General features: G+C 52.9%; 4 protein-coding genes across 13 annotated transcripts; 2 read left to right on the top strand and 2 right to left on the bottom strand.

The window, feature by feature from the left end:
• The first annotated feature begins 2608 nt into the window (after nucleotides 1–2608).
• On the top strand, nucleotides 2609–10436 carry OPN1SW (opsin 1, short wave sensitive). Its single transcript, XM_053256324.1, has 5 exons — nucleotides 2609–2954; nucleotides 4824–4992; nucleotides 6695–6860; nucleotides 8838–9077; nucleotides 10314–10436. Exons 1-5 carry the CDS (start codon nucleotides 2609–2611, stop codon nucleotides 10434–10436), a joined length of 1044 nt encoding a protein of 347 aa, XP_053112299.1.
• A 7450-nt stretch (nucleotides 10437–17886) lies between these two features.
• CALU (calumenin) lies at nucleotides 17887–36162 on the bottom strand. Of its 3 annotated transcripts, none has more exons than XM_053255694.1 (7): nucleotides 36026–36162; nucleotides 27397–27633; nucleotides 24811–25004; nucleotides 24000–24166; nucleotides 23500–23560; nucleotides 21817–22016; nucleotides 17887–21178 (listed from the first exon to the last, which is right to left on the bottom strand). In XM_053255694.1, the coding sequence occupies exons 2-7, from the start codon at nucleotides 27621–27623 to the stop codon at nucleotides 21074–21076; spliced, it is 954 nt and encodes a 317-aa protein (XP_053111669.1). In that variant the 5' UTR covers nucleotides 27624–27633; nucleotides 36026–36162; the 3' UTR covers nucleotides 17887–21073. The 3 variants fall into 3 exon arrangements, with proteins under 3 accessions (XP_053111669.1, XP_053111670.1, XP_053111671.1); XM_053255695.1 differs by lacking the exon at nucleotides 24811–25004 and adding an exon at nucleotides 24547–24740; XM_053255696.1 differs by lacking the exon at nucleotides 36026–36162 and adding an exon at nucleotides 32092–32113.
• Nucleotides 36163–49605: 13443 nt separating this feature from the next.
• On the top strand, nucleotides 49606–87543 carry IRF5 (interferon regulatory factor 5). 7 transcript variants are annotated; one of them, XM_053254313.1, is made up of 10 exons: nucleotides 50085–50384; nucleotides 60210–60431; nucleotides 74892–75098; nucleotides 75514–75703; nucleotides 76783–76826; nucleotides 79414–79447; nucleotides 80258–80572; nucleotides 82679–83071; nucleotides 84972–85090; nucleotides 87091–87543. In XM_053254313.1, the coding sequence occupies exons 2-10, from the start codon at nucleotides 60249–60251 to the stop codon at nucleotides 87313–87315; spliced, it is 1710 nt and encodes a 569-aa protein (XP_053110288.1). In that variant the 5' UTR covers nucleotides 50085–50384; nucleotides 60210–60248; the 3' UTR covers nucleotides 87316–87543. The 7 variants fall into 7 exon arrangements, with proteins under 7 accessions (XP_053110292.1, XP_053110293.1, XP_053110288.1 ...); XM_053254317.1 differs by lacking the exons at nucleotides 50085–50384; nucleotides 60210–60431 and adding an exon at nucleotides 49606–49761; XM_053254318.1 differs by lacking the exons at nucleotides 50085–50384; nucleotides 60210–60431 and adding an exon at nucleotides 49874–50062.
• Nucleotides 87544–89649: 2106 nt separating this feature from the next.
• On the bottom strand, nucleotides 89650–136965 carry TNPO3 (transportin 3). 2 transcript variants are annotated; one of them, XM_053254312.1, is made up of 23 exons: nucleotides 136420–136965; nucleotides 120647–120847; nucleotides 118940–119013; nucleotides 118101–118257; nucleotides 115073–115216; nucleotides 113854–114029; nucleotides 112077–112215; nucleotides 111801–111947; nucleotides 110417–110524; nucleotides 109797–109888; nucleotides 108363–108502; nucleotides 106884–107075; nucleotides 104819–104910; nucleotides 103613–103689; nucleotides 100617–100677; nucleotides 99802–99942; nucleotides 98836–98952; nucleotides 97776–97870; nucleotides 97335–97491; nucleotides 95508–95675; nucleotides 94086–94198; nucleotides 91114–91206; nucleotides 89650–90728 (listed from the first exon to the last, which is right to left on the bottom strand). In XM_053254312.1, exons 1-22 carry the CDS (start codon nucleotides 136615–136617, stop codon nucleotides 91146–91148), a joined length of 2850 nt encoding a protein of 949 aa, XP_053110287.1. In that variant the 5' UTR covers nucleotides 136618–136965; the 3' UTR covers nucleotides 89650–90728; nucleotides 91114–91145. The 2 variants fall into 2 exon arrangements, with proteins under 2 accessions (XP_053110287.1, XP_053110286.1); XM_053254311.1 differs by having other exon boundaries at nucleotides 89650–90745; nucleotides 136420–136964.
• Nucleotides 136966–139358: the final 2393 nt, after the last annotated feature.

Raw genomic sequence — 139358 nt, 5'->3', positions numbered from 1 at the left:
ATAGCTCAGTCCTTTCCCTGTTAGGCTACTTTTCTAGTTGCAGGGAGTTTTCTACAAGGTGCACATTCACAAACAGGATTCCTCGACCCATCCCCCCAGCTCCACACCCCCGCCCCCTATTTCCTTCATTATCTCCCTCACTCCAAGGGGCCACCAGGGAGAGGGGCGAACATGGCCCCCTCTCCCCTAGCTACGCCCCTGCTCCCCCCCTCCCCGGGTGCAGTGCTTCTGATCTAAGAACACCTCCAGCCCCTGTGGTGGTTATTTTAAAACCAGATTCCTCAGTCTTGGGTCCCTAGATGTTGTTGGACTACAATGCCCATCATTCCCAGTCATATCCCAGCCTTTGGCCATTGTGGCTGGGGATGATGGGAGTTGTAGTCCAACAACATCTGGGGACCCAAGGTCGGGAACTCCTGATTTAAAATATACAGTGTATGTTTCAGAGTATACAGGATATAGGTTGTGATTCTATGCACACTTAGGATCAAGCTAGACCTGATAGATAGGTAGGTAAATAAGATATCTTGCATCAGGTCTAGCTTGAACCTAAGTGTGCATAGGATTGCAACCCAATCCTATCCATGTGCACTCTGAGAAGTCCACTGATCAGTGGTTTTATAGGAATTACTCTTAAGTTAATGTGTATAGCACTGAGACCTTAAACAGCCCAAGAATACAACCAGGAGCAATCCTGGTGCAAGAGGCATTTTGTGTTAATTATGGTAGTCTGCAAACTGTGGGAGCTATCGTATAAAACAGCTACCAGTGCATTTATTTGCAAAATTTGCAAGCTTGTCTTTACTGCATGCAACCTTTGTGGGGAAATGGGATTTTTAGAAACTAGAATTGGACAATGGACTTTAACGTTCTCTCATTCATCTTTATCTCTTTCTGCTTCCTGGTGAGACAAGATTAGGGTTCATCCAGAATTTGAACCCGGGGCCTTCCACATCCCATGCAAAAACCATACCCCTAGACCAACAAGGCATGTTTAGTAAACTCCTTCTGTATGTCATTTTTCAGGCAATGCTGGTAATTGCAGTCTCAAATTACATGTTCTGTATGTGGCCAAAAAGAGCTAGGTTACGTGCCAGCCCCATATGGCTGTTGCATACACATTATTTGAGAGCAACCTGGGACCTTCTACATACAACCGCCCTGAGCCATTTTTGGAAGGGCAGTATAGAAATCAAATAGATAAATAGATAGATAAATAAATAAATAAGTAAATAATACAAAGCAGATGCTCTTCCACTGAGCTACAGCCTCCATCCCCAAGAACAGGAAGATTATTAGTCAGTCTACATTTTGGCTTGTGAAATATCGTGGATCTTTGCTTCTGTCAAACAATGTTGCAGAGTATGGAATTATTCCTGTGGAAACCAACAAACACCCAAGCAGGGCAATGCCTTTACTTAGACCACCGAAAATGTCACAAAGTTACGAGCAAGCTTTTGAGCTCAACAGAACACTTCTTCAAGCTGGATGTTAAACATAAGGTGGGGGGGTGGGAACTGAGCAAGACAGAAAAGCCCCACAGGCTGCAGTTTGGCACCATCTTCAAATGGAGTGCCGGATGTTTTATGGAGTCTTAATTTGTTTCGCTTCTGCTAGATTACAAGACAGACTAACTTGGATGGTGGGCTACCGGAACAAAGAAAGGAAACTGACTGTTCCCTGTTTATTTAAGCCCAGCAGTTGCCTGGATTGCTGATCAGAAGCCATATGCAAGGCAGACCTGGCCAGGGGCACAGGAACATAGGAAGCGGTCTCCTATCGAGTCAAACCCTTGGTCCATCTAGCTCAGGCCTGCTCAACTTCGGTCCTCCTGCAGATGTTGGCCTACAACTCCCATAATCCCTGGCTATTGGCTACAGTGGCTGGGGATTATGGGAGCTGTAGTCCAAAAACAGCTGGAGCGGGGGCCTAAATTGAGCAAGCCTGATCCAGCTCAACGTTGTCTACACTGACTGGCAGCAGTTCTCCAGGATTTCAGGCTGGAGTCCTTCCCAGCCCTACCTGGAGATGCTGCCAGGGATTGAACCTGGGACCTCCCACATGCCAAGCTGATGCTCTGGCAATGAGCTACAGCCCCATCCTCCCAAATCAGACCTGTGTGCATTCTGATTTTAGTTGGTCCTAATAAAGATATTAACCTACATTGGCTCAGGGATTTCTTTCCTAATGGACCACCAGGGCTACATAAGACTTCTGTGTGGAAATCAAGTTTCCACTCATGTGATGGGGGCGTCAGAGAGGGAGGGAGGGAGGGAGGGAGGGAGATGTTTCCAGGGAAGGGAAGCATGGGCTGATCCTGATCGTGCTGCCCTTGGCTGGGGGATGCCTTGCCCTCTGCAATCCCAAAGCGTCCCCACAATCGGCTCCAACCTGCACTGCAAACAAGATTACCCTCTCAGAGAGGTTTATGGGACAGAAGGTAAGGATCTTAGAAGCCCTTAATCCCCAGGTTTGCCTCTGAGATGATCAGGATTAGTGCTTGATCCCGGCTTGAGCCATTAAGTGGATTTCCCCCTCTGGCATTTTATAATAGGAGGGATGGGCCCCCACGGGCAGGCTTTGCGTGGCAGTCCCGGCGCGAGGGAGGATGTCCGGAGAAGAAGATTTCTACCTCTTTGAGAACATCTCCAAGGTAGGGCCCTGGGATGGCCCCCAGTACCACATTGCCCCAATGTGGGCCTTCTACTTCCAGACGGCCTTCATGGGCTTCGTGTTCTTTGCCGGCACGCCGCTCAACGCCATCATCCTCATCGTCACGGTCAAGTACAAGAAGCTCCGGCAGCCGCTCAACTACATCTTAGTCAACATTTCCTTCGCCGGGTTCCTCTTCTGCGTCTTCTCGGTCTTCACGGTCTTCCTCGCCAGTTCCCAGGGCTACTTCTTCTTCGGGAGGCACATCTGCGCCCTGGAGGCCTTCCTGGGCTCTGTGGCAGGTAAATACGCAGGCCCTAGAGAAACGGGGACAGACGTATGGGCAGCAGCGGGCTCCCACAGGGAGGGCCAGGAGGTGGGGGCCAATTCCCAGAAGCCACTGCCAGCGCCGCGGGACTGAAGGAGGGAGAGCCTTCGTGCTTGGGCTCCAGCGTCGCGGCTGAACCCAAAATGCAGCAATGAGCCCGCATCACGTGTCTAAGAGAGAGTCACTTCTCCTTGAAGGCATTCTAGAATCTTCTCATATAAGGAAAGACGTGATCTAGTTTCTCACAGAATCGCCTTGGGGGGTCGGAGTGGGACTAAAGTCCGTGTAGATCAGCGGCCAGTCAGATGCCTCTGGGAAGTTCACAAGCAGATTGTGAAGGCAACAACCCTCCAGAACCTGAGGGGTATACTTGTGGGCCGTAACTCAGAATTTGGCTTTTAAAAAGCCAGATTGGCAACCCAACGTGGTTTATCTCCAGGAATCTGGTGTTCAGAGAGATACTGCCACTGGACTTGGAGGCTCTGCTTAGCCGTCCCAGTTCATAGCTGTCCATAGGCCTCTCCTCCATCAGTTTGTCTAACCCTTTTAAAAAGATATCTGTACTAGTGGCCGTCAACAGCTCTGCTTGAGATAGCAAATTTCATAACGTTTGGGACAAAGGGCCATTTTGTCACGCCAGGTAAATTGTGGTGAGAACTTTCTGTGGTTGTTGAAAAGTGGCATGTGAGTCTTTTTGATGAGAGGTTCAACAGAAAGCGTCTTGGGAAGGTGTGGGAACCTTGGCCCAGACACTGACTGGAAACGACTCTCTAGGGTTCAGTCAGGGAGCCTGCCTGACTCCCAGCCCTGATAGAGATGCTGCCCGGGATTGAACCGGGGACCTTGCAAAGCCGATGCACTTTCACAGAGCTAGAGTCCATACCAGTTCCAGGCGAGCAGCAGCAGGAGAGAGAGCATCGTGCCCTGCGCTCTTGCCTGTGGGCTTCTCAGAGGCATCTGGTGGGCCACGGTGGGAAACAGGATGCTGGACTGGATGGGCCTCCTTGGGCCTGATCCAGCAGGGCTGTCCTTAGGTTCTTCTCCCTGTATACATCATGCACTAGGCAAAGAAGTCCTTCCTTTTCTTTGTTCTGAGCGCCATAAGAACCCGCCCAGATCAGCTCTCAAGCCCCGCTCTCTGGCTTTCAGTGCATCCCTATTGTCATTCAGAAGGAACCCAAATGCATTTCCATGGTTGTTCTCTGCCATTCGTTTAAATATGTCCTGTGAATCACAACTCCAGTCAGCCAGGGGTCTAGAATACAGGAAGAAACTCAGCCTTGGAGCTCTGAACACAGGAAGAGCCAGGAGCGTGTCCACAGAGCACAGCCACATCCAGGCCATCAGGAGCTGGTATCGGGGCCCCACCACACAATCCCCGCCTCACGCACTGATTTAACCCTGTTTTCCAACCACAGGAGAAGGCCTTAAGCCCACACTGTGTTTGACGCATGTGCAATCGATGTACAAGGAACGCACCCAAATAGATCTGTACATACAAGTTCTTCACTCAGGATGCTCAGCACATGTGCCGTAGTCCACTCCCTTTCGGTGATGCCCTGCATTTGAGGGGGGGGGGCCTGTCCCATGCTGATTTTTAAAAAATGAACACAGGTACAACCATATTCACACAAAAACATGCCCTTGTCTACGGACACCTCTACGCACACAGAGAAGGGGGTGTCTGGATTTGACTTTCGTGCTACTGCGATGGTCTGGAGTGCTACGGACAGTGAGCACGGAACAAGCCCAGAAGAGGTCAGGTTGCCACTGGCAGGGCCCTGCTGGGTCCAGCCACGGAGAAGACCGCTTTGCTCCTGTCTGTGGGTCTTTCCTTCCCCAGGTCTGGTCACCGGCTGGTCCTTGGCCTTCCTTGCCTTCGAACGCTACATTGTCATCTGCAAGCCCTTTGGGAACTTCCGCTTCAACTCCAAGCACGCGCTGCTGGTGGTGGCGGCCACTTGGTTCATCGGGATCGGGGTCTCCATCCCACCCTTTTTTGGGTGGAGCAGGTGAGGTGCTGCTGCGGCAAACGCTCAAAGCAGGAGTGCTTGAGGAGGGCCCCCCCACACACACACACCCCTTGATTCGGCCTGCATGAAGTCCCCCCTTCCCAATCCCCAAAGAAAACATTCTTCCCAAGTGGCGGGGGTGGGTCGGGGTGGGGGCAGAATCCCATAGAGCGACTGCGCCTCTTCTTTCCAGCTGCCATTTCCAGCTGAGGAGGCGGCTGCTGCTGCAGGGGGTGGTTGCTCAGAACTGCCCCGAATGACTGTCCATGTTCGCTGTCGCGCCTGGCAGGCAAGTCCTTGAATGGTCTGCCTGCCGCTCACACACCCATCTGTGGAATCACCCACTGCTAGGAAGGAGCCCCCTAGCCCCAGAGGGGGCGGCCCCTTGGCATGGGAGGATATTGGGGGTGCGGGGGGGTTGCTTAGTCAAGTACCCCTGCTCCAAATGCATGCTCCCATCCCTACTCGCACCAAAGGGTGCTGGTGGGACAAAGAAGGAAGGCCCATTCTTCCTTTGAACATGTATTTTACGTATTTATTTTTATTTATTTGATTTATATACCACTCATCCAAAATGGCTTCATAGTTGGATCAGTCTCACCCAGCCGCCATTCGGATCAGTCTCACAGGGCCAGATTCTGATGTGCTGAGGCCCTAAGCTACATCAAACTTAAAAGGCTACAACATGTTAAAAAAAAAATTATGCTAACGAAAAGGGCAATGGAAAATAGAAATAAAAAAGGTTGGTTTTTACTTGGCAGAGATACTATGAGAAACTGATAATCTAACAAAAACAGTTATCTTTCAGTAAGCCTATTTGCATTAGAAATACCTTTACATGAAAATGCATCATGTAACTCTTGAAATTTAGTCCCTCTCTCTCTCCCTTTTAAAACCCAGAGGTTCCTCATAAAGTAAAGCCCTAATCTGTAGCTTACTTAGTTTGTGCCTAAATCTGGCACTGGTCTCTCTCTCTCTCAAGGGAACAAACAGCTTCCCCCACCCTCCCTGTTTCCTAGTCTCTGCCTAATTTCAAAAGGCACCTCCCTCTCTCTGTCCTCCTCCCACTCTCTGAAGGGCATGGTCTTCCAGAGGCTGGAGAGAGATTTCCAGCCACTCAGAGCCATCAGGGGTTTCCCCCTTCCATCAGGTGCCTGGTGAAGCAAGAAGCTCAGTGCAAGGCCCCTCACAAGAATTAAGACAATTACCCAACTCCCATCAGCAACATGGGTACCATGCTCCTTTACCCCTGCTAGCTCAGCAAAGGGGCAGCCCTTTAAAGTGGCGGTTCTCTTTTTGGAGCTCCATTGAGCTCCTCTCCATCCCCAGCACAGCATCCCTCCGGTGGCTGTGGCTGGTGTCTGTCATATGTTTCTTTTTTAGACTGTGAGCCCTTTGGGGACCATTCTATTCATTTATTTATGTCTATGTAAACCACTTTGGGGACTGTTGTTGAACAGCACTATGTAAAGATTCCTTGTAGGATAGTGTAGTAGGGTACAAAGAGATCATGCTGGGCGGCTCCAGTCCTGAGTACACATTCAGTGAACACCAGAGACAAATGGCCCCTGGTGAGCCAAGAGGGGTTGCCCCCCTACACAGAGGGAGGGTGGGCTGCTCTCCGCAGCCTCCTTCTTGGCCAACAGCAGCCAGCGGAGACCCTGCCCTGGCCCACCGCCTGGCTCTCCTGCTCTCTTTCCAGATTCATCCCAGAAGGGCTGCAGTGCTCCTGTGGCCCCGACTGGTACACGGTGGGGACCAAATACAAGAGCGAATATTACACCTGGTTCCTCTTCATCTTCTGCTTCATCGTGCCCCTCACCCTCATCGTCTTCTCCTACTCGCAGCTCTTGGGAGCCCTTCGAGCGGTAAGGACCAGCTGCAGAAAGGTCATCCATGCCAGAAAGGGCATCCTCCGAGAGGTCTCAAGGGCAGCATAAGAACATCAGAACAGCCCTGCTGGATCAGGCCCAAGGAGGCCCATCTAGTCCAGCATCCTGTTTCACACAGTGGACCACCAGATGCCTCTGGGGAGCCCATAGGAGCAGGAGTTGAGGGCGTGCCCTCCCTCCTGCTGTTACTCCCCTGCAACTGGTACTCAGAGGCATCCTACCTCTGCGGCTGGAGGTGGCCCACAGCCACCAGACTAGTAGCCACTGATAGACCTGTCCTCCATGAATTGGTCTAGCCACCTAAGCCCCTTTTAAAGCCATCCAAGCCAGTGGCCATCACCACGTCCCGTGGCAGAGAATTCCACATGTGGATGATGCGTTGTGTGAAAAAGTACTTTCGTTTGTCAGTCCTAAATCTCCTGGCAATCCTGCCAGGATTGAATATGAAGCATTTATCAGGCTGACCTATGGCGCAATTTCACACCTGTGGTGGATTATGCATGTGTGCAGTTACTCAAGAGCACAGTTGCACAAGTTCAAACATTATGCAAACAGAGTTGCACCACAGTGCACCTGTTTTTATAGTTGTGCCACAGCACTCTTCTTGCACAACTGCATAAATGTTGTGTTTCTCCATGCATGTAACGTTCCACAGTATGTCAGCCAGAGCATCCTGTGTCCATGTAAGAACCAAAGTACTGAAATAACTCTCGATCCTGGGTTTATATTTTAACTGATTCGTTTTACTGCCTTGAATAGAAAGGCTAGATCAGATCCTTTCCAGATATGGGGGTCATACTTTGGATGGGTCCCCCTCCATGTGTGAGGCCTAGGGCAATTGCTCCACCCTCCACAAGAAGGCCTTGGCCACTGTGCAGACGTCAGCCAGTGTTCAGGAGGGCTTTATTCCAGGAGCTCCTTCCAGCTCAGAAGGAGACAAGAGAAGCCTGCCTGCATCAGTCAATGGCCCATCTCGTCCAACGTCCTAATTTCAACAGCAACCAGCTGCAGAGTTTTGGGAAGCTCCCAAGCAGAGCATGAAGGCAACAGATACCTTGCAGCAACTGGAATTCAAATGTTTGCTGCCTCTGATCGTGGAGGTTCCATTTAGCACTCTCGGCCAATAGCCATTGATAGGCCTCACCATTCCTCTATGAAAAATGTGCCTAGCCCCTTTCGAAAGCTATCTAAGCTAGCGGCCATCACCACATCCCATCCCAATGAATTCCGGTGAATTCCATTGTGTGAAGAGGGCCCTTCTTTTGTCTGTCCTAGATCTTTTTGGAACATCCAGTTCCAAACAGGAGATCTGGTCTTGTAGCAAGCATGACTTGTCCCCTTAGCTAAGCAGGGCCCACCCTGGTTGCATATGAATGGGAGACTAGACATGTGAGCACTGTAGGATACTCCCCTCAGGGGATGGAGCTGCTTTGGGAAGAGCAGAAGGTTCCAAGTTCCCTCCCTGGCAGCATCTCCAAGATAGGGCTGAGAGCAATTCCTGCCTGCAACCTTGGAGAAGCTGCTGCCAGTCTGGGTAGACAATAGTGAGCTAGATGGACCAATGGTCTGACTCAGTCTATGGCAGCTGCCTATGTTCCTCCACCTCCTCCTTCCAGCAAGATGTGAAACTCAGATTCCTTTTCCTTTTGCTATCTAGCCACCTTTCCCCTATTTTTTCTATATAAAGCATTTGAGATTTGTTGTTGTTGTTGTTGTTGTTGTTGTTGTTGTTGAAAAGTGGTATATAAATGTTCATAGTCATCCTCATCATGGCCCATTGAACAAGCATCTGCAGTCTCTCTCTGTCCGCCTCCCCGCTCCCACCCCACAGCCACCTATGACCCCCATGGCCCATTAGCAAGCCATCAAGCCACACCACAGGAAAGCAGGGTTCCTCCCCTCCTTTGGGTGGCCCCCTAAAGAGATCTCACACCTGGTCGTCCCCCCCGACAGGTAGCTGCCCAGCAGCAGGAGTCTGCCACTACCCAGAAGGCTGAGCGGGAGGTGTCCCGCATGGTGGTCGTGATGGTGGGCTCCTTCTGCCTCTGCTACGTGCCCTACGCGGCTCTGGCCATGTACATGGTGAACAACCGGGACCACGGCCTGGACCTCCGCATGGTCACCATCCCCGCCTTCTTCTCCAAGAGCGCCTGCGTCTACAACCCCATCATTTACTGCTTCATGAACAAGCAGGTGAGTCCCAGCTAGCCAGCCTTCCCTTTTGGGAAACGCAGCCCGAGGGGAGGGGGATTCGGATCGGGCCTGCAGCATGATGAGCGGGGGACTTGACCTTCTCCCACCTCATTACCTGGCTTAGATCACCTGAGCTGCTCTCAGCTATGGACAGGAACTTACGGATACAATTTCCTAAGTTGGCTATAAGGCTATAATTCACCAGTCCAAAGATTCCAGCCTTTGGTTTGTAACGGTGGCTAGCCAGATGAGCATAGAGCAGGAATCCCCAACCTTGGGTCCCCAGATGTTGTTGGACTACAACTCCCATCAGCTCCAGCCTTCAACAATTGTGACTGGGTGTGATGGGAGCTGTAGTCTCACAACATCTGGGGAACTAAGTTGTGTTCCCTGTAATAGGGATTCCCAGATGTTGTTGACTACAATTCCCATGATCCTGAGCTGCAGTGGCCAAAGGCTATTGCAGCTGGGGATAATGGGAGTTGTAGTCCAGGGAACACTGGACTCAAGGATGGGAACCCGTGCCATAAATAATAATTAATAGACTACTTCTCTCTGCTCCTCCATGAAGTTATCGAATCCCCTTCTAAAGGCCTCTAAGTGCTTGGCCATCCCCCACATCTTGTAACAGCAAATTCTGCCACTTGGTTTTGCACTGGGGGGAAGACAGTTTCCTCTTGTCTGCCCTGAATCTCCTGCTGATTATTCCAAACAATCCTTTGTTCCAGTTAGAGAGCCCTTGAATCAGATTATCTTGCCTCCCACCCGCCCTCCTGTTATGCTGACTTTTAAATCTGTGGCGGCTGGATTTTTTCAAACTATTTTGTGCTTTAAACTGTTCTTGCTTCTGGTATAATTGCACTTGTTTGAATCTGTGAGTTGCCTTGTGGAAAGTTTATTTTTAAAGTGCGGTTGAAATGTGCCCGACCAATAGAAGGATAAACAAATAAAAGAGGCTACCAACCTCTCTGAGCGTTGCCGAAAAAGAACGTGTCTCTCCCTTGGCGGAGGGGGTGGCCTGAAACGAAAACCGGGCGGTGTCATTTTTAGAGTCTTGTTTTTCATTTTTGTGTGAACCGCCTTGGGGTTGTTTTAACAATAAATCAAGAAAATCACTTCGGGGCCTCTGCGTGACAGGCAGGGTGCTGGACGTGGGGACCTGTGACCCATCTGCTCCAACTAGATGTAAAGTATGTCTGTGTGTGTCTCTCTCTCTCCCCCACCGTTCCTGCCTAGTTCCGCGCATGCATCATGGAGACCGTGTGCGGCAAACCCATGACAGACGAGTCCGATGTGTCCAGCTCGGCCCAGAAAACAGAGGTTTCGTCTGTGTCCTCCAGTCAGGTCAGCCCCAACTAAGACGACGGTGCCACGCCGGGGTCCCACGGAGCACAGAAGCACCCCCACCAGCCATAGCCACGATGCCCACGGGGCAGAGGGAGTCACACAGGTGCCACAGCTCTCCAGGAGGGCAGAGCCTGCTGCCCACGCCTGCTGCCTAACCCTTGGACTTCAGTACCCAGTGAATTTGGTCTCTTGGCATTTCCACGGAGAAGCAGGCTGGCTTTCTGATTATGGCAACAGGGAGAACCGTGCCGAGGTGGGGGCGCTCACTCCTCGAGCTGCCTTGCTAGGAATCTCAGTCGGGAACTCACTGATCCTTCCGCTCCTGAGCCTCCGAGTATCCCTGGAACCCCATGATCCATTTTGGCCCACTGCTGGCTAAACGGCCCAGTTTGCTCCTGATTCAGTAGTTCAAGAAGCTAGACGGTCAGACACAAGCATGGTTTGATCTCCCAAGTCAACCCTGCTCCAAAGCTGCCCTGTAGTGTAGACCACAAATCCAAAGAGCTGGGTGGCAGAAGGAAAGGATGGTGGGCAGAAGAGGTCCAAGGAAGCGGGGCCTGATGCCGGGGCAAGAGAGTAGGAGCCGGGGAGTGTCATTGTGCCCAGCCTGCTGACTCCCTCCAGGACTTACCTCCGGATATTCAGCGGCATTGCAGACACTGGCAGCACAGTTATAAGCTGTGACCATGAGGACTAGATGCTTTCTTCTTAAAAGAAGCAAACAAACAGAAGCAGAAAGACAAACCGTGCAGCCAGTCCCGATCTGCCCTCTGTATCACGCCTGCCATTCTGTTTCGGGGGCTGAGAAACAGGCTATTCCTTAGCAGGCTGGGCTGAGCTAAGAGGCACTTGCCAGCTAAGACAGAACTAAAGGTTGCCGGGAAAACTGGGGGTTTGTATCCTACTGAAGGGCTATCTAAACCCACCCCCAAACTCCCACTATTTCAAGATGTATACAGGTCCAGCATGTTGGTCGCTGTACAATACCCAGAAAGGACAAGCCCCTGCTTAGAGGGGCTTGCAGTGCAGGGGTGATGAGCTGGAAACCTGGCAGCTTAGGTGGGAGCGGAATCAAAGATGCCTGTGCAGGAACAGGACAGACAGACAGACGAAAGGAAAAGGTACTTGGGGCAGGATGTGGAGGAGAAGCAAGCTGCGAGTGTGTGTGTGTGTGTGTGTGTGTGTGTGTGTGTGTGTGTGATATGTCCACGGTGCTTCACAACATTCAAGAGGACAGGTCTCTGCCCTGAGGAGCTTACAATCTGAAATGTGACACAGGGGAGACAGCAGAAGAGGAGACAATAGAGGCAGGGGTAAACAGGGAAAGAATATGCTCGATCCCTTTTGTTATTTATTTTATTTTATTTTATTTTATTTTATTTTATTTTATTTTATTTTATTTTATTCCATTTCTATACTGCCCTTCCAAAAATGGCTCAGGGCGGTTTAGATAATAAATAATAATTTACATAGTTTACATAATGATAAAGAAATGAGATGGCTCCCTGTCGCCAAAGGGCTCACAATCTAAAAAGAAACATAAGATAGACACCAGCAACAGTCACTGGAGGTCCTGTGCTGGGGGTGGAGAGGGCCAGTTACTCTCCCCCTGCTAAATAAAAGAGAATCGCCACGTTAAAAGGTGCCTCTTTGCCAAGTTATTATTGTTATTGCAGGGGTATCCGCATTATTAGGCACTGTCGGCCCCAGGAACTGGGAGGGGGGGCTCAGGCTTTAGCGATGTGGGGGGCTCAGGCTGTAGGGCCCTGCCCCCAAACCCAGAAGAGCTGGGGCCTTCAACCGGAGAATGATCTCCATCTACCTCTGAACTTGTTCAGCTCTGCCTGCAAAGGGAGAGTGATGGTGCCGTGAGGGCAGGGGGCGCTTTCGATGGTCTTGCGCACACACCCCACCAGGAAATGAGCTTGCCCCTCTCTGGAGCCAGCTCTGCCATGAGGCTGTGTGAGTTGGGGTACCACTGGAGGGCAATCGATGGTGGTTATGTTCTTGGGCTATCTCTTAAGTTTCGGCTTAAAAGCAGCGGTGGGGGGCAGGGGGAGGCGGAAAGGGCTCTCCTGCTAGCACTGAAGGCATGAGAAGAGGCTGGAAGAGAATCGGAGCAGGACTCCTCCAGGCATAGACTGTGCTTTAAACCTGAGGAGCTTGAGGTCGATGCTTGGAGAGCAGGAGAGAGAAGCCTGGAGCTCAGAAGAGATCCTGCTCTGCATGGCAAAGGTCCCAGATCCACCCCCCAGCATGTCCAGTTAGAAAGACCCTGGGCATTGGCCTGGGAAAGATGCTGAAGAGCTGCTGCCAGTCTGAGCAGAAGATACTGGACTAGCTGGACCACTGGTCTGACTCAGCGTACGCTAGCTAGCGTCCACAGTGGACGTCTCAGGAGGAGGTGAACATGGCCAACTCTAAGGGCAGAACTCCTTCCGATGCTGTCCTCAGCCTTTGCTGGCATTTCTGTCTCCAGGCATGCATTGGTGCTGAGTCCTACACCCTGGGTCATGCTCCTTCCCTGTAGAAGAGATGGTTGTCGCTCGTTTCCCTGTAGAGGGACCTCGGAGCCCACCTTATACGGAGGAGTCAGACTCTGGGTCCATCCCGCTCACAGACTGGCAGCAGCTTCTCCAAAGCGGGAGTCTCTTCCAGGCGGGAGTCTCTTCCAGCCCTACCTGGAGATGCTGCCAGGGAGGGAACCTGGGGCCTTTGACACACCAAGCACAGGACCCACCCCTGAGCTCCAGCCCCATCCTCTAAGGGCAAGGGGAAGCAACGTGCTGCTCACCAGATATTGCTGAACCCCCACTCTCATCAGCTGGAGAGGATGTGAGTTCAGTGGCATCTGGACCGCTGCAGAGTGCCTACCCCTGCTCTAAGGGGGATCTCTTGCAGCAGACAGCACTCACAAGTAGTCACCCCTCCAAATGCAAACCAGGGCAGACCCTGCTTCGCAAAGGGGGCCATTCATGCTCACTACCGCAAGCCCGGCTCTCCAACCCACGGAGACCTTTTGCTTCTTCATCATCATCATCGCATGCTGCTGAGAGCAGAGGATGCCCGTTTAAGGACATTCACAGCTGGTTGACTCCACTGCTGAGGACCAGCAACTCCTTTGTGGATGGGGGAGCCACCCTGCGCACAGACAGGGCTCCTAAAGTGGCAAGCAGTCCAGAGCACGGCGCACATCAGTCAGGGACCAGGAACACTGGCGTCAAAGGCTCCGTTCTGATGTAGCCTGGGACACATTCATCTCTGCCAAGGTTTTCCCTCTGCAAACAGGGTACTATCGTGGCCTACCTGACAAGGTTATTGTGAGGACTAGCAGTTGAGTTCCCAGTTCTTCGGGACAGCCAAAGGCATGGCATAGATTTGGAAAAAATATTAGTCCTGGCAGTGTTGAGAGCCACTGGGGGAAACCCATTCTGTTATTCGTTCGTTCATTCATTCATTCATTCGATGTCTATACCACCCTTCCAAAAATGGCGCAGGGCAGTTTACACAGAGAATAATAAATAAATAAGATGGATCCCAGTCCCCAAAGGGCTCACAATCTAAAAAGAAACATAAGACAGACACCAGCACCAGTCACTGGAAGTACTGTGCTGGGGCTGGATAGGGCCAGTTGCTCTCCCCGTGCTCAATAAAGAGAATCACCACATTAAAAGGTGCCTCTTTGCCCAGTTAGCAGGGGTAAATAATAATGTTTTACACCAGAAGCAACCTGTATCTTCTTATCCTGGTGCCCAGAATGCAATATGACAATTTAATAAGGACTGGTTAAGCTCTTGGTGAAGGACAGAACTTGATCTCTGCTCCTGACACTGAAGATTTGTTTTTAATGTACAAAACATGTATGATAACCCCCACAGAAGCTACCATGCATGTATATCTGCCTTTCAATCTACTTTTCTTAGAACTAGGACCAAGGAGCTGCAACAATAAATCAACTGAGAATGCTCTGATGCAATACGACTTTGGAGAGCGAATGAGCGTGCATCCTTATCGAGATATCTGAAGGTGGGCCGGCTGCCTAGGAAAAACCGGTGAAATGGCAGCTGGACAGTCTCCCGAAGCAAGGAACTGGGGTGGCCAGGGCTGCTAGCATCGTGCACCAGAGAAACCCGCCTAAATCATTGCAGATCAGGGGTTCTCAAATTTGGGTCCCCAGATGTTGGACTACAACTCCCATTATCCCCAGCCATGATGGCCTTTGCGGGGGAAGTGTAGTCTAACATCTGGGGACCCATGTTGGAGGAGTCCTGCTGTTGATGGTTCTGATCTGTTGAGCCAGTTCCTCACCCACGGCACACAGATTCTCCCCGGTTGCTCTCTTGACTCAGTTCCTCCTATCTATGGGGTCAATGTCTGGTTCTCTCTTGCTTTGCATCTCTTCTCTGATGCAGGCTCCCTCAACACTCTGCTTTCTTCAGCCCTTTCCCAATGCACTGCCAAGTGTCACAAGAACATAAGAAAAGTCCTGCTGGGCCATCCAGTCCAGCATCCTGCCTCGTGCAGAGGACAACCAGGTGCATCTGAGGAGCCTGAAAGTGGGGAACGGGGGTGACCTCCAACCTCCCATTGGTGTTTGCTAGCATCTGGTGTCAAGGGGGATCCCCTCCCCCACTGATGGGCATATGCGGCTACCAAGGCTAGTAGCTGTTGATAGCCTCATCCTCTTTGAATTTGTCTAATCCCCTTGTAATAAGAACATTGCCAACACTGTCATTGTCAATTTATGGCATTCATTGCCATGGGATGTGGATCATGGCCACTAGGTTGGATAGCTTGAAAAAGGTCTTTCTCCCAACATTGCTTAAAATTAGATGAGAGTTACTATGCGCCCGATAAAGTTGCTTTGGGAGCCTCATCCAGTGTTGGGACCCCAGTTTGCCTCCCCTCTTTCGAGTCTAGTCCGACAGAGGCCAGCTGAAGGTTGTCCACTAAATATGGCTGAGCATGGATTTGAACTGCATCTCCCACATGCAACCCTAATGCGTGAGCCACTGAATAGCCCCCACTGCCTACACCCCCCAGACAAATGTTTGGAGAATGTTCTTAGCTAAACTAAAAAGGCATCTGAGATGGACAAATTCCTGCACTACACAGGGGGTTGGACTATGAGACCGAAAAGGTCCCTTCTAACTCTAGCCCCATTCAGACATTATGTTGTACGCGTGTACAGATATTATTATTGATTTATTTAGCACATTTTAATACCGCCCCGACCCAAGGTCTCAGGGCGGTTCACAAGAAACAAAAACAAAACATTAAAATCAATTAAATACTAAGAACAGTTTAAAACAAATCCATAAACAATCCAAAATTTAAAAAGTTAAAAAGCTAAAAGGCCTGGGTAAAAAGATGAGTCTTTAGACCCTTTTTAAAAGCCGCTAGAGATCGGGAGACTCTTATTCCCACGGGAAGCGCGTTCCAAAGTCTCGGGGCGACAACAGAGAAGGCCCGTCCCTGGGTGGCCACCAGACGACATGAAGGTAGCCACAGACGAGCCTCTCCCGATGTACGCAGTGGACGATGGGGATCATCCCATCCCTGATGGGGATATTAGTACACTCGTACATGATGTTTGGGTGAATGACTGTTCCTGGATTCATTTTTAAAGTGAACCTGGATACAGACTCTACAAATGGATACTACAGTTAGGAAGTGTACTTCTGTACACTGCATTCAACATAACATGTGAATGACCATACCTGCATACAAATCTGTACCTGTGTACACTGTGCCAACGGCAGCTGGGCAGTATCCGGGTTGGCAAATGCCATCCCTTAAGGTGCGATGGTGTAAATGCTTCAGTTAAACCAGGAGACAGAGTAGAACCAGATAAAAAGCAGACAGAAGGATGTGCTAGCCCATCAAAGATGTGCTAGCCGATCATTGTATGCAGGTACAATGTATGGCAGCTGTGAATAAGGCCAATTCCATGCTAGGGATCATTAAGAAGGGGGTTGAAAATAAAAGTGCTAATATTATAATGCCCTTATACAAAACTATGGTGCGGCCACACCTGGAGTACTGCGTACAATTCTGGTCACCACATCTAAAAAAGGACATTGTAGAACTGGGAAAGGTGCAGAAGGGGGCAACCAAGATGATCAGAGGCCTAGAGCACCTTCCTTATGAGGCAAGGCTACAGCATCTAGAGCTTTTTAGATGACTGCGGGGAGACATGATAGAGGTCTATAAAATCATGCATAGTGTGGAGAAAGTGGAGAGAGAGAAATTCTTCCCTCTCTCACATAACACTTGAACCAGGGGTCATCCCATGAAATTGCCAGGAAATTTAGTACCAACAATTGGAGGTATTTTTCCACACAACGCATAATCAACTTGTGGAATTATCTGCCATGAGATGCGATGACAGCCAACAGCCTGGATGGCTTTAAGAGGGGTTTGGAGAACTTCATGGAAGAGAGGTCTATCATTGACTACTAGTCGGAGGGCTGTAGGCCACCTCCAGCCTCAGAAGCAGGATGCCTCCGAGTACCAGTTGCAAGGGAATAACAGCAGGAGAGAGGGCATGCTCCCACCTCTTGCTTGTGGGCTTCCCAGAGGCATCTGGTGGGCCACTGTGTGAAACAGGATGCTGGACTAGATGGGCCTCCTTGGGCCTGATCCAACAGGGCTGTTCTTATCAAATGGCTACAGGACTGAAAGTATATATCAGGCAAGAGATTCAGCGTACCGGTGCTTATATGCCAATGCCAGAACCCTCCGAGCCAAAATGGGTGAGCTGGAGTGCTTGGTTGCTAATGAAAACATATAGTGGGCATAACAGAAACATGTTAGAATGGTGAGAACCAGTGGGACAGTTATTCCTGGATATAGAAAGGACAAGGAGGGGCAAATTGGGGATGGAGTAGCACCATATGTGAAAGAAGAGATAGACTCTAACAAGCTGGAGAACCTAGGAGTCCTCCCCAGAAACTCTGTGGGTGAAAATATGAGGCCTGGAAGGAAATGTGCTACTAGGGATGTGCTATCGCCCTCCTGATCAAAATGCTGACAGTGACTGGGAGTTGCAGAAGGAAATGGGGGCGGAGGGGACTCAAACCTTGGCTCTCCTGCTGGAGTTGTGTTCAACAACAGCTGGAGAGCCAAGGTTGCCTACCGCCAGGTTAGTCAAATTTGTGGGAAAGGAGAGCTCTGACAACAGCTACGGGCCAACTGCTGGGGGACAAAGAGGAAAAGGCCTGCTTAGAGGCTTCCAAGAAAGATCCAGTTGGCCATGGTGGGAAACAGATGCTGGATAAGATGGACCCTCGGTCTGATTCAGATGGCAGAGGCATGGGCCATCAGAGGTTCTACTGAACTTGCCTGTTCTGTTGTTAATATACCGCCTTCCATAACATTATCCCAAAGTGGTGTTTAAGCAAGCTAGGCAAGACTGTTACCCACACACACACCCCCACAATAATACACACAGAGCCGTGAGGGGTGTAAACAGTTGTATTAAGACAGTTTTATCTGTATGTTGTACATTATATAAAACTCCATTTATGCTCTACAAAAAAAGAAAAACCTCCTAAAAAGGTGGGCAACCAAGAGCTTTGGGGCACATGGTTCTGTTTCTTTGATCACCAGGTTTATATCTGCTTTAATATAATGACAAAGGTATGCAAGGACAAACATGCCGGGGTGTCAATATCAGACCCGCACTGCTGGAAAGGCCCAATCCAGACAGCTCTCTTCCTCTGCAGTGGTACTTGCAGAGTTTTTGCAGCAGGGTGGTTTCTGCACACAACTGCACCGCAGCGCTCTGAACTGTGGCTCATTAGAGCAGAATGTATCTCGATGCAGAATGTATCGAGCAGAATCAAGGGCACAAGTCCCCCGAAGCACCTGCAGAGACACTGGTCTCTGGAGAGGAGAGCTGGTCTGGTGGTAGCAAGCATGCCTTGTCCCCTTAGCTAAGCAGGGTCCACCCTGGTTGCATATGAATGGGAGACTTGATGTAGTATGAGCACTGCAAGAGATTCCCCTGAGGGGATGGAGCCACTCTGGGAAGAGCATCTAGGTTCCAAGTTCCCTCCCTGGCAGCATGTCCAAAATAGGGCTGAGAGAGATTCCTGCCTGCAACCTTGGAGAAGCCGCTGCCAGTCTGTGAAGACAATACTGAGCTAGATGGACCAATGGTCTGACTCAATATATGGCAGCTTCCTATGTTCCTATGGTCATGTGAATGTCGCCAGCCATGCTGCACGCACAAGCACCCGCCTCTCCCAGCTCTTTGGCTCAGACTCTGTGGGGTTGGGGTGCTGGAGCAGCGCCAGCGGCGGCTCAAGGAGGCAGCAGGGCCAGGATGGGAGCCAGAGATGCTTCCACTCCAGTGCAAAGACCTGAGCCAGCAGGGTCAGAAGCTCACTGAGCAGGGGCCCGGCCAGTGGGTGTAGGTAGAGCCCTGGGGGCCAGGCAGAGGCTCCCTCCGCTCCCTCCACCTGCTCAGCTCCTCATGCTGCATAAAGAGGGCTGCTCTTTTAGACATCCTGCTGCCCTCCACATAGGAACAGGAGAAGCTGCCTTCTACTGAGCCAGACCCATCCGTCTACCTAGACCAGGCATGCTTGCTCCCACTAGACCAGCTCACATTTGCAACTGGCAGGGCCCTTTGCTTCACCAGCATGCAGCTCCTTTCCCGAAGAATACTTTAGAATGTACTTGCTTCCATTTCACGTCAAACATAAAGCCGTGCCCAGGACTGCTAACAGCTGCACGACACACAGATCTTATGAAATCCTGGCCAGAGTGCTGGATTTCCTACAAAAACGACTTTCCTATTCATTGTCTCAAGTGATCACCCACACACAAAAAAGGCTATATGAAATTAACAGGAGCAGACAGTGTTTCAAGCATTCAGTCCATGAACTCGTCATGATTCAAAGGAATTGGCACAGATTATGACAGTTAGTGGGCCGGAGAAGGAAGCAAGCTTTTAGTGTTCAAGGGGTTAATGCAGAGAGTCATCTCCAGGAAACAACGCCAACTTGAGTCCTGCTGAGAAAGGGGACCACTCATTGCATTCATTTCTGTGTGGGAGAAATGCAGGGGAGTCGCTTCTGGTGGACTGGACCCCAAATCCACACACACAGCACCTGGCTTAGGTCAATTCCACATACACACCCACATATGCATGCAGGCCAGTACAAACTGCAAACGACTCAATGGCCTGTGCAACCCGACCCTTAAATGGGAACCGTCATCAGCATGGGAAGCGTTGTAAGCTAAATTATCTGGCCCTCAACTAATGTTGGTAAAAGACAAGAGCAGCGCATGCTAGATTACATCTTGGGGCACAAAAGCAAGGGAGGGAGTGGTTTGCCTTCTGAGGTAAGGATAAGGCCCTCCCTGGCAGACCAGGCAGCTGGTGGATTAAGACCCACCAAGCAATCAGAAGAACACTGCTGGGGAAGGCATTTAATACTGAACTGCTGCTGCTGCTGCTTGGCCAGAGGTGCATGAAGGAAAAAGAGCTGCCCTCCCCATAAATGCTTCTGAGGTGCACATTTTGCACTGGGATTCCCTCCCCCTGGGAAAGCTGCTTGCTGTCTTCTTTTGTAGAGAAATGCACTTCAAAAATGCAGGATTTCCAGCTAGGCTCGGCTGCTGCCCCACTATTCCCCGGCCCTTAACATCCACACTGCAGTCACCCACTGTCCCCCCATCTTGAGTGATCAACCCTGGGTCAGGTGCTCTTACTCTCCTGAATTCAAACAATCAGCAGCAAAACCAGTCTGGAGGATAAAATGCAGAGCCCATTGGCTTTTGGAACCCACACAATCCCATGGGAAGTGCCCCAGAGGGCTGTAGCAGCCGTGGCCAGCTCATTCCAGGAAGAATACTGCCAATTAACGGGGTAACAGAGGCCCCTGGAATTAACACTTGAGGGAAAGGAGGGGCCAAGTTTCCATTTCCTGCTCCTGGAGGGTGTCAATAAAGCACACAGCTTTAGTCAAAGGTCTCCCCCTCCTGAGAGTGTGAGGTGCACAGTCGGAAAAACCCCTGCACTGAAGAGGAGAGCAGTTGTGGGGTGAACTGGAGGGATGAAGCGGACAGAATTCCTCAATAGGCCCCTCAAGGTAGGTTGAAGGTAAATGCCCCAGTCCTCCCCAAAACACAACACACAAAACCAAACACTGCAATACTTCTTAGGATTTGTTTTCCTTGGCTCTCCGTGATCGCTGGCATCTTGCTATCAATTTCTGTGTAGCTAAACACACCGGCGTTTAAAACAGGGGAAGTGGGGAGGTCTGATGGGGAAGCTAATGATGCTCTAGGGCTAATGTTTCAGGGGATGTATTCTTCATCTCACACGAACAATAATAATAATAATAATAATAATAATACAAAAATAAACAGAACTTGTTAGACATACAACAAAACGCAAACCTATAAAACATAAAAACCCAAGTGTTGCCATTTTAGAAATGCTTTTCAAAACACTGAATTCCCATCCCTACAGGAAAAAGAAATAAAAGCAAGGATGGGAGAGGGGTTTTGTGTGTGTGTTTCCATGTTGTTGCCTGAAACTGCCAGTCTCAGTAGTGAAAGTTTCTCATGTTACTTCGGAAACTATTAAAAAATAAATTACTTTTTTTTCTTTTAAGAAAGAGGATTCTGTGGCTTTAGAACTCGTCGTGCCGTACCAAGGCCTCGCCAAAGTCTGTGGCTTGGCTGCCCACAAACAAGTCGTACTTGTCCACAATCTCTTCTTTGGTGAGTCTGCCGTCCTACAGAAGAAAATGAGACCAAAGAGGAGAGTTTGAGCCTCCGGCAGCTGCTCCTTTTCTCCAACAACTCTTAGACTGGCTGATGCCCTTGCAGGCCATGATCCCTGTGATTCCCAGATGTTGTGGACTACAACTCCCACAATCCCCAGCTGCAATGGCCTTTGGAAGCCCTGAGAGAGGGGGACACTGCTTGCAGATCCCCAACTTCTCAGCTGTGTTACTGCTGCTAAACATTTGGGATCTATTCCAGCAGGATTGGACCTTCCCATTCATTCCAACAAGGTCTGTGCAGGACTCCCGGGGGACTGGGCCTCTTTCTAGCACCAGCAGAATGCTAGGCAATATTTGGTGCACAGGATTCTGCCTCAGAGGAATTACAATATACATGAGGCGGCCAAGAGAGGGCTGGGATTCCCCAGGAGGACGAGAGTAGGGACAGTAAAGAATAGCCATCGACATGCAGGTGGTTTGTGAGCTTTGAGGAAGAACTCGAAAGAAGAACTTCCACAAATGCTGGGCCCAAACTAGCGGGAACTTTTCCTGAGTGAGCCCAACTGAAAAGGAACTGAACCACCACAGTCAAAAGGCTGCAGGGAGTGGCCACCAGCAGTCCAGGCCTCAGCTGAAGCCTGCCTCACCTTGTTCTGATCCGATTCGTAGACGAGGTGCCGTGCTTCTGCCTCGGCGTGATCATAGTCTGAGGGAAGGATCCAATCTTTGGTCTCCTCCTTGTCCATCTTCCCATCACGGTTCTTATCCCTGAACTCTACAAACTGCTCCCGCTCTGTCTTCACCCATTCAGGCTCTTCGGCATCCCCGTCGTGGCTGTACATATCACCTGACGGGGAGAAACAGCAGCTCAATCACGAAAGCCCGGTCTCCCTTAAATGCAGTCGCGGAAGTCCGGCTCTTAGCCTGATTGGCCCTGGAGGCTCTGAGCACGCAGCAATGTAAGGAACAGAACAGAACCTTGGAAAATGGCGGAAACCGACAGGAGAAGGCCAGAGTCCCCAGCCCTGGGCCCCCAGATCTGGTGGGATTACAGCTCTCATCCTGCCCCGCCACAGTGGCCAAAGGCATCGGGGGACCCAAGGCTGGGGCCCGCTGCCTTAAGATGCACTGAGGGATTCCGAGGGGTGGCCGTGATGGCCAAGTCTCTGGCAGCCACTGGTTGAGCTGCCCCCCTGTACCCAAGGGGTCTGGGCAGCCTCGTTTCCCCAAAGGATTCTGCCTGCCATGAGCCTCCGAGTGGCTCAGACCCTAAAGACAGCCAGGAGGACTGAGGCAAAGAGGGAGATGCCAAGCAGGGGCCTGAGAAAGCAGCAAGCCAAGGGAAGTCTAGTATGGCGGGAGCGAAGGGGCAAGGAAAAGAAGACTGGCACCCAGCAGAGCCCAGAGGAACGTGGCCTCGGAAAGAAGACCTGAAGGGGGAGCCTGAGGCAGGCACAGTCATCATCAGCACATGCAATGAACATCATTTAGGGGTATAGAGAAAGGATGAGGTTTGCCAGCACCTTGGGAGTGTGGACCCACCACCAGGACAGGGCCAGAAATCTGATCCTATTTGCCAGGATGGCCTGGAGAAGCCCACGCAAGACAGCTGGTGTCAATCCAGGGGTTCTCAAAAGGCCAAAGGCCATTGTGGCAGGGGATGATGGGAGGTGTAGTCCAGTAACATCCAGGGACCCAGGTTGGAGAGCCTCTGTTCTCCAGGTATTCGATCAATGACACGAGAGGGGCGGGGCGGCCAACTCCCAAACCTGCAGCCACTCTGGGAGTTCCTCTGCCACAATCGCTGCTGTGGCTCCAGGCTCTGCAGTTCTATGCCTGATGCTGCACATGTGCAGAAGGCTCTGCTGAAAGGCTCAGTGGGTCTAAAGGGGCCTTTCAAAGAAAGTACACCAATGCCCAACAGTACAGTTAACCGGTGGCACATTTCCCATTTCAGAACATGCAGCGTTTAAAATGGCATCAGCTCCACTTCAGCATCCAAGGAGGGTGACAGCAGCACTCTCCAGCTGGGTGCAGAGCAAATGTCCTCCTCACCCTGCATGCCCTGGAGTTCTCTGCCCATTGTCCTTGAGCAAGTCAGTGCCCGTAAGGCTGGGTTGTCCACTCAATGCGGAAATCAAAGGACAAGGTACTTCCAGTTCAGTTGTCACACCATAAATAAAAGGTGGGGTGGGAGGGAATGTGGCATCTTTCCAGGCAGATCTGGCAAGCTCACAAGTGTCCCTTTGACCAACATGAAAAATGGGTTTGCAGAGTCGCAAGGGAAGCTGAACCCAGGAAGGAGGAGGGGAACCCAGCATGCCACTCACCTATGTATTCTTCCAGATCAATGACACCATCTCCATTCTTGTCAATGTCTTCCATTGTTTCCTATTTTAAAACACCTAGGTAAGTATTGTGGTTTACTCTCAAAACAGGACCTATTATGTATCCTCTTAATCAGAGAGTAAAAAGGTGCAGGCAGAAGCGTAACTTCTTGGTAGATGAAGCAACTTCATCCAAATCATTAAACTAAGCAGAGAACCTAATAAGGAGCAAGGGCTTTGCAGACCACCCACCATGGCCGGAAACCTCTCCCTGTCCCATAACAAGCCCAAGGCTGACTTGAATGGGCCCCTAATAACAATCCCATCCATGGACCAAGTTTAATTTCCAGGGACACAGAGATGCTCCCTACTCCTGCCCAGAAGCAACATAAGTAACTTTTTGCAATGCAGACCATTTTTCGAGCAGGGTATTCCTTAAAATATAAGCATGCATGCTCTTGCTTGTCCTGCTCTCATACCTATATTGCTCCCCTGGCACCCACCTGCACAACAATATCCTTCATGTAGTCATATTCTTCAGGGTGCAGGAAGGCAGTGAACTCCTCCTTGGTCGCAATCAGGTCACCATCCTTATCGGCCATTTTGAACCTCCTCTCATCTCTCACCATCATCTGCTTGTAATTAAAGCCATCATCGGGGTCAGGGTCGTCTAGGTGGCAAGAGAAAGGTTGCACCCATTTGAGTCCCCAGGAGGTCACTTCGGAGCCAACGACACCACCGTATCTGCCATTATTGCAATTGCTAACATTGTCCACCCAAATCCACAGAAAATTTCACAGTCCTTAAGCTGAAGAGAGCCAAATTTTGCACAACAGTTAACACTTTATTGAACAGGGGATTGGTGGCGGGGCGGGGAGAGAACCACATCACCAAACAATTCTGCAGTGGACAGCAGGGGATTCTATCGGTGGGGTGCAACAGGCCTCACCCCAATGCAGTTCAGATCTCCCTGGCCAGGGGGAGGGACTGGCCTTCTGCTTTATCGAGAGGAGAGCAGGGTTTCCGTAGCTCTGACAACTTGCCCCTTACCCAGGTACGTGCCATACGTCACGTTTCTGTACTCATCCCAGGAGATTAAGCCATCTTGGTTCATGTCAAACTCCTGCCACTGGTGTTCGACATTGTCATACACGTACGCCTTCTGCGCCTTCTTAATCCAGGCCTTCAGCTCCCCCTCGGTCACAAACCCATCCTTATCCGTGTCTATTTTTTTTACAATCATTCTACAAGACAAAACAGCAAATTTCAAGGTGCCGGCTCCACACAGCTCTTAGCCCAAGAGCAGAGACCTACCTAAGATCTGGCCGTAGGTGGCATTTTTATACTCTTCCCAGGAAATGAGCCCGTCCTCATTGAGGTCGTGCCCCTTCCACTGGCGCTCTACATCCTCGTAAATCCAGCGCTTTTGGGCAAACTTAATCCAGTCTTTTAGCTCTTCAGTAGTTACAAACCCGTCCTTGTCTTCATCTATTTTACTTACAATTTTTCTGTAGGAAATGCAGAAAAAGCCAGCAAGAGTTAAAAGCATCGAGGACCAGGCCTACCCAGTTGAATTATACATTTCTGGCACTAGCACATCTGGGATCTCTGCAGCTGAAGGAGCAATGTCCAGAGTGCTCGTGGCAGCCCACCTCAGAGGAACAGCTCTGTCACCCTTTGGTATTAAGACAGCAACCGGCTGAACTGGTAGTGTCTGATGGTGACATCCAACAACAGGGAGGGAGAGTGGGTGCAAAGCGTGGCAGCTTGCCTCCCCATGAGATGCTGGGTTATCGGGCATTTGCACTGGCTTCCAAGCAGAATTCAAGGGGCTCATCCTAACCCATAAAGCCCTTCAGAGGTTAAGTTAAACATACCTAAGCGACTGACACTCTCTCCATGGCCCATCAGAGTCTCCAATATTACCTGAGCACACCCTCTTAATGCCATGCAGGAACCAGCACAGACCCATGGGAGGGGGACGGCCAACTCATCCACCCCTCCCTAGGAAACTGGACAAGTCCACACATCTTTCCAAAGTGCCAGAAGCCCTTTCTTCTTGACTTGGGGGTGGAGGGTGTTGGGCTTCAGCAGGCAGGGTCAGGTACTTAAGCATCAGTTACACTTTCAGAAGGACTGCAAGACGGAATCCATTACTTGATGCAATTATGGAGACTACTATGCTTGCAAGGAGTAGCCCTGGCAACAGGAAAGCCACCGAGGGGCACAGGCTCCTTTCTCACTGTGCCAGCGGCAGGATCACCCTGAGCAGCTAGCTTTGAGTCCCCTCTTCACAGAGGAAGGAAGGAGCAGCTGCTGCGAATCAATAAAGCAGGCCAAGTCAGAGAGAGGAGGAAGAGGAAGCCCTCTTGGGGAGGGCACCCAAGGAAGGGCGGCTGTTGCTGAGGGCTGGTAGAGCAGCCAGGGAAGTGGGGGCGGGCGGACTTTACATCATTCAGTCGTGTTCTAGTAACAGCACACTTTTAAAGTTTTGGTGTCAGATTCTTCTTTGCCACATTATCCACTGACAGGCAAACTCTTCAACATGTATTTATCAAATCTGTACACCGCCCCAAACATTAGTCTCTGGGCGGTTAACAATAGCATAAAACACGTTTAAAACATACACCAAAAAAACTTAAAAACAATTTAAGAATTTAAAAATAAACCAGAGATTAAAACCTAAGAAGTTTTAGGATTTTCTGTCTCCCTCCTGTCCCCCACCTCCTACTTTCATCAAAGCACCGTATGCTGGAGCAGCCCACACTGAAATCGAGCCTGCAAGGGGCGAGGCCAAAGGACATGGGATAAGGACAAGGTTCCTTATCAAGCCCCAGCCTCAAGGATGACCATCAGGAAGTGAATAAAGGATCAGCCAAATGAAAGATCTGGACAAAGAGCAAAAATAACAGTTTATGCTTCAGCAGTACCACTAAGAAATGTGATCTCTGGATTCTTGGCCTCTTGGCTGGCCAAGGGTTCTGTGACAAACTCAGAACGGCTGAGGTGCTAAGGGGGCAGGCTTGCACAATTTATCTTCCAAGAAAAGCTTCCAAAGCCGGAGCAGAAGCAGTGTAAGAATGTGCTGCCAAATATAACCACAGCTGTCACCACTGTCACTTGACACTTGGCCATAGTGGTGGCGGCGGGGCGGGGCGGGGGGGGATTTCCCCATTGCACTGCAGAGGGGGAGAGCCAGGGGGCTCCAGCTCACTCAGGATTTCCCAAGGTCAAAGTCTTGCTGTGGAACTAATCAGAACAAATGCAATAAAAGAGAAGAGGCGAAGTTATGAGCACCACTATTCTCGCCAGTGTGAATGCCAGGGCTCTAGCGAAGGCTCTTCAAATATCAGTGAAGATTAGCAATGGCCAGAATCTCAGCATGTGCTCCAATTCTATTAGGCTCAAGCAGCAACTTAATTTGTGCTGAACGGGGGGGGCACAGCTCTGCTGATTTCACTGAGATCAAGGTCATACGCCTATGCACACTGAGCTGGGAGTACACCCCCTTGAACTGCTTGTGAGTAAGTGTGGCTAGGGCTGGGCTGTAGATCTGCTTAAAGACAACCACGACCGCCTAACTGAACTGTGCAAAGCAAGCAGCTGCAAGCCCGTGCAAGCCCTTCTCTACAGTGCCAAGAAAGGTTCCATGCATAACTCCACCGCAGAGGTGAAGCAATCTCAAACACTGAAGAAAACTCAACCGCTCCTGTTCACTCCTGCTCCTGGGAGACCCCTAGAAGCTGGGACTGTAAGCAGGGCCTACAGTGGGCTGCAGAGAGCTGAATTCACCATCAAGGTCTCCGACACGAGGAAACACTGAGATCCAGGACCAAAATCTGCTGCTTGGAGGCCTACCGCTCCTAAATAGAGGTCCATTCCACACTCAGATTCTCTTACCCCAGCCTCTCCTTGCTTTCTTCTGGCGTCAGCTGGTCAAAGGTCTTGGCCTCATCAGCACCCAGGAAGGCATCGTGGTCATAGTCAAAGTTCTGCTCATCATCGTGGACCTTGTCACTCAGCTGAGGGTCGTGGTGGACGCGGTCCTTCTTTTCGGTGGGTTTGCTCAGGACACAAAGCGCCCATAAGGAGAGATATACCACAATCTGCCGAATCGCCACAGCCATGGTGATGCCCCTGGGAAATCAGAACCGACACAACCGTGAGCTGTAGGGGAACAAGCTGCAGCACCTTCAGGCACCCCTCCTGTGGGGGGAGGGATCATCGATCCCTCTCCACAGACATCCCTTCCTCAAGATGCTTCCAAGTGTAAAGGAAGATGCTTAGCTCTGTAATTATCTGGCTTACTGTGACTTTGCTAAACAGCACCACTCTTAATCAACAAGAATGGATGGAGCTTGAAAATAGCATGTTGAATAGCATGATAAGCCTCATGGCGATTATTTACTGACGTGCCTAGGCACTGACATTTATGCCCGAAGAACGAGTCGGACACACATGCTTGCCCGCCAACTCTAATATGCTGGGTTGAGCTACACAGAACTGACCAAGCCATGGTCCTGCAAATGTGCTGTTTTCTAGTTGCAAACACACATGCACCCCTGAAGAATTTGTCTCGTAACTGAAAGATACACTGGATCAAATCTAAAGCTGCAAAACTGGAGAACAGCACCCAAGACTTGGCTGGTTCCTTCTGGTCAATGTGAAATCCATTCGTTCCCCACACATCCCACCTCTTTGATCTCGCTGCCCTCCCAGCCCCCTATCAATGGATGGAGTCATGTTGCCTTTGTGAGTACTTAACATCCCTGGGGAAGAGACTCTAAGGGCCCAACTGACTCCCTGCATCAACAGCCGATACCCCCAAACCCAAATCATCTCTGCACAGGGCCTAGGGGCTCTTTGCAATCTGCATGTGCAGCTTGGGCACACCCATAGCCCTGCAAGGGGGCGTGGCAAGCTCTGCACATACCCCGAGGCTTCCTCTGCACATACCACGAGGCTTCCTCTCCAATAGCAGTCCGCACAACACACAACAAGAGGCCCGGCAGACAGAGCAAGGAACCTGTTACATTTGCATCCAGCCCTTCTTCCAAGGAATGCAGGGCAGCATGTGTCCTGCCCCCATGTCATTTCCACAACAACTCTCTAAGGTAGGTTAGGCTACACAAAAGTGACTGGCCCAAGGTCATCCAAGAGTTTCATGGCTCAGTGGGGATTTGAAGCCCGATCTCCCAAGTCTTAGTCTGATACTCTAACCACTAGACTGTGCGGGTTACCAAAAGTAATGCCAGAAATGTGTGCATGTGCCAACAGCTGCTCTATGGAACTGCCGCCCAAGAATCCCACCTTTATCTAGTCCTGTGCGGTGAGCATTTCAGCAACAGAGCACTTCGGAGGGCCTCTCTGTCTCATAAGGAACAGGCTTATACGGACTCAAACTGTTGGCCCATCCTGGCTAGTCGTACTAACTACTCTGACAGACTGGCCCATCTTCATCGCTTGTTCTCATCCAAGAGAGGGAAAGGGAACCTTCCAAATATGTCTGCTGATCAAATCTACCAGACATGCTTCCTGTGCTATACTTTCACTTGCTCCCTGTGCCCTGACATTTCTCCTTACATGGCAGACAGTGGTCCTCTGCCCCCCAGCTGTTTTGGTAGACTTCCTTGCTCCTGGTCACATTGCATCCTTTTTCTAGAGCAGGACTGATCTTGATCATCAAGCAAATGTCTTACCCTACGCAATCCTCTATGTGATCTGGGTAGGATGACTTGCTCCCCAGCTATTTCCTCAGCCTTTTAAGAGGCTGTATAACCTGTGAGTCAGCAACTGTCTGCATCACACTTTCTCTTCCTTTTGTCAATATATGCTTTTCATCTGAAAGGCAAGAGTGTCATCATGTCGTCTGGGGACAGAGAGCAAGGGCACAATCAACCAGAAACTTCCGCTGGCAACAGGATGGCCCCCTCCTAGGTACACTGAAGTGCTAAACATCAGTGGTGTTTTGCCATCAAGAAAAGGCTCTTGTTAAACTGGCCTTTCAGACCTATGCCATTGGTGCCAGTCTGCAATGGCTTGGCTTTGTGTGCATGTGCCAGAAACACCTCTCCAAACATAGCCTGAACTTACATTAGCTACGTGCATCAAAGTTAAGAGACAAGGTGTATTGACTGCAGTTTAGAATTAGCCCAGTTTATCTCAAGAACTGTGGCCGGGGGTGGAGTTATACACAGACAGATCGCTGCCCCATAATCTAGCAATCAAAGTGGGTAACCATGAGGAAAGAGGCTGGGACAGTCCTGGCAACTAAACTTTACACATTTACACACGCAGAGTCTATTTCCCCCATACATCCCACAATAAGCTGCTTATGCCTATAAGCTACAGCATTTGCAATCAACAGAAACAATGAGGAACCTTGGTGCCCCCCATTCCCACCTTATAACTTCCCCTTATAACTTTTCCAAAGGTCCCCGATAATTTGCCTGCTTTGATCTTGCTCTGTCCCCCAAATCTGTCATTTTCAGTTGCTTCAGCAAGAGCTAGAGCCTCTAAGTAACACAGACAGTGGTTGGGTCAGGATGGTTTTCTTGAGGGTGTTGTGGGGGGAGGATTGCTACAGAAGCAGAACCAGAGGCTGCAGAGCGAAAATTTGGGTCTTTTCTCCCAGAGAAGGCCACACATTCTGCGAGTCTCGTGTTACATTTGTCGATAGCTTCAGATTTCTGGGATGTAGGCAACTGGACTTGAGTATCTGAAGAACACAAGATTTTGTTTGAACAGCAGGTACATGCCTGGCTAGACAGGAGATCTGCAGGCCTATGACTCTCTCAGTGAGTAGGCCCACTTGAGACAAAGGCCATGGCTGCGCATTTGATCGAGCAGCAGCACCCAAAACTAGTGAAACTGGAAAGGAGCGATGGGACCATCCAACCAAAGAAGGCTGGAATTCAGAGTTCAGCAGCTGCATGTTAAAGACATTTTACTTAACAGCCAAGACAGAACTATGCCAGTATTACTCCTCTCAAACAAAACTAAAACCATAGCCTACTGAAAAGACCCTAGCTGGGTGACTCTGGGCCAGTCACTCTCTCTCAGCCTAACCTGCTTCACAGGGTTGTTGTTGTTGTAGTTGTTGTGAGGAGAAACCTAAGTATGTAGTACACCGCTCTGGGCTCCTTGGAGGAAGAGCGGGATATAAAATGTAAAACAAACAAACAAACAAACAAACTGCAGGGAGGGGAGGATGGCAATAACTAAGTGGTGTTTAAAGGGGGCCTGACTCTGTTTACCCAGAGAGAGGTGATGGGGGGAGTGATTGTGTGAACAAGCAGGCATGAAGGTAACTAGGGAAGTCCTAATCCACCTATAGTACCATTTCTGCATGGCAAGGCCTTGTTGCTACCTTAAAAGGAAGCTGGCCTGCTGCCTGAAGAAATATTTCAGATTCCTAAAGAGCAGGATCAATTTTTTAAGAGCCAGCATCACATATTTCAGCCCCAGCCCCACACAGCATGCCCAGGCATCTAAGTAACTGGGATTGTTTTCTAGCCCTGAACTCTTTCCCTAACAGCCACTCATGCAAAAATGACCAGCTCACCCTAGCACATGAAGCCCCTATTTGCAGCCAAGGTACTGTGCACTTTCTGCACAATCTTGAGATAGCAGTGCATTAAATTGAGGCTGTCTGATTTTGCCCAATCAGAATGTTAGGCAAAAATCAATACTCTTGGATTCTTGGCCATCCCATGCTCACAGTAGCCCGCAGCAAGCAACGCAGGGCAGTTATCACATCAGAGTAACATCTGCTGAAAAGCCTAGAACACAGACAGCCATCGCTTACCCTTTTACACACTTTCAGTGCAGGATTATGAACAAACAGGTTATTACCCATGTTAGTGATTGTGAATACAGAACCAACAACTAACAGCTTTCAGCTCAATACCCAAAATAAAGGTGTGATCATATGCCCATGGTATCAGTGTTCTTGATTATGTAGCAAGCACAACTGATTTTTTAAGACAGTTTTAGACACATCCTCAATGAATGTGTTTATCAATGGATATTAGCCATGGCTGGAAAAACAGGAAACTCCATGTTCAAAGGCAATGGACCCCTGTCTATCGAATGCTGGGCAAGGCCATTTGATAGACAACTTTCCCAGTTGTCTTTCAAACAACTGGGAAAGGCTATCACAGCTTCATGCCTTGCTTGCAAGTTTCTCTGACACATCCAGCTGGTTGTGACAGAATGGCAAACTTCAACCGTTATGTGCCAGCTGGTGCAGCCTGAATCTGTAAATGAAACTAGCAGGCCAAAACCTAAAATGGCCATGATACCTCCTCATGAAGCAAGAGATTCTTTGGTCAAGCGAATACTGAGCTCTGAGTGAACTTGCTAAACTCTGAGAACTAGCAGCAGCCAAATGGAATCCGTTTGTGGTCATTTTGTAACAATGTGTTATTACTTGCAGTTCTTTGGGAATATATATTTTTGTTTTTAGTGGTCTTGCCATAGTGCCCTGAATTGCATATTTCTTTGTAAAAGTGCATTCTTTATTAAGCCTCTCTTGTAAGCAAGCACCTTGAGCGGGTAAGACATATGTTTAAAGAATGTATCACACAAAAGTACCTGAATTTCCCCCTTCCCTGGCTTCACACCTTTCCTCCCTTCCTTGAGTCATTTGAGTTACCCTGCAATTGAAACTGCGGCAATTGAAACTGCGGCGATCTTGGCTGATATGTTTTGCATTTGCAACTCTCTAAGAACAACAAAAGAGGCTCTTGTGAGATCCGATAGAGACATTCTGATTGATAACTTGCTAACAAAACACTTGCATTTATCATCCTCGAGTGTGAGGAACTTTTGCTATGTAATTTACGCCTTTATGGTTGGAAGCTCTGACACATCTGCAATGCTCTGGACAATTGATGACAGACATAAATTTTGGATCAGAGAACTTTATGTTATGCTCAAAGAACTTTAACTGTGTAAGAACTAGCCGGGAGACAGGGCAGCTTGCTTTGTTGGGACTGGCTCGCCTTGCCTTTGCTGGAGAGGACTCAGAGCAGAAGCCCCCTCCTGTCTGTCCAACATGCTCCTGACCCGTGATCTGAGACCCACTGCAGCCAACAGTTTCCTCCAACACAAGCTACTTCCAGTTTCTGTTAAGCCGTTTCAAGACTTGGTAAATGATGGACGCCTCCTTTCCAAAGACTGCTCCCTTCATCCCACTCCACCTTCCCCTCGCTTCCTCTTCCAGCCTTGCCTCCCTGCTTCTCCTCAGAATGTTAGATGTTACTAGATATTGCTGGTCTCTTTAGCTATACAGACACTCTTGCCAGCTCAAGAGTGGCCATCTGTAATGCCCTTATTAGCCTAAGAAAACATTTAAAAATACAGCTTGTGCTTTTTGCATCCTGTGCCAGAAACTGCTGTGGCTGGCGTAAGAACTTGAGAGCCCCTAGAGGGCAGTGTTACCCAATTTACTTGACTTTGGTGTAGCGCCAGAGCATACACAAAGCGCAAGGTGACTTAGTGCACATCAAAATCCTTAGGCTAATCCAGAAATAATCTGGCTATTTTTTTCCCTAGACAGAAAAAGGTCCTTTTGCAAATTCCACTGCAACAACTTCAAATGCTTACCACCACCCTACTTGGAATCTCCAGCCAGAGCTGGAAAAGATCCCCATCTAGAACCATTAAGAGCTGCTGCCAGTCATTGTAGACAACACTGAGCTAGATCAGGGCTGTAAAACTTCAGTCCTCCTGCAGATGTTTCACTTGATTGATTGACTGATTGATTAAGGGCCATCAAATCGGTGTCAACTCTTAGTGACCACATAGATAGATTCTCTCCAAGATGATCTGTCTGCAACTTGGCCTTTAAGGTCTCTCAGTGGTAAATTCATTGCTGAGTGGTACATTCATTCAAGTCCATCCACCTTGCTGCTGGTCATCCTCTTCTTCTCTTTCCTTCCACTTTCCCCAGCATTATGGACTTCTCCAGGGAGCTGGTTCTTCGCATCATGTGTCCAAAGTATGAAGGTTTGAGCCTGGTCATTTGTGCCTTGAGTGGAAATTCTGGATTGCTGCACTACAACTCCCATAATCCCTGACTATTTGCTACTGTGACTAGGAATTATGAGAATTGTAGTCCAAACACAGCTGGAGGGCTGAAGTCGTGCTGTCCTGAGCTAGATGGACCAATGGTATGGCTCAGCAGCTTCCTATGTTGCCTATCAGCCATTCTGAGATTAGAACTTCATACAGTATATTAACATAAACACCAAGCTAATATCACAGTATGAGCTTTGCAAACTGCTAACTGGGCAAAGAGGCACCTTTTTAATGTGGTGATTCTCTTTATTGAGCAGGGGGAGAGCAACTGGCCCTATCCATCCCCAGCACAGCATCCCTCCAGTGACTGTTGCTGGTGTCTGTCGTATGTTTCTTTTTAGATTGTGAGCCCTTTGGGGGAAAGGAGCCATCTTTATTTGTTTTTATTTCTCTATGTAAACTACTTTGGTAACTTTTGTTGAAAAGTAGTATATAAATATTTGTTGTTGAAACATTGTTGATGATGACCATTTACACAATTCTTAATGTTCAGAATGCTGAACTTCAAAAGTCCAATTCAGTCATACATCATTGGGCCTTAGGTAAGTCACTTTCTCTCTTCCTCATGCCAGGGATGCAGCAAATGAAAACAGACAAAGCCAATGAAAAACTGATGTACTTTCTAAATGATAACCACTTTGAATGTTTCCAGAGCTGAATCAGTCACAGGAACAAGTATTCAACAACAGTTTTCCCCAGAAGTACACATTTCAGAAGAAGAACCACATTAGTGTGCAGATCTAACAATGGCAACTTGCAATGACAGCTTAATGAAAACCCATGTTTAGAGGCAATGCACCTTTGATTAGCAGATAACAGAGACAAACAGGGATAGTTACTATTTTTAGGCCTTGTTCGGGAGCTTCCGAGGGCACCTCATTAGCCACTGTTCAAAATACTGTGCTAGAATTGACCTTTGTGCCCTATTTGGACATTATGTTGAACAAGTGTATACATGTCTGTACACTCATCCATGTTTTTGTGTGAATGATTGTACCTACACTCATCTTAAGAGTGAGCCTTGGGTCCCTCAAATGTGTGTACAGATAGGAAGTGTAGTGCTCTACCTGCATTCAACATAACTGTACCTGTGTACAGTGTATGGATGTGTTGAATATAAAGTGAATAGGGCTATAGTCTAATCGGGCAAGGAAGAACTACTAATGGCACTAATGATCAGAGACCTTTCAACGTGGTGGTTCTCTTCCATTAAACAACTGGCCCTATTCAACCGAGCACAGTGTCCCTAGAGTGGCTATAATTTGCTTTTGTGCTTCTTTTTAGATTGGGAGCCCTTTGAGGACAGAGGAGAACCATTCCTTTTCTGTGTAAAGAATTTTGAGAACTCTTTGTTGCAAGGCAGTATATAAATAATGCTTGCTTTTGGTATGTAGGTTTCACAGACCACACGTTGCTTCTTGCATTTCAAGTTTCTAGGTCACACTTGTACTATCCTCCCATTACCTTTTAGATACCCCAGCCCATCAGGGAAAAGACTGTAACTCAATGGAAACACAGGGGCCTTCTGTGCAAAAGGCCCCAGGTTCAGTCCATGGCACTCCCAATTTGAAATGGTGTCATGTAGGATAGCTAGGAATGACCTCAGCCTGAGAAGGTGGAGGAAACAATGCAGCGCTAGATGGACCAACAGTCTGAAATGGTATGGAGAAAGTGACCCCCACCCCTTATAAAAGGTCACCTAATAAGACTGATCAGCAGAAAGAGACAATATGATGTGCTTCACACAACACACAACTAATCCTCACTATACGGTGATTTTTTTTAAAGGGGGGGGGGGTGTTTATACAACTTCACTGAAGACAGCTCTAGCAATGCCTGTGCTCCATGGTCACTAAATGGAACCTCCAAGTCCAGCAGCAGCATACCTCTGAATACCTATGACATGGGGCGGGGGGGGGCAGTCCTGCCAGCGCACTCCCAGGAAGCCTCTGGCCGGCCACTCTAGGAGAGAGGATGCTGGACGAGCCGGGCCCCCCCGACCCAGCAGGGCTGCTCCCACCGTGGGCCGGCTCCTACACAACACGCTCGTGAGGGCGGCTGGAGGCGCGCGCGGGCATGCCGCTCTCGGCCGCCTTTGTGCGCCTCGCTGAGGAGCCTCCTGCCCACAAGGGCGGCGGCGGCGGCAGCCCTCCCCGCTCAGGGCCAGGTCTCCCGCAAGGGGACGCCGCGCTCGACCCGCCTCGTTCTTCCGCGGGGTGGCATCATGGCCAGGATGAGGAGGCGGAGAGGGGCCTCGTGAGGAGCAGCACGCCCCGAGCCCCCGCTCTGGCCCTGGATTGCAGCCCGCCCCCCTATTCACACGTGAGCAAGGACCCGAGTCAGGCGCTTCCCTTGCGAGCAGCAGCTTCCCTTGAGCCCTGAGCAAGAGCTCGTGTGGATGGGTTGGGGGCTCCCCCCGCCCACCTCCACGTTCAACCCCGGTTACCTTCCCCAGCCGCCGCCGCCTCCTCAACAGACCCGCCGCGCTGTCCTCACACAACCGGAAGCGGCCGCGCCACGGGCCAGCCCCCGGCGCCGTCCTGCCTCTGTCCCGCCCACCGCTACCCCAGCACCCAATCAGAAGCATGCCCTGTCTTCCTCGCGGCTTCGTGATTGGCCTCGGTACCGCGCGCTCTCTTCCCAATCCCGCCTCTCTTCCTTGTAGTCTTTGGCGTCCGGCGGGAGGGAATGAAAGGGGCGGGTGGGGGGCGGTAGAGGGAGGCGAGCTCGCGGCGGCGAGCCGCTCTGGATTGGCTGGAAAGCGCCACGTCCCCACGGCGCGCGCTCCGGCTCCGCTCGGCCCCGCCCACGCCCCTACTGACGGGTTAGGCGACCTATTAGAACTACTGTTGGGCGGAGCCTCGCAGGTTGGCTTGGGCCGAGAATAGAAGAGATGATGGATGGATGAAGTGCCGACTCTTAGCGACCACAGAGAGAACTTCTCTCCAGGAGGAGGATCTCTCCTTCCACTTGGCCTTGAAGGTCTCTCAGTGGAGCATTCATTCCAGCCCATCCACCTTGCTGCTGCTCGCCCTGAATCAGTCGCTATCTGTCCTTTGGCATCCCTTAACATACCCGTTCGAGGTTGGAACCTCCTTCTGGGTTCAGAGAGCTTTTGGGAAACTTGCCTTGTTTTTCCATGTCTGTTTCCATCCTCAAGGTCTGTACAGAGGTCATTGTAGTCCTGCTCCTTGTCTCTTGTAACAACTATTCTGAAATTCCCTATGAAGTTCCTTCCTGAAGTCTTTATCTTTCTTGACTTTGGCTTCTCTCCTCTTCTTGGCCATTTCCACCATCTGCTCTGATACCCATTTTGCTTTCTTCTGTTTCTTGGCCTTTGGCAGCCCCTTTACACATTCATCCTTAACAACTTCTTTGATTTCATTCCACAGCTCCTCTGCTTGCCTGTCAATGAGGTTCAGAACTTCAAAGTGGTTCCACTTTGAGATAGGCCGGGATAGGCAGACTCAATGTAGGCACACACGTGGTACATTTTAGTACATTTTAGAGCCAGAATACATCCTCAATAAAATTACAGCTGTGGATGGTCAGTGTGTTAATGCCAAAGCACGTCCATAAATGTCACACCAAAGAAAATCATTAAAAAGAGCTCACGGTAAGGGGAAGCAAAGGTTGAGGCGCGTGCCCCAGCCAGTGCGGGGTAAGAGCAGCCGTTAGAAAAGGCGGGGGAAGCCGAAGGGGAGACTGAGGCATGCACATCCGTGAGAGACTGGAAGGGGAGTTTGGAAGGACTTTGGAAGGTCTCTGGAGCAAAGCTATTCCACAGCTGAAGGTCTGTCACTGAGAAAGCCCTTGGCACGCCCTACTTGGTACATAGATGGCAAACCTGAGGGCACTCTCCACCTGTTTTAGAGTTCATGATGGAATATGGGGAGAAGCTGGTCTTTCAGAAGTAGGACCCGTGTCCTTTAGGGTTTGAAAGTCGTACCAAGGGGGCCAAAAGGGGGGAAAAACCTATCCTGCTAGGGGACAACGTGGGCCATAGCTCAGTTGGGTAGAGCACATGCTTTGCACGCACCAGGCCCTTGGTTCGGTCCCTGGTGGACCCCAGTAGAGTGCTGAGGCTTGGCTTGGGGCCTTTTAAATCCCTGCCAAGATCTCCCCACTCTCAGAGGAGTGTGAGCTGGCAAAGTGGCTAACCAATGCGCTTGACGTTACTGCAGTGCCTCCCGTTTCTCTGCAACATTGTTAGTGCTCTTGAGCCAAACTGTTGAAGAGGCACAAGAAAGAGGCAGGGAGAGTGTGTGAAGGGAGGGAGAAGGCGGCCTCTTCCCTAGGGGCTAAAGAAGAGCCATTGTGGAAAAGTCATTGAACACTGAAAAATAATAAAAGGGGGCTGAAAGATCATAATATCAATCAGATGACTTCTAATTTTTGAGAAGAAAATGGCTGCAGGAGGCAAGAACTGGAGGAAAAGTGCTCTCAGATGCAGAAGTGAGGAGGATAGTGAGCCATAGCCTTGGGGGCCCCCTACACATGCAACCACTCCTCGACAGGCTGTGCTATGGCTCCTTCTCACCTTTTGCTTGCAAACTATTCCCCTTCATTTTCAAGCTCAGGAAAAAAGCAGTAATAAAAAGAAAACTGGTGCTTTACAGATTGGCAGGCAAATCATGATAGGTAATTAGGCAATGGGGGAAAACATCATCTGGACTGCTAGCGAGATCATCCATAGGAATCAGCAGTGAAGATGAAATAAAGCAGCATAAGTCTGGAAAGGCTCCCAGCCTAGAAATGCCAACTCCAATGCTGGGGAAGAAGTAGGTCAAGAAAAAAGGAGCAAGCGGGAAGATTGTGACAGAGACCAGCAGTGGAGAATGAATAGTGAGAGGGAGGTTGTACATCTTTGGTGCCAGTTTAGTCTTTTATATCATCATATATGTTAAAGAAATCTGTTCCTTCTTGATTGATTGATTGATTGATTGATTGATTGATTGATTGATTGTCGTCAAGTCGGTGTCGACTCTTAGCGACCACATAGATGGATTCTCTACAGGATGATCTGTCTTCCACTTGGTCTTTAAGGTCTCTCAGTGATGCCTTCATTGCTGTCGTGATCCAGTCCACCCACCTAGCTGCTGGTTGTCCTTTTCTTCTCTTTCCTTCAACTTTTCCCAGCATTATGGACTTCTCAAGGGAGTTGGGTCTTCACATAATGTGTCCCAAGTATGATAAGTTGAGCCTGGTCATTTGTGCCTCGAGTGAAAATTCTGGATTAATTTGTTCTATGATCCATTGGCTTGTTTTCCTGGCTGTCCATGGTCTCCTCAAAAGTCTTCTCCAGCACCAAAGTTCAAAAGTGTCAATGCTTTTTCTATCATGTTTCTTCAAAGTCCAGCTTTGGCATCCATAGAGTGTCATGGGGAAAACCATTGTCTGAACGATTCTAATCTTTGTAGGTATAGACACATCACAGCATCTAAATATCCTTTCCAAGGCCTTCATTGCTACCCTACAAAGTGCTAGTTGTAAGCCACCCAGAGAACAATTTGTTATCAGGCAGCTAACACATTAAGTTTATTGTTATTTATTATTATCATTCTGCAGCATTTTTCTTGACTGCTGGATCCTTGACTGTTGATGGTTGATCCTAAAAGGCAGAAGCTACCAACCACTTCAGTGTCTTCATTGTCAATCCTGAGGCTGGTTGCTGTACCCATTGTCATTAGTATAGTCCTTCTAAACAGTCAAGCAACGTTTTTGCTACCTTTTTGCTAGCAACTGCCTATTGCTGAATAAAGAAGCTCTGTGGGGAGAGGAGAGCTGGTCTTGTGGTCGCAAGCATGACTTGTCCCCTTAGCTAAGCAGGGTCCACCCTGGTTGCATTTGAATTGGAGACTAGAAGTGTGATCACTGTAAGATATTCCCCTCACGGGATGGAGTCGCTCTGGGAAGAGCATCTGAGGTTCCAAGTTCCCTCCCTGGCAGCATCTCCAAGATAGGGCTGGGAGAGATTCCTGCCTGCAACCTTGGAGAAGCCACTGCCAGTCTGGGTAGACAATACTGAGCTAGATGGACCTATGGTCTGACTCAGTATATGGCAGCTTCCTATGTTCCTTTGTGGAGCTGGGATAGAATCCTCTCACCTGGTAGTACAGTATAATGCAGCATGAGCTATGGGGATAGAGGTTCAATTCCAGAAAGATTCCTGTTGTCAGAACAGAGAGTGCCCTCTTGTGGCAAAACAGAAACATTTTGCAAAGATCCATATATCGGACAAGGGCTTTTTTGAAACTGGCTTGCAACAAATTGCAACGGCAAGGGCAGCTGCTTGAAAAATGCAGTTATGGTTCTTCTCCATTTATTACCTTGAAGCACAGACTACTTCTGTTTGCAGCAATGCACCAGCAGACTTATTATTAATGATATATGGTAAATAACAGCTCAGTGAAGGTTACTCGGTGGAATTACCATTGCTATAATTAATTTCCCAACTCCCTTCTGGTGGTGAGAAAGGGATTTAGGGCCTTAGGGAGCAACAAGACTCTTGTTCAGGTGTCAAAAGATCAATGGCAGTGAGGAAACTTGTGGGCTCTGTCATAAAACAGAGTCCACTTTGCTGTCTGAAGATAAAATCTGGAATATACACAATGTCGAATCATTTTACAATGGGACATTTCCTGCGCCGTTATCCAGTTCCAATGTAACATTTTCCTCTATGGCTATTGGAATTCTCAGTATACTAGCAACATTTTCTTCATGCATTTCTTCAGTTTTCCCATTACATCAGAAGTGGCCTTGAGGGGAACCCATTCTTGCCACTGTCGTAATCTGGGGAAGAACTTTGTGGTTGAGAAATATGTTCCTTTCCTCTTATTACAGTCCACACTTGTGCTCAGAGATGATGTTTGTGGTTAGCATACACTTCAGAGCGCATGGCTGAAAAGAAAGTAAGGAACGTGTGTAAGGAGGGGAGGACAGAGTTTCAGCAGATAGATGGCCGAAGCCTGGTTAGGATGCAACGAGTGACACAGTAGAAGAAATCATAGAAGGCTTGACTTCTTCACCCCACCTATACACAGTCAATTTCTCTACCCATAACCCCTGGGCCGTGCCTCCATCTTCCAGCCAATGAAAACCCCAATGGTGCAACCAGAAGATATGCAAACCAGCAAGCACCTGCACAAGTGACTCTGGAGACTATGGAGTTTCCAGGTTCTAAAACCTGAGGGAGAGGAGGAAGTACTAAAGAATTCTAGCACACGCACACACCATTTTGGCTGCAGGTGAAACAAGCATCCATCAGTCACTGGCAGAAAAATGCGACCCATTGAAAGGGAGAAGCCCAAGGCAGCATATGCATGTGGAAAAAGAGGCTTATGAAAGGTCCCTGCTTCTTTCAGTTCCTCTTTGTGTTCTAATTTTCAAGCTTGGAGCCACTTCCTTCTGTCTCAGCCACTTCTGGGGGAGAGTTCCTCTTCTGGGTCAAAAGTTTTTCCTTTTGTCACTGGGAGAAGATGCATCATATTTTGATTCATTAGAGTATGCAGAGGTTGTGGCCCCCCAAAAGTGAAGTCAATATCACATACTGTAGCAGATGCATAAGCCTCAAGTAATATGGCAAAGGTTCTCAACTTCAGTTCCTCAGGTGTTACTGGACTACAATTCCCATCTTCCATAGACTCAAGGGAACTGATGATGGGAATTGTAGCCCAGCGTCATCTGTGGACTCAAAATTCAGAACCCCTATTCTATGGAATACAAATTGGAATATGTTGCTCCGATATTATACCACCCTCATAGCTTCCCGGTTGGTTTCCAGGCTCAGTTCAAAGTGCTAGTCCAAAATGGTCTGGGATTAGGATTCCTTAAGTAACACCTCCAATATGAATACAATGAATATTTATATACCACTTTTCAACAAACTTCCCAAAGTGGTTTCAATAGAAATAAATAAATACATAAATAGGCTCCCTGTCCCCAAAGGGCTCACCATCTAAAAAAGAAACATGGCAGACACCAGCAACAGCCACTGGAGGGATGCTGTGCTGGGGATGGAGAGGGCTCTCCCCTGTTAAATAAAGAGAACCACCACTTTAAAAAGGTGCCCTTTTGCTCAATTAGCAGGGGGCATGAACCTGCCTAAGGATTCAGATCAGTCTTAGAGGCCCTGCTCCATCTTCTGTTACCTTGAGATGTTTGGTGGAGAGGCACAAAATACAGGGTCTTTTCAGCAGTGGCTCCTAGACCCTGAGATATGGGAGATCTGCTTGGCTGCATTACTGCTTGTCTTTCATGGTTCAGATTCTCTGTTTCAATTGACATTTTGGCTATCAGTCTACTCATCTGCTGATATGTCAGAACATAAGGAGAGCTCTGCTGGGTCAAACTCAAGGCCCACTTAATTTCAGCATCCTGGTTCACTCAGCAGCCAACCAGATGCTTATGGGAAGCCCAGAAGCAGAACATGCAGGCAAATTGCCCTCCCCCCACACCATGGCTCCCCTGCCACTGGTGTTCAGAGGCCTCCTTCCTCTGGACCTGGAGGTTCCACTTAGCGATCGTGAGTAGTGGTCTTTGACAGTCTTGCCCACCTTGCAGACAACAATTCCACGGAACTCTTTCTGGACAGGCAATCTGCTTCGTCATCTTAATTCCATCATCTCTTTCCCTTGTGGATTATGTGTGTACACACACACACACACCAGTGAATTGACTCCATTCAGGAACTGAAGGGCTGTCCAAGTGTTTCATAACACCAAGGTTTTGCATTTCCCCATTCTCTCACAACTCTCCTGGCTGATTCATTCATGAGCGCTTCATCCGTCCTCCCACTCTGGCCACAAAAGAACCTCAACCCACAGAGGCAAATAGGCTTCCCTATTTCAACCTGAAATTCACTTCTCCAAAGCAGCAGCCTTAAAGGCTTGCCTTACGGCTTGGGAAAGTGCGAGCCATTTGGAAACTGAGAAGTCACCACTAGCAGGGCTGTAGCTGTGACTAGACCGTGGGTTCACCACCCCACCTCCTTTGCCCTGCACTGTGAAGAGCTGGCTTTTTTGTCTGTGACATGCCAACCTGCATTTGTTTGTTTGTTTGTTTGTTTATGAGTTCTTGTTTTAAGAACAGGGACAACTGTTAAAACAAAATCCCCTGCTAACTGGGCAAAGAGGCACCTTTTATAAGTAGCCGCCCCACTAAATAAATAAATAAATGTGGTGATTCTCTGTATTTAGCAAGGGGAGAGCAACTGGACCTACCCATCCCCAGCACAGCATCCCTCCAGTGGCTGTTGCTGATGTTTATCTTATGTTTTTTTTTTTAGACTGTGAGCCCTTTGGGGACAGGGAACCATTTTATTTATTTGTCTATGTAAACCACTTTGGGAACTTTTGTTGAAAAGTGGTATATAAATATTCATAATAATAATAAATAATACTAATCTATGGCAGAGGGACTCCCTCAAAAGTGTGCTGCAGAAATGCTCCAAACTACTACTACTACTACTATTTGTATACTGCTTTTCCACCAAAAAAAAGTTCTCAAAGTAGTTCACATGTGGGGGGGCGGGGCGTGGAATTAAGATGGTCCCCTGTCCCCAAAGGGTTCACACCTGATAGCAACACTCCATCCACCTGACATAAACAGCCCAACCATACCTGCCAACATGTGTCCCTATTTTCCCATTCACCATGTTGGCAGGTATGCTCAACTCATTCAAGATTTCTCTTGGCAGCCTCCTTAAATTATAGGACTCCAAAAAGCATAGACTAGTCCCTTCCCCTTCTCCTGTAATCTCATTTCTCAGGCAAGATGTCTTCCCTCCGGGGAAAGAGGTGAATTCCTTCTAATACACCTCTTCCTATATACCTTATACTGGGGGGAAAGTAGGTCTAACAAAAAAACAAACGTGTTCTTGAACAAAAGTTTTTTTTTAAAAATACCTCTCAAGAAATAGTAAACAGAACCAATGACCTCCACCTTCTTTGGTTAGAAATTGCTCAAATTACACATTTAATTCAAGATGTGTGTACAAAATGTGGGACTAAAACTTCCTGAAAAAAGGAATTATGGGTAACACAACATTTTACAGGGGTCTTCTTGCAGAACAATATTCGATTGTATTAGATTTACAAAGATCCTCTTCTAAGCCCTTCCTAAGGTGGAAGAAGGACCTCCAGTCACAAGTTGGGGACGAGGACTGGCTTGCAGTTTGGAACTCTTATTCCTTAAGATCCCACTCTCTGAATATTAAAGACTAGGCAGATAAAGGACTCACTCACTGGCACCTTTCCCCCAAATTTGCTAGCAGCATCCAACTCAGATCAACCTTCAAAATGTTGGGGGGAAATGCAATAGGAAATGCAATAGGATTATCTATGCTTGGCATAGATCAAATGGTCCTAAGAAAGATAGCACACACCAGGGAAGAGATTCCGCATATCGGTGCTTAAACGCCAGTGCCAGAGCCAAGAGGGGTGAGCTGGAGTGCTTGGTTGCTCATGAAAACATAGATATAGGAGGCATAATGGAAACATGGTGGAACAGTGAGAACCAGTGGGACATGGTTATTCCTGGATATAAACTCTATAGAAAGGACAAGGAGGGGCGCATTGGAGGTGGAGTAACACTGTATGTTAAAGAAGAGATAGAATCTAACAAGCTAGAAAACCTAGGAATACCGGAGTACTCCACAGAAACTCTGTGACAATAAAAGTAAAGTTGTGCCGTTGAAGAAAATGTTGCCTGTATACTGAGAATTCCAATAGCCATAGAGGAAAATGTTACATTGGAACCGGATAACGGCGCAGGAAATGTTCCCTTGTAAAATGGTTCAACATTGTGTATATTCCAGATTTTATCTTCAGACAGCAAAGTGGACTGTGTTTTATGACAGAGCCCCCAGGTTTCCTCACTGCCATTGATCTTTTGACACCTGAACAAGAGTCTTGTTGCTCCCTAAGGCCCTAAATCCCTTTCTCACCACCAGAAGGGAGTTGGGAAATTAATTATAGCAATGGTAATTCCACCGAGTAACCTTCACTGAGCTGTTATTTGCCATATGTCATTAATAATAAGTCTGCTGGTGCATTGCTGCAAACTGGAGGGGTTGACCATTGCCATCTCCCGCACAGTATGAGCTGATGCCTTTCAGCATCTTCCTATATCGCTGCTGCCCAGTGTAGGGGTTTCCCATAGGATTCAAACCAGCAACCTCTTGCTCCCTAGGCAAGTTACTTCCCTGCTGCGCCATTAGGTGACAATACAAGGCCTGAAAGGAAATGTGCTACTGCCCTTCTGATGAAAACACTGACAGTGACTGGGAATTGCAGAAGGAAATGGAGGCATCGAAGAGAGAAAGAGCTGTAATCATGGGTGACTTCAATTACCCACACATGGACTGGGTAAATATTCACATCCAGGTCATAAGAAAGAGGCCATATTTCTAGATACACTGGATGACTGTGACCGACAACATTTGGTCATGGAACCAACCAGAGAGAAGGGAACCTTGAACCTTTATGGAACAGTGACCATAGGGTGATCCAAGTCAGCATATATGTGAGGAGAGTATTGCCAAGGAAGTCTAACACAGACCTGAACTCCAGCAGAGGAGACTTCTCTAAAACGAGGAGTTTGGTGAAAATATTCCCCCCCCCCCCTTCGCCCAGCCAACCGGTCACTTCTAAAGGAGGATGTCCTCCTTCCCCGAGACCTTCATTCTCCCTGACAGCAGTGGAGCTCTCAGCCCTGGAGTGGGATGCCTCTACCACTCCCGGCATGCCTCTCCGGACCAGCCACCTTGGTCTCCACCGAGGGAACACACTTCTTCCCTGAGAGCCAGGAGCTCCTTCCACCCGCACACACCCATGACCCCCCCCCGCCCCCGCCCCCGCGGCATTCTCTGAGGAGGCGGGTGGGGCTCAGATGGGGCGCTGCTGCCACGGAGGGCAGGGCAAGGGGCCGCCGAGGAAGAAGAGGCTCCCTTGCACCAGGAGTCCCGCAGGCGCTGCTTTGGGCCTTGAGGAGGAGCAGGAGCAGGAGGAGGAGCCCTCGCGAGCGGCTTCCGCTGCCCGAGGAGGACATTTCGCAGTTCAGGGGCAGGCAGAGCGCAGCAGGCGCCGCACGTGGGGAAGTCGCAAGGGCTGCAGCACCTTCCCAGCCGCCTTCTGCGCAGGGAAAGGGGTCTTCATCTGAGTAACTCCTCCCCCGCGCAATCCTACACACACACACACTGGCGTTTGAGTCTCCGGGCCATGCCAGAGATGCTGCGGCAGAGCTTCTGGCCATGCCTGCTGTGGCGGGGTTGCCACGAGGGACCGTGGACATTGCCACAAACGGCCGTCGAACAGTCTCCCCCGCAAAAGGACGGCCTGGCGCGCGGCGCTCCGTTGATTTGCCTGCAGACGCTCCGTGCAAACACAACCGACGGAGCCCTTCGGAGCCACGGCAGGCACGGCCATGTATTCTCGAATCTCGACGTGGCCGCGTCCCACCCTAGCCCCTCCTCCTTCGGGGTGCAGTGAGGATCTGCCGGGCTGCCCATAGGAAACAAGGAGGGAACCACCCAGGATTTCAGGAGAGCTGTGATCAGGCGAGCAGCGTGTCTCCTCCCAACAAAAGGCCGCAGCAAAGACGGGACGGAGAAAAAAATCAATTTGCAAAAGGACCTGCCTGCAATGCAACTTCTAAGGCAACCCGGAAGCCAGTTAGTGTGTGGGAGTCTAGGCTTTCTTGCTCTAAAATAATAATTATCGATCGGCGGGCTACTCCAAAGGCCCGCCTCTCGACTTTGAAATCCACCAACCAAAGGCTCCAGAGCCCTCACTCCTTGCAACGCGACCAATTGCGTGGAAGGGGGGTGGGGGGAGAAGAAGCATGTATATACCGCTCTTCACCCAAGTTCTCAAAGCGGTTTACATAGAAAAATAAATATTACATCAATAAGATGGTTGCCTGTCCCCAAAGGGCTCACAATCGAAAAGGAAACATAAGACAGATACCAGCAACAGCCACTGGAGGGATGCTGTGCTGGGGCTGGATAGGGCCAGTTGCTCTCCCCCTGCTTGTTGTATCCAGGACACACAAGGGGGGGGTGTCACGAAGTCCTTTATTGTAAGCAGTCTCTCAAGATAACACAGCCATTAGGAGCTGAGCAAGTAGTCAGTCAAGCCCAAGCAAGACCGCTCTCTGCTCTCTTTGGTTCATTAGCTACACTGATCCCTTTCAGGTGGTTCTCAACCCCCCCCCTTTAAAGGAACAATAATTTAAAATCACATCACCACACTGCTAAATAGAAGAGAAGCACCACTTTAAAAGGTGTCTCTTTGCTTGGTTAGCAGGGAAGGTGGGAGACAGGTGGGCGAGCCTAGTGCTTAAAGGGGTCGGGCGCCTGTGGTGGGCTTAGAGGAGGGAGGAAAGAGAGAATACACACACACACACTCAAAAAGTGGGTGGGAGTAGACATGCTTGGAATAGATGTGTTTTTTGTTCTGGCAGAAGTTGCAGTTCCTTTAAGAACATTAAGGCAGTCAAGAGTCCAACAAGTGATGCATAGATGATGGGCATTTAGAGAAGACTTTTTATTCAGAGCGGGTCCCCTTAAAACACCCTCCTAAGGTATGCTTATCCCACCCAGATATAGTAGATGGAAGTCAAAGCTGAGATTATAGAGGCTTGGGGAGCCAAGTTTGAGAACTCCTTCACTTATCCAATCTGTCTAAGGGGCTGTGCTGTTTCCAGAACAATACCTGCATGTTTCCCCCTCCGCAAATACAGCAGGAGACTGTGGTTTTAATCAACAAATCCTTGGGGGAAGGATTCACTCCCCTATCCAAGTGCTGTCAAGGGCAGGGAGGCTTTGAAGATGCTATTACACTTTTTAAATCATGAGAGATCTGTAGCTCAGTGCTAGAGCTTTATACGCAGAAGGTCTCAGGTTCCCTTCCTGGCAGCATCTCCTGATAGGGCTGGGAGAGACTCCGGCCAGAACCTTGTAGAGCTGCTGCCCATCAGTGTAGACAATACTGGTCTAGATGGACCATTGACCTTGACTCCATTGAAGGTAGCTTCTGGTGTTCCTAGCATAGCAGATCTGCTGTGGCCTACGCCCACCCACCCCTGTGATCTAGTTTGTCCATACAATAAAACCAGATTGGCTGAAAGGGCTAGATTGCATGTGTGAATTCCTCTCCAACCTTGCATATGCCCAACTATCTCCCACTGAATTCTACAGTACTTAAAACGTGTATAACTTTGGCTGGGCCACAAGCCCTTGTCCATAAATGCCATAATTTGTACTGACTTTCCACTTGGGCACCAGTAGGGGCTTTTCTTCTGGAGCAAACTGACACCCACAATGGGGTTGTTCCAAGACTGCTACCACCGAGGAGGCAAAGGGTTAACAATGTCCCCCTGCCATGGGCCCAATCTGGATTAGAACACACACACACACACACCATGCCCTTTACATTGGGAAAACAAGCACAGGGGTCTCAGCCACACAGTAGGTGTACTGCCTAGTGTGGTCCTGATGAAAATGACTGATTGTCATTCCCTGCTCTGAACTTTAGGAAGGGGTGAACAATTTGTTTCAACTGGGCATACTACAGAAGGGAAGCAATCTCACCTGCAATCCAGCAGACAGTCCTGCTGAATTGGAGCATCTTCTTTGCAGCAGAGGCAGCCAAATGCTTCTGCAAAATCCACACACAGGGCACGAAGACCACGGGCTGGCTCCTGTCATTTGCCCCCAGCAGCTGCATCTACAGAGCACCTGCACCTGCACCAGCTCTAAAAATGGCCCCCATCTGCTCAACCCCGTCTGACACCGGTTGTGTTAAAGGACTGCAAAGCCCTTGTCTGAACAAGTCCTGACACATCCTGAGCTCAGCTGTGCAGAACAAAACAGCAGCACACATCGGTTCCCTCCTGTGCATCCCTCCCCTGGCCTTTTATCCAATGAACATGTCCATTTCAAACAGTGGTGGTTTTTCTGACAGCTTTTAACACTTGCACAGCAGGCTGAAACGTAGCAGGTGGAGCTTTCCTCTGTCAGTGTACCTTGAAGAAAAACATTATGATGTTCTATGTCACTATGGATTTACCCTTGATTTACTATTATCAATGAGCTATGTGAGTGCCAAATCAGCCTTCAGGCAGAGAATAAATGATAGGAAGGTCATTCACACAGTCAAAAACTGGGTTCTACCCGGGTTTGGGAGCTCCGTGTGCTCTCAATTTTTGGTTGTGCGGAAGCAAGGTAGGAGGAAAACCTGAGTAGCTTTTCCTCCTACCTTGCTTCCACACAATCACTTCTACCCAGTTTTTGATTGTGGAAATGACTTCCTTTCGAAAAAGTACTTCCTGGCAATCAGTTTCATGGGATTCTCTGTTGTGAGAGAAGAAGAAAACATCCCCTCTCTCCTCTCTCTCCACATCTTCAGTCACGGCAGAGACCTCTCTCAGGTCTTAGTAAGCAACCCTGAGTTGCCTTTTCCCGAAACTAAAAAGCCCCAGATGTTGGTGCAGCAGCCTTGCCTCATAAGGAAGGTGCTCAAGGATGGTGCTGTGTGGCCTCCATTTGGGGGAAAGGAGCTTGACTCATCCTGGCTTGATTCTAAATGAGCCACCTGAAGACGTAGGGAGCCTATAGCAGGTTGCTTGGCCATGTTCTAGGCTCTCTTAGTCACGGCTGCACTTCTTTGGGAATTCCTGATGCTGTAACTGCCCTGGGGCTTTAGAGGACTGTGAGACGGGGCCCAATGAGTAATTTTTGAACAAGTGAAGCCACATCATCCTTTTAATCGGTGCCAGTTGAACAACCTTTGGGAGCTGAAGGAACACACCTTGCCTGGCTCTTTCTGAGCACAGGTGGCATGTGCAGGGGTGGGGGGGGGCAAGCACCCAGATAAGTAACTCACCTATCCCCCTACCCACCTGTATGGCTGGATCCCTGGATTTACTTAATGGCCCTTTTCACACATGTGGAGAGCTTTCTTTTTCATCACCAGTCAATACGCATGGAGGAACATCAATGTAAGCCTCACCTGTGCCTGGGGCCATTCCCTCTCACCTGTCTCTGCCGAGATGCAGCAGCCCACTCTCCGTTCTCAAGAGAAACATTCCCTCTGGCTCAGCTGGGCTCACTTCTGTGTATGTTTAGGATGGCACCATGAATGTGAAATCTAAGTTATCAACTGGTTAGGGTAGGAGCTGCAGGTGAGCAGACACTGGAGGGAAGGAAAGGTTTGCTCTGGGACAGAGAAGGGGCCGGCCAGCTGAGGGTCCAGAGCGGGCAGGATCTGGGCAGCAGCAGGGACAGGTGGGAGGGGGAGAGGCCCCGGGCGCAGCAGCAGCAGCAGCAGCAGCAGGTGAGGCTTCCTGACAGCCGGAGGGGGGGCTGCTGGCAGGGAGGCCCGGCCTAGGTGAGCAGGAATTGGCCGGGACCAGCCAGGTGTGAGCGAGCGAGCGAGCCTCCTCTCTCTCTCTCTGCCCCGGGAGGCGTGTGGCCCTGGCTCAGGTGAGGAGGAGGGCGTTGCTGCTGCTGCTGCGCGGCGAAGGGCGCGGCGTGCTCCAGGGGCTGGCTGGCCCGGCAGCCACGCGTGGGCGGCAGAGGCGGGCCGGATCGGGGCAGCCCCGCGTGGACAGCCGCCGCCGGGCTGGGAGCCGCTCAGTGGCCCGCCGGAAGGGAGGCACCTGCCCGCCTGGCCGCCGCGGCCCCGTCGGGGGCGGGCCGGCTCGGCTCGGCTCGGCTCCTCCCCGCGGAAACTGCTGCTTGGCGGAGAGAGACGCGGCAGAGCCAGCAGCGGCCGCTGCGACGCCTTCGACGGGCAGCGAGGCAGGTGAGTGCCGCTCCCGGCCTCCCGTCGGGGCGCCGAGCCCCCACTCCCGGCCGGGGGCAGCCCGCGCAGCCCGGCCCCGGGAGGTGCAGCCCCGGGCGGCCGCGACGGGTCGGCGGGCGGGCGAGCGGGCGCCTCGCCCTGGTCCGAGGCGGCGGGCGCCTTCTCCGAGGCCGTCCAGCGGCCGGGACAGCTGTGCTCCTACTCCGGCGGCCGCTCGTCGGCTTGCTCGCTCGGTTGCCTAATGCTCTGGGTGGGAGCCCTGCCGTGGCTGGCAACCGGGGCAAACCTGCCAGCCCCAACTGCCAGGAGCAAGTTCGAGTGCGAGGATGGACGGGGACGTGTGTGGCTACTGGGAAGCCGCCCCTCGGGGCTGGAAACCTGCCAGGGTCGTCGTCGTGGTGCTGATGGTGGGGCTGCCTGGCAGTCCGTGGGGCTGCCTGTGGGGCTGGTGATAGGCAAGCGCAAGAACGGCATTGGGCCAGCTGGGCATGTGCCCCCGTCCGGGCTAGTCCTTGAGTCAGTGCCCTAGCCGGCCCCGAGTCTGTGCTGCTGGACACTGATGGGTGCGTTGCTCAGTCGTGGCTTCCAAACTGGAAGAGCGACTTGGATTCCTTTTCTAGAGAGCATGGGAGAGCCGGTCAGAAGGGCAGGGGGGCTGTGGGCAGGCCCCAGCCCCCGATCTTCTTGAGTCCCTGGTGATGCCCTGACCCCCGGGCTCCTGTCCAGCCTCTGACCTTGTTCCTCCCACTGCATTTCTCAGTTTATGGGCAGATGTTCAAACGGGCACCCTTGTTCCTAAGGGCACCGCCACCTTGGTGGGGCAGAAGGAGGGGGAACATCAGGCAACCTGTCCACACTGGTTCCACCACCTGGTTCCACCACCCCTGCCCACAGTTTTCAACCCACGGGAGAGGACCCTGTAGAGGGGGTGCTGTAGCACGGCAACGTTTTGTCTCACAATGGAATCCTTTTTTAAAAAATTAATGTTTATAAAACTACGGAGGAGATGAGCATCCATAACATAGTGCAGAACATTGTGTGCTAATTAACATGACACTGAGAAATATGCGTCCAGCTGAATATGTAAGGATGGGCACAAACTCCTCTCGGTATGGTTTAATACCTGTTTGGACTTGTGGGCGTGGATGGTCTTCCATATTTCAATTCTGGAACATTTGTTGTTGTTCTGCTGTGTACCTGGAGCTCCTATCAAATTGCAAAGGGTTTCAGAATCCTTAGGAGACTTGCCCTTACCGGCCACCCTGCAAGGTAGGTCCCTGCTTTACTGATGGGGAATTGAGGCTCAGGGAAAGAGGCAAAGTGAGTGTAACTTGCCTGAACCCTGGTCTCCCATCTCCAAATCCAGCTGCAGTATTGATCTCCTGGGTCACTGATTCAGCTTATCTCTGACCCGATTACCTGCTACCTCACACCCCAGTTTCTTCCTTTCTCTCTCCAGCTGTTGGCAAGTTGTTTGATTTTGTGTGTGCTTGTGAATAATGGTGTCAGTCCTGATCCAATCTGTTTTGTGTTTAATCTGGAGCCTTAGGCAGGCACAAGGGAGTCTTATCTCTCAAATGCTAGAAAGACAAACTTTGAAAAGGATGGGAGTGGATCACTCTGTAGTTTCAGTCTATTCTTTTGCTAGTTTAGATAATACAGGCTAGATAAACTGGCTAACTATTGGACGGAGGGGGAATCCTCTCTCTTCATGCCTTTCCTGCCTTTGAACTGCACATTCAAAGACATCTGGCACATCTGGATCTTCACACAAATTTGCGAAATTCACTCTGCCACAAGCTATGGTGATGCCCACTAGCTGAGATTTATCCTCCATGCATTGGCCATATCTCTTTTTAAAAGGCATATATCAGCAACACTTAGCCAAGAAATAAATGGGAGCCTCCATGTATAGAGGCAGTGTACCTGTAAATACCAGTTGCTGGGGGTTGGACATCAAGGGAGGGCTGCTGCCTTCTTGCCGGCCTTGTTATCTTTCCATAGGTATTTAGGTGGCCACTGTTGGAATTAGGATAATGTACGTGAAGGATGGTGTACTTGCACCATTTCAAGACACAGCACTGTCTCTTTCCCCAAACTGTGTCTTGGTCATCACTTTAGGTCTGCAGATCTGGAGAGGAAAGAGAAGTGTTTTTTGCACAACACCCATAATGAGATGTAAAAGAGAGGGGTGGCTTGGAATAGCAGAAGAGAAACTTCTTCAGAGCCTATGGGGAAATGACAGGAAGAGACACCGAGGGCCAAAGGAAAGTCTTGTAGCTTCAGTCTTGGAATGTGTAGGGCCTGCGAACTACCCATTGACCCAGAATAGGGCTGCCGTCACCAGCACTTTAAAAGAGCAAGTCCCAAACTTCTGACAGCCAAGACATGCTCTTTGCCTGAGTTAAAATTGGAGGCTCTCCTTCCTTCTCATACCCCCAAAGTTCACCTGAGACCAGTAAAGGTAAGAATTACCCACCCCTAGAGGAGGGCTACACCTCCTCTAGGTCCTCCCCTTTGGTTCTCCTGCTGTTCTTGGACTACAGCACCCATCATCCCCAGCCGCAGTGGCCAATAGTTAGTATGATGGGTGTTGCAGGAGGACTGAAGTTGTGGAGTCCAGCCTCGGAGGGGACCCCGCCCCCCTGCAAAGTTTCTCAGCATGTTTTGGGTTTGCTTTTCCTGGCTGCACAGAAGGAAGCTCTCAAGCAGAGGAGAGGGGCACAGTGTTCTCTCTGGCGGCTGCGAGGAATACTTTTGGATTAAAGAATATGTTTATTGTACTATGCTGCTTTATGTGTGGCTTTCTGTAGCCGAGAGTGGTTACTTTTTACTTTCCCAAAAGGGGCTATTAAGAACCACCACAGGATTTGGGGTTACAAGCATTTAAGCCCAACAAATTTCTTCTCTTGAAAAGATGCAGTTGATGGGTTTTATGTTACATTCTGTAAGGTTGGTTTATTTTTGAATTGGATTCAGTCCTGGAACATGTAGATCAAAGAGCATGCACAGAGTGCCTTTTGCCGCCAGTTCAGGAAAGATCATTCCCTCCTCCCCACCCCCACTGGGGCCGAAGGTGTCCAGATTGGAGTGGATGGCTTCATGGAGGGGGTGAGGGAGCCTCACTAATGCAGTGAATGTTGTGCTCTGCATCAGGATGATGCCGCAGCTGCAAGAAAATGAACATGATGTCCCCCAGATGTTGTTGGACTAGAAAACCTCATGCACTTGACTGCCTTTTCACTTGCATGTGGCTTTGCCATGCATTATTGTATTAATGTGCATTGTCACTCATACCTCTGCTGCAAACATGAGGACTAGCAACTTTCTTTGGTTAATTTAGTTAAATATATTTAACATACTGTCTCTCCACAATACAGGGTAGCTAACTTAAGTCTGTAGGATGCAGTTTAGATAAGAAGTCGAAACATGCTGAAAATGCATTAAAATAACTAGGTCCAAATTAACAGCTGCTGAATAGCCCTTGAATAACGTGCCATTAAGAACTCCTTCAAATAAAGTAACGTTAAACTTGGTGCAAATAGATCTATGACGAGGGTTCCACAGCCTGGCCACCACCACTGAGAAGGCTCTGTCTCTGGGTAACCACTTGCCTGCCTTGAGAAGATGGAGAGTACCCAGATCTCGGCACATAACTCCCTGCATAGGGGAGAAGGCACTCCTTTTAAATGGCCACAAAGTGCCTGTTTTGCATACCCTTTGAAGTACAAGTGATCTGGAATCCCTTTTGTGTGTTCAGAACCAGGCCTCTTGATCCCCTCAGCACACGGCAGCTGTGATTTTAAAAGTTAAAAGGTTAGAAGTTAACCCTTTTTGACCTTTTAGAAAGGGCCTTCTTTTAGCCTACTTTCCTTAAGGAAAATAAACTTATGAGATCATTTAGCTCTGTGTGTGTGTGTGTGTGTGTGTGTGTGTGTGTGTCCATCCCTATCAACTTGCAATGCCTGGACTGATTTGGACCAAATTTGGTACAGTTGTAGGGACACCTCAGTGGCATAGTTTGTGGTGATGTCATCCACCCCAATTCAGGATGATGATGATGATGATGATGATGATGATTAATTTGATTTCTATGCCACCCTTCCAAAAATAGTTCAGGGCAGTTTACACAGAAAAATAACAAATCGATAAGATGGCTCCCTGTCCCCAAAGGGCTCACAATCTAAAACGAAACTTAAGACAGACACCAGCAGCAGTCACTGGAGGAACTGTGCTGGGGGTGGATAGGGCCAGTTACTCTCCCCCTGCTAAATAAAGAGAATCACCACGGTAAAAGGTGCCTCTTTGCCCAGTTAGCCAGGATGGCAGACACGTGAACATTTGAGGTGGAAGTGGGACCTGATTTCAACCAAATTTTGGTACAGTTGTAGGGATACCTCGGGACACCTCAATGGTGTAGTTTGTTCTGGTGTCCCAGTTCAGGGTGGTGGACGCGCGAATGTTTGATGCGCAAGTGAAGTGGGCTAACTTTTGAACTGCCTAACTGATTTGAATCAAATTTGGCATCGTTGTTGGGACACACAGGGAGACCTCAATGATGTAGTTAGTGATGATGTAAAGTGTGCTGTTGAGTCGATTTTAACTCCTGGCGCCCACAGAGCCCTGTGGTTGTCTTTGGTAGAATACAGGAGGGGTTTCCCATTGCCTCCCACGCAGTCTGGGATGATGCCTCTCAGCATCTTTCCTATATTCCTGCTGCCCAATATACTACCAGCGGGGATTCGAACCAGCAACCTTCTGCTTGTTAAGCATTTCCCCGCTGCGCCACTTAAGGTGGCTTGTGATGATGTCATCCACCCCAATTCAAGGTGGTGGATGTTTGAGCTGGAAGTGGAAGTGAAGATGGGGATTTCAATGGAGGTTATAGTGAAAGGATCGTAGGTAGATTAGTTCTTGCCAGAACTTCTTGTGTGTGTCTCTACTATGAGCTGGCACAGCTAGAAATACCAGAACAGAAGCTTAGAACTGGAAGGGACCCGGAGCTACAGGGATGGGGCTGAGCTCAGTATCACACAGCCTCTGCTTCCCATGCAGAAGGTCCCAGGTTCTATCCCTGGCAGCGTCTCCAGGTAGGGCTGGAAAGCCTTGGAGAGCTGCTGCCAGCCAGTGCAGACAGCGCTGAGCCAGATGGGCCAAGGGTCTGACTCTGTGGGAGGCAGCCTTCGATGTTCCTGTGTCTTGCACACCAGCCCCCTGCTCAGAGCAAGAAACTGCTATCGCATCAACAAAGGCTGACTCCTAATGAAAGGTGCCGAGGCCCACAACAGTTGCCGGGAGAACCAGGCTAGCTAGCTTCATTGCCCTCCGTCCCCAGAAGGGCCTGCTGCTGATCCCCGAGACCATAGCCAGATTCAGACATTATGCTGTACAAGTATGCGAATGGCTGTACACTCGCGCATGTGTTTGTGTGAATGACTGTACTTGTGTTCATTGCGGAAGTGAACCTGGGTTCAGGCCCTTCAAATGCAGGGTGCAGATAGGAAAGGTACTGCTGTACCTGCGTTCAGTATAACCTGTGAATGACTGTACCTGTGTACACTGTACACTCGTACCAGTGTTGAACATAACATGTGAATGGGCCGCATCTCTTGACCTGTAGGCTTCATGTGGTCACAGCAGAGTGACAGAGAGGAGAGCTGGTCTTGTGGTAGCAAGCATGACTTGTCCCCATAGCTAAGCAGGGTCTGCCCTGGTTGCATATGTGTGAGTATTGCAAGACATTCCCCTTAGGGGATGGAGCCACTCTAGGAAGAGCAGAAGGTTCTGAGTTCCCTCCCTGGCAGCATCTCCAAGATGGGGTTGAAAGACAAGATTCCTGCCTGCAACCTTGGAGAAGCCGCTGCCAGTCTGTTAAAACAATGCTGAGCTAGATAGACCAATGGTCTGACTCAGTATATGGCAACTTCCTATGGCAGTCTCAAAGGGGCTTCCTTGTCAGGGCCCCAGGAAGAGAGGCAGTGTTCCCTCTAACAGGGAATCCCAGATGTTGCTGACTACAACTCCCAGAATCCCCAAGCAAAAACCAGTGCCGCTGTGGATTCTGGGAGTTGTAGTCAACAACATCTGGGAATCCCTGTCTGAGGGAACACTGGAGGGAGAGAGAGGCCTTTTGCTGCCACGGCTGCTTTACTTCTGAAATAGACCCTGGCAATTTCAGGGCCTTGGGAAAGGTCATCTGGTCTGGAATTCTGTCCTGGGGCAAGACTGACTGACTGCACGTGTGCGCGCACACACAATCTAAAGCTATCCTGGCAGGTGTTCATCTAAACATTTTTATTGTGCTTGGAATTAAACCTAGTGTGTGGCACGGGGGTGGAACGAGCAAAGGTGATAGCCCAAGATTTCAGAATGGTTTGTGAAAGATAAATCGAAGGTTCAGTGCAGGTGTTGGGTGGACGGCACAAATAGCTGTTTGTTGCAAAGAACTGTGGGGCAAATAAGGGCCGTAGGTGAAAAGCTGACACCCTCTCCTGGTGCGTCTGATGGGCACAGCAACCTCACGATCTTCTTTGCAAGTCGCCTGTCATTTGAGAGAGAGGCAGCAGCAGTAGCCCCTGTTTGCTGAACTGAGGGTGAAGACAGGTGTCAAAGAAAAAAGGAAGCTCGTGACTCAGTCCTCAGCCATGGGGAGAGCCCAAAATGACAGGTGGACATGGCAGCAAATTGAAACCTGCCTTCACTATCGGTCATGCTTCCAGGGGACTGCCCTCCTTTTTGAATTATTAAAAGTGCTGCATGAATGTTCATGCTTTTATTCTCTGTGGTGGAGAGCTGGTCTTACAGTAGCAGGCGTGAATTGTGCTCTTGGCTAAGCAGGGCTTGCCTTGGTCTGTATTTGGATGGGTGCCTACATGCAAGTAAGTGCTCTCTGCTGTGAAATATTCCTGGTGCTAGCCAGTCAGTTCCATGCACAGCCAGTTTCTGCCTCGGACTTGCAGAACCAATTTATCCCCAGAGCTTTACCCTAGAGAGGAGAAGATCTATTTGGATTGAATGCAGTGAGGATGCTTACAGAACAGCCTCACTGCCCTAAGTTCACACGATCTGGTTTACACAGTCATTCAAATCGAGATTTAATTATTGTGATTGTGTGAAGCCACACATGGTAGTTTAGGGCCCAAGAGAAATCTGAAAATCCCACCTTGGCATGGGTTCACACAATCATGCTGATGTTGGTAACCCACATTAAACCTAGATCCAAACACTTGTATGAACCAGGCCGGTGTGTTCCCCCAGGTTGTCTTTGTTGTATCTGATCTTATAGAACTCTTCTCGTTGTTTCTTGTCAAGGGCTGGGAAGGGAGGAGTTTGCTGAAAGGAGGAAGAAAACCTCATGGGATTGTGGCTCAGTTGGCAGAGAACTGGAGTGGGGCCTTGGTTTGAGTCTCAGCTCTTACGTTGGACCCATGTGGCCTTCAGCATGTCCCTGGATCCAGACTATTGAGAGCCAGCGTGCTGTAGTGGTTAGAGTGCTGGACTAGGACCAGGGAGACCCGAGTTCAAATCCCCATCCAGCCATGAGACTTGCTGGGTGACTCTGGGCCAGTCACTTCTCTCTCAGCCTAACCTATTTCACAGGGTTGTTGTGAGGAGAAACAAAAGTATGTAGTACACCGTTCTGGGCTCCTTGGAGGAAGAGCGGGATATAAATGTAGTAGTAGTAGTAGTAGTAGTAGTAGTAGTAATATCTGCAAAATGGGACTAATCTTGACCTGCCTCATAAAATGGTAATGATTGCAAAGCACTTTGCAAATCCAGCTGATGGTTAGTAGCAGTGTTCCCTCTAACAGGGATTCCCAGATGTTGTTGACTACAACTCCCATAATCCCCAGCAAAAGGCCATTGAAGCTGAGGATGCTGTGAGTTGTAGTCAACAACATCTGGGAATCCCTGTTAGAGGGATCAGTGGTTAGCAGCAATGAGTTGAAAATACAGCAGACTGGAATTGTGACAAATAATAGCGAATGTGTCCCAGAAGAACTGGACAATGGATAAAGTTGCCCAGTTTTGACAGGGAATTTTGTTCCCTCGAGGTTTTCAGGAGGAGGATGCAGGATGCACAAGATCAAGGTTTTGTATGTGCTGACATTGATGTTGGTTCAAAACTCAGCGTAGTTGCAAAGTTGAGAATCTCAACTTTGTGTGTGTGTTTTTAAAACCCAATGAAACCAGGGTGCTCATCCTTACCATTATGAAGGTAGGCTTGAAAGTCTGTGGGCAGAGCCTGTGTTCAACTTGGTTTCACGGCATTCTGCATCTAGTTGAAAAACAGCCTGTTTCCATCTCAAGGGGGAAGCGAAGGAACGAACTGAAAACGTCAAGCCACGGCAAATGTGCACAGTTGAAAGCAAACAAGACAGTTCAGTTTGCAAAGCAGTAAAGTTGTTGTATTTGGGTCCTGAACAATGTCACACTGGCTAAACTGGTTAGGAGGATCATGGCCTGAGGGGGCTGCAGTAAAGTTAAATCTCGGAATCGGCAGCAGAGAGAAAGAGCAGCTGTAATTTAGAGGTCTGCAAGGAGATGAATCGCAAGGATGTAAGCAGTGAGGTCATCTTGAGAATGTGGTCGGAGCACCTGGCCCAATCTGATGGCAGGCAGTTGAATTACGGCATTGCAAAGCCATGGCTCAACTTAATCATGGGGTGGGGGTAATGCTATTCATACAGTTAGAAATGACATTGGGCATGCGTGCTGCAGCATAACAGTGCTGGATCACAACCACTTTGTTTTCCACTGTAATCTCTTGCCCGTTGTCTGTCTTGGGCAGTTATCCATCTCTCTCAAGGCCTAACTACACTTAATGCTCAAATGTGCACAACCAACCCCTGATGTTCACTGTTCGCAAGAGTGGCTCAAGACTTCTGTGTGCCTGAGGTAGAGCACCAAAGCTGTGTGTCCACTTGCACCCACCCTCCTCTCCCTCTTTCTCTCTTGGGGGGGGCAAGAGGGCCCTTTGCCTGGCTGATACCCCAGTAATCTGCGACTTGAAGCGCCTGCCTTGCTCATGGGGGCCCCACCCCAATTGTTCCTCTAGGAAAGGCTGCTTCTGGAGGGGTTAGTCTGGAACAGCTGAGCAGGGCTTTAGTCCTCAGAATTAGAACCAGCACCTAGAATTTAGCTCAGATAATACTAGCTCTCATAACATTAGAACCTGGGGTCATCCATTGGAGCTAAACACTGGGAGACTTGGGACCAACACAAGAAAATACTTCTTTATGCAGTGTGCAGTTAAACCATGGAATTCACTGCCACTGGATGTGGCGATGTCCACCAATCTGATAGTTTTTTAAAGGGTTTAGACGCATTCATGGAGGGTAGGGCTATGGGTGGCTACTAGCCTGGATAGCTGTATTTTCTTCTGGGGGCATGCCCCTGAACACTGGCTGCTAGGGAACACCCACGGGAGGCGGCAATGCCCTCTCCCCCCACTTGTGGAGGAAAAGACGCAAGTTTTGGGTGGTATAGACATATTTTAAATAAAATAAACTTGGTTGGCCACTGCCTAAAGCAAGGTGCTGGACATGATGGGCCTTTGGCCTGATCCAGCAGGGCTTTTCTTGTGTTCTTATAGGATGTTCTCAGACGCCGTTTGGGAACCGACAGGGCTCTTGCAGGTTTGAGGGGCCGTGCTCCATGAAGTTGGTGCTGGGCCACAGCTGTGGGCCCTATTCTGAGCCGCTTGAAGTTTCCAAACCCACGCAAAGCAGATTGTGTGGTCTCCAGTGGATGGCTCTCCTTTGCCTGAGTGCCTCGTGCCACAGGCCCCCTTCTTTTGAGAGGCTTAGTTTCGTTTCTTCACAGATCGGCCTCTTTCCTCATTTCAAGAATGAACCCTCGACAATGAGTCACGTCTCCAGGGAGGAGAATGTTCTCGGCCTCCATGCACCCATCACTTTCAGTTCCTGCAGCCTCCTGGCGAAAGAACAGGAGGACAGAGGGTCACTGCCGGGGTCTTGGCCCCCTCTTTCTCCTCCGTCCAGCAGCTCCTGCTACCCCTCTAACTTGCAACTGGTGAAGGAGCAGGTGAGCAAGATAGCTGGGCTGGCGCGGTGGGGCCCGTGGTGGAGCCAATGAGGCCCCAAAGTGTGGGGCTTAAGCCAGGCTGGTTGGAACCAACCCAGCAAATACTGGATGTCTCAGAAACATGCCCGACTACAAGTTCCTGTAGGTGGAGGCGCTCTGTGTGTGTATGTTCCCTCTGTGTTTGTCCAGCTATTGGTGCTGCTGTGCTTCCCCTCGAAAAATTTAATTATAGCAGCATGTACCATAATTAAGTCTGCAGGGAAGATTTTCAGATAAGGCGGAGGAAGGTTGCTTTAACTTCCTACAAAGCATGACTGTCCCGAGAGACACCAGATCCTACTTCAAATAAGCTGGATTTTATTTATGCATTTATGTATTAGTATTCTGATGTTTGACGCCTTGTTTTTAATACAGCTCTGAGAATAGGACCCAGCCATAAGATGCCTGAAGCGGGAGGGGCTGCAGTTGAATAGCAGAGCCCCTGATTTTCATGCCCAGCTCCCAGTTTCAGCCCCTGGCTGGCAGCATCTCAAGAAGGGCTGGGAAAGACCCACCACCACCACTGCTCCCGAGACCTTGGAAAGTTGCTGCCAGTCAGGTAAAGGTAAAGTTGTGCCGTCGAGTCGATGTCGACTCCATGAGCCCCCAGAGCCCTGTGGTTGTCTTTGGTAGAATACAGGAGGGGCTGACCATGGCCTCCTCCCACGCAGTATGAGATGATGACGATGCCTTTCAGCACCTTCCTATATCGCTGCTGCCCAATATAGGTACCAGCGGGGATTTGAACCGGCAACCTCTGGCTTGCTAGTCAAAGCCATAGCATAGGCAATATAACTGAGCCAAGCGGACCAAGGGTCTTGACTCGGTGTGAGGCAGCTTTGTATGTTTGTAAGCAATTGATGACGATAAAAGATAGGAACATAGGCAGTTGCCATATACTGAGTCAGACCATTGGTCTATCAGCTCAGTATTGTCTACACAAACTGGCAGCGGCTTCTCCAAGGTTGCAGGCAGGAATCTCTCTCAGTCTTATCTTGGAGATGCTGCCAGGGAGGGAACTTGGAACTTAGATGCTCTTCCCAGAGCGGCTCCATCATTTAAAGGGAACCTTTTACAGTGCTCACCCATCAAGTCTCCCTTTCATATGCAACCAGGGTGGACCCTGCTGAGAACATTAGAACAGCCCTGCTGGATCAGGCCCACGGCCCTTCTAGTCCAGCATCCTGTTTCACACAGTGGCCCACCAGATGCCGCTGGAAGCCACAGGCAAGAGGTGGGGGCGTGCCCTCTCTCCTGCCATTACTCCCCTGCAACTGGTATTCAGAGGCATCCTGCCTCGGAGGCTAGGGGTGGCTTGTAGCCCTCCGACTAGTAGCCCTTGATAGACCTCTCCTCCATGAAGTCATCCAAACCCCTCTTAAAGCCATCCAGGTTGTTGGCTGTCACCACATCCTGTGGCAGAGAGTTCCACAAGTGGATCACGGGGACAGGTCCTGCTGGCTTCCACAAGACCAGCTTACTTCTCTGAAAAAGGGCTTTGGACAGGCTGAGCAGAAGTGGCCTGACTCCGCTTTGACTTGGCGGGAGAGGGCAGATCCGGCTGGGGAGAAGAAGGCCAGCAAGGCGGCGTAGGGCGTGCCTTGGCCAAAGGCAGCTAAATGGGCTCCCTTCCAAGGGAGGGGGAGGGAGGGATGGCCTCAGCCGCGGCGGGGGGAGCCCCAGAGCTGCCAGACTGGCCTTCTCCGTTGCCGGCGGCGTGCACCTGAGCCGGGCAGAGGAGAAGCATCCTTCTGGGCAGAAGCCGGGAGCTTTGCGCCATGTCCTGGACTGTCATGAGCAAATGGAAGCCCGCAGCCTCCTGTCAGGGGCTCGCCTCGGGCTCTCCCACAGCGGCGCCTCGGGCTTTCTTAAGCCGCCTCTTTGCTTTTCCTCTGTGGCAGATACGGACCACTGCCTACCGCAGGGGTGGGCAAACCTGGCTCCCCACCTGCTGTTGAACTACAGCTCCCATCATCCCCTGGCCTACAGGCTGTGGGGCAGGCTCTGCTCCTCACTCCCTATTGGAGCCTTTTGCACCCCGCAGGTGAGGGGCGGCGTTTCCCTCGTGGGGCTTCTGTGTCCCTCCTCCTTCTACCAGCGCCCAGTCTCTCTCCTGGACTCTTCTCGCTGCCGCCGCCTCCTTGCTGGTGTGCAGTTCCTCTCCAGGGTGCTGTTGTTCTGTTTCAAGGTTTGCATTTTGTTTGTTATAATTACATATAATTGCAATAGATCTAACATTGTAATTATGCTTCTCATAATTATTGTGACATTTCCATATATGTGTTTTGAAATAGGGCTTTTCTGCCATTCTGCAAGATTCATACCCTATCGGCAAATGACCTGATGTTGCAATTGTAACCTGTATGAATAGTGACCGTTCTTGGGAGAGCTGGAGCATGCACTCTGTTTGCGGGTTCCCCCCCTGCCCCATGTCAATCACCCTTTTCTCTCCCAGGGGCTCTGGAGGGAGGATGGATGCATTTTTCCTCTGGCGCACATGCATAAGAATGCATGCACACTCAGGCACCTTGCAGGGCTCAGCCTGTCGTTTCGAAGCCTGCAGTTGCTGAGGCATCTTTTGAGGCATCTGTGATAGCAGATTGCCAAACAGTGGTATTTTTCCAATGTAAATACACATTAGAAATACACCTTTTCTCAAGAAGGCAGATCTGGCCACAATTACCCACACTTTAGTCACGTCACAGCTGGATTATTGTAACACGCTCTACGTGGGGCTGCCCTTGAAGAATATTCAGAAACTGCAGCTAGTTTCTGGCTGCCAACTTTTTTCCAGGTCCAATTCAAGGTGCTGGTTTTGACCTTGAAAGCCCTTAACGGTTTGGGCCCTGGATACCTGAGGGACCGCCTGCTCCCAAGGGTTGCTGCCCGCTTGGTGAGGTCATCTGAAGGGGCTCTGCTCCAAACGCCGACAATGAGGGAGGCTCGGTTGTCATGCACGCAGGACAGGGCCTTCTCTGTTGCTGCCCCCAGACTCTGGAATGCTCTCCCGGTGGCCATTCGCTCCTCGGACTCCATCACAGTTTTTAGAAAGTGTGTGAAATCTTAGCTTTTTACCCAGGCTTTTATATGAGTGTTCCTATTGCTGCTGCTGCTTTGTATTTTATGGTTATATTGTGCTTGTTTTTAAATCTTTTAATCAGATCTGTATTTTCATATTCTATCTGATATTTTAATTGCATAGTATTTGTGGTCTTGTGTAAACCACCTTGAGATTGTTTTAATGAAAGGTGGTATAGAAATCTAACAATAAATAATGGACCTTTTAACCCAGGAGTTCTAGAACCTGAATCCCCAGACGCCGCTGAACTGCAATTTCCCATTGTCAATTGCAGCCATCTTTTCCCGACAAGCTAGCATGATGAAATAAATATTTATTTTATTTATATCTATGTAAACCACTTTGGGAACTTTTTGTTGAAAAGCGGTCTATAAATATTTGGTGGTGGTGGTGGTTCTGCCACATTTCATAGGTTTGCCACTGTTTGTTGTAGGAACCAAGTTCAGCATTGCAGCATCTCTGGTGGAATATGGGATAGAACCTTCTGGGTTGGGGGCCCAGCAATTTTTGCCAGGTCCAGGGACAGAGCCTAGCAGACTCTGGTGAGCATTGCAGGGGGAGGGGGAGGAGCATCCTGGACAAAAGTGGCATCATCTGTTCACCCAAGGTGCACAGCCAACTAAAACAGCCAGCCTGCTGGGGGCAGCTGATGTGGGGTGGTCATGGGGCTGGGAATTTACTGGCAACTGGTCTGGAAGTAGATCTTCTCCTGCTGCAAACTACCTGTGTGTTTCCCCCCCTGTTCTTTGATGGGACGTAAGAAATGTTTCACTTTTCCCTGAAGGTAGAGAAGTCTAAGTCGTGGCACAGATGACACGAATTTGCCCAGCCCTTCTGCGTTGCTCCATCTCTGTGGGGGAAGCAGCCCCACCCCCCACCCCCCACACTGCCAGCCTGGGTTCTTGCTTTGGGAACCTTTTGAAGCAAACTCAGACTCCACTGCAAAGAGCCTGAAGCTCCCGGGAGTGGGTGGGCGCCAGGACCATGAGGAAGGAAAGGCAGACTGGTCTGTGGAAAAATCCCAGTTCCGTGGGATTAGTGGCAGTATCAGTAGCCGCTGTGACTGCAAGTCAAGGTTAAGCATTCTTTCAGTCCTGCTGGTCTCTGGGGCATTCTTGCGCCTTCAGAGCACCCATTTCCTGGCTGCCCCACTAACCCGAGCATTGCTTCCCTGTCCCCTGTGGGGCTGCATTTTTCCTCAGCAACCCTTTTGGCTTGCAGGCTTTGCTCCAAGAGAGCAGCCACATTCTGTGCACATGTGTCTCGGTTTTGAGCATTTTCTAGCCTGCTTCTCAGTAAAAACACCTGAGCCCACAATTGGTGTTCTCTCTCATTGTTTTCATCTGCGTACAAAATGAGCTTTGTTCTGGGCGGCAGGATCAAGGCAATGTGCGTGCACATCTGCATTCAGAGCGGGGCCCTCCTGATCCAACCTGAGTGGGATCTAAAATTAAGTGAGTGGGCATAAAAAAATGTATGAGTGCGCACACATGCTCACTCCTTAGAGGGAATACTGCCCACAATTGTGCAAAGCATTAAAAAAGAATTATAATCACTTACCCCAAATTGAAACTTAAAGCGGTATGTTTATTTAAAAAATCATTTTCACAAGCATGGGCAATTCCGTTCCATCTCTAAAAGGATGGACTGAAAACACTGCTGAAGAAGAGATATCTAAACTGCCTGCTGCCACACAGCGGGGAAATGCTTGACTAACAAGCAGAAAGTTGCTGGTTCGAATCCCCACTGGGGGCTCTGGGGGCGCCCGGAGAGGGAATTGACTTGACGGCACCCTTTACCTTTAAGCTGCCTGCTGGAAGATGGGCAGTGAAGGGGCCAGGCAGATTGGCCTCAGCAGGAACTCAGGGCCACAACAGCAAAGGCCCTGTGCCTTTTGCCCACTCATCATATTTCAGACCGCAGCAGGAAGTAGGCTAGGATTTACTTTTTGCATTGTGGCTGGGATGATGGGAGCTGTAGTCCAACCCTATCTGGGCACCCCAGCTTGGGGACCCCCTGCCGTACCTGACTTGTGCCAAGCAGCTCTCTGGCCCACCAGCAGACCTTGCTTGTGATGCTTTCTGTCTCATGCATGCGAGGAAGAGCAGATGCAGCCTCTGGCAAAGCAGATCTCTTCCAGGAATGCAAGCCAACCAGTTACCCTTGCAAGAGACTTGCATGGAAGCCACAAAGAGAGGATTTCAGTTCCTTACCACTCGCAGATGTTGTTTTGAGTGGTCATGATGGAAGCCGCATAACCTGCCCTCCTGCAGGTGGACCATGGTCCATCTAGCTCAGTATTGTCTACACCAGGCCTGCTCAACTTAGGCCCCCCAGCTGTTTTTGTGGACTACAACTCCCATGATCCCCAACCAGTGGCCAATAGCCAGGGTTTATGGGAGTTGTAGGCCAACATCTGCAGGAGGGCCAAAGTTGAGTAGCCCTGGTCTACCCAGACTGGCAGCGGCTTCTCCAAGGCTGCAGGCAGGGGTCTCTCTCAGCCCGATCTTGGAGATGCTGCTGCCAGGGAGGGAACTTGGGACCTTCTGCATGCAAGCCAGCGGATGCCCTTCCCAGAGCAGCCCCATCCCCTAAGGGGCATGTCTTGCAGGGCTCACACCTGCTCCAATCAGCAGCCAGCACAGCTGCTTATCTTGGGGGGGGGGTCCTCTCTGTTGCTGCTTCCCAAGGATGCTTTGACTAGATTGCCACTTCCTCTGCCCCGTTTCCATCTCTGAACATTCTCTCATGGCAAACTGCAAGCACTAGCTCAGGGGTGTCCGTTTCCACTGACCGAAGTCTAGAAACAGAAGGCAAAACATCCCCCAGTCATTATTTTATTTATTTATTATTAAAACTTTTATACCGCCCTTCCAAAAGGCTCAGGGCGGTTTACATTAAAACACCATTAAAATCAGTCAATAAGTAAAACAAAAATTATAAAGCATAAAAACAATGATTAACAATTAAAAACATCCTAAAACAACAATTAAATAATCAGAACAATTTAAAAACAAATTTTAAAAAGCTGAGAGAGCCTGGTTGAAGAGATGTGTTTTCTGAAAATTGCCAGAGATGGGGAGGATCATATCTTAGCCATTATAAGAATGGCAAGGTCCTTATGTGTATGAAGCTCCCTTGTCCTGAGTTGGACCTTTCATCCCCCGTGTTGTTCAGCTGTCTGAAGTACCAGGCAAATATCTGTCCCGGCACCTGCTCTCCGAGAGCCTTTCCCACTGAAGATGCAGTAACTGCACCTGGGGCCATCTAGGTATGCAGGTGTTCCATCCACAGTTCCACGGGTACGAGCTGGTCTGGTGGCAGCAAGCAAGAATTGTGTCCCCTTCGCTAAGCAAGGTCTGCCTTTGGATGGGAGGCTACATGTGAGCACTGTAAGAGATTCCCCTTCGGAGATCTTAGGGCCATGGCATTGTGGAATCACATCTGCCTGGCCTGAAGGAAGTCTCCGGTTCCATCCCTGGCAGTACAGTCCCTCGCCAACCGCAAGGGTTCCGTTCCTCAAAAACCTTGTGTTTGGACAACTTGCGGTTGACAAGGCATTAAAACCAATGGGAAATGGGGTTAGGGGAATCACGAAGACTGGAAAAACCAGTTAAAATAGAGAAAACTGCCCCCTGACCCCCGAAATTCCCCCGCCAACCCCAGATTTCCAAAAAAATCTCACCAAACTGCAGATACTCGGGTTGCGGATGGCAAGACCTGCCACAATTTCCCAGTCACGGATGCTCACATCTGCGATTGGGAAACGTGCGGTTGGCGGGGGCCAACTATATCTCCGAGATAGGGCTGAGAGAGACCCCTGCCTGAAACCTTGGAGAGCTGCTGCTGGTCAGTGTAGGCAATACTGAGCTAGAGGGACCAAGGGTCTGACTCAGTAAGTGGTGGCTTCCTCCGTTCTTGTGTTTCTAGCTCCATCAGTGACCTCTGCCCCCCCCCCCCCCCGGTTGGCAGTGACTGAGGTGGCCTAACTTGCAGCAGTCGTCTCCCCAAAGGAAGGGCTCAGGCTGAAAGAACAGCAGCTTCCTCAAGGCTGCTTCCCGAGTTTCATCATGGCTGAGAGATGAGCGGCAAGTTCTCCAGTGCATGGAAAGTGGGCAAACCCCAAGGTGCTTGGGAAATGGTTTCTTATTATTCAGTGAACAGCTGGCACAAACATGTTCATGGCAGTATTTCTGATTTTTCCTTCCTGTTCCCCTTGGCTTGACTGGGTGGTGCTCCATCTCTTCCTTTTTGATCTTTAAAAATGTGTGTTCTGCCTAACCTTCCCAAGCAAGGAAAGTGCCAGGCGGTGCTTGGTTGGGATTCCCAGCTCCCTTCTCCCATCCTTAACTAGTCCCTTCAAGTAGCTCTCGTTCACACTTTACGAGGAATGCCTTTTTGTCAGAACTTGTGCCAGGATGCAAACTTAGTGGTTGGCCACCTAAGCAGGAGGTTTATCAAGGCCTCCTCAGCCTAACCTACTTCACAGGGTTGTTGTGAGGAGAAACAAGTATGTAGTACACCGCTCTGGGCTCCTTGGAGGAAGAGTGGGATATAAATGTAAAAAACAAACAAGGTGCAAAAGGAAGATCAAGTCAAATCGGTCTTCCTTCATACTGTTCATGAAATAAAGGTCAAGTGTGCCATCGAGTTGGCGTCAACTCCTGGTGACCACAGAGCCCTGCGGTTGCTGAATACAGGAGGGGTTGACCATTGCCTCCTCCCATACAGTATGAGACGATGCCATTCAGCACCTTCCTATATCACTGCTGCCCGATAGAGGTGTTTCCTATTGTCTGGGAATAGCAATACGGTATTTACTCGAATCAAAGACAAGATTCTTCCCACCCCCACCAGTTTTTTCCTGTTAAATATTGGCGGCGGGGGGCAGGGGGTGTTGTCAGATTGATTCCTCTTTCTTCTGGGTAAATGCAGGTATTACCTATATTTAGCCTCTCCCTTTCAAGACATTGTCTTACATTCAGAGTTTCCTTCTGTTTGGGTCAATACCGTATAATTTGGGCAGTGATCCATTTAGGCATTATTCCATAGTAGACGTTTGCTGTTAGGTTGGTTGTGTAATGTGGTGGTTGTTTTTCATCGGTATATTTTCACATGTGGTTGAGTTCGATATATTTTGTACACTAGGCGTCTTTGTAACAGCACAAACCAACCAAAGGACCAGCTAGCCAGCAGCCAGCAAGAGGGAGGGCAACTCAAGGGAAAAGAACAAGGAAATGTGGGGTGGCAGCAGAGGAGCCAGACGGAATTTGCACTGGCATGCATGTGAGCTGTTGGGGACTGCCCCACTGAAAGCTGAGGAGGGCCCGCTGAATGTTTTGTGGTGTGGTCACACCTGTGGAACCAGAATTGAGAGGTTTTGAGTCATCCCGGGAGATCCGAGTCATCTGTGAGTTTAAAAAAAACCACCACCATGTGGGATGCATTAGAAGCTTGCACTGACAACACGGAGAGTGGGAGACGGAAGGAGGAGTTATTTTGGTGGATTTAAGCGACGCCTTAGAAAGCAGAAACCTTGCTCTGGTCTACCCAGGTAAGATCTCGTTCTTTGGGGCGGACATGTTTCAGGAACGATGCTGGCAGTTTCCTGAATCAGCAGCTCCCAATGGGCTGCTAAGGAATCTAGGCTGTCTGTCAGAAGGGCGTCTACCTATAAGAGCACTGCTGGTTTAAAAGGTGGGTGCACTTTTGTGGATTCATTTGGTTGACTTGGTTTATTTGGATCGCAGGATTTTCTGCTTCCTGGCTGCAGGCTTGTGGAGCGAGACCTCCGGCATAAGACTGTAAAAGTGTGCAAAATGTGCTGTCAAGTCGATCCCGACTCCTGGCGCCCACAGAGCCCTGAGGTTTTCTTTGGTAGAATACAGGAGGGGTTTACTGAGCTGCCCCTAAAACATGCACATTCACCCAGCTCAGATATGACAGTGTTGCCAGGGTGGTGAGACTGCACATAATCCCTGTGTTTATCCAGTGCTCCGATCATGGTGAGAAAGATAAGAGGCTCTTAAGAAATCCACAAGTCCTGCTGCCTGGTTTCCTCCCTTTCCTCCCAGAGTTAGCCAAACTGTGTACACACACACACACACACACCCCATGTAGCTTTCTAAACACAGCAGATGGGGAGGGGTGGGCAGGCAGGCAGGCAGGCCCCCATCCATCCACTTATATCATATCGAGAGCCCTCAGCACTGTAGTTGTCCCAACCAGAGGTTGTATCATTGGGGATGTGCATCTTTCTGCAAGCACACCATCAGTGAAGCATTTTGTACTGGCAGCAGGATCTAAAACATCTTTCATGGTGGTGGTTTAAAAAGCAAGCTTCTAGTCCTTATGGCTCTGAGGATAGTCATTATTTTATTTTTCACGCTGACATCCTACCATTCTTATCCTCAGGACTGTGAGTCCTGTGGGCAATTTCTGGTGCCAAAGCCTGAAAAGTGGGGTGGGGTGGGGTGAGGTCGGGAAGAGCTGAATAGGGATGGAGAATGGGGTTTCCATACCCTGAACAGCTCTTGCATCCCTCCAGTGGCTGTTGCTGGTGTCTGTCTTCGATTTCTTTTTTAGATTGTGAGCCCTTTGGGGACAGGGAGCCATTTTATTTATTTATTTATATCTATGTAAACCTCTTTGGGAACTTTTGTTGAAAAGTGGTGTATAAATATTCATCGTCTTCATTTTCACCCCCTCTCTACGACTAGCAGAAGCTAAAGAAGAGATGCTGCACAAGCACATCTGTGCAGATTTGTTTGCTTTGCATAATTTCTTTTTTCCTAGTGCAGAATTTTGGTAGTGCTTAAAATGCAGAGGCCACAAACTGCTGCAGGAAGAGGAGAAAGGGAGAGGGAGGTTAGAGTGATTTGTAGGGATGGGCTGGGTAATCAATCAATCAACTTTATTACGGTCAAAGACCAGCATAAGTAATAATACAGCAGAATAGATAATAGAAACATATTGAAAGCTGCTACATATATTCAATGAGTATAAAAATGTCTAAAATGCATAAAATAGGCTATAAAATATACTAAAGGGTAAAAGAGAGATAGCTGAAAAACAAGACAGCTAACTGATAAGTAATAAAACTGATAAGATAACTAACTAATATAAGCAATATGTAAAAATTGGTCTATAAAAATACAACTCTAATAGGATGAATGGTAAAAAGTTAACTATCTATGAGTTAAATGCATCTAAGAAAATAGGATTATATAAAGAGGCATATTAGGATATCCAGTCGTTAAAATCCCAGGTTATGGGCTAGCAGTCGTAGTCCGACGGATCTTGCACGCTGCCGCACAGAACCTAGCAACATTGTATGTGAAGGTTCGCTTTTCATCCGCGAGCAGCATCGTAGTGTAGGCTTGACTAGGGCGGCCAGCGGGGTTAGGTAATTGATGTTGCATTTCCACTGACGCTGGCTTATGTGGTTTTTAAACTGTGCTTAAAAATGCAGAACAATTCAGGCCGACTAAAATCGAAAGCAGACGTGAGAGGCATCACCGTCGCGAGTGGCATGTCGTTTGAGAGACCAAAACCATATGCAGGTTGTAAAAAAAATCATCCTAGAGATAATCCCCCACCCAAAGCTCAGGAGGGCGGGACAGCATTTGGCAGACCCCTGCTAACTGAGCCTAGAAGCACCTTTTAAAAGTCGCATTTCTCTCACATTTGCAAGGGGAGAGCAACTGGCCCTGTCTGGTCCAACACACTGCATGTCCAGTAGCTGTTGCTGGTGTCTGCTTTGATCTTTCCTTTTAGATTGTGAGCCCTTTTAGGATTGGGGAAAGGTAAAGTTGTGCTGTCGAGTTGGTGTCGACTCCTGGCGCCCACAGAGCCACCCTGGGGTTGTCTTTGGTAGAATCCAGGAGGGGTTGACCATGGCTTCCTCCCACGCAGTATGAGATGATGCCTTTCAGCATCTTCCTATATCGCTGCTGCCCAATACAGGAGTTTCCCATAATCTGGGAAACAGACCAGCGGGGATTTGAACTGTGCAACCAACAGCAAATATTTATATACCACTCTCCAACCAAAGTTCCCAATGCTGTTTACACAGAAAAACAAGCAATACATAAATAAGATGGCCCCCTATTCCCCAAAGGGCTCACAATTTTAAAAGAAACATAAGGTAGGCACCAGAAACAGCCCCTGGAGGGATGCTGTGCTGGGGGTGGAGAAGGCCAGTTGCTCTCCCCCTGATAAATATAAGAGAAGTAACACTTTAAAAGGTGCCTCTTTGCTCAGTTAGCAGGGGTTAGGAACATAGGCAGCTGCCATATACTGAGTCAGACCCTTGGTCTATCTAGCTCAGCATTGTCTTCACAGACTGGCAGCGGCTTCTCCAAGGTTGCAGGCAGGAATCGCTCTCAGCCCAGTCTTGGGTTAAAGAAGCCTCTGTCCCTGGTCGTTGTGATGATTGGGCTGTTTAAAGCAGCAGGACCTCAGCAGTTGACCATCATGGTAAATGCAGGAGAAAGTGGCCCTTGGTGTCTAGGGCGGGGGTGGGGGAGAGAAAGGGGTTGTGGAAACAGTGGCAAATCCAGAGGATGGGTTTCAAGGGGGAAGCGGCATTTGCTTGAGAAGCAGCGACTGCTTCCAAGACCAGAACTCGGGGGCCACCCAGTGGAGCTGCTGAGGCAGAAGACCAGCAAGAGAGAGCAAAAGAGTGTGCTGCTTCCCGTCACACTTGGGGGGAATTCATAGAGCAGGGGCAGGAGCATCGGGGTCGCTACGCCAGGGCTGCACAACTTTGGCCGTCCAGCTGTTTTTTGGACTGCAACTTACATCATTCCCAGCCACAGTGGCCAATAATCAGGCATGCACGGGAGTTGTAGTCCAACATCTACAAGAGGGGTGAAACTGTGCAACCCCTTCTTCTCTAAGTCATGACGACTGGCCTTGTGGTCGCAAGCATGAATGGTCCCCTGTGCTAAGCAGGGTCCACCCTGGTTGCGTATGAATGGGAAACTACATGTGTGGGCGCGGTAAGATATTCCCCTGACGGGAGAGGGCCGCTCTGGGGAGAATGCCTGTCTGCTTGCATGCAGAAGGTTCCCAGTTCCCTCCCTGGCGGCAGCAGCATCTCCAAGACAGGGCTAGGAGACAGACGCCTGCCTGCAACCTTGGAGAAGCCGCTGCCAGTCTGGGTAGACAGTATTGAGCTAGCTGGACCAATGGCCAGGCTCAGTATATGGCAGCTTCCTATGTTCCTAACCTTCCTGTTTGGAAACAGCCTTCCTCTGAATATCTGTTGCTGGGAAGAAACTGTGGGAGAGGGCTCCTTGCCCTGTTTGTGGACCTCTGGTCTCTCCCAGCATTAGGAATAGAGATGGAGCCGTTCAATAGAGCATCCATCGCTCTGAATGTGCAGAGCCCACAAAGCTTGCTGCCTGGGTGTGTAGCTCCAGTAGTGCTGCCTTTGGCTTGGTCTGCCTTATGCTGCAGCCTCCCTTGCAGCAGCCTCGTGGCTAAAACCGAGTCCTGTTTGCACAGACGGGTTTTATAGCCTGGCTTCCCTAAAAGAATCCAGGCTGGAGGAGTTCTTGGTGAGGGGCTGAGGATTTACTGTACCAAGATCCTCTTGCGTAGGGAATACAGGAAGCACCCTTATACCTAGTCAGGCAATTGGTCTGTTTTGCTCATTATTGTCTACACTGACTGGCAGCGGCTCTCCAGAGTTTCAGGCAGGGGTCTTTCCCAGCCCTACCTGGAGATGCTGCCAGGGATTGAACCTGGGAGGACCTTCTGCATGCAAAGCAGATGCTCTTCCTCTGAGCTGCGGCCCCATCCATAGGGGATTCTCAGCTGTGGGTCCCCAGATTCTGATGGACTACAACTCCAATCATCCTTCGGCCATTGTGGCTGGGGATGATGGGAATTGTAATCCAACAACACCTGGGGACCTGCCCAGGGTTGGGAACTCCTGCGATAGCACCTACTGCCAAGAAATACAACTCCCCATGAAGAAGGTATGGCTTGGAAGTAGATTAGGTGTAGAATCTCATTGTCTCTGAGCAGTGGGCCTCTTTTCTTTTGCAGTGTTTGTTTTGTTGTGTTAAAGCCAGCATTAAAAAAAAAAGGAATGCAACAATGCAAAACAAAGCTAGCAGTGCAGAGACAATGAGAGACGGTTTTGCTTTTTTGTCATAATGAAATGCCGTGGACAACCGGAAATAAAGTCAATGCAGTCTGTAGCCGTTAGAACAAAGCGGAGTAAATGGAGGACCAAGAAGATCGAGGCCTGCTGCTCTCTGCAGCTGGCGCCTGCTGCACACTGGTTGGGCCGGTGCCTCCCCCGCCCTCTCGGGGCATAAACCTGCACAGCCTGAGCCTTTGCCAAGATCCTCGAGGGGGTGTGAGCGGCAGGCCACAAGCCTCTCCCAGCAGAACGGAAGGAAGTGCCTGGTTTGCTTTGTGTCCCACACTCGGGGCCAGGCAGGCAGCATTGCAAAACCCAGCCCAAGGTAGAGGTGTGCCCTGGGCAAAAAAGTGTGGTGTCCTCCCAGAGCTGGTGCACTCTCGTGGCCGTCTGTTGTGAGCCAGCAAGCCTCAGGTGCATAGCTGGGGAAGATCACTCCCTCTCTCTCTCTCTCTTTCTTTCTCTCTGAGGGCTTGCTAAAGAAGAGCTTGCAGGATTGTCTTCTCTGTCCCAGATGTCTTCAAACGTGGCTGGAATTCCTGCTGCAGAACGTCTGTGTCCATGCGGGTCTGGGGAAATGGAAGACTTGATTTATTTGTGTGTGGTGTAACTTCTACAGTGGGTTACATGCTGTATTTACTTGGCCATTGCTCGTGGTTGATCCTGGAGGTCTTTGGGATCTAATGTAGATTTTTTTAATTGGCCAACACCAGCCCCCACGTTACAAGAACCGTTTTTCGTTTCTGCCGTCCAAGTATGTGACCAGCTGACATTAGCTGCGCTGAATTATTCCAACTCACTCTTTGCATTTTTGAGTGTCCTGTGATTTGTCTTATATTGTTTTAACGATCCAGTTTTGGGGTGAAACATTTTTGTTAAGTCTGTGGCTAAACAAATGGATTGATTGAACTCGCATCACGCAATGGCCTTCAGTGGGGGCTGTTGCATGAATGTTGTCGGGCTCTGCTTCGTTATGAAGACGAAGGGGTGAATTCAGAGCTTTGCAGGTGGGTGTCTCATGTTGTCCGCATGCAAAGCATGTCCTCTACCCTGAGCCATGGCCCGGTGCAGACCCGGTGCAGAAAAGGGGCTTATCAGCTGATGAGGTTAGGGGACTCCTGGGTGCCGCTTTCCATTCTGGGGCCAGTGTTTCCTGACGGCTTTTTTGTGCTTCTCCTCCTTGCAGGTCGGGATCCCTGCAGTCAGTGGCATCGTCGCCATGAGCTCCCACCCTCGCCGCATCCGCCTGAAGCCCTGGCTGGTGGCGCAAGTGAACAGTGGGCAGTATCCAGGCCTCCGTTGGGTGGACGCTGAGCGGAAGCATTTCTATATCCCGTGGCGCCATGCCACCCGGCACGTCCCCAGCCAGGAAGACGAGAACACCATCTTCAAGGTGCGTGCGCCATGTGGGGCGACGCTTGCTGGGGCCTGTCTGCTTGCAGGCAGAAACTTCGCGCTGTACCCCACAAAAAGCAGCGGCTCCTCCTAGTGAGCTGGGGCGGGGTGCCAAACGAGACGCAGCTGCTTCTGGTTCCTGGCAGCTCATTTTACTTCTGTTTATGTTATTTATTATTTTAGAGTGTGTGTGTTTGGTTACATTTATGAACCACCTAACATCTAAATCTCAAGGGATTGGGATGCCGCGGCTGGACGGATGTGGGTCTCCACGGGAGGAAGGGAACTCGGGGTCAGTGCCGTGCCCAGGGTGCTCAGCACGCTGGAGCCCGAGGAGCAGCTGACTTTGCTGCAGCGACAGTTTTCCAAAGCGGGATGCTTCAGTTCAGGTCTCTCCTCCTCTCCCTTTCCAGGCCTGGGCCAAAGAGACTGGCAAGTACAATGAAGGGGTGGACGAGCCGGATCCTGCCAAGTGGAAGGCCAACCTGCGCTGTGCCCTGAACAAGAGCCGGGAGTTCAACCTGATCTACGACGGGACCAAGGACACCCCCATGCAGCCCTTTAAGATCTACGAGGTGTGCGATGTTCCGCATCACAACGGAGGTACCGGCCAGCCCGTGCAGTTGCAACAGACCTTTTCTCTGTGCTGCCTCTCGCTCCCAGCTCCAAGGGATGGCTGCTTGCACATTCTTCCCCCCCCCCCCACTCTCCCCAAATGGCAAGCAAAGTGCAAAATGGATTGGCTGCTTGCGGCTGGAGATGGAACCTCGGGCTTTGGCTTGGACCAGAGAGGTGGAGGTGGCATGACACACTCTAGGGTGCTTTGCAGTGTTGCCGAGGATTCTCGGGTGCAACTCTTGGACTGCGTGTGGTGCTTCCACTCCAGCCACGGAAGGATCTGAGCCAGTCCTGTGTTTGTCTGGCTCTCCCACACCCCACACTCAAGATGTTAGTCCATAGTTTCAAAGCAATTGTCTTCGCCTCTCTCTGCCCTGGGTGTAGCCCATGTTTCATTCTAGCTTCCAGGTGAATGTTCTTGTTGCAAAAATCCATTTGTTACTCACTTGTTATGGGGGGATCCAAATGGCTCTTCTCAAAGCTTTCCTCCAGAGACTCCATGCAATTTTTGTCCCTTCCCCCGCCCCCCGCCCAAATTTGCAGTTATGAGCTCTGTGTGTCATGCAGCCATGGCTCACCTGGCCAGACAAATAGCTTCCTTGCCTGCTGCCTCTCCATTGCTAGACCCCTGTGTGGTAACTGGAAGAAAAAGCCCTTTTCACATAAGTCGGCGTTAATGCTTTTCATTGGTTGGTGTGTGTCTGTCCATGTGTCCTCTCTCACGCTCACACACTCTCTTATTTATGTTTAGGATGGGAACAGGAAGCATTAATGGGAAATACGTCATTTTCCGATCAGTAATTACCATGTGGGGCAATGCATTCTTCTCCTCTGTGCCTCCCCAATACATTCCCCCCCTCCCCGGTGCTATCACTGGATATAGTTGGGTGAGCGTCACAATCTCCTCTCTGTGACAGCATCTCAACGCAAAAGTTCCTCTCCTCGCCTCTGCCATTTTGTGTTTGCCATCTTAATGTTTGAATTGGGGCAGGAGGAAAAAACTTAGAGGGGAAGTTATGTCTGGTCTCAGGGGAACCCACAGAAGTATCCCCTTTATCTTTCAGATCCCTTTGCTGGAGATGGAGATACGTGTGAAGAAGAAGAAGAGGTGGGAAGCAGTTCTGCTGGGGCTAGCACAGATTCTAAAACCCCTCTAAACATTTGAGGAGTCCCCCCCCCAAGTGATTTTCAGTCCCTCAAACATATTTTTCTGCACCCAAAAGTCTTTCTTCCCCCACCCCCTGCAAAAGAAAGAAAGAAAGAAAAATTAAGTGAGAAGTCGCTCCTCAAGTTTTCTCTGGGACTGGCCGCGTGTGCATATGGGCATACTTCTTTTTCTCACAGCCACTGGGAAAACTGCAGGACTCAACATGGGGATGGGAGCACAATACCTGTCGGTTTGGTGGCAGTCTAGCAGAATATAAGAATCAAAGCAGAGAATTAAAGGTCTTTAATTCTTTAAATTAACCTATAGATACAAATTATTCTTCTGCAGGAAGAAGCATGCCTTCTCCCTCTTTTTGATGATGCACGTGCAGGTGTTAGAGCAGGCATCTCTGAGAAGAGGCATGCCCACTAGCCATCTGCAGTTTTTATAAGAACATGTGTTTTGTTTTGTTTTTAAATCTGCTGACCAGTTAATCAGGGCAGCTTTCTAATCTCAAGCTTTTAAAAAATTGATTACTCTGACCCAGAGGTTCTCAAATATTCTGCCATTGTGGCTGGAGATGTTGGGAGTTTAGTCCCAACAGCATCTGGGGACCTAAGGTTGAGAACCCCGGATCTAACCAGTAAAGTACTGCAACTCTAAATAAAAGCAGCTGCCTTGTTAAGGGTAAAAGTAAAGTTGTGCCGTCGAGTCAGTGTTGACTCCTGGCGCCCACAGAGCCCTGTGGTTTTCTTTGGTAGAACACAGGAGGGGTTGACCATTGCCCTCTCCCGCGCAGTATGAGATGGTTCCTTTAAGGGACCTGGTGTTTAAAAGGGACGGTGTTCCTGTACATTCTCCTCCTGCATTCCTGCGTTCTGTAAGCCAGGGGATTTTTCTCTCTCCCAAACGCCTCGAATCCGGGGGTTCCCAACCTTTAGTCCTCCAGATGAACTCCAACCTCTATCATCCCCAGCTACAGTTTATCATAGCTGGGGATTATGGGAGTTGTAGTTCAGCAACATCTGGAGGACCGCAGCCTGGGGACCCCGGCTCTAACTGAAAACACCATAGGGCAGAAATACATAAGACTTACTGGATGCAATAGAGGAGTGTCTTGTTTTTTCCCTCCCCCTCCCCGCAAAAAAAAAAGGGATGTGTGTGGTTTGCACTGGGGCCACAGTGTTGGTGGAGGGAGTTCACACTTTGCCCACTGCACTGATTCCTTGCTTTGCCCTCTTCCAAACTGCTATTTGCTATGGAACAGAAAGCACATGGGCAGCACAAGGGCCAATTCCTGTTCTCCTCCCAGGGATAACGGCAGCTTTGAGGAGGCATGATTTGGGGAGAGGCTGCAATGCAGAGGAAAGGCATTGGATATTAATCACGATAGACTTTATTAGCCACCCCATAACAAATGGTTCTCAGGGCAGCTGACCACACAAAATTAAAGAACATCCATTAAAACAACACAAAACATGACAAGCAAATCACAACAGAAAACAAAAAGTACAAAACATTTACGAAACTTTTTAAAAAAAAAATTAAGAGCCTGAGTGAACAGAAAGGTCATAAGAACATAAGAACAGGCATGCTGGATCAGGCCCAAGGAAGCCCAAATAGTCCAGCATCCTGTTTCGCACAGTGGCCCACCAGATGCTTCTGGGAAGCCCACAGGCAAGGGGTGAGAGCATGCCCTCTTTCTTGCGGTTACTCCCCTGCAACTGGTACTCAGAGGCATCCTGCCTTTGAGGCTGGAGGTGGCCCACAGCCCTCCGACTAGTAGCCGTTGATAGACCTCTCCTCCATGGAGTGATCCAAACCCCTCTTAAAGCCACCCAGGTTGCTGGCTGTCACCACATCTTGTGGCAGAGAATTCCACAAGTGGATTATGCATTGTGTGAAAAAGTACTTCCGTTTGTTGGTCCTAGACCTCCTGGCAATCAATTTCATGGAGTGACCCCTGGTTCTAGTGTTGTGTGAGAGGGAACAGAATTTCTCTCTCTCCACACCATGCATGATTTTATTGCCCTCTATCATGTCTCCCCGCAGTTGCCTTTTTTCTAAACTAAAAAGCCCCAAGTGTTGTAGCCTTGCCTCATAAGATGTCTTCATCTGGTGTCTGAAAGAACAAAGTGAGGATGCCAGGTGGGCCTCACTGGGGAAGGCTGTTCCATAGATGGGATGCCACCACCGAAAAGGCCCTCTCCCTGGTAGCCACCTGCCTCACCTTGTTTGGCAGGGGCACCCTCGGAGTAGGCTCTCTAAGATCTTCCATGCTGCAGCTCCAGGGAAAGAAAAGCAGGCTTCCCTCATGCCTGCTGTTTGAAGAAGCAAAAGCTGTCAGGAGTTCAAATCACCGCGCTTTCGTGCTACTCCGGCAGTGGCTAGATAGATGCCCCTGGAATCTTACACAGACGGCATGGAGATGGAGCCTTCTCCTGGTTCAAAGGCACACTGCCTCTGGACAGGGAAGTCCCCTTCCGTGGCTCGTCGGCCAGAGGCGTTTCTATCTCTCTGTCACTAACACTGCTTGCTTGATTTGCAGTTGCAGAGGATGATGCCCACGCTGAAGATTGCAGGTGGGTATTGGAATTGCTGGGGGGCGGGGAGGGAGGAGACGGTGGGAGGCAGGGAGGGAGGTGGGGCTATTGAGCTGGATGGGGTCTGCTCCCTCTCCCATGCGGCTGTCTTTCTCATGCTGCTACTCCTGCTAGAAGTGCCCGGACCCCCTTGCACTGAATGGGAGGCCAGAGGCTCTAACCCTAGTCCTCCCACGATTCATGGCAGATTGGCTAGTGACAGGAGGCGTGGGTAGGTGAGGAACCCCTTTCCCCTGCCGGGTGTAGCTTGACTCCCTTGTTTGAGTTACCTGAGACTGTTTGCTGCACCATGCAGCTTTGTCTTTTAGGCTGGCCCAAGTGGGGCGATTAAGAGCGTGGGCCCCTAGCTCAGCCTGCTACAACAACCCGGAATCGGCCCTTGCCTTGCGTTAGGAAAGCAACCTCAAGTTGCACAATATTTTCTTTTCCCGTTTGGAACCAATCAGCCTGCCTCTAAGCCGGGAGATGAGAAGCAGGTAGCAGCTTGTTCAGAGGCTCAGTGAGGACAAGCAGGTCCGCTTGCTGCTGCTTGGCCTGGTGCGGCCGGCAGCCTAACACAGCCCAGCACATTCCAGGCTGCTGCCGCCGCCGCTGCTGAGGGCTCAAGAAAGAGCAGGAGCAGTCTGAGCAGTGGGGGTGTCGGAAGGAGGAGTGAAGACACTCCTGCGCTCCCTCTTTGGGCCTGCCGTGGTCTGGATTCCGAGGGAGGGGGGGGAGGAGTGGGCCAGAATACCCGACTGCAGGGCCCCTTTCTCTCCCCTCACAGCCGGCTGCCTCTCTCCTTTGCAGACCCTGCCCGTGGGGTGGAGCCGCTGCCCCCTTACCCGTGGCTGAAGCAAGAGGTCCTCTACTCCAGCTCCTGTGGCAATGGTGCCTTTCCTCACTTGGCGCCCCCGGACGTCCCCGTGGCCCCCCCTGCCCCGCGCCCCGCCGGTGCCTTTGTGGTCGGAGGGGAGTCCCCCGCGCCAAGCTTTGCTGAGCCCCCCGGCCCTGGAAACGTGCCCATGCCGAGAGACCTGGAGCCCCTCCCGCAGGGGGCCTGTCCGGTGGTGCCCATGGAGCAGTTCATCCCGAATCTGCTCATCAGCCCGCACATGCTGCCACGTAAGGAGCCTCGGTGTGGGGGGCTGGCTGGGTTGAGGCAGGGGCAAGAACGGAGGGCCGCGGAGCCTGCTGCCATGCTGCTGCCGCAGGGCCATGATGTAGGGCTGGCCGATGTCTGCGTCACCATCCCCTTGGCAATAGCACTTGGCTTGCTTACTTGAAGCTCTCTGTCTGGGGCGGCGATTTATTTTGGCCTGTTTACCTTTCTGTTAACGAATAACCAAGAGGTGCATAGTACAGAAAGGTGACTGGCAACAGGGATAGATGGAACCAAACTGACCGTTTTCAACTTGCGCCTTTACCAGCCACAGACAGTTTGGTGGTGGTGTTGTTTTAAGGCTGTGGGGCACATACAGCTAACCAGGTGGCAGTTCCGAATGCTGTGTTAGCAGAGTTCCAGGACAGGGGACAAGAAGAGATGGGCAGGCAGATGCTGCAGAGGGTGGCTTTATGGGTTCTCCAAGTCCAGTCCGTGAGGTCTGAGGGTCTTGAGTCTGTAGGTCCCCCAGTGTTCTCATTTGTCCAGCCTCTCACACAATATGTGTGTTGTTCCATAGAAAATACTTCAATATCAGTGAGACATTTGTCTGAGCTGAAATGTCCAGCCACAGGTTGCTCCAGTTTCTTTAAGACGGTAGATCTGTGGTTCCTGAAACATGTCCTCAGGGCTGTGGCCATTTTGCCTGCACACTGCATGTGGCTGTCTGCCTTCTAATCCATAATATACACCACACTGGTGGAAATACAGGTGAGGCTAGGTCTGATGCAACAGACACTCTTGGTAGCGGTACTGCTGAAAGGGATGGGAGCTGGGCTGGTGGCAGCAAGCATGACTTGTCCTCTTAGCTAAGCAGGGTCCACCCTGGTTGCATTTGAATGGGAGACTAGAACTGTGAGCACTGTGAGATATTGCCCTTCGGGGATGGAGCCACTCTGGGGAGAGCAGAAGGTTCCAAGTTCCCTCCCTGGCAGCATCTCCAAGATAGGGCTGAGAGAGACTCCCGCCTGCAACCTTGGAGAAGCTGCTGCCAGTCTGTGAAGACAATACTCAGCTAGCTAGACCACTGGTCTGACTCAGTCTATGGCAGCTTCCTATGTTCCTATCCCTTAGAAAAGTGCAATGCAGCTGTATTGACAGCTTCAGGGTTGCAGGTGGGTGGTGTGGGGTCTGCTCTTGCTAAGAGTCTGTGTAGATTAGGTGGCTGACAGAATGCAATACATGGAGGCTTGCTGACAGCTTTTTTCAGTGTTCAGGATAATATAGCCTTATAACGGACAAGAGGTTTTGGCTTCAACTGCTCTGACGTTAGAGGAAAAGGAGAGTCGTTGGGCAGCTGCTGTGTTTTGCCTCTAACATCGGAGCACTGAAGAAGGCGGAAGCCGGAATGTGTCGCCTGTTATATTTCTGTTGCATTAACCAGCCATAAGTGTGTACTATTCAGCTGCTACCATTTCATAAGGCTCTCACTTGGTCTTTCACTTGGGTTGCACTGGTGGGGATTTGCATGGCTAGAACATAATCCAGGTTGTTGGAGCCCTTGATATGAGATCTGTTTTGCCATCTGCTTTTGGAGCCTCCCGATTCCCTAAGAGATTCACAAGAAGGGCCTCTGCTGTACAGACGCAGCTGCTCTTGGTCTCACGGCGACCATTCCGGACCCCCTAGGTGCTGTCCATAGTCTTGAGGTGGGGTCCCGGCTTTGCTCCCCTGAAAGGTGGCCATGAACTGGAGAGCCTCTCTCCAGAGCCCACCAGTGATTCCTGCTGCCCGTCTGAGCACGTGGCCCCCCCCCCGGCTCCCAGACCTCTGAGGAGAGGTCTGTTGGAGGCCCTGTGGGGTCAGCCCAGGGATCAAGCCTCTGCTCTGGTGGTGCTGCTGCTGCAACAGCCCTGACAGGCAGAGTGGTGGGCTTGGCGCCCCCCCCCCCCCCCATTGCTGATGGGAAGACTGAGGCGTGGGTCTGCTGAGTTCATTTGCCCGGGGCCTCCCCAGCTCACGTGCTCCGACTTCCAGATCAGGGTGCCAAGCTCTGGGCTTGGCAGGATGGCACTTGCGAGCAGCAGGGGCCATGGTGCTCAGGGCTGCTGCTGGATGTCTCCCCCCAGTGACCGACCTGGAGATCAAGTTCCAGTACCGGGGCCGCTCCGCGGGGGGCCTGACCATCAGCAACCCCCACGGCTGCCGCCTCTTCTACAGCCAGCTGAAGCCCACCCAGGAGCAGGTGGAGCTCTTTGGGCCGGTGACGCTGGAGCAGGTGCGCTTCCCCAGCACAGAGGCCGTGCCCAACGAGAAGCAGCGCTTCTACACCGACCAGCTGCTGGACGTCTTGGACCGGGGCCTCATCCTGGAGCTCCAAGGGCAGGACATCTACGCCATCCGCCTCTGCCAGTGCAAAGTCTTCTGGACGGGCCCCTGCGCCGCCGGGGAGCTGACCCGGCCCAACCCCATCGAGCGGGAGAAGAAAGTGAAGCTCTTCAGCCTGGAGAACTTCCTCAACGGTGAGCGAGGGGGGGGGGGGTCCTCTGCCCACTTCCCCACACCCCAACTACTCATGCGGGGGGAGGAGCTCTCCAGGGAAGAGAGCTGGTCTTCCGGTCGCAAGCCTAAACTGTCCCCTTTGCTAAGCAGGGTCTGCCCAGGTTTGCATTTGAATGGGAGACTACATATTCTCCTCAGGGGAACGGGCCCACTCTGGGAAGAGTGCCTGCATCGTTGCATGCAGAAGGTTCCAAGTTCCCTCCCTGGCAGCATCTCCAGAGAGGGCTGAGAGAAGCCGCTGCCAGTCTGTGTGCAGACAATACTGAGCTAGAGGGACCCAGGGACTGACTCGGTACGGGGCAGCTTCCTATGTGTAGGGTGGCACGATTCCAGCCTGGCTTAGAAGTCTCACCTGCCAGTGCTGGTCCCAGTCCAGGGAGGTCAAAATGCCAGGGAAGATGGCATTCTGCCTGTGCACCAACTCGCTCTTCAAAACATATGAGGTGTGTAAAAGTAGGTCACAATCTCTCATCCAGTGCTCTCTGTAACATGGCGTCCCTGGTTTTGACTACAACTCCCATCATCCTGCATTGGGCTTTGACTGGGGATGATAGGAGTTGTAGGCAACACCATCTGGGAATCCCTGTTTCAGGCAACACTGTGCTCAGTGCCAAAGAGGAAGGACTGTAGCTCAGCCCAAGAGCCCCGGCTTTGCTGGAGGAAGGTCCCAGGAGACATCCCTGGCAGTGTTTCCAAGTCAGGCTGGGGGAGACCCTTGCCTGAAGCCTTGGAGAGCTGCTGCCAGTCAGAGTAGACCATCCTAGAGAGACTCAGTAGGAGGAAGCTGACAGTGCAACCTACATAACATGACTGGGGTTGTGCGGAGGGCAGATGGAGTGTCTTGGATTTGTTGTCCCCTGCGAACTGGGCAAAGAGGCACCTTTTTAACATGGCGATTCTCTTTACTGAGCAGGGGGAGAGCAACTGGCCCTATCCATCCCCAGCACAGCATCCCTCCAGTGGCTGTTGCTGGGGTCTGTCTTTTGTTTCTTTTTAGATTGTGAGCCCTTTGGGGACAGGGAGCCATCTTATTTATTTATTATTTCTCTATGTAGACTGCTTTGGAAACTTTTGTTGAAAAGCGGTACATAAATATTTGTTGCTGCTGTTTGAAGGCAACTGCAGGGAAGCCGTGAGAAGGAGAAGTTCCTCTCCTCTTTTTTTCCCATCCAAAAGGAAAGAGGGAGCAGGTGGTTCCCTGTCTATTTTCTCCTTCTGTAGAGATGGAAGCAACTGAGGAAGGGTAGTGGTGATAAGAAAAAGGATTAAAGTCCCCCCCCCCCTCCCGCCACACACACACACTGCTCTGCTGCTGTTCTGGTCAAATTTGGAGCCCCTGACCCTGCTTAGGCTCATATTTTTCTCCCCTTATTGCAAATGGAGGCTCAGAGGGTGTAGTTAACTTAAAGCTGGCTGGCTGGCTGTTCATCAGGTGGAGCTGTGTGGTTAACCTGCCTGATGAATGCCCAGCCTGCAGGCAGTGTGGTTCCAGGGCAGGGTAAGAGACAGAGGAGCAACCCAAGCTACCAGGAGGCCGAGGCAGCTGCACCTCCTTTGGTACCCCCAAAGCAGACCTCTGGATATTAGTTCCCCCAGGGGGGAGCAAGAGCAGAGGTGGGCTCTTGCCTTCATGGACTTCCTGAAGGCATCTCACTGGCCGCTGTGGGGCAGAGGGCACTTTTCTGGCCCGTGGCCACTGGGCCAGGCATGCCTCAGTCCTACTCTTGTTCTCGCTGTAGAACGGCCACACCTTCCAACGGCCACTGGGTTAGGATGACGTGAGGGGGCCCTTTCCATTCTCCTGCCTCGGGGGTCTCTCTCCAAACCTTGCCCCCTCCAGACTTGGCTTTTGCTTTGCAGGACTCATCATGTTCCAGAAGGGCCAGAGCACCACCCCACCGCCCTATGAGATCTTCTTCTGCTTCGGAGAAGAATGGCCCGACCGGAAGCCTAAAGAGAAAAAGCTCATCACCGTCCAGGTGTGTGGCTGGGAGTGGGAGGGCTGGCTGGCCGGCCCATCTGTTCCTCAGCCCATGCCCATCCTGCCTCTTTTCCTGGAGCGGAACCCTTGGCTTCTGAAGAGCACCTCTAGCCTTGCTTATTAACAACTAGTGTTTTCAGGCCTGTTAAATAACGGGCGCTAGTAAGTGCTCCGGGCCCACCCCCACTCCCTCTTGCCCTCCCCCCTCCCCCCTGCCCAGAAGTCTTGCGCTCCACCCACCACTCACCCGGCAACTTTAGTCAGTGGACAAAAGTGGGCCCGGGCCCAGTCTTCCCCTTGCCACCGCCTCCATGGCCACGCTGCCGGTCCGATCTGGGCCGCCCCCGCCCCCGCCTCACATTCCCGGCCGGTCTCCCCGGCCGGGCAAGGGCCCCAAAGTGTCTCCGCCGCCGGGCTTTGCCGGCGCTGCCAGGCCTCGGCGGCGGTTCCGCCGCCACCTCGGTCGGCTTTCCTCGCCGCCTTTTCCCCCCGCCCGGCTTCCTCTGGCCCCCCACTCGGCCAGCTTACCTCGCCGCCTCTCTCCTTGCTTCCCGGCTTCTTTGGGGCGGCCGCTACTGGCCGCCCAACATGGCCACCGGGTGCTGGCGATCGTGCCTCCCTGGCCTGTTCTGGGCATGCGCTCTGCACATGCCCAGAACCGCCAAAGGAGGCACGAACACACGCTTGGTGTCCGTCCACGGACGGACACCAAGCGTTTTATTAGAGAGGATAGAGTTGGAGTCGTTTTGCCAAGTGCTTAGAAGGTGGGGGGTGGGGAGACAGCCAATTAGACCATCCCAGACCCCCACCCACAGCTCTAACTCATATCAGTCCTGCTCACATTCTCAAACACTAGAGCCAAAAAAAAAGGGCCAGAGCTGGGAGTGGGGTGGGGAGTAAGAACTAGCCCAGGGAAAGCTTATGAGCTGAGCACAATGGCGCTGTCCATGATCTCACTGAAGAAGTGCAGTATAGTACTTCTGGCAGTCATTACTAGCCCAAGATTACTATCATCTATCTATATAATACGCTAAGGACGTACGTGGCAAGCCCCGCCCACACAGTGCTTTACCAATCAGAGGTCACAGAGCAGAAGCACCGTGGTGATTGGGCAGTGGGGGTTCCATATGCAGATAGGGAAGAAGAGCGGGGAGGGAGGGAGGGAGGGAGCAAGCCGGTGGCAGGGAGGGTGGCTGACCCTGAGCAGGGTCTGTGCTGTGCTGTGCTGTGCACAGATGCTCTGTTTGGGTTCAGCTAGTCCTCTCTAATAAAAGCCTTGGTGTCCGTCCCTCCATCGGCTGTTCTGGGCAGGCGCAGAGCGCATGCTCAGTACGGCCGAGGCAGAAACGGATACAGGGACCAGGCAGCCATCTTGGTTGCTTCGCCCAGCCGCGGAAAGGCCAGAAGCGGCTGCCGCGAAGCCGGGGAAGAGGCAGCGGGGGAAGTTGACCGAGGCGGCGGCAGGAGAGAGGCCAGAAGGGAGAGACGGAGACCGGCCCGGGGAGACAGAGTCTGGGGAGGGAGCAGAGGCCGGCACAGAGGCGAGCGCGAAGGGTGCGGCCTGGCTGCGGAGGCCGGTAGCGGCCCGTCCGGAGACCGCCGGCCGGCGACTCTGGAGAAAGGGCAGGCAGGGAGGGAAAGATGGAGGAGGGAGCCCGCTGGGTGGGTGGGAAAAGAAGGCGAGCGGCGGAACTCTCCCCTACTAGCGCCTGTTATTTAAACGGGCTTGAAAACACTTGTATGTATATATTCTATATACTTCGTCCACCATTGAGGGAAGTTGTGCTGTGCTGCAGCCTTTCACACAGCACAGCAAGCACAGTGGGGGCCCAGCGAGGACATTCTGCCATGCAGAGCATCAGCTGCTCTTCTTGTGCTGCTTTCTGCACCCTCCTTGGTGCGAACGCTAAAGAGGGCGATGGCAATAGGCGCTTCGAGACCAGCGGTGCAACGGCTAGCTTTCTGCTCTGGTGACTTGCTTCCCTTTGCCCCTCACAGGTGGTGCCGGTAGCTGCCCGGATCCTGCTGGAGATGTTCTCCGGGGAGCTCTCCTGGTCCGCCGACAGTGTCCGCCTGCAGATCTCCCACCCCGACCTCAAGGACAAGATGGTGGAGCAGTTCAAGGAGCTGCACCAGCTCTGGCAAACCCAGCAGATGGTGCCGAGCCTGGAGCCCGCAGGGGCCGGCACGTGGGCGATGCAGACCAGCAGCCTGCACCAGTGAGGCGAGGTGTTCCTGGTTCCTTTGTGGCCACTGCCTCATCTGGGGCTGGGCTGGCTCCTGGTCCCAGGAGGATGGAGCCATTTCCGCTCTGTGGGGACTGCCCCCTCCAGGTCCCAGCCTGGGAAGTCCACGGGAGACTGGCTCCGAAGCAGGAGCAGCAGTGGCGGCAGGAGGGGCTCAGGCCTTCTGCTGCTGGGAAACTCCTCGAGGGAGGGAGAGACCCCAGCTCTGCTCTCTGTGGCCAAGCTGGAGCAAGGGCGGGTGGCAGGCCGAGGAGGACGCTGAGAGCAGTGCTGGGGGCCGTCTTCCGAGCCGGGCTTCTCTAGCAGCTGGAGGCACTGCCTTGCAGAAACCGCAGGAAGCGCCATCGCGGCTGGCATGTGAGGCGGCTGCTTCTGCCTGCCGTTTGGTCTCCTGGCCGGGAGAGGCAGAAGTTGCAGGAGGGCTCCTTGTGGGGGGGGGGGGGGCGGGGAGGGAATTCCACAGCCAGCGCAGAGTGTGACGGTGCCAGCACCACGTAAGTCCCAGAGCCAGCTTGCCTCAGGCCAGCAGAGGGGGGGTGGGAGTGGGGGCAGGGCTTCCACGGATCTCCACGGCTGAGAGGCTCACACCAGAGCAACCCCGCTCTCCACCGGGCTGACGTGCTTCACTTCACGGGGCAGGTCCCAGCCCTCTTTAGGGTGAAGAAATGCTGGCGTGGGCACTATCGGGGGGGGGGGGAGGCCGAGCTTCAGTGTTGGGTGTAGCTCTTTTCTTCACCTGCTGTGTAGTAAAAACCCCCAATTATGCAAACTGGCGTGACTTGCATGATTTATACAGGCTGCAGCAGTCAACATCCCTGGACACCATCTCAGGTTGGGCCGAGCACCGAGAGGCTGATTTGGGTGACTGCATGAGACACGCAGGGGCCGGGGGGGAGCAGGGGCCGATTCTCAAGCTTCCTCTGGGAAGAAAAGGGTTAGGGTCTGGCTTCCGCGGCCAGAGGCCCCAGGCCCCATCTCCCAATCACTGGTGAAAACCTAAATGGTGCAGCAGAGTCGAGGGCATCGAGTCTGGCCTGCCTGGGTGAACACTCCTAAGATGCACTGCTCTAGCAGACAAGAGCAGGGCGAGCCCCCCACCAGTGGGGTGTTGCGGGAGGAACGCTGAGCTGCTCCCTGAGGCCAAGCAGAGGGGAGGGCCGGGCCTCTTCCAGAGCCAGAGCGGCTGAGCAGCCAGGGGCTTGGTGGGGACCGGAGGAGGCAGCAGAAGTCCAGCGGCTCTTGCCAGGCGCTTTCGGGAACGCCACCACACAGTCCCAAGAGGGAGGTGGCCCCTTCCCTCCCCCAGGCGGTTCTGGAGCACAGTCGTGGGCCCCAAGGAGCCCTCAGGGCCCAGGCAAGGGGGCGGGCAGGAAGGAGTGCAACTTCAACATCATCTGGGGCCTGAAGAAGAAGAAGAGCAGGGTGGCTCCGGGCACCAGGGGGTTCTCCCCTCTGTGAAAGCAGGCACAGTAAGCCGCCAGCCTGCAATTCAGAGGGGAGGGTCGGCAGCTTGTAGCCTGGAGCACTCCTACCTGTTGGTTAGAAATGGGAGCCGCATCCTTGCCCTAGCTGCCCACGAACCAGGGACCTGCACAGCCAGACAGTAGTCTTTTAGTAGCCAGTGGGGAAGGGCAGGGGGGCACTTCTGCTAGGGGGCTGCTCTCACTGCTGACCAAAGCAGGAGCCCCTGCCAGAAGGTGGGCCACCCCCACACACCGGCCAGGGGAGACCACCCCACCCCACACAGCTCTCCATTCCTCGTGACAAGTTTCCCAATACCTTCAATCAAGTCAGAAGGGCCAGGAAGACTTGCAAGCACTCCCCGCTCTGCCACCCCAGCCTGATTAGAAGCAAGAGTTCGGCTGGCCGCTGCTCAGAGGTGCTGCCCTCTCCTTGCCTCCCTGGAGATCACCCTGCAGGCCACGAGGTTTGCTCCGTTCTCCAGCTAGGGCAGCTCTTCTGGCTCAAACAGGGAGCCGAGCGAGAGATGCCGCCGTTCTGGGAAGGCACTTGCACCACACAGGCTAGAGGGGCTGCCGGTCCTCCCTTGGCATGTGCATGCACAGCTTGGCGGCACGCTGGGCTACTGAAAGCCCTCCCTCTTGCTGGGCGGAGCGGAACACTCTTCTGGATTTGTGACACAGAGCATGAGCCCCAATCCAACGTCAACCCCGACAGGCAGCACGTTGCCTTCAAAGGTTCACACAGCCATTCTACTCAAGCACCACAAAAAGCCGAAGGGGAGAGGCATTACCCTGAAAAACAGTCACACTCAGCAAGCCTGAGACAGAAATGGCACCGGGACATGGGCAATTTTTAAATTTTTTGTCCATTTTTATTTATTTTGTGGGTTTTTTCCTCTTGTTCTCGAGATGGCTACAACACCAGACGGAACACCTCCCCCTTTCCTGCCTGAACGTCTGCGCAGGGCCCGTGACTCCCCCCCCCCCCGCCCCCCGAGTCGTTGCCGGATTGATTCCACAAAGTAGCCTGCCTGCCTGTGTTCTCCAGAGCCCCTCCCCCCCCGACACGCGGTAAAAAAATCCCAAACAAATTTAAAACCAAGTTTTCAAAAAACCCAAATCAACTTAAAAAAAGAAAAATATATAATATAATATATATATTATAACAGTTTATCAAAGTAAGCAACGCATGGATGGGGCCAGAGAGGAGCAGGGCCACCCCTTCCTGGTCACCCAGAGATCCTGCGTGCCAGGGTGGGGGTCAGTGCCAAGCGGACCTTTCCTGTGGGGTTCGGGAGGGAGGCCGAGCTCTGGAAACCGGGAAGGCGGGTTTGCCCGCAACGGAGATGCTCCCCACTTTCCCCACCCCCACCCGCAGGGCAGACTATTGGTTTGGTTAGATTAGATAGATAGATTTTTTTAATCCCCATCAATCCTTAAGTAATTATTTTATTTTCATTTCACAGAAAGTTTTCTACTTCGGTTTTTTTGTTTTTTAATCTTTTTTTTTTTTTTTTTTTTGCTACCAGGCAAATTTAGTTTTCTATTGTTTCTTTTTTGTTGGTTTTTTTTAAACATTTTATTTCTATTTTCCTTTTTGTGGTTTTTTTGTGTGTGTTTTGTTGGTTTATTTCCCCCCCCCTTAAAGCAAGTCCATCTGGAAAGCAGCTCCCCCTCCCCCCACGATGCCGTAGGTCGGCTGCAGCCATCGATCGTCGTGGATACGTTGCACCCCCCCTGGTTTTGCACTTTTTTTTTTCCTTCTCTCTCTCTCTCTCACTCACAAGCAGGAACTTCACCGACTCATCCGCGTGGCGAAGGTTTCTCTTCTGGACTGGCAGGACACCACAGAGCAAGTCAGGACCCTTGGCCGCCATGAAGTTTGCTGGTTGTGGGACACCGTCTTGGTTGCGTTTTATTTCCGCTTCTGAAAATAAGACATTCCTGGGGGAAGGAGCACAGGGCGGGTCAGGACTCCTCAACCAGGGGTCCCCAGAGGTGGCTGGACTACAACCCCCATCATCCCCAGCCCCACTGGCCAGAGGCAGCCGCTGCATGGTAACAAGGCCCTTTTCACTTTTGCCGGTGGGGAGGGCCCCCAAACGTGAGCAAACGGCACCAGTGGCTCAAATTCAAGGCCCCCCAAGCCCAACACAGAAATGTTTCTGCTAAAAGCCTGGGGGGGGGGGGCCTGGCGGGCTTCCCCTGGTAGTGGATCCTGTAATGTACAAAGAAAAGGGGGGGAAACCCCTTGCAAGGTCATCCACCCCACAACATGCCCAGGACGTCTGAGGAGGGCAGTTCCCACTCACCTGGGAGACAGGCAGCGTGAAGGAGGCGCAGGCTACCGGAAGAGCCGGGTGAAGTCCCTCAGGGCCCAGCACACCTGTTTGCACTCCTCAGCACTGGGTGCCGTGGAGGGCGGTGGAGGAGAGGACGGAGGTTCCCATTAGTCCAGGAGGAGAGGGAGGGAAGGAGCCCAAAGCCCACTGTGGGGCAGAGAAGAGAGCACTGTGCTTGGGGGGGGGGGATCAGAGAGGGCTTCAAGCCACTGGGTGGCCCATGAAGTCATGCGGAATGAAGGAAGCTGCCTCCTGCCGAGTCAGGCTCTTGGTCCATGTCACTCAGGACGGCCTGCACTGACTGGCAGCAGCTCTCCAAGGTGCCAGGCTCAGGGGTCTTTCCCAGCCCTGCCTGGAGCTGGGCCCTTCTGCATGCCAAGCAGATGCTCAATCCCTGGGCAACGGCTCCACTGGCTCCAGCTGCGGCCATGAGCCGAGAAGGGGTTTTGAAAGAGGGCCGGAGCAGAAGAAGAGGCCTCCCCACAGGACAGCAAAACAAAACCGTTCCGAAGGGCAGCCCACTGCTGGGTCTCAAGCACCAGCTTCCCACCCATCCTGCGAGGAGGGCCCAGAAGCAGGATGCTGGTCAGAACCTCAAGGCTCTTCAAAGGCACCCCGAAGTGGGTGTGGAGGCCTCCTCCTGAAACCACCCCACTTGATGGCTGCAGGTTACTTCCAGGGGCTCAGAGGCAGGAGAGAGGGTAGTACGCCTCCATCTGATGGAAACTGGATGTGGTCTAGAGAGGCCTGCTCCAGTGGGCCACCTCTCACGCTTGCCCCCTTTTTCGAGCATCCAAATCAAGCCTGACACTTGTCAACAGTGGTTGGCCTTTCTCCGGCTTTGCTCTTCCTTAACCTACAGCCAAGAAAGCAGTCCCCACGAAACCGGGGTGGGATGGGGGTTTGCTGCCACCTGCATGCTTGGAGAATACCTGCTTGACCGGAGCATGCCCTCAGGCCACCCGCATTTTGGCCCGTGTCCAGACACAACCTCCCCATCTCCACCCAAGGTTGCCTACTGGCCATGGAGACAGCAGGTGCCTTTCAAACCAGAGGGGAGCAGAGAGCACCCCACCCAAGCCAGAAACCCTAGAGGCTCCCTGTGTGAAGACCGTGGCGCTCACACCTGCCCACCTGAGGACTGACGCTTTCTATCTAACGTGCACAGTTAATGGCCACAGCTACGTACTGCTTTTCAACATGCCCCCCCCCCACAACACTGAGCTGCTCCCTGCCCCAGAAGGGCCTGCAATGTAGAATGCAACACCAGGGAGAACCCGGCAACAGCCCCCCGCCTCCCCGGGAGGGATGCCCCAAGGACAGCTGTTTGCCCCCTGCGCAGTGGAAAGGAGCCACAGACGAGCAGATGCTCCCAAAGCAGAGCTGGGAAGTCTTAGACGCCCGGTCTTTTGAGGGGTGCCCTCAAGCTCCCCTATCCACCCCTCTTCCATGGCCACTACTTTACTCTCCTGCAGCAACGCGCCAAAAGAGCGTCAGAAGAGATCAGATGAGAGTGCACCAGCCAGAGCAACTGGCCTTCCAAAGCAGGCTTCTCTTGGATTGGAGTCCTGAGCCAGGAAGTGAGCAGCCCCCAAGCAACGTCTGGGGAGGGGAGGGGAGGGGCGAGCCAGGAGGAGCCGGCCAGCGGCTGGCAGAGGTGACATTGGGCCGCCTGCCGGGAGGGGGCTTGCCTCAGCCCCTCCGAAGAGCTGCACAGCCCAGGCAGACGCAAGCCCAGAAAAGCCTGATTGGTGGCTGAGAGCAGATGGTGAGGAGCCAGACCCCAGCAGCCGACCTGGACTCCTAGCCGCCTCCCGGGCCATTCCAGCCTCAGGACTCCGCAAGGGACCCTTCACCCACAACACCACCCTTTCCCCACCCTGCAAAACCCAGCACAGGGGGGCACCCACCGATCAGGAACGTGGGCCCTTTTTGAACGACACAGGCGGTGGTTAGCCTGGGCAACAGGGCAGGAGATCCCAAATGGCACCCCTCCTCATGCACAGGCTTGCTAATTAATAGGGGCACGACCCAGCGGGAGGATCTCCTGCACAACACCCCCCCAACTCAACTCAAGAGCTGTGCAAGAGCACCTCCCACTGATTTCAAGGGGTCCTGTCCAGGAGAATGTCCCAGAGGACCATGCCCTGGGCCAGCTCTTCCATCCCACCACCCTGAACAGAGGCCCAAAGGCTACTGCTTGAGGCAGCGGCAGCGGCAGCTGCACAGGTGGGCACCCTCTAGCAGGCATAGAAACCACACCCGTCGGATGAGCCAACGGTCTCTGGTCCGCCCCACCCTCCAAAGCCAAAACACACACCGCGGTCCCTGTGACCCGGAAAAGGGGCATGGCCAGGGGGCCAAGCTCTCAAGGGGGCCCCAGCCGACCCATCACCCCAGGGCCTGATGCCTTCCCAGGGCCGTGACCCCCTGCCAGGCCCTGCTTCAAACGCAAGCAGTTCACCATGACAAGCCCAAACAGACCGTTTTGCCATAAGGCTCCGGCCCCGTTGGAGCAGCTCTCAGCAGAGGCCACATTGATTCAAAACTGACATCCCGGCTTTCGCTCAAAGGCATCAAGGCAGCCTACAGAGATACTGGCAGCTTTCAGCCCACCCTAGAGACAGCGCTGCCCTGACCCCAGGAGAGTTGTAGGCCTGGTGCAGCAGGCACAATTCCCTGCATTTGGGCACAACGTGGGGGGCGTATACATACCCCCTTCACATCAGAATAAGTCAAACTTGGGCCCCAGTTGTGGTTGGACTAGAATACTCACCAGCCCAGCCACAAATTATGGCAGGGGATGAAGGGAGTTGTAGTCCAACATCCTGGGGCCCAAGTCTGAGAACCCCTGACCCGAGACCTGGTTGGAGTTTCCGGTTTCTTTCAGAAGGGGCACCATCAAAACCCTCTTCTTTCCTTCAGCCGCCACCACCACCAACCTTGTGACCTGCTTGTGGAAGTCTGTCAGCTGCTTGTGCGTCACTTGCACGGCTCCCCCCGTGGTTTCCTTTGGTAAGCCCTTCAGGGAGTTCTCCAGCCAGCGGCAGAAGGTCTGTGGTGGCCCCATTGAGGAGGAGGAGGGAGAAGAGAAACAAAGTTAGAAGCAACTCCTCAGACAAGGACTCTCCATGTGAAGCAAGCCATTGTTTTAAGCAAGAGAGAGAGAGAGAGAGAGAGAGAGAGAGAGAGTGTGTGTGTGTGTGTGTGTCTCCTTTGAACACGGGATCCCCTTTAAAGCCCAACTGAATAATAAGAACTAGCTGGGCCGGGCGCAGAGCATCTGTGCCTCTAGCCCCCTGCCTGCTGCTGCCTACCCACCCCCCGCACTTGCCCACCACCGCCGCTTCCCCCTCCCCATTGTTTTCTCTCCCACCCACCCACCCCGGCTTCTTCTTCCCCCCCCCCCACCAGCCGCCATCACCGCCTTCTTCCCCAGCCCCCGGCCCACTGCAGTTTGCTTTGGCCGCCGCTGCCAGCGCCATTTCCCCCTCTCCCACCCGTCCCGTGGCTAGCCTATCCGGCAGGTCTCCAAACTCCTGCAAGAGCTGCCACGCCTGGAACTAGCCACAGGTATGCCTTAGAGAATTAAAGAGACAGGGAGAAGACAGACAGACACCACCACCAGACTACTACGCTGTGGCCATTCCGGTTCCTGTAACTCTCAGCCCGTCCTCTAGGCTGAACCCCTGCAAAGTGCCTTGAACGAGGGCCTGGCACCCCAATTCAGGGGTGGAAAACCTGCTTTGCATGCAGAAGGTCCTGAGTTCAAGCCCCGGCTTCTGAAAAGATCTGAGATGGCAGAACAGGGAAAGACCCTGGAGAGCCGCTGCCAGTCAGAGCAGACAGTGCTGGGCTAGATGGACCAAGGGTTTGACTCAGTAGAGGGCAGCTTCATCAGCTCTTATTGGAGAAAAGGAGATCCTCTGGTAGACCCACAGTAAGACGGCCTCACCTCCAGAAGAGGACTCTGCATGCACATCCCCGAAGCCTTGCCCCACAGCCATGAGGTCTGGAGACCTGGCATCAGTTTTGTTTGCAACTGCAAGAAGCTGCGTGACTGTGCAACGTTCCTGAAGGCAACCAGCAGAGGCTTCACCTTTCCCCAAACATTAACACAGAAAGAATGGGGCCATGGCTGAGGGGCAGCGCATCTACTTTGCATGCAGAAGGTCCCAGGTTCAATCCCTGGCAGCCTCTCCAGGTACTGTATTGACCCAAATAGAAGACGACTCCAAATGTAAGACCCTGCCACCCACCCTAAAAAACAGAGGTTAAGTCTGTATTGACCTAGAAGGACTCTGCATTTAAGACAGTCCCGTCCGTCCGTCCCCCCGCCGATTACTCTGCAGGGTCTCACTCACCGGCCTGTCGACCTGCATGATCTCCCACAGCACCTCTGCCACGTCCGGCAGGGTGTAAGGCGGCAGGCAGAAGCAGCTGGTGTGCAGGAGTTGGTTCACCAGCTGCTGGCCCAGCTGCGTCATCACCTGCCCAATGAGCTCCTTCCGGGCCTCAAAGTCCTCTTCGTGCTGCGGGGGGGGGAGGTGTGGGGCTGCTGTCAGTCGGGGGGCAGAGGCCGGGCTTCTCCTCCCCTTCTGCATCTGGGGGTGCAGGGAGACGGCAGCCCAGCCCAGCCGCCAACCGCAGGGTCCCTGCCGGAGTTGCTTCCCACGGCCGAGCTCTTCTGAGGGCTCGCTTTCTAAACCGCTGGCTGCAGTCTCCGTGCTTGAAGGCCTGGAGCTGTCTGAGCATGACTTGAATGGGGAGCAGAGGCTTGGGTACCAATAAGTCAATGGGGATCTCCCTCTCTTTCTGCAAGCAAGCGGCACGTCCTGTTCCTTCTTCGCTCCCCAAACCTGCCCTTCCCTCCCTGCCGAGACCCTCACCCCATCCAGTCACCCCCATCCAGACTCCCCTCTGTTCTCCACCCCACCCCAGCACCAGCCTTGGGTTTCTGCTCTCTCTCTGCTGCGCTTCAGCTTAAAGGTTCTAGTCACTCTGAAAGCGGTCTCATTTCTCTGGACCCCACAGGTCTTCCATCCAACATGGACTACGAACCCTCTGGGGAAGGAGCTCCTCACTCCAGAACCCTAAACACACAGCTAATACCTAGCAACTTCTAGTGAGAAGTCAAGAGTCAAATCCAGGACCTCATTTCAGTGTCAGGGCTCACCCCTGAAACACAGTGAGGACACCTCTGAGCATGCACAGAGTGCACATCCCTCCCCACTGAGGAACTCCAGCTAGGCCTCACACAACGCATAACCCACTTGTGGAATTCTCTACCACGAGATGTGGTGACAGCCAACAACCTGGATGGCTTGAAGAGGGGTTTGGATCACTTCATGGAGGAGATGTCTATCAACGGCTACTAGTCGGAGGACTACAGGCCACCTCCAGCCTCCAAGGCAGGATACCTCTGAGTACTCGGCGGAGTAACAGCAGGAGAGAGGGCAAGCCCTCAACTCCTGCCTGTAGGTTTCCAGCGGCATCTGGTGCGCTACTGTGCGAAACAGGATGCTGGACTAGATGGGCATTCTTGGGCCTGATCCAGCAGGGCTGTTCCTATGTTCTTAATCTGGGATGGGAGGGACCAGGAATGTCCAGGGGAGAGGACTGGACTCCCAGTCACCAGAGGGCGAGGCCTGGCAGCCCTCCCTGAAAATGCCTCTGGGCTGAAGAGGGAAGTGCCTGCTCGGCTGGCCAACTTGCACTCCTTGCTGGGGCTTGGAAATGACCCTCTTGCCCCGAGCCTGCTTGGCAGAAGATGGGGGGAATTAGCTACACGGGAGCTCTGCACAACTTTCCCCTTAAGAGGATGGGGCCACTCTAGGAAGAGCCCCCGCCTGCCTTCATGCAGGAGGTCCCAAGTTCCCTCCCTGGCAGCAACTCCAAGTCAGGGCTGAGAGAGACCCCTGCCTACAGCCTTGGAGAAGCTGCTGCCCGTCTGTCCACTGAGCTAGATCAGGGCTGCTCAGCTTCAGCCCTCCTGCAAGGGTTGACCTACAACTCCCATAGTCCCTGACTATTGGCCACTGTGGCTGGGGATTATGGGAGTTGTAGTCCAGAAACAGCTGGGGGGCTGAAGTGGAGAAGGCCTGAGCCAGATGGACCAATGGCCTGACTCCGTGCAAGGCGGCTTCCTAAGTACGCGCCCCCCGTCCGCCCTCCAACTGTCCGCCACTCACGTCGTTGGCCACGCCCGTGTGGACAAGGTCGCGCAGGAACTTCATGACGCTGCAGTTGGCATCGCGGTGGTCCAGAGTGGTGGCAGCAATGGCCCACTGCAGGATGGGCAAGATCACCTGGCTGCGCAGCAACGTGACGGGGCTGCGCTGGATGAACCTGGGCAGAGAGGGCGGCATTTCTCACAGCCTGCCTCCCCGCAGGGGCAGGAAAGCACCAGGCCGCCTTTGTGGCAGTGGCCCCCATGTCCTGGAACACACTTTCGTCCATTTCCCCCAGATTCAAAAATGCCAGTCTTGAGAAAGCTACCAAGTATGTTTGCTCCCGCCAGCCTGGCTGAAGGGAGAGGCCAGAGGCTAGCTCCCCTGCTGGCCTAAGGGTAGCATCCCTGGGGGTGGGACCCTCCAGGCCCGGAAGGTGGGAGACGGCCAGGACTTGGGTACCTGGTTGCCAGCCGGAAGAGGTCATCCACAGTGTCCGGGTGGTTCTGGAGGCCATTCGGTTGCTCGACGAGCCGGAAAGTGGGGACACACAGAGCCTAGGGCAGGGTTACAGGAAGCCATGAGCACCTTGGGAGACAAAGGAGCCCAACACACACACACACACACACACACACACACCCCTAGACAGCAGCAATGTTCTCCTCTCTGGCCGGCCATTGCCTCCCCTCAGTCCCCTCAGCTCGGCCCAGCACTCTCCTGCCAAAACCAGCCCCCTCTCTTCTTGCTCTGAGCATGCCACACCAGCCCTTCCATCCCTACCTGCCTTCCTGTCTGCTCCCAGAGCCTGGGCAACCTTCTCCCCGCATTACTGAAAAAACTCTCCATGGCCTCCCATCCCCGCCTGCAAGGCTGCGGTCTGTCCAGGTTGGCCATCACTTCCCACCGCCCAAAGAGACCCTGCTCCCTCAAAGAACTCTGCCTTTTCTCCCTTACATCCGGAGCTGCCCCCAGAATGTCTACAACGTCGGCTCCCGTGAGATCCCTCCTCAAAACCCACTTTGCCTGGGAGGCCTTTGGGCCCAACCCCTCCTTCCCCATCCCCTGATCTAACTGGGTGGATATACATGTCGTCGAAAGGAACATGTTTGCTTTCCCTGTTCCCTGCTGCCTCTATTTCCCTACCCTGTGTTGAATTATAAACCGTGAGCCTCTCAGGGTGGAGATCATTTTCTTCTTCTTTGCAAAGTGCCAAGCACACAAACAGCACACACACACACACGCGCACAAGGTGTCTGTCTCTCTCTCACTCGCACACACGGGATCTACAGGCATACACTGGGGAGAGTCAAGGCATCTCCCAAGTCGGTTCAAAGAGGGCCCTGGGAGCCCGGCACAAACGTTACGTCCCCAGACACTTCAGACAAGTTGCCTCCCAATGCAGACACACCACTTGCAATTTCTCCACACGTATCCAGATGTTTCCCAAAAGGTCTGCTTGGGAGCAGCCCACATGGCCCCGCCCCGCCCCATCTGGCCACCCAGGGCCATGGGACCAACGTACCTGCAGCATGTCGAGCAGCCCTTGCCGACACCCCTCCTCCATCCCGTACTCGTCCACCAGGATGCTGCCCAGGTAGAGGAAGCAGGAGTGCTGGTGCTCCTGGTAGACGCTCACCATCTGCCGGGGAACCAGCCCACGTCAGTGGAGGAGCAACAGGCAGCAGCCCAGCTCAGCAGCCTCGACAGGGAGGGCTCTGCGAGGAGAGACAGCCTTGCGAGGCGGCTGCACTGGAGCTGCTGACCAAGTGGAGGGTTTTTTAAACGGTTCAACTGGATCGTGACAGTTTCCAAAAAAAAGGAACACGTCTCAAAACATTCCTCAGGATCCCGAAAGGGGCATTTCCCCTTTCGGGTGAAAGTGATTTATACTTTAACCACCAAGCTACCACTCATGGTTCAAAGGAAAGGACACCAGCCTTCTTTTCTTTCGCATCAAGTCTGGCAAAATGAAATGTTCCAAATTACAGCAACCGGTCCAAACACTCAAGACCCATCAGCATGGCAGACGACCGAGCTGTAAGCGATGCACATTAGACGAGCCAATCATTCTTCGTTAGCCATGTCAACCAACCATCACCAGCCTCAGCAGTCCACAGAGCCTGCGTCTGCTCTCGTGGCTGTGAGCAACGGAATTATGCACAATAACCATGGTCCACGGCTTTGCGTGGTTGCTCATTTTCTTCACTGTACTTCCCGTTTCCCATTTGTGGCTTGACGTACCACTTAAACTTTTAAAAATGCTATTACTCAAGAAGAAAATTTAAACGCACATTTACAACATCAGCAGAATGTACTCAGATTGCAGAACCTGGAACGTCTTTGGTCAGAGCACAAAAAGCACATGCGTGTATATAAGCCCATTCACATGCATGCGACACAAACGGCCCTCCCCATTAGAAAGCCCGTTTCCGACCTCCCCAGCATGCGGGCGCCTGCCTGGGCGGTCTCCTCCTCCCTGCACCCTTACCTGAGTCACCAGCGGCTGCAAGAGTGCTGCAGACCCCTTGCCCACGCAACGGACCGCGAAGCGCAGGCACCGGCAGCAGCGTTCCACAATGCGGTTATCGGCACGGTGTTTGTTCAGGGTCTCTGACAGGACTGGCCAGATCTAGGCAGAAGGGTGAGAGGCACTGACCCCAGGAAAGCAAGGAGCGGAGGGAGACTGGAGCGCCTGACACCCGAGAGGGCTTCAAGGCGCCCCCATCCCACACAGCCCCCCACCCCACCCCACCGGCCTGCTTGTAGAGCTCCAGGGCAGAGAATCAGCCACTACACGGCAGGCTGACCACAGAGCAAGGCCTCCCTTGGGGCCAAGAGCAGAGCTGGCCTCTCCCAAGGATTTTGCGGCGGGAGACGGGAATCAAGACTCCGCAGGGTCGTGGCTGGAGGGCAGCCAACACCCTCTCTCCGGCTGCCTAATTCCAGGGGCACCAGACACCCCACATTCCACAAGGTCAGCACAAGCAAGAAGGGCTGCCATCCCGTCTGCCCAGCGCCGGGGCAGGACTGGCTGCTGCTGAGCTGCTCATCGCATCGGCCCTCCTTGTGCAGGGACTGGAACCCTTCCATCGGAGCCCGACGGCAGAGATGGGGTGCCTCTGCAGCAGGGCAGCACTGGGGCCGAGGCCCGGCCCAAGGGCTCCGATGTCCGCGTGCAGGGGCTGAGCAGGGAGCCTCCGGTCCACACTTCGCCGGGAGCAACAGGCGCCGCCTCAGGCAAGCCTCCCTCCTCCCATCTGAACACTCAGGAGCCCGCAAGGGGTCAGCCCGGCGCCCTCTTACCTCCTGGATGACTTTTTGGCACGGATGGGTCTGTCCATTTTCTACAATAGGGTTGGTATGCCTGTGGGGGGGGGGGGGGAGAGGAGGATGGAAAGAGGAGGGGAAGTCGGGCCAGCATGACTGGGGGCTCACTAGTCCATGGCACCTCACAGTCACCTGTTGTGGCCTCCCATTTGCTGGGCAACCTCTGTGGCTAAGAGCTGCTCTGGTGGCAGCAAGCATGAAGTGCCCCCTTCGCTAAGCAGGCTCTGCCCTGGCTTGCATTTGAATGGGAGACGACATGTGCGAGCCCTATAAGATGGGGCCATAGCTCAAGGGAAGAGCCCCTGCCTGCTTGCATGTAGAAGGTCCCAAGTTCCCTCCCTGGCGGCAGCATCTCCAAGATAGGGCTGAGAGAGACTCCTGCCGGCAACCTGGGAGAAGCCGCTGAGCTAGATGGACCCAGGGTCTGACGTGACAGAAGGCCCAATCCTAAGAGCAGAGAGGGTGGGTTGGGAGACAGCGGCCATTCCCCGCACACATCCTTGACTCGGGGTGTGGCTGGCCTGAGGACGGAGGAGGGCCGGAAAGCGGATGACGATCTCTTGCAGCCGGGGCAAACCCATAAGAAGTTTGGGGAGCGCAGATGTGCCCGTGGCTTTGCAATGTCAAGTGAAGGCGTGTGATGGGCTACTGCAGGAGTTCTCAAACTTGGGTCCCCAGATATCAGGGACACAGGAAGCGGCCATGGGCCATTTGGAAATGCCATCCATTCCGATGGCCCTTTGGAAGGAGGAACATAGGAAGCTGCCTTCTACTGAGTCAGACCATTGGTCCATCTAGCTCAGTATCGTCTGCACACAGACTAGCAGCGGCTTCTCCAAGGTTGCAGGCAGGAGTCTCTTCTCAGCCCTATTGGGAAATGCTGCCAGACAGCATCTTGGAACCTTCTGCATGCAAGCCTGAGGATGCTCTTCCCAGATCAGCTCCATCCCTTAAGGGAAAGAGCTTACAGTGCTCACACATATGGTCTCCCATTCAAATACAAACCAGGCCAGACCCTGCTTAGCAAAGGGGGCAAGGCATGCTTGATACCACAAGACCAGCTCTCCTCTGTGTGGTTGGACTACAGCTCCCATCATCCCCAGCCAGAATGGCCGAAGGCCACGTGTTGAGTAACCAAATGATGAGAAATCAAAAGCTACAGGTCTGCACGTACGGGCAGATAAAATGGACACAAAGCTGCGTCTGGATTTGGAAGAGGCCAACCACCCTCCCCTAAGAAGATATGTCAAAACCTCTGCCAGAGGCAGAGATGAGACCAAGCCCAAGACGGGATGAGGTCAGCCAGGGAGCATATGGGGGGGGCCACAGCTCAGAGGTCAGGCACCTGCTAAGAATGGCAAGGTAGCCATTCTCGGGATCAGTCCTCAGCATCTAGAATTAAAAGCGTCATGTCACTGATGATGGGAAAGGCCCCGCTCTGCCCGAAACCTTGGAGAGCTGCTGCCAGTCAGAGAAGACAATCCTGGACTAGATGATCCAAGGGTCTGACTCAGTAAAAGGCAGCGCCGTATGTCTATACGGGGGAGCCAAAGATGGGGAAGCTAGGCAGATCCAGGAAGGAAGGGAAACAGCTGAATGAAGAAAGGAGACTGTCCCAAGTTTAGGAAGCAGCAACGCAGGAGGAGAGAAACAGGGACGTTCATGCGACAAATGTCTATTGTATCATATACTGCTTTCACCATCATGGCTTCCTCCAAAGAATCCTGGAAACTGTAGTTTGTTAAGGGTGCAGAGAATTCTCTGGGTGAGACCCCTACTCACACCCAGTGTTCCCTCTTAAAAGGGATTCCCAGATGTTATTGACTACAACTCCCAGAATCCCCAGCTGCAAGGGTGTTTTGCTGGGGGTTATGGGAATTGGAGTCAACAACATCTTGGAATCCCTGTTTATTTTTATTTATTATTAAAACTTTTATACCGCCCTTCCAAAAGGCTCAGGGCAGTTTATATTCCCTCCTGTTAAGGAAGGAACACTGCTCACACCCACACCTGATCTCCCCTCACAGAAATGTAGGGCTCCTGAGGGAAAGAGAGTGAACCAGCTCAAATTCCAGATACTCGACAGTTTGAACCAGCTCAAATTGTGCGGATATTCCCAGCATGGACCAACAGCAAATGAGCTTGTGCAGAATAGAAAGAGGAACCCTCTTTGTGGCAGAGCATCTGCTTTGCCGGCAGAAGTTCCCAGGTTCAATCCTGGGCCACATCTCCAGGTAGGGCCAGGAAAGAAGCTCTGGAGAGTCACCGCCAGCCAGTGTAGACAATACTGATTAGAAGGGCCAATGTTCTGACTCAGTAGCAATAAGAGGTGAAGTCTGGGGGAATTGCGGGGAGGGGGGAGAGACGGAGTGTCAAGCCAAAAGGACAGGCCAAGAATTGTTTCAGATTCCCTCAGAAGAACAGCCCTGCCGGATCAGGCCCAAGGAAGCCTACCTGGTCCAGCACCTTGTTTCCCACAGTGGCCCACCAGATGCCTCTGAGAAGCCCACAGGCAAGAGGTGGATGAGGGCAGGCCCTTTCTCCTGCTGTGGCTCCCCTGCTACTGGTATTTAGAGGCATCTTGACTCTGAGGTTGGAGGTGGCCCATAGCCACCAACTAGTAGCCACTGACAGACCTGTCCTCCGTGAATTTGTCCAAGCCTCTTTTAAAACCCCATCCAAGCGAGTGGCCATCACCACATCTGTGGCAGAGAATTCCACAGATCATGTGCTGTTTTTGACTAGCACACAAGTCGGTCCTAAATGTCCTGGCTGGCAGCTTGACGCACCTCCCTGGCGCCTAATGTATTCTGATCACAGAATTCAGCTTGCTTGGCAAAGAGGTTGCGTTTCCAGACAGTCCTGATCAGGGGGTCTTGCAAGGAAGATCCTCCAGTGGGTTGGGCACATCGGAAGACCCCCCACAACTGCCCCCCCCCGCCCGCCGTGTGGCAGTGCCAGTGGCTACTCACCTAAATATAACAGCAAGACGATCTAGGGGCACAGTGGGGTCTGAGGAGAGGCCATTGCTCGGCTCCTGGGAGAGCAGCTGGGAGAGAGAAACAACACACACATTTGCCCCAGGGAGGGGAAACCCAGCCGTGCCTGCGGAGCCCTCCCCCCCTTCCTTGCGGAGGCTGCACCAGGGGGACGTCATACGTTCCGCCCACTGCCAAGAGCCAGGGAGGTGGGCATGCAGGCCTGCACAACCGAAGGCCCACTGGGCCAGATCTAGCCCACGGGAACCTTTTTCCAGGCTCACAGGTAGGAATACTGAGCAGCAGCGGCGGCGGCAGCAGCACCCCAGAAAGCAGAGGGCCCTTTGGGGGGTCAGTTCCCTCTTCTCCAAGGGGGCCATCCTCTCTGAAACCGCCTTACAACACCCTCCTATGCATGTTTACTCAGAAACATTTCTAGAATTCCCAGTGCCGCTTACTCCTAAGCAAGCATGCCTAGGATTGCAACCGGAAAGCAGCAGTGATTTAGGAAGAAGAGAGGACTTGGCATTTGTTTGGGGCTGGCAGGGACCCCAGGGACTGAGCAGGGCCTATTTTCTGGCCATGGTCCCTTGACAAGTCACTAATAATGGCTTTCGTTAATATTTTCAATGATGAATTTTAATGTAATAATGCACTGAAAATTGACCTTGGCCTCTGAACACCATGTCGTGATTGGTGCCAGCCCACTGGGGCACAGGAGTTGTGCCCCCTAGCTTGCAGGAATCTAGGGAAGAACAAGGCCTTGCAAAGAATACCAGGGTGTTGCTGAAGACAGCAGCTCCGGGTCAAAATTCCCGACTCAACTTCTTGCTACCAAGAATTATGACACACGTTTCCCCACCCGACTCCAGCCAGTAGTGAAAAGGAGAAGCATGGGGAACACACACCAGAATTCTATCCGGATGCAAGGCAAGTTGCACGAGATGTTACTGCAGAGAGGGGCTGGGGTGAGGGGGTGGGGGGCACTCTAAACAGTGTTCCCACCTGAGACAGCAGTCCAGCATCCTTTGCAAAACCTGCTCCTGCCTCTCAAGCCAAGCAAGCAGAGCGTTCCCAAGGGTCTGCCTGTGCCCCAAGGGCAGGACCTGCCTTTCGAGTCCTCCCTACGCACACATTTCCTTCTCTGGAAACTCCCCCCCCCCTTCCCCGGGTCACAAAGCCCAGCTGCGGACTGCCTACCTTCTTGAGCGCCATCACCTGAACGGCACAGAGTTCGCTGAGACATGCCGAGATCTTCTCCAGGGGGAGCCTGGCCAGCACCAGTGCCGTCCCTGCAAAATGAGAGGAAGCCCCACTGACAAAGGACCGCTTGGCGTCCTGGACTCAAGGCTGGGGGAGCCTTTCGATCGCCAGGCGGCCAGACCTTGTGCCAGTGACAGCCTGCCCCACCTCACAAGGAGTTGGTGAGAATTTATTTGGGGTGGGAGGGGGGGGCGCATAGGCTGCCCTGAGAAGGTCCGGATAATAACCAGACTGACGGGGCCAGACCGGTTAGGGGTCCATCTCGGCTTAGAACCAGTCACTCTGGCAGCGGCCCCTCCCAGCGCAGGGGCCCAAGCTCTGGAGGCTGCACCCTGGGACCAGTCCGACGAAGGCTCGCTCTGGCCCAGCACTGCCCGCCTGGCTGCCAGGCAGATCCCTGCTGCAGGGTGTGAGCCCCCCGGGGGAAGGCTGGCCGGTCCCTGGGCTGGCCTTCCAAGGCCTCTGTTCAACGGCCGTCTCCCCCAGAGGCAAAGAGGAAGCGCGGGCCCGCCTAGCCGTCCAGGGGATCGAGGGACAATGCTTTTCCAGCATGCGCCAGACCCGGGAGGAGTGGAGGGGGCCTGCCTGTCCGAAAGGGGGAACCCTTAAGCAACCTGCTCATGGAAAAGGAGTCCAGCAGGGAGAAGGCGAGGCTGAACCATGGCAGGGCATGCTGGCTTCTGACGCGCAGCGTTCCCTGCAGCAGCCACCCCCAGAGGTTGAAGACTGCAACTCCCATCGTCCCTAGCTGCAAGAGCCTTGGGATTATGGGAGCTGCAGTCAGCAACATCTGGGGGTTGCTGCTGCAGGGAACACAAGCCAGGAGGTTGTCTCTCTTTACAAGTGGGGGGACCTGCACAGCCCTCATTCTATCACGCACAGCCCCAAACGACACAATCCAGTAAAAATCCAATCACAGCATCAGTTGGCTGGCCACTGGCCTCTGGCAAGCTGGAGCAGCTTCTGGAGCAGCAGAGGCTGCAGGCCAACTTGCACCATGCCTCTGAAAAGGGGCTCCAGCATCCTCCGGAAGCCGTGACGGAGTTTTCTCCAGCTCCAAGGAGGAGAGCCCTGCTGGAGCATTTGGCTACCAGCAGTGAGCAGCCACATCCCTCTGGGAAACATGGAAGCACGGCTCCCCCACTGCTGCTACCCCCTCTCCCAAGCAGCCAGTGGTAGACTGCCTCTGAACAGGGAGGTTCCAATAGAGCCATCATGGCTCACAGCCTTTCATGGACCCGATTATCTTCCTCCTTGAGTCTGTCCCATTTATTTATTTCAAAGGTGACTGCCTGCCCCTCCAGCACACGGCTGCTTGGGCTGGCTTACAACACTACTGACATTTATATACTGCTTTTCAACCCAGTTTCCTAAGTGGTTTACATAGAAAAAGAATGAATAAGGGCTCACACCAGCAACAGCCATAAGAACCTCAGAACAGCCCTGCTGGATCAGGCCCAAGGAGGCCCCTCTAGTCCCGCAGCCTGTTTCACACAGTGGCCCACCAGATGCCTCTGAGAAGCCCACAGGCTACCCTGCAACTGGTACTCGGAGGCGTCCTGCCTTGGAGGCTGGAGGTGGCCCTCCAGGCACTGGAAGGATGCTGTGCTGGGGCTGGAGAGGGCCAGTTGCTCCCCCCCCCCCCCGCTTAATGTAAGAGCATCACCGCTTTGAAAGGTGCCTCTTTGCTCAGTTAAAAGGAGTACACGTTTATCAAAAAAAGTAAAATCCATGATAAAATAATAATAATCTATACAATGAATCATCCTAACACACACACAAAAAGACAGAGCAGAGAATAGAAGACAAGTAGAACAGCAGTCAGGATTAAAACTAGACAACAATCACAACCAGCCTCACAAAGTTCCTTTAAAAAGGAAGGTTTTAAAGTTCTTTCTAAAATGAAGCAAGGAGGGAGACTGACGAAGCCCTTCGGGGAGGGCATTCCAAAGACGCCCCCTTAAAAGCCATCAGCGCAGTCCTCTGCTGGGGGAGGCCCTACCTTTGAGGAGTCCTACCGCAGCCTCCGGCGAGAGCATGAAGGAGTCCAGGGACCGAGCGATTTCCAGGAGCCCACTGAAGTGCTGGGCCATGTGGTCCCGGCACACAGAGCAGATGTTGTGGATCGCTTTGGCAGCCACCGAGGCGAGAGACTTCTCACAAAGGCCCTTCATCAAGTAGCCAAGCACCGGATCTGGGGGGGGGGGGGCAGGGGAGAGAGAAGCTGGGTGGTTAGCATGCTCTGTCTCCACACAGAATGCGATGGGGAGGAAAGAAGGAAAACGAAGAGGATGCCGGGCCAGAAGGTGGGCAGGAGCAGCGAGCTCCGCCAAGCCAAGGAGCCAGAGACTCCCCACAGCCAGGAGTCGGCACACTTTGCCTTTAAAGGGCTTTTTACGCTGCAATCTCAAGCACACCTAATAGGAAGCAAACTCTATTGATCACAGTGGGACTGACTCCCAAGTAAAACTGCATGAGATTATGCCATGAGCCAGTATATTCAGAAGCAAACCCTCCTGGAATCAACAGGGTTGACTCCCTAGTCAGTGTGCTTAAGGTTAGAGCCTGAAGGGTCCTTTTAGCGGCTCAACATCCCTCCCGCCGCTCTCTTGCTGGCCGTGGGGAACGTGCCTTGGCTTGAAGGAGCTGCCTGGTTGAGGCGGTAGAATGTGGGGTGTCACTTCAGAGGGGCAGGCAGCATCCCCGTCCCAGATACCTCCTCCTCGAGGACAAGAGCAAACACAGCCCCACCCCCCCCACATACCCTTCCCACAAGCAGCAAACGAGCACAAAAGGTTGGACTAGAACAGGCCTGCACAGCACAAGGCCTGGGTGCCAGATCCCGCCCAGGGGGACTTCTCTGCTGGTCCACAATCAGGAATATTCTGCAGCAAGAGTAGAAGCCTGAAGGAGTTCTTGGCCTGTCTTCCCAATTAAACACTCTGGAGGCCCCCAGCCCCTGGGCCAGAGCCCACCGACGCCAACCCCCTTCTGCCCCTTCACTTGCATTAATATTTTAAATCATTAATTCTAATGTAGTAACTAATGTGCTGAAAACTGGCCTTGGCCCCATGCAGCAAGTTAGGGTGGAGTCTGGCCCACCGGGGCATTTGAGTTGTGCGCCCCGGAGTAGAACGTCTCACGGCGTACTCGTTTCCCATCTTTGAAGGAGGTTTAAAGCTATTTTAAATGGTAAGGAAGCATTTAGAAGTGCTCTTCAAAACACAAAGTGATAATAATTAAACTCCCTGCCTGTCGGAAAACCTAGCACATCAGGGAGAAACATGGAAGCACAGCCCTCTCCCTGCACTGCTAGTTTATTACAAGCAGGGAGCTTGACAGGTGCGTGTGTGTGTGTGGGGGGGGTGTCATTCCAGGGGCATCACGTGCACGCGTAGACGCACTCCTGGTGCTGGGGAAGGCCCGGCCCCTTGCGAGACAGGAGGACAGACCAAGGTCAGCCACGGCTGCTTACACTCACCAAGGAACTGGGGGTTCCTGTCCACAACTTCGCTCATCTCGCCAACCAGCTCAATGCTCGTGTAGCGGACCGCCGTGTGCACCGATTCCGGCAGACGCACCACCCCCTCCAGCACCTCCACTAGCGTTGGGTTGTTCTCCCTGAGGGCAGGAGAGAGGAGTTACTCAGCCATCAAGGCAACCAACTCGCCACAGCGAGGCAAGATGCAGCCTGATTCTTTGCACTGGGTGTTTTGTTTTTAGAGTCCGGTTTCAAGTTCCGAACCTCTCTCTGTTGCGGAGAGAACACTTGGGGGGAAATGCACAAACAGAAGCATTTGTGAAAAGGATCCAGCATTCAGGGAATGGAGATCCTGCGCCCAGCACGGCCCCTAAGACCAGAAGTACAGGGGCTCAAACTTCTCTGGAAGCCACACTTGGGAGCCAAGAGTCCCACCCACCTTGTCACAAATGGGCATCGTTACTCCGCAAGGAGGACCCAAGTGCTGTGGCAGCGCAGATACTTTCTCTGCATGCAGAAGGTCTCCGGTTCAGTCCCCAATAAATAGCTCACATTCAGAAAGATCCCAGGTAGCAGGTGTTGGGAAAGATCTTTAGCCGGCACCCTGCTGCCAGAGTCAATACTGAACCAGGTGGGCCAAGTCTGTATAAAGCAGCCTCCTCGGACCTTCTGCTTTTGCTCAAATACACCCCACCCCACTGCAGAAGCAGAGAAAAACACTCCAGCCTGTGCAACGTGGAAGACACAAGTTCCAGAGGCCAATAAGGGCTCTGCAGTGCAACCACGTGCAGTAGCTGTGGCAGGCTGGGGACATAGATGGGTCAGTTTTAGTGCTTTCCCAGGCTACGTTTTGCACAGCAGCCGCTAAGATTCAACCACAGCCAACCCTTATAGGCCAAGTTAGCATTAGTGATGAATGTGGATTGCAGCTCTTCTCTGTTGGTATGAATCGTTATTTTGTGTAGTTTTTCTTTGTATCGATGTCTGTATTTGATCTAAGACTGTAATACATTTTAATGATGTTGAGTGCTTTCCCAAGAAGTGTGTGTGTATACACACACACACAAACACACACACACACTCCAGAGTGTCAGCATATCTTTCTCTCTTAGGAGCTGTGCATCTACTGAATGGTTAGCAAGAAGACGGCTGAGTGGGAGGGGCCAGGTCTCGTCACCTCCACCAACATATGCGGGCATGAATGGAGGCATGCGCCTTCCGACTTCCTGGGAGGGAGGGAGTGCGAGGGAACATCCCAGTGGGGGCAGCCCACATGGTCCTGGCAGTTGCCTCCCCGCCCCCCACCAAGCCACCTGTGAAACCTCCTTTTCAGACAGCGGGAAAGGCAGAAGTGTGGGGAGGGCAAACAGGTGACCGTCCACAGGCTGCATCTGCGTGATCCGAGCCCTGCAAGCATGCTCTCTCAGTACTCACTGGTCAACACTTTTGGCTATGGAGGCCATGATGAAGAGCACGGCTTCCGTCACTTCCCAGGGAGGGTGGCCTTCTTTCAGGGTCGCATAAAGCTGTGGAGAAGAGGAGACGGGGTCAGTCAGCTGAACCGAGGAACAGGCAGGACACCCTCAAGGGTGACGTCTGAGGGAGAAGTCAGTCGCCAAGCACACCGGGTCGCGCCTGTGCATGTGGCTGTGGAGATCCCTGCACCAGAGAACCCGTTTGCAGCATGGAGTTCCAAAGTGCCCAGAAGAGAAGCACTTGAAAGGTCTGGAGCGCAAGGGCAAAAACGCCTGAAATGCAACATGTCGCAGTTGCCTACGGCGGGTAACCTTTTGCATCCCAGTAGTTAGATGAGCAGAGTGTCACACAGCCTTCACATCACAAACATAATCTGATTGGTGAGAGCAAAACGGCAGAGGGGCAGAGCACCCATCACAGGGATACAAGCAAGTATGGATTGTCAGATGCGTACTGGGCCCAGGGCACAGCCTCCTCCCAATCTCCAGGGGCCCCGGAGCCCCAAGGAAGCACAGTTGGCTGTCAGGCAGCCTGCCAGCCCAGACGTTCAACCCCCGCTTTTTGTCACAGACCCTCACCTGGGCAAAACACTCCACAGAGCCAACCAGGAAGATCAAGTCCTTCACGAGGTCTGACACCCTCATCCGGAACTCTCCAAAGTCGTCCGTCTCCTCAGGGATCCCTTCCTAGCAAAGGAAATCCGGGCGGCATAAAGACATTGACGGGAGGCAGGGCTTCACCTCGCCCATGCAACAGAAGAAGAGGCAGTGCTAGCCATCGGCCACAGACCGGCCCTCCCGGAGGGAGGGGTGGCCAGAGAGCTGCAAGCCACCCAGGTCCAAGGCACTCCCTCGCCCCTGCTGCTGCTGCTACAGCTTCACTGGCTAACACACTTCCCAACATGCGTTCCTAAAGCTCAAAGTGAGAACCCATCAAAATCACATTGAACAAGAAGTTCTGCGGACAGCTGGCACGACTTCCGTGCCAGGTTGGAAAACGGGACCATTTTGACTGGGTCCTGTTACTTCAGGAGAGGAATGAGCTAGCAGCACCCAAACAGCAGGAGTGCTTTGACTGTGACACAAAGGCAGCAGGCCAGGATGCTCGCTCGAGTCCAGGCATCACTGCAGCAGATTTCATCTTCATGTCAGGGTGGCGCATTTCTGTTGAAGCGAAGCAAGCCAAGCCCCTCATTTGGGCAAAGCCATCGTGGGAGATCAGGCTGCAGAATGCAGATCCACCCCCACAACCATGTGCAAACTGCTGACTCCTCTTCCACATCTCCTCTCTCATCCTAGGGACCCATCTTATTTATTTATTGTTTCTCTGTGTAAACCGCCCTGAGCCATTTTTGGAAGGGTGGTATAGAAATTGAATGAATGAATGAATGAATGAATGAATGAATGAAGCAAGCAGTTTATTGGGGGAGGGGGGTCAGGCATCCCTTCGTGCCTATGAAAGAACAACAGAGGCCTGCACTTTTGGAAGAGGGGAGAGATGAGCTGGCTGGGCAGCAGCCCTGCAGGTAACCCAGAGCAAGAGACCACATCACCGGTGCTCACTTACAGCGGGAGAGCCCTGCTGGCTCAGGCCCAAGGAGGCCCATCGAGTCCAGCATCCTTTCTCCCTACAGTGGCCAACCAGATGCCTCTGGGAAGCCCCGAAAGAGGCATGGAGGCAAAGAGCCTCCTCTTTCCCACGGCTGCTTCCCAGCAACAGCACATGGCCTCTGAAGCAGGTGGAAGCCGGTCCCCACGGAAAGACTTGTCGCCATCTCCTGGCAAGGGGTTCATCCTGAGCTATGCGATTCAAAACATGCCTTTTGTCCAGCCTAAATTCTAGGGGTTGCAAGGAAGGGAGGAAAACTCCCCTCGTTCTGATTCCTTCAGAAGAAAAGGTGTGGCTGCAAGATGCCCAATGCGGGGGGTGGGGGACCACGGGGTGGGGGACACACAAACTCACGTGATCTGGGTCCAGCTGGCAGTGCCGAGCCAGTGCGTGCAGCAGCCGCTGAATGTAGGCCTTGAAAATGCTGTGGATGATGGCATCCTCCGTCTTGTAAAGATGCTCCCCCAGACGGTACCAGAAGTTGAAGGAAATCTCCACCACCTGTGGTGGGCAGAAGGACCTTGGGACTTAGCAGGGACTCACCCCGGGGCAGCGGCGGCGGCGGTGGCACCCACTCGAGACCACCCCGGCCTGGGAATCCAGAGCAGCCCCCTCGGCACGGACTCCTACCTCGTACTGCGGGTGGCCTGCGCAGATCAAGAGCAGCTCGATGGTCCGCAGGTCCCCCAGGCCGTGGCCCGGAGTGCACACGATTTTATCCAGAAAGGTCTCACAGAGTTCAGTGAAGATCCGGCAGTAATTCAGAACCCTGGCAGAGGGAGGGGGGAGGCAAGCAAGGTGGGGCCAGTGAACAAACAGGGCTCTGCACCTCAGACACGCAGACACAGCAACAGAGGGAAGAAGCCAACTGCCCCCTTCCACACCCTCTCCTTGTCTCCTCTCCTCTATGGGGAGAGCCCAAAGCACAACGGGAGGGTCCCTGCTTTCCATGCACAAGGTTAGGGACATAGGAAGCTGCCTTCTATCAAGTCAGGCCCTTGGTCCATCTAGCTCAGTATTGTCTTCACAGACCGGCAGCGGCTTCTCCACGGTTGCAGGCAGGAATCTCTCTCAGCCCTGTCTTGGAGATGCTGCCAGGGAGGGAACTTGGAACCGAGATGCTCTTCCCAGAGCGGCTCCGTCCCCTGAGAGGGAGAATATCTTGCAGTGCTCACACTTCTCGTCTCCCATTCAAATGCAAACCAGGGTGGATCCTGCTAAGCTAAGGGGACAAGTCGTGCTTGTGACCACAAGACCAGCTCTCCTCTCCTCAGGTTTCAGTCCCCCAACTGAAAAGGGTCTCCTCCAGACGCAAGGCGAGGAAAGGCTTCTGCCCAAGACCCTGCAGTGCGGTTAGAAACACAGCAGGGAAGCCCCAACCTCTGGGTTCTACAGACTCACTCGCGCACTTTTCAGGCTAAGCCACTGAAGGGGTTGCCTTCTCATTCTCGGGTACAGCTTCACTGTGTCCTTTACTACCGAATTTTCAACACAAAACTACTTGAGGTGTTGCTATTTGACAGAAAGGAAAATGGAGTTCAAGTGCAGGTACCTAGTTAAACCCCAGAACTGGAGTTCCCAAACCTGAAGTTCCAGAGGTTGCTGGGACTACAACTCCCACTGTTCCCATTCAGCCACTGGGGATGATGGGAGCTGTAGTCCAAAACCATCTGGTGACCCAAGTTTGAGAACCAAGTCGTGAGGAGAGCTGGTCTTGTGGGAGCATGCAGGTCTTGTCCCCACTGCTAAGCAGGGCCCACCACAGTTTGCACTTGAATGGGAGACTACCTGTGTGAGCACAGGAAGAGATCGCCCTTAGGGGAGGGGGCCGCTCAGGGAAGAGCCCCTGCCTGCTTGTCTGCAAAAGGCTCCAGGTTCCCTCCCTGGCAGAATCTCCAGCTACGGCTGGGAAAGGCTCCTGCCTGCAGCCTTGGAGAAGCTGCTGCCAGTCTGTGTAGACAATCCTGAGCTAGAGGGACCAAGGGCCTAGGTTCCTAATCCCTGCACTTGAACAAAATACAGAACAAGCAGGGGGTTATTCCAGATGCCAAGCCTCGAGAACCCTTGTTCCAGGGAGGAAGCTGTTGCCTGCCACAACTGCGGAATCCCAGAGACCTGCACAATGGGTGCGAAGCAGCCAAGGGGATGCGGGGCTCGTTTCCTGGACAGAGCCCGGCCACACCAAGCCGCCCAAGACCACAAGGGAGCCTTCCAAGCAGACTTGGATACGGTCTGGGCCCGCTGTGCGTATGCCTGCTGTCCCGAGTCACTTAGCTCAGTGGATGTCGCAAAGGAGCTTTGGGATCCAGGACTAACCCCTTCCAGACCACCAGCGCTGCGCACAGCCGCTTGGACCATGGCTCCCCCCACCACCACCACCCAGGTGCCTCCACCAAGGGCCACTCACTTGTCCAAGTCCTCCCGGGCCACGGCCATGTGGTAGGCCGTCTCAAGTGTCAAGACCCCCTGGAAGAGCTGCAGCGCCAGGGGCAGGTTGGTCTCCACGTTCTCAATGGCGTAGAGCGCCGAGCAGACGCAGTCCGAAGCGGCTTCGTGCAGGTTGGACGACGTCTTGTCCTGTTGCTGGAAGGCAGAATGGAGCGCGCGGCTTAGCGGCTCTGCTGGGATCTTGCCCACCATCGAGCCTGGTGAGGGGCGCCTCCCTCCTCCACACCCTCTCTGGATGTCCACACGGGTGACCCACACTTTCCTTCTACACTGGGACTGCCTAACATCTGTTTAGCATGCCAGCTGACCAACGGAACGCAGCAATGACCCGGCCCAGAGAGGGCTCCAGGTGTGTCAGGTGGACAGGGCGGGACTGGAAGCCCGAAGGCGCTTTAGGAGGAAGCATTCAGGAGCTGGAAGAGTCGCCCAAGAGCCGTTGCAAAAGGCTCAACACCAGAAGGCCGGGCCTGGGAGAGCGTGTGGTTTCCTGCCCTACTCCCTCCGGGGTGGTCTAAGAGTCACAGGAAGTGGAAGGTGTCCTCCCGCCTTGGATTCTGGCCACCTCTGCACCACACACTTCCTCGGAGCTGCCAAGGACTGACACAACCAGAACCTTCAGTGGAGTGGGGCTGCGGCAGCCGTGAGCGGGGCGCCTCGGCACAGCTCAGCGGGTAGCTTTGCTTGCACCCCCCAAACCACTGCAGTGCCTGAGGCTGGAAAGGATGGAATAGTCCAGGTCAGCCCCTAGAGAGACGGCAAGCAGTTGTGGGGAGCAGGGGCAACCAAGGCAAGAGTTGCCCTTGCGTGCAGCGGGTGGTGTGATGCGACTGCCAGAGCCGCCATGCTGAGCCGTTTGTGCTGGGAGCACTTTTCTGCAGGGCAGACGCTCAGGGGTGTGTGGGTGTCCCCCTCCCGCCCCACAGCAGGAGCCTCCTTTTGCTTCCTCTCCACTCTCCGGTTCCACGGGAGGGCAGAGGCTGTTCCTCTCCCAGCCTCCTCTCCAAGTTCGGTGAACCGTCAAACCCCAGACTGGAAACCAAGCACAAACACCAGCACGGAGCAGGGCCTTTCCAACAACAGCAGGTGCCTGCCAAGCCTCGGCACTGCCCTGATTCCCTGACCGCTTAGCCCCGCTGCCCTCCACAGAGCAGAGCGACTGGGGCCCCCAGAAAACGCACCAGAACCTCAAAGAGCAGCGACAGTAACTTGCTGTTGGCCATGAAGGTGCTGTCCAAGACCCCCAGGTTGAACCAGCTTCCCAGGCAGCGGAAGATCTTAATGAGCATCTTCTCGTCGTTGCCCGTCTTCTCCACACAGGTCACCTGGAGGGAAGAAGCGCAGGGGTGGAGATTTACCGGAGCCCTCGGCTCACCTCCCGCTGCGTGCTCTGCTCTGCTCCTGCAGCACTAATGGGGGGCGGGCGGGGGGGGGGGGAGCAGACACACTCCTTGTGGTGAGAGAGCAGGGGAGACAGAAGGGCTCCTCGGTACAAGTCTTGGCGAACGCTTTGCGCCATCCCTCCCAGCTCTGGCCACGTCACCAAGAGAGACAGACAGTCATATGCAACAGAAGTCTCTCTGAGGATGTACAAAGTGCTTTCGCCTCCACATTTTGCCACTGCAACTCACAATGAGGGAGGACTCCCATGCAGGCCGGCATTGACTATCAGCTTTTCATACCGCAATGTAACACAGCTGCACAACTTTGGAGCGCCAGCTGCTATGGGACTATCACTCCCATCACCCTCAGCCAAGTCAGGGACGATAGGCATTGTAGTCCCACAGCAGCTGAAGTTGTGCAGCCTTGCTATAGGAAGTTGACCTGCCCCTGAAATGACCCTGGCCAGACCTAGCCTGGCCCTGACTTCAAGAGGGTGACACCCAGGACCCAGCTGCGGGGCCAGAAGCAGTCCTGGGGAGGCGACAGCCACGGGGGGGTCTGCAGCACAAGGCTGCTCCAGGCGGCATTCCCCAGTTCGTTACTTTCGGATCGAGAAAGGGCTGCACCACGTTTTACTTGGGCAGAAAACGTCTGTGCACTGCCTCCTCTCTCACTGTCTCCAAGCCCCTCCCGCAAGGCCACCTTTTCCAGAAGGACACCCCCTCAGCCCCCACACCTGACTGCAGGTCAGCCTCGGCACAGCTAAGCTGAAATCATCACATCTCCCGCGTGTCTACTCTGCCTTCAAGCTCCCTTTCCTCAACCGCAGGCGATCCCAACCCTGGCCTCCCAGAACCTGTGGGACTACAACTCCCATCATCCCCTGCCACAAAGGGGTGATGGGAGTTCTAGTCCAACAGCATTTGGGGATCCCAAGCTGGGAACGCCCTGCTTTACAGCCTCTCCTATGTCGGATTCCGGACCGTAAACCTCTCTGGGCTTCAGACTTGTCCTCTTGCATTTTGTAAAGCCTGATGCACTAGATTACTATTATTCATGATAATCTGAAAAGCTGACTTGTGCGGCTATCATGGGATAGATGCCTGCAAGCCATCAGCTCCTTTTGCTTCACCTTTCTCTCATTCTCAGGGTAAAGTCCTCTGAACAAGGTGGCCGTATTTCTTGGGGACATCTAAGCCCCTGTCTTTAGGTCCACCTGAACATTTGCTCTTGTGCAAGGAGGGAACCCCCCAGCAAGCCAGCAGCCAAGGATCCTCCGGCATCAAGCAGCGAGGGCCTTTTCAGCTCTGCCCCCTCAGCACCGCCCCGGATCAGAGGGGGAGGAGGAGGAGGAGGAGGGTCCCATGGGCCAGCTACAGCACAGGTGCCCCTGCTGCCGCCGCCTTGTGCTGGACTACAGATGGTGTGTGTCTACAAAGTGTTCGCATTTTTTCAACCTGTGTTTTGCTCTGGGCGGCAGTATCAAGGCAGTGTATGCACACAGGTGCATTCACAGTGGGGCCCTCCCGATTCAACCTGAGCGGGACCTAAAATGAACTGAGCAGACATAAAGAAACTTGTGAGCGTGCAGATGTGCACACGCCTTAGAGGAAACACTGGGATCTACCAGGACGATGGGAGTTGTAGTCCAACCACGCCTGGGGAGACAAGGTTGGGAACCCGGGTCTGGAGCCACTTCCTCCACGACGGCAGAGCTAGAATGTTGGGTGTGTCTGAACTGGCTGCACGACACACTGGGATGGGGGGAGAGAGAGAGAACCGAACAGGAAGTGCATCGGGTGGGTCAGGAGGGGGGCAGTCAGGGACCATCAGGACCGGGAACGGCCAGTGAAGGGAAAGTGGAGCCTCAGCAAAATCAGGCTGAAAGAGAAGAGGCCCCGTGCTGTCCTCAGCAGCTTTGCGTCCGGGACAGACAGACAGTCTGCTGGCTGAATCAAAGGCTGAGCCGGGATCACTGGAGAGCCTCCGCGGGGGAAGAAGCCTCTGCGTTTTGCACAGCCGGCCGGGCCCGGCTCAGGCACTGGGGGACAGCCTGTCGGCATCTGTTCAACGCCTTCCAGTCAGAGCACTGGGGCCGGCTGCCGTGAATTCCACTGGCCTGGAAGCTTCTGCCAACAGCTTCCGCAGACGATGAAAAGCCACCCCCACCGCAGCCCTGCCCGTTGGGTGGCTAGCAAGCAGCAGGGCAGGAAACAGCGACCTGGTTTCCAACAGATTCAGGTTCTGCAGGCGACATGACTTCTCCATCCTCCCGGCCCCGTTCTCAGGGCAGGGGAGACAACCATCAGACCACCGTTAACAGAACAAAACAAGGAAAGGCCATCATGGTTAAGACGGCAGCAAACTTAAAACAGCAGAACAAAGATAAAGGTAGCCCAACAGAACAAAACCAATGCAGCTAACATTTACGCAAGTCTGGGGGAAAGGGTCTTCATCTGGTGCCAGGCGCGTCTCTCCATGGGGAGCCTTCCACAAACAGGGGGCCACAACCCAGAAGGCTCTTGCCCCAGTTGCCACCTGCCTCCTTTCAGAGGACGGGGCACCCAGAGGAGGCCTCCCAAGAGGACACAGGCAGGCGGACGTGAAAGGTGCTGGTCCTTCAGCCCCCCCGGGATCTTCAGGGCACAGGGTACTAACATGGCACTCTGTGCTGGCTAGCAATTCTCCATGGCCAGCCGCTCAAGGTCACAAGCAGCCCATGGCCTGCAGTAGCCCCCCGGCCACACTAACGCCGACAGCGTGCACCCTGTGGGCTCCCAAACCCAACTGCCAGCAGGCCTCTCCGCTGTCTCCCTTGCCACTCACCAGCAGAGAAACCACGGTGCTGGAGTAGAACGCCAAGTCCTCAATGATCTCTGTGCGGCGGTTGGCTCCAATGCGCAAGGACCGGCTGTGGACTTCCTCCGGAAGCACCGTCAGGATCTCCAGCAAAAAAGGCAGCGACATCACATCATTATTGTACCTGGAGTGTTGCAGGGGAGGAGAGAGGAGGAAAGCTGAGGGAGGGGGACTGCTCGGCCTGCCCAACAGCAGAAAGGCTGCAAGGCACCGGGAGGCCACAGGCAGAGTCCCTGTGGCACGGGGGTGAGCCCCGAAGGGCACACCCACAGCTCCCCGAGGGGACCAGCCTTCTTGCGAGACGTGCCAGAGCATCCCAAGAGCCCGGGGGGGGGGGCAGTGTGCCCTGGGAGTGCCTGGCGCTGTAGGCTTGTCCAAGTTGAGCAGGCGGGGATGCGAGCAGTCCCTTGGATGGGCAACCATGCAAGTAGGACAAAGACATATTCAAGAGAGAGAGAGAAAGGGACCCCAACCTCTGTGACCCAGGGCCAGAGCCAGGAGCAGCTGTGGGTCATCCTCTGGCTTCTGCCTCGCTGGTTTCCCAGAGGCACTTGCTCCTACGTGGGCAGCCCAACACCCCCTGAATCTCTCCGGACTGCAAGCCCAGGAGTGGGGTTCAAACCCTTTTAAGGGGCTGGAAAGCAACCCACTCCCACCCCACTCCAAGACACATTTACACAGAAGCACGCCGGGTCTCACGTCAAGCACAGCTGCTCGAGTCACCAACAACCGGCAACACAACTGTGCAGCAGGCGGCTGATCACCTGGCGGTGCGGGGAGGAGGAGCCCCAAAGCGACCAACTTACTTTTCAACCAGTGTGTGCACACAGCCCTTCCAAGAGGCCATCTGTAGGGCAAGGTCTGCTATTGCTAATGCAAGCTGTGGAAGGGAGAGAAGGAAGGGAGAATCCCGGAGTCAGGCGCTTGCTCTCCACTCAGAAAGCCCCCCTTGCAAGGGGGGCCAGAGGAGCTCCGCCTTCAGCCTGGAGTTGGGGAAGGGCCAGGGACTGCCCCCCAAAGTTGCACTGAGCCTCCAAAAGCTCAAGGCAACCGCAGGGAAGAAGTCCACCCCCAAGTGCAGGCGGCTGAAGCTCGCTCTTCTGGTGCGGAGCAGTTACAGTGAGGACCAGCCCCACCGCCGGCTCCCTCTCCCAAGACAACGGCCAGCTCCACCCTTGACGCGGAGGGAGGCACGCCGGGGACTCCTGCAGAGACGCGGCAGGAGGTCAGAGGCCAACAGCCCAGCCCTGAGAAGGAAGCCCCTCGGAAGTGGGCACAGGATGGCCAGCCTCGGCTGCAGCCCCAGGCAGCCTTGGCTCAGGGTCTGCCCCACGGACTGGGCGAAGCAGCACCAAGCAGCTGCTGGCCTGAAGGAGGGGGCAGGAGCTTGGCAATCACACATCTTGGCTTGGCTAGCAAAACCGGCCGGGGCTTGTGAGCCCTGGTCAGTGCCCGATCTACTGCTGCTAGCAGGGTCCTTCCCGGGCAAGAGAGCAGACTGCTTGCGTACTCCTGCTCGGACTACTCTTTATTCTCATTTTATGATTGGACACATTGCTATACTGCCCCATACGCAAATCTCCAGGCGGTGTACAATTTCTAAAGAACAATGAGAACATTCAAAAGCCATTTAAACCATCTAAAAGATAGGGGACCACTCACTTCAAACGTCAAACCCATCAGCTAAAAGCCTGATTTAAACAGCGACGCCAAGAGCGGCATGGCATGGGCAGCGGGGCTCGAACGGCCCCAGAAGATGGCGGCAGGAGCAGCGGCCAGCAGTCCCAGCCCTGACCGGGCGGGCCTCCCGTGAACCAGCCAGCAAGGCCGGGCGAGAGGCTGGGAGAGCCACGGGCTGGGAGGGCCCCAAGAAGAAGCCTGGCGAGAGCCAGCCTGCTTGCAGGGAAGCTGCAGAGGCACAACCGGCTCACGCAGCCTGGGAGGGGGCCCAGAGCAAGCTGCGGCGGCTGGCCGGGGGGTCCTGGGGCTGCTCCTCTGACCTGGCCCGGCTCGCCAAGGCGACGACGCAGACACCGGCTTCAGAAAGCCCCACTTCCGGCCCCTGGCACTGCTGGGGAGCAAGCGCGCCACACCACTCCCTAAAGAAAAGCACACACTCCCTCCTGTCTTCAACGCCGGGGGTGTGCGTGTGTGTGTCAAACGGGGGTCCCCAGACATTGTGGGCCCGCACGCCTCTGCTGAAGCTGGGGATTAGAGGGCCCAGAGCTGGAGAACCCACCTACCCCCTTTAAAACAGAAGAACATTAAGTGCAGCTCTGCTGGATCAGACCGAGGGGGTTCTTCCAGGCCAGCAGCCCACTGTCGACACCTTTGGGAAGCCCCCAGGCAGGCCAGCCTTCTCCCGCTGCTGTTGCCCCCAGGCTTCTGGTACTCAGAGGTAAACTGCTTCTAACCATGGAGGCTCCATTTAGCAACAATAGCTAATAATCACTGAGTGGCCTCTCCACTCTAACACTTGCTTGCACTTACACACGCACACACTTGCTACTTACCTGGGTGACAATGACAGGGGACATGTCTTTCAAGTTCTGGATGTGGGAAAGCAAAGAGTCCCGTAGCGAGACGTGTGAGTCCGTCGGGAGCTCATAGAACGAGGTCTGGATCTTCATCTTCATGGTCTGGGCTGCAAAGTAGCAGGATTCTACATCCTGCCGGATCTGCAGCAAGTGATCGGAGATCTCCCAGGCGTGGACCTGCAGGGGGCAAAGTGGGAAGAGGCCATCAGGCCCAGGCAGGGGAGGGGGTCTCCACAAGCAGCGGCTAACTCCAGACTAGTGGGGCCCCCTGTCCAGTTCTCCCCAAAAGCCACAGTCAACAAGACAACGCAAAGATCTGCCCCTAGTGTGGATGCTGGGGGTACTTGCAGAAATTTAGGAACGAGAGTTTTCATCCGGGCACAGGTTTCCAGCCCTCAAGAGGACAGAGAAAGCCCAAGTACAACTTGCTGGTTGTGGGCCCGAAATGATTCAGCATCTTGGGACTTGCGAGCATCTGCAGGAGCTCCCAACCTCGAGGTCACTTCAGTGGTGGCCCCAAAGTGCAGCGGACCCCTCTTGCTCAGTGGGGAAGCATGTGCTTTGCGGTCAGAAGGGCCCAGGCTCAAGCCCGCCAGACTCCTGCCTGAAGCCTTGGAGAGCCACCGCCAGTCAGTGGAGACCAGGGGTTCTCAGCGTTGGCTCCCCAGCTGTTACTGGACTTCCACTCCCATAATCCCCAGTCCCTGTGGCCTTTGGCTGGGGATTAGGGGAGTTGAAGTCTATCAACATCCGGGGACCCAAGGCTGAGAACCCCTGGTGTAGACAACACTGAGCTAGGCGGACCCAGCATCTGACTTCCTAGGAGTCTACAAGAATGAAGAGCAGCTCCTCGGTTTCCAAGAAAGGAAGAGAGGGCACCAGAGAACATCACTGGTTGGGGCGGGGGGAGGAAGAACCCCCCTCCCCGTCCTGGGAACTAATGACCTTGGCCCTGGAGAACCAAGCCGCCTCCTCTCTGCAAACCCAGCTGGAAGTCTTGGAAGAAAGAGATTGAGTTTCTCACTGTGATGCGACCCTCCGGCCGGTTCTGTTGGGCCAAAGCGAGGCCGGCCTGCAGCCACAGAACATCCGGACCCAGAAAGAGCTGAAAGGCCAGGCCACTGCAGGGTAGCACAGCCTCACTATGTGCTGACCAGAGGACAAGACGATGGGCTTGGCCCCAGAACAGGATCCCCTGCAGAGAGCGCTTGGCGGGCAAGCCAGATGGGTGACTGAATGCAGTAGTGCTGGAAGCCAACCCAGGCCAGAATTGCCCAAGAGGGCGGGGGCCAGAGACCCTGCTTGGCATGCTGGCGGCCCTCGGTTCCATCCCTGGCAGCAGCTGAAGGACCTCAGGCAGCAAAGCCAGGGAAGACCCAGGGACCTTGGAGACCCCAGGCAGAGTAGACCAGGGTCTCCAACTGCAGCCCTCCAGCTCCCATCACCCAACTCAAGGGAAGCTGCCACATACTGAGTCAGACCCTTGGTCCACCTAGCTCAGTACTGTTGACACAGACTGGCAGTGGCTTCTCCAAGGTTGTAGGCAGGAATCTCTCTCAGCCCTGGCTTGGAGATGCCAGGCACACATCTTCTGCACGCAGGTGCTCTTCCCAGAGCGGCCCCATCCCCTCAGGGGAATATCTTATAGTGCTCACACATGTAGTCTCCCATTCAGATGCAAGCCAGGGCAGACCCTGCTTAGCAAAGGGGACAAGTCATGCTTGCTGCCACCAGACCAGACCAGACCAGACCAGCTCTCCTCCCAATGGCCAGTAGCAATAGCAATAGCAATAGCACTTACATTTATATACCGCTCTATAGCTGGAAGCTCTCTAAGCGGTTTACAATGATTTAGCATATTGCCCCCAACATTCTGGGTACTCATTTTACTGACCTCGGAAGGATGGAAGGCTGAGTCAACCTTGAGCCCCTGGTCAGGATCGAACTTGTAACCTTCTGGTTACAGGGCGGCAGTTTTACCACTGCGCCACCAGTAGCCAGGCATGAGGGGGGTTGGGGACCAACATCTGCAGGAGGAGAACTTTTTGAGAGCTGACAAAACAGGGCTGGCTGGACAATATATGGGAGGCCCCCTCCAAGGCTCCACTGCCGTACCAGACTGAGGCGGCCAAGGCAAGTCGTGAGGACAAGCAGCAGCGTGGCCGCTCAGGTGAGAGCAGAAGGCTGGCCTCTCCGCTGCGGGGAGCTCTCCCTTTCTTTGTGGCCCCAATTCCCCCCCACACACCCCGCCAGGGAACTGATCTGAAGACGCCCACTGCCCAGCACAGGGGCCAGAGGCAGATGCCTTGCAGGGCTCCCCTAGCCTCCCCGGCCCCAGCAGGGACGGGACGGGACGGGAGAGAGGCCTGCCAGAGGGGGGCTTGGGGGCCTGCTTCCACGCTCACGGCATTGCCCAGTCCAGGCACTCTCACCTGGCCAGGCTCAATGGAGACAGCTCCGCTCCAGGCTGCACTCCTGCTGCTGCCGCTGCTGCCGCTAAGCCCCCTTTCCCTCCCAGCTCCCAAAGAGAAACACGGCCAACCTGGGAAGGCGACCTGGCTCTTCCTCTGGAAGACACCCCCCCTGTGGCTGGGCCAGTGGCCCAGGCATGCAACGGACCACACGGGTGGCAAACTCCCCTCCCCAAGACCCACCCCCCCTCTCCATGATAGGGGCAGATATCAAGAGTTTACGCCTGCACGGGTGGGGGATTCCAGGGTGGGGTGCTTGGGAAACGTCCCCCTCCCGGACGGAGCACCTCCTGCTGTGCCCACCGATGAGGAGTCCCTGGAGGAGGAGGAGGGCGGCGTCTCCACTCCAGACTCACTGGGCCTGGGCCTCTTCCGCCAGACCCGTTCTGCACGTCTCGACTCGCCCGCCCAGCCTCCTGCTCCGGGGACAGCCCGGCTCCTGCCTTGCCCCCCCCCCCATGCCCGGGATGCAGTGAGATGGCAGGGCTCAATGGCTGCAGCCTCGGCGATCCCTGGCCGGCTCTTGCTCTCCCTGGCATTCCACGGGCCATTCCAAACTGGCCGGCAGCCGACTGTTGCAATGCCTGCCCCCCTCCGCCCCGGGATCCCTTCATCCGCCGCCGATCCCCAGCCTGCCAGAAACTTGCACAACTCCCGCCTGCTGAGGCGCCTGCAGCAAACATCCACCCACAAGGCCGTCCCCCCCCCCCTTCTGTTCTCCCCAACAGCAACGCCCCGCTTTGCGACACTCTCCTGCTGGCTCTGCCTTTCAGCATGACCCAGGGCAGAGGCAAGCATCGACACAGCCCCACTCAGGACCAGCGACAAGGATATCCTGTCCTCGGGGCAGACTACTCCTCCACCGGCGGCAACACAGTTGAGGAGCGGGCAACCCACACCCCCGGACAAGGGCCACCTTCCCCACAGTGGGACCCGCCTATAGGGCAAGGGCGGGCAAACTCTGCCCCCAGCTATTGCTCAACAACCACTGGAGGGCCAGGTTTGCCCACCCCTGCCCTAGAGGGGAAGGGCTCAGAGGTCAGAGGCAGAGCCCCGGCTTGCATGCAGAAGGTCCCCGGTTCCAGGCCAGGCAGCATCTTCAGGCCGGGCTGGGAAAGTCCCACCTGAAGCCCTGGAGAGCGGCGGTGGAGGCTGCCCAGCAGGACCACAGAAGCCAGGAGGGAGCGAAAGGGTCCCAGGCAGCTCCCGGTGGGGCCTGGGCAGCAGGCAACAGCAGGCGAGCAGGAGCAGCACCCGGCGAGGCTCTCTGAGGAGGCGGATCGCTCAGCTAGCGGACAGCAGGCAGCGCTACGGGCCCAAGAGGGGCTGTGGAGGCGGAAAGGGCACTCCAGGCAGAATCCGGGGGGGGGGGCCTGCTAAAAAGAGGGCTGGCTGCCTTGAAAGACACTTGCAGGAAGCACCAGGGAGAGCCAAGTCTGCAGAAGCTTCCTGGAGGGCTCCAGCTGAAATATGGATGAGTCCTCAGACAAACAGGCCTTGGGCTAGAAACCCCATCCCCAAAGTGCCGTCTGACTAGCCAAGGAGAAAAGCGACCGACTGAGGCGGCTGGCAGATCACACGCCGGCCGACCGACCCCGGAATGGTGTCTGCAAACCTCCAGAAAGCCGCCTGCCCGCCCCCCCGCCACGCCCCGGCTACTTCCTGGGGCCCAAAGGCCAAGATGGGGGGGGGGTCGCTGCCAACAGCAGCCTTGCCTGTCCCGCGGCTCCTTGGGAAGGGCCGGAGGCTGGCAGGCTGGGCCCCCAACTCCAGCCTCCACTGGATACAGCACAGAGCAGGGGGGACCACCCTGGAGGAGGGATCCTCCAGCTGCTGTGGGACTACAGCTCCCATCATCCCTAGCCACACTGTATTGGGGCTGAAGAGGATGGCAGCTGGAGAGCCTGAGGCTGGCCAACCCAGGAGAGACGGGACCCAGACGTGGCACAGGAGAGATGCCCACCTTGATGCCAAAGCAGCAGCCGGGGCGGAAGGAGGCGGCAAGTTGCCCCAGTGGCCCTTGGATACCAAGGGGGGAATGTCTGAGAAGGCCAATGGAGCTCCACCTGAGGAGGCCACAACCTCCTCCTTGTTCGGGGGAGACCTGAGGCAGGGGTTCTCCAGCGTGGGTCCCCAGGTGGAGCCCAACTACAACTTCCATCGTCCCTTGCCACAATGGCGGAAGACTGATGCTGGGAGTTGTAGTCCAACACCACCACCTTGGGACCCACGTTGGAGAGCCACTGGCACATGGCAGGCAGCTCCTTGCCCCAGGAAGCCAAGCAGGCAAGGAGCCACAGGGCAACCCAAGTGGCCTTACATAGGGACATCAGAAGCTGCCATATACCGAGTCAGACCCTTGGTCTATCTCGCTCAGTAGTCTTCACAGACTGGCAGCGGCTTCTCCCAGGTTGCAGGCCGGAGTCTCTCTCTGCCCTCTCTTGGAGATGCTGCCAGGGAGGGACCTTGGAGCCTAAATGTTCTTCCCAGAGCGGCTCCATCATCCCCTGAGGGGAATATCTTACGGTGCTCCCACATCAAGTCTCCCATTCAAATGCAACCAGGGCGGACCCTGCTTAGCTAAGGGGACCAGTCGTGCTTGCTCCCACCAGCGCTGCTCTCTTCCTCAGCCTTCGCCCGAGTCCAGCCGTGGCCCAGGTGGGCTGGTGGCAGCTCCCCACCTGCTCCCCGAGCCTGTCACTGGAGAGCCAAGAGCCCGCCCTCCCAGAGACTGGAGGGTCTCCCCAACTGCTCCCAGGTGACCTGGCAGGGAAGCTCTCCCAGCATTGGCCATGTGGGCTCCCCCCCCCGCCACTTTCAGGTCCCAAACCACAAAGGCAAGTGGGTGCAGCCAGTCGGGCCCCGTGTTCCGGAGCAGCGCCCTCCCCCTCCCTCTTCTGACTCACCCGAGCGGGCTGGCAAGGCACACCAAAGCCAGCCCAGCAAGGGGGGCCGTCCCTCTGGAGGCGTCTCAAATGAGCCAGCCTTTTGAGGGGCATCACTGCTTCTGGGGGCTTCCTGCATGTGGGCCGGCGTTTCCAGAAACAAGAGTGTCAAGAGGAAAGGGAACTCTCCGGAGTGCCGCAACCCCAGAGCCTCTGTCTTCACAGGACCCCGCCTGCCCAGCGCAGGGCCCAGAGAGCAACTGTGCCTCCCTCCCCACACATGGCCCCTTCCTGGATTGCAAAGAGCCTCATGGGGCTCCTCCCACTGCCTCTTGGGGTGGGGGAGAGGACATGAGGGGCTTCTTCTGGCCGTCCTTGCAAGCCGGCTCGCTTCTGAGCAGTGGCCTCTGCTCCAGATGCCCTCGGACCACGCATCAGGACGGAGGTTCTCAAACGTGCTTACCCAGCTGTTACTGGACGACAACTCCCATCGTCTCCAGTCACCGTAGCCAAAGGCCATGGTGGCTGGCCATTATAGGTGTTGAAGTCGAGCAACATCTGGGCTCCCAAGTTTGAAAACCTCTGCATTAGGACCCGGCAGAGCTGGAAGAACACCTCTGACTCATCCTGCCCAAGGATCAGTTTTCATTGAGGACGGCACACCTTTTTCTGGCCAATCCCACTCTAGATTGCGCCGGGGGGCAGCGGGGGGGGGGGGAGGTTCACATACCTGAAGGTACTTGTTAAATCCCTGCACACAGAAAACTACATGTCAGGATAAACCAGGTCCCTTCTTCCTGACACAACACTTTTTAAATATTCGTTGGTGCAAATCAAGGGATTAAGCAATGCAAGCCCCCAGACACAGGCCGGCCACCTCTGTATAAACTGGGCCCACGTGGTGTAGACAGAGATGCAAAGGCCTGCATGGGGGCGGGGGGGCAGGCAGCCACAGGAACCCATTTGTTCCCCGCTTTTTTCCAGGCTGCCACATCGCTCGTTGTCGAGCAGGCTCGCTGCGCCTGCCCAACACTGTTCCACTTGCAGGCATCAGGGCAGGCTGACAGCACCTTTCTGTTCCAACAGGCCTTTCGAGGCGTGCCCAACTCATCTGCTGCAGATCTCCCCCGCTCAACATGGTGGCTGCTTGACGATGGGCAAACGCCAATTGCTTTCGAGCAGATTTGGTTTCTACAGGCAAGGAGTTGTTGTTGTTGTGCGGAAGCCCTCGGACCCCCTCGGTCCAAGGGCTACAGGCCAAGGGGAGCTGTGACACCCAACGTGGGCGAGGGCGCAAACCAGCCTGCAGACTTCTCGGTGTCTTTCAGAAGCACAGGAAGGCCCAGCCTAGAGGCCCTTTGATTTTCCTTGCAGCAGATGCCTGGATGCTGGCTGTGCAGGAATTCAGACCCAGAGTGGCAATGGCGTCAGACATGCAAGTTGTCCCTTGTAGCACTCGGGTGTGGCGGGGGGGGGGGGGGACTAGCTCCCAATTCCTGCTCACGTGAGGCTTCTGAGGGCTGCAAAAGCCCAGACTGTAGGGCTGTTCTGCCTCCAGTCGATCTCACTGGATTTCTACCGAGCTGAGCTACGTCTGCCCATGTCAAGAGAACCTCACGTGGCTCACCCAGGGATGGCAGCCCGCCACACAGCAGGGAGCTCCAGCCCCCCTCTCTTACCCCTAGCCCTCCTCCACACATCCCTCCTCTCTCCCCAATCTCACTTTGCATTGATTCCCTGTTGATTTGCACACAGTCTGCCTCCTTTCCCAGTCCTGCCTGTGCCCTGATCTCTCCCCCCTCACACTCCCGTCTCCTGCTTTTCCTCTCCTTAGACTCCTTGGGTGCCAGAGCCTTCCTGAGAAGCAGGGCTGAGTTTGCAGGGGCTGCAATCGGTGGTGGCAGGGTCCCGTAGCCATGCCCAGCACTGCCCCCCCCCCTCGCACTGACACTCTGCCTCACCAGCCTACCTGTCCAGGAAAGGGGGCGGGTGCAGCAGTGGGTGGCAGTGCCAAGCCACGACTCTCCCCTCCCAGCCTCCTCTTAGTGAAGGGGGGGGGGAGCACAGATCTTCCTCGCCTTCAGATGGTGAGAGGAGGAGCTGCTGCTGCTGCGATGCCATTCCCCAAGCAGGGGGAGAAGCCACCCCCAAGCCTCTTGGCTACAGCTCTTCCTCCTCCTAGAGGGTCCTGCTTTCGCTCAGAGAGGAAGTTTCTTTGCCGAGAAGGGGAGGGCAGAAGGTGCCCCATTGCAGATGGGGAAGTGGCGGGAGGAAGGGGGCAGGGCGGGAAACTCACAGCCTCACCTGGCACCCCCACCGTGGGCCCTGGGGCCTGACATGTTGGGTATGGGCCCCTGAACCTAAGGTGAAGCAGGCCTTCTCAGGACAGCTTCCAGTGGGAGGGCAGGCCTTTGCAAGAGATGAAGCAGCAACGAAAACCATGACTGCGGGGATAAGCAGAGGGCCCTTCCGTTCCTGGAGAAAGGCCTCTTCAGAGTGGGACAGAGCACTGCCCCGGGCCAGAGGGGCCCCTCAAAAGCAGGGCCCCTTCAGGTCTCTCCTGCCTCTCCCTGCTGCCCTCCCAGCCGGCTCCCAAGTGGAGCACATGTTCTGCACCCCTGGAGCACACGCTCCGGTCACCAACGAAACCAGATCTCCTGCACACACCCCCCCAAAGATTAGAGCACTAAGGCCAGACTGAACGGCGTGGATGGAGCTCAGGCCTGGGAACAGAATGGAATTTCATCCGTCCAAGCTGCTTGTGTTTGTGCGCGAAGGCCGCTCTCACGCCTCCACGGGCTGCAGAAAAGGGCCGTGTCCACAGGTGGGCCCGCTTGGTTTTGTTTTGAAACTCCAGGCGTGCTCGGAGCACACGCGGGAAAGGGCACTGGCCGCTGCTGGGAAGCAAAGCCGGGAAGCAAGGAGGCAGAGTTCAGCCGACGAGCCCGAAGGGTGTCTTGTTTCCCTATAAATGGAAACAGGATCCCTCAAGTAGGTCAGTACCCTCGCCAACCATCAAAGGGGAACTTTGCAGAGGAGCGGCTTGCTCAGGTCCCTTGGAAGTGGCTCGGGGCAGAAGTCGGACTCGGAGGAGAAGGCAGCAAAGTGGGGACACTGAAGACCAGGGCTCTCAGACGTGGGTCCCCAGCTGTTGTTGGACTGCAGTTCCCATCACTCCCAGCCACAATGGCCAAAGGCCGGGGATGACGAAAGTTGCAGTCCTCAACAGCTGGAGTCCCACACTTGAGAACCCCTGCAGCAGAGGATGCTGACGCTTCAAAACCCAGGGCAGACCAGACAGAACAAGATCCACTCTCTGTTCCAGGGTTCCAGTCATCCCCTGATCACCAGCCTGGCCCTCTGGCTCCAACGTGCCCTTCTGTTCCTGGGTCCTGAGCCAGTGCTGCCCCAGGAAGAGAAAACTGATCCAACCAAGTGCACAGCAGGCACTGGATGAAACGATTAACTGTGCCCCGAGGTAAACAGCTTTCCAGCAGACAGCCAGGGAGATTCAACAGACCCGCCGGGGACAGGGACATTTCGTGACAGGGGAGTCTAACGCAAGAGATGGACAAGAGACAACACAGAATATGCTAACGCAGCCAAAGCATCATCTCCAATATTCAGAGGTGGAGCTGCAAGACTTGCTGGGTTTTAGCAGGAAAGCATTAGCAGCACTCCGAGGATGGTGGAAGAATCCTGCATTCAAGGTGCAACAGCAGCAACAGAAAAAGTTCCAAATCTGCAGCAGGAAACCTGGGGCTCTACAGATGCTGGACTACACCTCCCATCACCCCTAGCTGCATGGTGGCTGGGGATGGCGAGAGCTATAGTCCAACATCAGGAGAGTCTCAGGTGGACCACACTTGATCTAAATGCAGATGTTATTTATTGAGGGGGTTGGATTTTGGAGCCCAGAAAGCACTGGACTTTGATCTGGGAGACCAAGGGCAGTCACGGAGACCAAGGGTCTCTTCACCTCCCTTCCCTATCCAGACAACAGGAATAATAAGGACCAGTGTTCCCAAATGTTGTTGGCTACAACTCCCATAATCCCCATCCAAAAGCTGGGAATCTCTCTGACAGGGAACTCTGATAAAGAACGTCGTCCCCCCACCACCCCCTTCTCACAGGGTGGTTGTGGAGAGGAGGACATCTCACCTGCCAGGCTAGGATGGACCAGCAGCACACTTTGCTGGGCACTCTCTGCAGGTAGTGCCAAATGGGACTCGCCACCAAGGAGGGAGGGCAGCCACGCCTGCGCTGCGAGGGCCTGCAGCACCAGGAGGCCCAGAGGCAGGCCGTTCGCCACCGACAGGCCTCTTCCTCAGACGGGCTGGTGACACTCACAGCTATCACAACTTTTCATGGCCAGCGTGGTGTAGTGGTTAGAGTGCTGGACTAGGACCGGGCAGACCCGAGTTCAAATCCCCATTCAGCCATGAGACTAGCTGGGTGACTCTGGGCCAGTCACTTCTCTCTCAGCCTAGCCTACTTCACAGGGTTGTTGTGAGGAGAAACTCAAGTATGTAGTACACCGCTCTGGGCTCCTTGGAGGAAGAGCGGGATATACATGTAAAAATAAAATATAAATAAAAAATAAATAAATTTTATGGCAAGGCCTTCCAGGGGTCAGCACTTCATGGAAGAAAAGGAGGGTTGCAAAAAGCCTGTATGCAAAAGAAGCACTACAGATGTAAATAAAAACCCACACAGTGCAGGACCGAGAGGCCTCCATGTGCGGCGGCAGCCAGCCTCTGGTTCCCCTCTGGGGCCACACTCCCCTCCATGCTCCAGCCTGGGAGCACTTATCCTGCCTCCCCTCAATCACGAGGAGAGCCCATGAGCAAGGGGAAGGCGAGAAAGCCGCCACCAGGCTCCTGCTTGGCGAGAAGAGATTCCTGTGCTTCAGGCCCTGCAGTCAGAAAGCCACAATCCATGTCAGCGTCTTTAGATTGCCACACCATTGCTATTGCAAGGGATTGAGTCACAACTCTGTATTTCCCTCGCCTTCCCCACCCCCTAAGCACCTGGGGCGATGGGACAGGCGGAGAAGGATCCGCTTCCAGGACATCGGCATGGGACTCAAGCAACACAAGAGACTAACCTGCTGGGCCAGCAGCCTACTTCTCACTGTAGCCAACCAGATGACCCAGGAAGCAAAGGCCTTCCCCCACGGCGGCTCTTCCACATTGCCCTTCAACCTGGGGGCCCCACACTGTGGGCTAGAAGGCTCATCCCTAATCCCTTTTCGGCAAGCGAAGAGGCATGCGGGAGCAGGATACCCACTTGACCAGTGAACCCACAGCTTCCAGGCTGAACAATGCAGACTTGATTTATTCCTCCATTCAAAGCCAGCCACTTCCAGTTAAGCAATCTCAGATATCAGGCCTAGGAAATTCTTCCACCCAAAAAGCCAGTATTGCAACTGGTTGATACAACTCGGGGCTAGAAGAAGTGCTTTTTCTGACTCAGCAGAACCCTTTCAAAAGCAGCCACCACCACCACAAAACCAGGCCTGGAGATTCAACATCCTCAGCCCAGACAAGACTTTACAGAGTTAAAATCTTTTCCTACTGCTACTTATCTTTCCTTCAGTGACCCTGGTAAGAGAGCACTCTCCCCCCCCCCTTTTGGAAAAATCTCAGGTATCTGATTGGCCGTGCTCTGAAAAATTTAAGCCTGGCTCCTACAAACGGATTGTATTTTCTCAGGTCTCTAAAACAGCTGGCTCCTGAAAAGTGCAAAATTTTTCCCTAGGCCTAATTTTAGGTATTTTAGAATTGCTCTCAGCCACAGGGATGAGAGACTTGTTTGTAAAATGGGAGCCGAGAACCTCAGAATGCCCAGTTCCATGAAGGATGCATTTGTAGGACGAATCTACAGACACTGGATGAAGGAGGCTCTTGCCTACTAAACCTCATGCCACAACACATCTGCTAGTTGCTCCGGTACCATTAGACAATGTTATTTTCATAGGAGACAGCACCCGTCAAACCTCTGGGAGAATTCAGTCGACATTATTTCCACTCCTCTTTGCAAAAGGGAAGTCTGAGCAGGCCTCAAATATCTGGTCACATGTTATTTGGATCAAGGGGCAATCTTGGAATTGGAGCTCAAGATCCCCAGAGCACATCCTTGGTACTCAGAGTGAGCATGAGAGAGAGAGAGAGAGAGCGCAAGTGCAGGAGTTTTCCAAAAAGAGAAACTCAGACGCAGGTAATCTAACACACACACTCACCTCCCCTCTGAAACAGACAGATTTGACCTTACTTGTTATGCAAAGGAAAGCCTGCAGGAAAAAGATCAAGAGGGAAGAAGGAGGGATGGATGGATGGATGACCTGAAAGAATGGCTAGAAAGGGACACAGAAGATACCATCCACGACTCTAGGGTCCGCAATCTATGGTTTTTGCTGGCCGTCAACCCTCCAATCAGAGAAGGCACATGAAGAGAGGAGAGAGAGTCATGCAGCCATTTGGAGAGTGTTTTATGTGGCCATTGGGATTGGAAACTGGCAGTCCCTGGGTCAAATCCAGCCCCAGGAGCTATGCAACTGGCCCTGTGGTGGCCAGAATGCCAGGTGGCTAGAGGACTAGGAAGAGGCTCTTGCCCATGGCACTTGCTGGACAGGTACTGGTAAGGGGAGCAGCGTTCCCTGTAATAGAAATCCCAGGTGATGCTGACTACAACTCCCAGGATCTTCAGCTGCAAAGGCCTTTGGCCAGGAATGCTGGGAATTATAGTCAACAATATCTGGGATTCCCAGTGTTACAGGGAACGCTGAAGGGGAGTGCTCTGGTCCATCATCCCTACTCAGAGTAGCCCTCCAGTAAAAGTAGCTGCTGACCCGGGTCTTAGTAGCCTTATATTCACAACAACCTCGGAAGGTAGATCACTCATTCCATATTGTATTTCAAATAATTGCCAACACAGTGAGATAGTAAGAACAAGTCCATGGCAGAGGCTGGACTTGAAGCTGCCTGTTTCTCATTTATCTTCTGAGCAGTGTTCCCTCTAACAGGGATTCCCAGATGCGGTTGACTACAACTCCTATAATCCTCAAGCAAAAGCCATTCAAGCTGGGTGTTCTGAGAGCTGTAGTCAACAACATCTGGGAATCCCTGTTGGAGAGAACACTCAGCCTGTGTGTGGCTTCCAACAGACACACTCTGCCAATCTAGAGTAGCATAGTGAACCTACCTTACTACCACCAAAGGTACTGTACCAAGAAGCACATTCCCCCTAGGCAAAGCGCTCCCAATTCCCATTGGACAATCAAGAGGGATGCAGCAGTTTAAACTATACATGTTATCAGTTGCATTCATACTATAAGTAACAAGAACAATCCCAGCTCAGTCAGTCTGACGTTTCCTTGTCCTCTGCTGAACTGGTACCTGCTCCACACAACAGCCACTTACAGCTCCACCAGGCCCGAAAGGGGAGGCAAAGTACCCAAAAATAAGCTCACCTTATCACACATACCACACACAAAATAATTTTCAGAACTGGGCAAGAATGCAGACTTGGTATTTTATTTATCTGAGCTTCCTTCTGCTCATGCGTCACGAGGCCCACACCAAATAAGGGAGGCTGGCGCTTCCAGCCTTCAAGGAGGTCTGGGCTTCTGAGCAGGGTGGTGCAGGCATTCAGAGGCAGCCGTAGAGTTTCAATGGCAAAGCACTCGAAGAAGCGATCTCCATACAAACAAGCCCCTTGGCAAGATAATCCAGGCATGCAAGCTGATGGCTGGAAGGCATTCCGGAAATTACGTCTCCCCCTGGCGTCACAACCCAGAGCAGCTGGACAGAAACTCATCCCAGCAAAGTTACAGATAAGAGTCCCCCAGGGTGGGGGCCAAGAGGGACGACTCCACAACTCCTGGATTGCCACCTCAACAGCAAAACATGACAAAAGAGAACCTCTGCATCATGAGAGGGCTGACTGGTCAAGCTGCACAGCTTACAACAAAGCGCCTGTGTTGCTTCTGAAGCTGAGAAGTATTTTGAGATAAATACCTGACCTAACTTAACACTGTGATTCAGTTTTAATGTTTCAGGCACGGCATGATCTGACAGCACACGCATACACTTGCACAGCTCTGCACGAATCTGCACCATACTATCTCATACTATCTGCACCATATTTATCTCAAAATATGTTAAAATAAATAAAATAAATAAGTACTGAATGCTGAAGAATCTCACACCATGCCAATAGATCTGCCCGATCTAAATACAATGCTGTCTACATCTTCAACTCTTCAGAACACACACTTCTGCAAAAGCTCATTTAAAAATGAGCTCCCCCTTCAGCATAGGATGGCGATGACACACGCCCGCCCCCCCCCCCCCGCTTTCTAAGCATACAATCAAGAGAAATGTGCTGCCTGAAACTTCTGTCACGCCAAAGTCACAGCAGCCGCACTCCCGGAGGAATGAGTTACTCACCTCCAGAAGAAGCCTCTGGGCCAATTTGTACCGCACCCATGTGGCTGCTGCAGCCCCTGAGGCTCCCAGCAGAGAAGCAGTCCCCTGACCAGGACAGTGGGGCATAGGAGAGACACCCCTTGGACCCCAACCCCACGGAGAAGCCACGGCTCAGGCATGCCTGACATAGGACCTCATCACAAGGCCTGACGCCGTGCAAACTGATCTGAGCAGCCAACAGCAATTCCACCCCACATGCTCCAAAGCAGCCAGCCCCATCCCGAGCCAACCTCAAGGCTACAACTATTTTCTATAGCACCCCACAACCTCAAATCCCCCCTTTCCACCATAAAGGCCCACTCACTGCAGCTTTCCACAGTCCCCAACCCCATGCTCATGTTCATTCTCCCCCCCCCCCGCTCTCACTACTCAGCACAGCTCTCTCCACACCGATCTCCCTTCCAGATCCTCTCCTCTCCCTTTTTGTTCTCCCCTTGAAAAACCTTCACCAGTGCTGGGCCGGACCCTTGCACCCACTTCCCCGCCCAGCAGCGCACTCCTCCGGCCCCTTTCACTGTATATTCAGCTCCTCAAGCCTCCCTTCTCCTCCTCTGCCTCCTGCTGAACTGCAGGCCTCCAACTCCACCCCACACCCTGCTTCCTGTCCCCACCCGCCCCATTCATCATGCTCATGTGCCCTGCTCTTAATCTGCACCTCTTCTTTGACACATGGATGTCAGAAGCTGCCTTGCACCAAGTCCAACCACTAGTCCACCCAGCCCAATGCGGCCCACTCCAACTGGCAGCACCTCTCCGGGACCTCAGCCCTGCAGCCTGTGAGTCTTTCAAGGAGAGAAGCTGGAGGCTGAACCTGGGCCCCCCTGCATGCATAGCAGGGCCCCCAACTTGGGCCTTCTCAACACACACCAAGTTCACTTCTAAAGTGAACTGGCCCATGGTCCATCTGGTCTCCCCGGAGTCACAGGCCGAGAGGGGTCTTGCCCACTTATATAACCAAGGTGGTTTTAACTGGAGATCCGGGGTGGGGGTCATAGGTAGGCCCTTCCCCGACAGTCCTTCCCTCCAGGAGGCTCTTTGCCGCCCAGCTTCTGATGCCTTTCGAACCGGAAACCTTTGGCATGCCAAGCAAATGCCCAGCCACCACGTGACAGCCCCTTAGCACCCCCCCCACCCCAACACTCTTCCCTGTCCACCCCCACCCCACCACACACTGCTTGTTGTTTGAAATGTTTATTTTCTGCCCCTCCAGTACAGTGCTGCTCCAGGCGCCCGCAACAGTAAAGGTAACATAAAATTCAAAACAAAAAACTAACAGAACCAAGTGTAGAATGAAATCAGTTCAAACACGCCCAATTAAAAACCCACCAGATGACAGCCAAAAAACTTTGCAGCGCCTTTCTAAACAGATGGCCTTTCCTAAAGCCCCGAAGGGAGGGAGACAAAAGCCCTTCCAAGAGGACTTTACAGCCCTTCAGCGCCCGAGGCCAGGAGAAATCCCCAGCATCACGAGGAAGCCCCGACCGTGACCTTTACGGCTGGCCTTTCGGTTAACGAGTTCCAGAGTTTACACGGGGATTTTAAGCGGATCCAGTCGTTTTAACGCTTGTTTAGGGTTGGCTCTTTCAAATGGCTCTGAGTGCACCGGCCGCCCAGCGCTGTACAGACGGGGCGGTTTAGAAATCCGCCCAAATAAACCCTTTGCCACCCAGATCCCCTCAAGCAGGGAGGAGCCCTTATTTCTGCTTCCCGGCAGGCGGGCCATTCGTCAGGTCGAGCTCAGGCGCCCGCTCTGTCAGCCGCCCCGCCCGAGAGCCGCGCTGCCTGCGGGCTGGCCGTCCGGTAGAGCGGCGCGGCTCTCGGGCGGGGCGGGTGAGAGGGGCTTCCCCGCCAAACCCCCATAGCCGCCGCCGCCCCCCCCACCCGGCCTTCCTCCTCCTCCTCACCGATCTCTGGAGCTCCCCGAGCCAGAGGCTGGCGCGCTCCTTCCCGCTGGGGTCCGGGTCGTGGTAGAGCGCCTGTACGGCCTGGTAGACCAGCTGCAGGCTCGGCTTCCCGCCGCCGCCGCCGCCGCCGCCGCTGCCTCCGCTAGTGCCGCCGCCGCCGCCAGGCCCTGGGCAGCCGCCGTCCCCGCCGGGATCCATCCTGCCGCCGCCGCCGCCTCCTCCACCAACGCCGCCTCCTCCTCAGGCCTCCGAGGCCATCGATGCCGGGCGGCGCCTCCGCCGAGTCCGTTACCGGGAAGGAAGCGAGCCAGGCAAGCGGGGTGGGGGAGGGAGGGAGGGAGGAGAGGGAGGCCGGTGTCTCCCGGAGAACGCTCCCCGCGGAAACAACGCCCGCGCGCACAAGGTTCCGGCCGCGTCGGCGCCACGCGCGACCCGCGGCAGGCCCGCCGCCACGCCACTCGGCCGGCCCGCGAGGGGAACAGCCGCCGCCGTCCTTCGCCCGCCCGCGAGCTCGCTCCGTGCGCTCCCGCCCGGAACCGACGGACACCGACGACGCACTTCCGGCCGGGCGCCGGGTGTCGCCTCCAACGGCGTCCGGGCGGCACCACGCGCCTTCCCGGAAGTGGCCGCCCTGAGCTGGGAGGCGGGAAGGGCTGCCCGGCGGCGGCGGCTGCTCCTCCTCCTCCTTCTCTGCTGCCGGGTCCCGGTGCGAGGAGCAGGAGGGCGGTGGCGGTGCTGGTGGCTGGGCCCGGCGTTCGGACCTCTTCTCCGCCTGCTGCTTCCTAAGCGCGCTGGAAACCCGAAGCAGCCCCCAAATGGCCTTGAAGGCGCGGAGAGCGCACTGAAGCGGCCCGAAGGGCGCTTTGGCTTCTGCTTTCTTTTCCTTGAGTCGTGAAACACAAGATCTCTAATCAGTTGCGTTTCTTAGTGCAAGGGCTGGAAGAGGGAGCACCTGTCCGCTTGTGCCCCCCCCCCGCCAAAAAAAGTGGGCGTCTGTGAAAGGCTTGCCTTTTTAACTCGGTTTTCATTCGTGTGCATGGTGCACTTTGCGTCTGGCAAGTCTAAAGTGTTTTAAGCAGCTGCCTAGCAGGCAGGAATTCTGCAGGTGCAGCCCCCAGCGCTGTTATCTCCATGCCAGAGAAAGCTGCACCTGTTGGATTTGTATGCCACATGTACGGCTGCTAAAAAGCACAGGAAAAACAAGAGAAGGTGGTTTTGTATATGGGGAAATCTGAATTCTGCATTGTATCAATGGGCCCAAAATCAGGCCAATTTAAGCCTACATATGGCCCATCAATTACAGTTGTGACTATTTAAGCACCTTTTACACCTCATTGCTTAAGTGTGGGTGAGTTGTCAACTCCTAATTTTGGTGTATTTTATTTAGTTTTACTTCAGCATCGCATTTTGTGTTATCTAGCCAGGGGGATAATAAATCTAAATGGACTTGTGTTGCTTTTTAAAGTCTGGTTTCATTTTTTTTTAATGTTTTCGGTTTTAGCAGTCTGCAGATCCCATTGAGATTTTTGCAGGCTACTCTTATGCATGTTTATTTCAATCAGTCCTACTTTTAGAAGTAAGACCTACTGAGTGGAATGATATGCTATATTGAGGATTGCATCTTTGCTCCGCTGGACTGAGGTCACAGTTCTTCTCTATATCTATGATTAGAGGGGAGAGAAGTAGCAGGAAAGGGTTGTGATTGAATGCAACAAAAATTCAGGACCAAAGAGAACTTTCAAGCACAGGTGAGCTCCAAGATCTCTTTTCTTCAAACATTAGCTGAGGTTGCCGGTTTGAATCCCCACTGGTATGTTTCCCCGACTATGGGAAACACCTATATTGGGCAGCAGCAATAAAAGAAGGTGCTGAAAGGCATCATCTCACATTGTGCTGCAGAAGGCAATGGTCATCCCCTCCTGTATTCTACCAAAGACAACCACAGGGCTCTGGGGGTGCCAGGAGTCGACATTGACTCGACAGCACACTTTACTTTTATTATGGCTCACTGTAGAAAATAGAGTATGTTTTAGGAAGAATTTGACATTCAAGGGAGATAGAAAGTGTCTGTCCAGCCAGGGGTTTAAGCAGAGCTGTGAATGCAGCCTATTTGTCATGGCCACCTGTATGTGCTCTGAATTCAAGATCCATTTCCTTCCACACAGGGTGTTAGCTTCCAATGCTCTGGAGAAGGGGTTGGAACATTAACAACAAAAACAACAACAACAATAAAACTTTAATTGTTAGCCACCTCGTAACAATTTGTTCTCTGGGCAACTATAGTATACTAAGAATGGTGGTTGCAGCAAACAATCACTGTTTTGAAAAGGTGAAAAGAGGCAGTGATTTACCAAGGACAGTTAGGAGACTGGCCTTTCCCCTGATTGATAGGAACCATTGGAGAGAGTATTATTTTAAGGCCTGGTTAGTTAAATTATGATGCAAGCCAGCCACCCCGAGTAGGGTGCTAGCACCAGCAGGAATAACAAGCAGCGGAGACAGAGAAGAGCGCCATGGTAAGGGAAGAGACATCAGCTTCGAGGTCGAGTTGGAGAGGTTTCGTGGGCCTAGGATTATTTTTGAATTTACTGTCCAAGTGGGAGTAAAGGCCTGCTCTGCAATTGTAAGAATGGTGCTGATGCATTGCACTGTGGGAGACCCAGTGTGGTGTAGTGGTTAGAGTGCCGGACTAGGACCCGGGAGACCAGAGTTCAAATCCCCATTCGGCCATGAGACTTGCTGGGTGACTCTGGGCCAGTCACTTCTCTCTCAGCCTAGCCTACTTCACAGGGTGGTTGTGAGGAGAAACATAAGTACACTGCTCTGGGCTCCTTGGAGGAAAAGCGGGATATAAAATGTAAATAATAATAATAATAATAATAAAAAAATTGCTAGGAAAGTGCCTGTAGAGCTTTTCCTTGGTGGTTTTCAAACTGAGT

This window comes from Hemicordylus capensis, chromosome 5 (assembly GCF_027244095.1).
Source record: "Hemicordylus capensis ecotype Gifberg chromosome 5, rHemCap1.1.pri, whole genome shotgun sequence".
Lineage (NCBI taxonomy): Eukaryota > Metazoa > Chordata > Lepidosauria > Squamata > Cordylidae > Hemicordylus > Hemicordylus capensis.
Note: the sequence above shows the minus strand (reverse complement) of the source record. Positions and strands in the feature narration are given on the sequence as shown.

Excerpts from the sequence above, each read along its gene's own strand:
- OPN1SW (XM_053256324.1), top strand. The coding sequence starts at position 2,609 with ATGTCCGGAGAAGAAGATTTCTACCTCTTTGAGAACATCTCCAAGGTA. Across the intron at positions 2,955-4,823 it reads CTTCCTGGGCTCTGTGGCAG|GTCTGGTCACCGGCTGGTCC; the intron begins GTAAATACGCAG and ends TTCCTTCCCCAG. Across the intron at positions 6,861-8,837 it reads TCTTGGGAGCCCTTCGAGCG|GTAGCTGCCCAGCAGCAGGA; the intron begins GTAAGGACCAGC and ends CCCCCCCGACAG.
- CALU (XM_053255694.1), bottom strand. The coding sequence starts at position 27,623 with ATGGCTGTGGCGATTCGGCAGATTGTGGTATATCTCTCCTTATGGGCG. Across the intron at positions 25,005-27,396 it reads GAAAGCAAGGAGAGGCTGGG|AAAAATTGTAAGTAAAATAG; the intron begins GTAAGAGAATCT and ends CATTTCCTACAG. Across the intron at positions 21,179-21,816 it reads ACGAATCGGATCAGAACAAG|GACGGCAGACTCACCAAAGA; the intron begins GTGAGGCAGGCT and ends TTTCTTCTGTAG.
- IRF5 (XM_053254313.1), top strand. The coding sequence starts at position 60,249 with ATGAGTCACGTCTCCAGGGAGGAGAATGTTCTCGGCCTCCATGCACCC. Across the intron at positions 76,827-79,413 it reads CGTGTGAAGAAGAAGAAGAG|TTGCAGAGGATGATGCCCAC; the intron begins GTGGGAAGCAGT and ends CTTGATTTGCAG. Across the intron at positions 83,072-84,971 it reads CCTGGAGAACTTCCTCAACG|GACTCATCATGTTCCAGAAG; the intron begins GTGAGCGAGGGG and ends TTTGCTTTGCAG.
- TNPO3 (XM_053254312.1), bottom strand. The coding sequence starts at position 136,617 with ATGGATCCCGGCGGGGACGGCGGCTGCCCAGGGCCTGGCGGCGGCGGC. Across the intron at positions 103,690-104,818 it reads AGGTGATGGCGCTCAAGAAG|CTGCTCTCCCAGGAGCCGAG; the intron begins GTAGGCAGTCCG and ends TCTCTCTCCCAG. Across the intron at positions 94,199-95,507 it reads TCATGCAGGTCGACAGGCCG|ACCTTCTGCCGCTGGCTGGA; the intron begins GTGAGTGAGACC and ends GGGCCACCACAG.